Source organism: Anabas testudineus, chromosome 3 (assembly GCF_900324465.2).
Source record: "Anabas testudineus chromosome 3, fAnaTes1.2, whole genome shotgun sequence".
Lineage (NCBI taxonomy): Eukaryota > Metazoa > Chordata > Actinopteri > Anabantiformes > Anabantidae > Anabas > Anabas testudineus.
In genome coordinates this window covers 10,034,561-10,158,632 of record NC_046612.1, presented here as the reverse complement: position 1 = coordinate 10,158,632, position 124,072 = coordinate 10,034,561, and the positions used below count along the sequence as shown (strand labels likewise).

Below are 124,072 nucleotides of genomic sequence, written 5' to 3'. Positions count from 1 at the left end.
TTTTGTTTGAGTGCCCACTTAAAACTGCTTTTTTTTTTTTTTTTTACTCTGCTGCTTCCCCGGGTCTTGTCACGTGTAATTTCCTCCCCTTGCCAAACCAGTCCTGTTAATATTTGATCACATGTTGGTCGGACATTTCCTTCCAGATAACAGCACCTATAGCACAAACGCCGGTTCAATTCAGCGTACAGTCGCCTCTGAAAGGCTGCACTCATACGCCAAATTACTACTGGCACCGCTGGGGTTGATCTCTATTGTTCCTAATGTCATGCTTATGGCAAGTGTGACAGATAAGTGGCACATGTTGCTTTTTTTTTTTTTTTTTTTAAACCGTGGGCACCGCACTCCAAAAGGAACATACATACATGCATAAAAGATAAAGCCCTCACTGCCAACACATCCAGCCTTCATCACATCCACATCCACACGTTGCGCGCAGACACAATGTAATATTTCCTTACCTCTCTCACTGTACCGGCATATCCTGAGCCGAGAAATGCCACACAGTCTTTTTTTTTCACACAAGCTTTGTCAACATCAGCCTCATCAAACATGGGTCTCGATACTGAGTTTCTCAAGTAGCCACTGAGTCCTACCCTTCCAGCAATGCGTTGCCAGACTAAATAGCAAGCACGACTATTTACTGGTAATCATCCCTCATATGTTGTTTCCATTGAACTTACCATTTTCCCCTACGCTGTCCTGGAGATAGAAGTGTCTTAATATCCACTCACTCCAACAGATGCTGGTAGGTAATGTGTCTTGTTTGAAGTCATCATATGAGAACTTCTGCTGTGCTCAGTAGATCGCCCACCACTTCGCTGACTTATGAATCTAATAACCCTTTGCAATATCGGCGTGCTTAAACTCTCTTAGGCAACACCTTGGTGGCTCTACAGTAAAGACAAATATCAACAAGCCTGGCTTGTCAGTAAAGCCTGTACAGATATACGTAACACCCTCGCCCGGACAACGCCATTAGGGGTCTTACGTGATTGAAATAAGCGACGGCAATCCAAGTTTATGGGGGATACGAGTTGCTGACTGATCGCTCGTTCACTGCCTCAAATCTTTAAATCCGCATCGTGCAACAGTGACAGAGACATAAAACTTCTCAGACACATCCATATGTGTTTATAGACTGTTAACTCCCTCTTTGGCGAAGGGCCATAGGCCTGTTACGCACACGCACAACTGGTCATTAAGATTTTTCTATCGCGCACGATGCCACAGCCAAGTCGGCTTTACAAAACAAATAGCACATTAATAGCGCCCCTGTGTCTGCCTGTCAAGTTCTTGAGGAACTTGTTGCTGCTCAAAAAGAACCCCCCTCTGCTTTTTTTTTTTTTTTTTTTTGCTGGACCAAACACTCACACAGACTCTACTTACATTGTCCAATTCTGTTAAAGTGCTGCGTATTTTTGTCGGACGGATAGAATCAAAAAAAAAAAAAAAAAAGAAAAAAGTTAATCCAGGTCCTCCAGAGGTGTGATTTCACAGAGACAGGCGAGCAGAAGCGTTTAAAGCCAGGTATGGTACTTTTCGATCAGGAATACCTAGAAGTTCAAAGGCGAAATCTGTTTTCAGTAAAATTCCATCAGTTGCACTGCCAACACTCAGCCATCTGATTGTTATGCAGTGACGAAGCGCTGTGCTTGCAAGTGAAGCCCCAAATGTACTAAGTAACATGAGTAATAGGTGATATTTGCCTGACTCTTTGCCAGCATCCCAAACTTTATAGAGTGTTTGTACGAAAACGTGTCATTCTTGTGGTATAAATTACTTTTTTTGTCATAGTTTATGGCAATCACGCCGCATGGGTGGTGCGTTATTGGAACCTGTAGGCGTGCGTCTGAAAAGAGACAATAGCACCAAATCTAACAAATCCTTGGACTTCTCCCACAAAACAAAACAAAACAAAACAAAACATAAAAAAAGCTGCTCATCAAAGTCCATAGGTAAGTCGATGCCACTGACACACAGCTTCACAGATGTGAATCATGGTTTTGAAGGAGGGGGCAACATTACCTTCTGACCAGTACTGATGGATGCAGGGTTTTGGTGCTTTATGGTTATGGAGGGGAAAAGAGAGCCAGCTTTCTGTGTGGTCAGTGCCACTTGTCAATATTGTACCACCAAACTTCTAACACATTCAAAAGTCTTTTTTTTTTGTTTTGTTTTGTTTTTTGACACATACATCTATTTCTAATCTGGTCTGACTACACATGTACTCTGTCGTTAGCCAAAAGAACTTATTTTATTAGCAGTTCGTGTCAATACATTTCTATCTCGAAGACACAAGATGGCATAATCAGATAAAATTAGAAGAATTTTTGATTAGAACTGGTATTTGCCAAGAAGGATGTGTTTTTTTTTTCATGTACAGGCAACAAGTGCACGACTTGAGAGTTACCCGCAGCTGATGACCCTTGAACTCAATGCTTTCTAAATGTAGGCTTTTCACAAAGTGGCTACTCATTACTGGCTACTAATAAAAGGGAGTGACGCAAAGAGAGAGGTAACACGTATCAGCTCGGTGTGGACTGCATGCTGTGGATGAACAATTCCCTTCATTCATTTCACATGATTAAATGATTAGGATGTATGAGTCCCATCACCTCTCGGGCTCCTACCATCATCCTACTCTCAGTCCTTTTTGCTTCCTGACGTGGTAACTTGACTTGCTCCTACTTGTGATGTTGTTAACACTTCCTCTGCTCCCACAGCTTTTCGCAGACTCTGTTACTGACTCATGCTCGTCCCTTTTCCACTATCCATGCCCTCCCCCGCACTCTTCACCACAATATCTTATGGCTGAGTCCGAGGTCACAGATCAATCACTTCATCCCCTGGGCTGCATATGACTGTATGGCATTTTGCTCTATGGTCTGCCAAGATACTTCACCTCTTTTGAGCTTACTCTTGGAAGTTTTAAGTGTTTGAGTGGAATATGTTTTGGCAGAGGGAGTGTTATTAAAATGTGTAGCCAACGGGCTGCACTGTGGGATAAATATGGAGATGCAGACACCATTGCACATCTTTGTGATCTGTAAAGAAAGCCTGAGCTGGGTATAGGCGTTGATATTCATTAGGTAGAGTAAATACAACGCAGGAGATGTATGATGTAAGAATAATGGCAGGAATAGTCACAGCATTGCTCTTTAGTGACTGGCTCATTACCACTTGATGTTACTCTGGATTTTGTGAAACAGTACTCGCTTCCAAAGCCGCACTCAAGATGTGCCCTTGTGTGATTTAGTCCAACTTTTGCCGAGGAGCTGCCTCTGGAAGCCTAAAAATGAATCCCACCTCCTCAAACAATTAATCACACATTAGTTATTGTTAAAGTCATTCTAGCACTGCAGTCGTCACACTGCTTTCTGTTTACATCTGCTAATCACGTTTGGGTTGTGTCTGGTCTCTGGAATCATTACTAAAATGTTGAGTGCCAGCCTAAAATTTTGAGTCTATCAGCATTTTCCTCCCCTTCGCCGTAATGACAACTATTAAGCGAGGATGGATCCAGTCGGGGCTGTGTGTATCATTACTCTGTCTTAATCTCTGTTCCATAAATATTGATAACAAGAGCCCCACGTCATGTGCTACTAGTACCTGCTGTTAAAAATAGAAGGCCCGCTGATGGCAGGTTATCTCTTACTGTCAGATCCCTGTGTATTGCCCCCCTTCCCCTCCATCTCTTGTATCTACAGGAAGTTGAGCTCTGGGACAAACAAAGAGCAGACAGAAAACAACAAATACTCTGATTACACACCAGTAAATCAAACTTCCGTACTGCACGCCTTTTTTTATTTACCCTCAAACAAAGTGTCGTGTGTAAAACGTAAACTGACGCTTATGTAAAATCAAATAATTTACATAAAAATATAATATATATAAAAAAACGAAGGAGTCAAAATAGCTTCATCCAGTCACCCTGTTGACAATGTGCTTCATGCTGTACATCTGTCATTCTGTCGTGCAGCTTCATAATATTTCTGTAGAGTGTGGAATTAATTATCAGGCTCGGTCGGTGACTCAGAGCTCAGGTCTTCAGAAAGTAATGCAGCCCGTAAAAAATCGCCCTACTGCCACCATACTTCACACTGATGGCGAGCACAGCATTTGTGCTAATTTTGCCGTTCTATGTATAGTGTGATGGACAGTGTCAGGATGGATGATATTTGGGTTGCCCTGGTGGCTCCGCAGACTGAAATTGAACTGACTGTGCTGCTGTGATATTGAGGGTTTCTATCTGGCTTTGCTGCATACAATATCATCCGTCTCCTCCTGACCATCTTTTACCAGTTAAACACCAGGTGACTATGTAAACTCCATCTTTAGTGCCTGAGGGGAGAAATCTAGAGCTCTGGGTGTGACATATAAGTGCATTGATCTCCTGACTCTGACTAACCTCCGTCTGCTCGACAGCCTGGAGTGGAGGATGCTGCCTGTCTGCCATTAGCTTTATGACTGCCTGGGTGAGACAGGTAATCTGGGCCTGCCACTGGACTGAGAGGCTGCCAAGCTATAGTGAACAACAAGGAAGATACACACACATACACACACACACACCCACCCACATGCACAAAGAATTGAAATGCCCTAGAATATCTCGGATAAGTTTAATTTCGCACGAAAAAAGAAAGGTGAATACAGAAATAAAGATCCAAACTTGTCTCAGATCAAATGGCGCCCCAGGACAGTGGCTTACTCATGATTGAAATTATGGCACTTGTGTTTTAATTCTGCAGCGTGATACACTGAAACAAGATTGTACGTGTGTTCGCGTAAGCTTGGATGTGTATGGAGTGGTGCGCATTTGAATAGATGTATTTGCATGTTGTTGCTTAGCCAAAGGCATTGTTGGTTCCCAGTGGTAGTGACCTGAAATTTTGCATGCACGGCATCTCTGCAAATGGTAGCCCCTTTATGATCAGCCAAATATTGCACAGTTGAATTGTGAGGCACTGACCTTCAATGTAGCACACATATGTAACACATGTTGACAGAGATGTTCGCATTTCATGATTGTCTCTCCCTCCCAGTTTTTCTGCTGAGCTCTACAAGGAAAGGAAAAACAATAAAGTGTATTTAAGTCTATTTGCATTAGGAACGCAATGGTTCTGATTGATTTGGTGGCTTTGGTCATTAATGCTCAATCCTATTTGCATGCCAGCCCGGCTTCAAGTGAGTTTAATGCACTGCAAGGTGACAAAAAAATGATTGAAAAGACGACAACGACAGTAAAATACGGAACGTGTGGCTGTTTTTACAGCTTGCAGATGTGAAGCAATACTATATGCATCCTCCGGAGGTATGGCGGTAGATTGTGAGTTCAGATATTCACTATGGAGGTGGACTAAAGTAGCACACACTGTTGATCTTGTAATGGATTTATGAACTGGACATTGAGCCCACACATTCTTTTACTTTGCATAAGAAAACATAGGCATGTATGTTTCCTGTATAACCACCAACTATTGTAAATACCTTGCTGTGTAATCCTATATAAGCCAACTTAAAACATATCAAGGTCAACAACCCCGTAAAACTCATATCGGCATTACTCAGGCTTTAAAACAAAACTGTTTTTACATGTTTTTATGTAAAAGCCCCACATCTGACCCCCATACCAAAATACCAATGTGATGAAAATAATCTTTATCTGCTTAAGCACTTGTGGGCGCCCAGGAATGGAGGGGTCAAGAGTTTTAGCTCTTTTACTGATCGTCTGATATAAAAGACAGTAGCAGCAGCCTGCAGAGGAGGTGGAGGCTTGTGACTTGGAAGCTCGCAGTTCAAATCCCTGGACTGACAGACGAAAGCTGTGTAGCTGTGCTCTGCCTCAACAGCAACTGTCAAAGTGCTGTTGCACAGAGTCACTGGAGTCCCAGATGTTCAGTAACAACAGTGTCAGATTGTCGCAGTATACTGGGCAGTTCCCACGTGTGACTGTGTCAACTTCATCTCTGCTTTTTGTCAGTTCAAAAACCACCAGTTTCAATCTAATTGATGTCGTACAATCACACTCCAAGATGATAGTTTGCCAATTCTGAGCAAATGTGGTTGTTTAAGTGTAATATAAAAAGGTAATTCTGTCAGGTTATTGTGGCAGTAAAACCTTTTCAGAATAATTTGAGGTTCAAAGTTCCTATTTGAAGTTGCAAACAGCACTTGTGGATCCTCTTAGTGTCAGTTTAGTGGATGTTTAACCTGAAATATTATTCAGTTTTCTGATGTGCACTTTGATAAAAAGGAGGACTGAAAAAATCTTGAATTTCTGAAATAGCTTCTGATTACAACATTTTCTGAATTTGATAAATGTGTTTCTGAAGAAATACAAAAAATCAATAGAGATTATTGATCCAGCATCAGCTTGAAATAAAACTAGATGTGACCGCAGATACTATATATTGGTAAAGCAGCCAATATTTAACACGACATTGGAGTACAAAAGATATGTAGGAGGTAATTACAAACAGTGTCACCATTACATGGTCTGTCCACAGTTAAAGTTGTTTTTTTTTCTTTAAAAACAGGATTCCTTACAAAAAAAGTTTGATTCTGTCATTTGTCTAAGGAAACAATGTTAGCTGAGTTTAATCAGTGCCAGTCTGAAAAATCAACTTTGGAAGCAGCTTATAAATGATGGTTGGAGTTTTCTGCACATGCGTGCTGTTAGACAGTGAATGAGAATAAGGTAATATACTAAATGTTTTAAATGTCACCATATAATGTGCTAATTAGTGAACTAGAGGTGCCTGTAGGTGGATTTTGTTATCCTTCTCTCTTCTAGCTGGCTGCAGATTCATATTTACTGCACAGATATTTTCCCAAATGTCAAACTATTCGAAGACAAATCGAAATTCAAACTTCTACAATTTCATCACAACCGCACAAATTGATTTTGTGAAATGTTTAAAAACTCTATAAAAACTTCTAAATCGACCTGATGAGGAGAATGTTTGGTCAGTTATTATATTATTTCACTTTTACACATCTTACCTATTGAAATGTTATGAAGATCAGTTCCTCATAAGCAACTTCATACGGTCAGGTGATGTTTTTTTTTTTTCTATCTGAACTACATGCCCCCAACTCCCTGTCAACCCCCTCTGCACAATGAAACCAAACCAGATTCCCCATTACAGTTGACAGACAGACAGTAGGCCCAAAGTTTAAAATAAAGGTCTTAAAGGGAATAAAAGCTTTGCCGTGAATGGTGAGGGAATTGTTTAAGATAATACAAAGGAGTGGGATTTCTCGTGCATTTGTCTGCGAGGGTATCCTAGCCAAAGTTTTTCTATACATCAAAGGGTTTCCGCAAATAAAAGCACACTTGTCAGGGGCGAACAAACTGCCTCTTTTGTGCCTTCTACCAGCCAAATTCAGGCGCACAAAGCCTTTGGATGTGCAACACTGCAAAGAAGACATACTATTCAGATGACATGCTTTGCTCTCTGGTGGTTTGCTGTGTGCTTTTGTCTGCCCTGACCAGAACAGATACATAATATCACTGGATCAAAATCCTTTCCGTCCCTTTTACTCCCTGTTAAAGACTCCCGTTACACTCCCTCCCCCATACACTCCACTATTCTTTCTTTCCTTAAACAAAGTAAACTTGATGCAGCCAGATAACACTTGCAGCCCTCAGGCCTAATGCCCAAAAATGAGTCTCAGGTTCATTCAGGTTTTTTTTTTTTTTTTAAACCACCGTACAAGCTGTGGTCAGACAGACTGGACACGTTTCATCGTCCGCTTGGGTTTTCCATTTCTTGAAACATCTGTAAAATAGATCACTGCCACTAATTCACTGAAGTTTTTCCATGTGTCCATGCCAAGAAAGAAGAAGAGGAACTAATACACACACACACACACACACACACACACACACACACACACACACACACACACACACACACACACCTGAATATCATACAACTCCCATCAACCGTTTTTCGTGAAAACAAACTGAACAGACATCTACAGTACTTCTACTCTTAAGTACTTAATTCCTCTCTTAATTTAATATTACAAATATTGTAATAAGGTTTAAATCAGTTCATCTGCTGATATTTCTTCTGTCAAATACACTGTATGTGAAGCTGATTTCTCGTGCTGTCTAATCAACAGTACAAAACACAACAGAAATCATTTACTCTTAACAGAAAACAATGAAAAGCAGCAGAAGCAGTCGGAACTTTTTGTCAGTTAATGCTCTGCTGTTGACATAATCAATGAATCATTGCAGCTTTATTATTTTTAAGGTATGCACTATTGTAGTCACACAAATATCTAAATATTTATTTCAGTGCATTTTCCCCAAATGAAATATTTCCTAACAATTATTATTCAGGATAAAATACAACACAAAGCACAAAATAAACATATTTGTAAAGACGTTGCACGATGTGCAACAAGTAGCTTATTACTAAGTTGCATCATTTCAGTTTGAGATTTATAAATGTGACGTTTTATTTGGTTGTTGGGAACTCCTGGTTGAGCAGATGAAAAGATGCAGTGAAGGATTTTAATATTATTGTACATTGAGTGAAATAAACCACAGTTGCCATTATTATTATATATCATGAGAGTACATCAGTTACTAATAGCTACGTACTTACTAATAGTATAACAGCCAATTATTGATTGATAGGGAAGATTTTATGAAGCTCAGTGCGATCACAAGGGAAGAACCTTTTTAATTGTGAATTACGGGTGTGACTTGATAATCATAGACTCATTTCACTGCTTTCTGTGACGTCATGTGCTTTTATGACATTTGTTTTATTTTATTTTTTTTGCATTTGTGAAAAACATCACGGCACACCTGAGCTTGCCGAGAGGCACGGTGGCGAGAACCACTGCTTCACTCTTGAGGAGATTTCAGTGTGCTGAATAAAGCAAGTAAGTCTCTGAGTGAATGCAATGACTCATCACCAGGGTCATTTGCCTTTCACTGCAAATGAGTGTGGGTGTCTGACTAACTTGCAGTTATAAGCTGGATATTGTTTTTTAATCATTGGAGAGAGAGAGAGAGAAAGAAAAGATGAGAAAAAGAGACGTAGTGTTTGTGTTCGTGTGTACAGTACACATGAAAGAGTGTGAGATCATAAGTGTGTGTGTTGCTGTGTACAATGTGTGTGTGTGTCAGGGAGACAAAAACTGAGGGCCACATTTTGAGTCTTTGAGCTGCATTGTGTGCCCGGAGCCACGCGTGTTATTTATCAAGCAGGCGCTTCAGCCTGGAAGTTCGGTTTCCTGTCATCTGACAGAGAAGTCATGTGTGTGTCAGCACTGAAGTATGCCTCTCTCCCACATGGATTTGACGGAGAGGCGAGCAAAAAGAGGGAGGAGATACGATAAGTGTGCTTGGTTGCGCATTGTGCTTGACTTCTGAAGGTTTCGCATACTTCATGAAGACTGGTTTTAAATGGAAACATTTCATGTCTCCAAAGCAGGTGCACAATTTTGCAGGTTTATAAAATTAAAGGCTAAAGTAGGCAGGAGAAAATTTAATTAAGCTCTATCTGCAGAAATTCAGCCTGTGGGTACTATAATATCCATGGTAACACTTTATTTGAAAGGGTGCACATATAACTGGCTTCACACTGTCATGAAAACTGATGTTGTCATTAATTAAAACTTCATGATCGTTGTCATTAAGCATGACTTGATTGATAATCGCTTCTCCCAAAAGTGTCAAAGCCTAAGAAAAGCTTTTAGACTGTTTATTGCCAGGTTATTATGTGATTATCAAACTTTCAACTCTTAAAACTGTCCATTGTGAGTCCATCTATGTTATCTTAGTGTTATGCTAAGTTATGTTATGTTAAGAAGCAAGAACATACGAATCAAGGAAAAATGAGCTCTGACATTTTTTAAATGGTCATCTGCAGACACTGAGGCTGTAGGAGCTAACAGAAGAGACGAAGATGAGAAAAGACAGTTGTCAGTTATCAAGACCAAGGCTTAATTACTGTCAGTGTCTTTGTACCAGTGTCTCAAAAATAAAAGTCTCAATGATTGTATTGATTCTAAAATACTATAAACACAGCAGAGAAACACTCTTCTCCCAGGAAGGATAATAATTGATATTCTATTAATCCCATTGGGGAAGTTCTTGTGGACAGGCAGGCAAATTTACAGTGTCAGCATTCAGTGTCTTGTCCAGGGACACGTTGACATGTGGCCAGGGTTCAGAAGGAACCAGGAGCTGAACCACCAACCCCGGAAATTGATTAGACCTCAGCTCAGATTGAAGTTCACTGGAGTCCTTTAAGACTCAGACCACTTGACGCTGCATGGGGGATTGATGTAAAACTCTCCAAGTACAGTAATAGCACAAAAGATGAGCTACTGATTTTTAAAATATCAAAGTCTTGATAAAGTGCTGGTTGGACTGTATACACGAAAACACTGGATGTGGCATTACAAGTACGAAACATCCATTCACTGTCCTTCACATTCTTTGCTGGCACTGCTAACATCGAGCTGAAGATAGAGATTCTGCTACGTAGGAGCCTGATAAAATTTCAATTATTTACCTACTCCTATGTCTAAATGTATATTTAGAATGAATCTAGGTCCATTTCAGATTAGTTTTACAACTCCGATAAAATTCATTATGTTTGTATCTTATAATAGTTTTAATTTTGTCAAAGTTGTGATTCGTGCCTCCAACTTGTAAGTCGACTGGCTGAGGTGACCAAAGTGTCGGCACTAATAGGTTAGGTTAAATAAACCAAACAGCAGAGCTGTGCACATGTGAATCAAGCAGTCTGTGCACACCTACACAGCCCTGAGAGGAGGTCTAATCAGGTAAAACAAGTGAAAACACTTTTGTGGGCGTAATATGGATGTGTAGTGGCTCTAAATTCACAGGACAGACTGAGCTTGAATTAAAAGTTGTTCAGTTGTAGAATAAAAAAAGATGTCAGGATAGTTCACATCTACGGTGCTAAGTTGGGGTTACACATATATTAGGAGGTCTTTCTCCTCACATTTGCTTTTTATTGTACATTAAAGGTAAATTTGCAATCCACTGAACTTTAAATATATATACTGCAGCCCCAGACTCAAAACCAGTTTTAGTCCTCGGTATTTAGGATAGGAGAAATTGCAAAAGACAAATTTCGTCACAGGGATGATTGAAGTCTAATTTAAATGTGAGTAGCTGTCATAGAAGTGTCCTTAAAGCCAATATCCCCCAAAGTCACAAACTTTGCACCAGAAACAGCACAAACTAATACACCGGAAGAACGGGAAGCTTCAAACTGAACGAGGAACAAGGGAGGGTTTACAAGATGTTTGAAGGGAACGGGTGTGAACGGCTGCTGGGAAGCAAACATTATTTGAATGTTCACATATTCCCTAACCATCCTAAAGAGGTGGACTCATCCATCCACTCACCATGCAGTGTTTCCTAGAAGTTGCGGTAAAGGGTAATGAGCAAACACTCGTGTACTGCATAATACTAAGGTAGGTTTGGGACTTAACCCTGTCTCCATGGCAATTGCTGCAATGATGACAAATTTGCTTTTTCAATAAACAAAATGACTAAAAATTCTGGAGCTTAACCGAGGTTTCATTGTTGTGTGTTTTAGTGATCCAATCATTACATGTGTGACACACTAGGGACATAATAAACCAGGAGGATCATTTACACTGTGCTTTATAGACACAATAAAACCGAATTGGTTTGTCAGAGTTTGTATTCACTGTCTGTGGGTTCAGATTTAAGTCAGCAAAGTACTTCAATAGACTCTGCAAATTGTGAAATGTTTATTTGCAAGGCTACCTGCACCATACAGCTCATTCTCCTGAGGATGAGTCATCCGCAGGCTACATACAGTACATTTGAGGTGGGCTTTAGATAAGCTCCTGGAGGAGAATGTAGAGGGGCAAAGAACACTGCTGAGCCATCACAGCTGTACTGATTTTCTGTCACATTGTTTCACAACAGGAGACATTACCTGGTAAAGTAAACTGTAAATCTCACCCATCCCCCGATATAACCACTGCACAAGATCCTGTCAACAGTCAGCTGTGCATTGATAAAGGAAGCCAGGTATTTGTGGCCGCAGAGAGACTCCTCACAAAATGTTTGCTGCGTAATGCGTGGTGGGAGACACAAGCTATTATCAGGTAAAGTTATATATTAGCTGTCACGCAAAATAACCCATTGTCTGGTTTTATTTAGAGTAAAAACATAGCTTTTCTCGGTTTTCTATTTCTCTCTCTCTCTCCGACAGACAGTATATATAAAATGATCTTCAGAACTGATGTTACTGTTGTGACTTTTGGCTACAGGGCTGCATTTCCAAACAACTTCTTTGTTGCCTTTACCTTTTTTCCACCACAGACAGAAATAGGCAGTCCTGTTAAAAATGCCATGTTTTCTTGTAAACAAATCGCCTAAAGCTGCCAATGCTCATGCAAAATGTGCTCCTTCAGTTAAAGAATTGACAAAAGGTTACAGCTAAGAATTTATGTTATTGTTGTTATCTGTTTATTCAATGAGTCCATAAAATATTCCAAAAAGAAAAAGCACATCACAGTGAATTTGAACTGTCACAAGACAGTCTGAAGATGACCTCTTCAGATGTCAGGTTTTGTCCAAAAGCAGAAAAACGGAGTAAAGCACTGCGTGCTAATATCAGGCCAACACAAATCCAGCCATTTATACTATATACACACCTGAAACAAACAGATTATCTATTGGTGATTAGTTCCTAATGACTAATTGTTAAAGAACTAATTGAAATCTCAGTAAAGGTGTAAGCTATCGAGGCTTACCTTTATCCAGAATCACTACGTTCGAATGCCTCTTGAACTGAAGTATCTCCCCAGATGGGCTCCAATTTGGTGATTTTATTTTTATAATTTTATGTCTATTCCTTTGCCTCCTGCAGAGGGATTTACTGGACACAAGTGTACATGGTGTAAACAACATCTTCATGGCCCTGCTTTACATGCCAAATCCATGGTGCATCCCAGGAATTTCCATAACCCCCATTTAAATATTTGCATTAAGCATCACGGGACGGGGCAATGAGCAAAAGCAACACTTTGGAGCCGTGCTTATAATGCTATAGTTTTGAGGGAAAAAGCATGTGTGCCTATTTTCAGATGAATTCTACACATCATTTTTCGGTTAACAGGTGTAAGACAAAACCATTATTAGTGGTAAAAGGACAGAGAGTACCGGCTGGTTAGCGCTTCGTGAGTGATTCCACTGTGACATATTGCTTTAAGATATGAGGTCATCTAATTGGATAGGATGAAAAGTTCACAGCTGTGACGTGCTTCCTTGTGCGAGCCAGAAATTGTAGAAGGCATCACATGCTCATATTTGTATGTGGTGTTCTGTCTCTCTTCCTGGCCTTGCAAAAAAAAAAATAAAAGGCTCGTTTCAAACACTGGGAGCACCCAAACATGCTCTAATTTTCATGTTGGCCATCAGTGAAATGATAATTAACTGCACCGGTGATTTGTATTTGTGTGTTAGTGTGAAGGTTTGTAGGGGGTGGAAGGTTAAATATCAGAAATGCTTCAAAATTACCTGCAGCTTCATCTTCATGTGGAATCTTTGTTTTTAGCAGCGTTACCTGTTGTCTGTTTACATCCACTAATCTCCAACTGTGCAGGAGGTTCAGTAGAGTGCATTATCCCTGTAATCAGGAGCAAAAACTAAAACGATAAAATCTAAATTTCCTTGTTTGTGCACCTGCGACTTAGCAATGAAAATAAGACAGCAGATGTAGTAACATAATGACAATCAATTAAAAGTGCTCTGTCTGTCTTGAGGGTGAAATGCCATTAAAATCATTGTGATCTTTGTTTAACAATACAAAAATAGAGTTAACAACTTTGTGACGCATTTGCACAGAGGTGTTTTTTTACTAACAAATCACAACACATAGCATGTAATGTCTCTCAGGGAGGCAGATAAAACAATGGGTCCGACATGATCTGAGATTCTACCTGCAGTTGCTAAGCAACACCCACCTCCAACCTCTCAATCTGTCCCATTGGTCAGCAGGAAAAACGCACAAGGCACCCCATTGGCTAAGAGAAAGTTAATAAACTTTAGCCAAGACCTGCCTCCCCGTGTGCGCACACACACTTTCTCTCTCTCTCTCACACACAATGAAGAGATTCTTGTGAATGAGAGCATAAGAGGGTGTCAGTGCTTGCGCAGTACAGTGCTGATATATGCATTGAGCTCCTGAGCTAAAAATAAAGATCACACTGAATGCTGTGCCACTGAAAGTTGCAAGACTGAATTCAAAGTGACAAGTCTAGTTCTCTCCAGACAGAGCAATGAGGTCCCACCCTCATCATAAATCCAGGAGGTATTTTTTGACATTCGTTTTTAGTATTGAATTCTAATAAAAGCTCACACGGCAGTTCTTCACATTTGATCAGGCTAAAAATGCACCATAGGAAAGCCGAAAATATCTTTGAAATACAATTCAAAAGTGGTACTTAGCAGTGGTTTCCAGCCTTTTTTGTCTAACGTACCTGACAACCCTTTTAGGTGAGCTTAAGTAACCCTTCATTGTGAATAGAGTCTTGTTCTTGTGAATGAATGTTATTTAACTCAGCTTATGGTGTATAAGTGAAAACACTTTTTTTTCATGCAACTGAATTGTCATTATTTATTATTGGGGTTTGTCAAGTTTGCATTATTGTTACTATAACTTATAACAAAGGCTGGATGTTTGAATTATGTCTTTATAATTTTGTCGCTATTTCAACTGCTTGTGTATTTTCTTGCTTTATATTTAAACTATAGTACATTTCCTTTATCCACATTGCTCTAGCTGTTTGGCCAATATGAGTACTCAAAAAATCCCTGGTGTTTGCATACAGTCCTGACTCTGTAAATGCGAAACAAAGTGACTTGGACCAGGTAATTATAGCCAGTCTGCACAAGGACCACTCTTCCTCATGAACAACAGATGGTGGGTGGGATGAAAGGACCAGTGGATCTGGTATGGTAGAGCTCTGAAATGTACAACATTACTGCACAGGCAACAAAAATAAAAAAAACAAACAAAACAAACCAAAACAACAAACAAAAACAGACAGTAAAAACACACCTGTGTGGGAACATTGAGCTAAATAGCAACTATATGCTGCTGATGTGACATTAGTTATAGGAACTGGAGAATGTGAGTCTGTAGCAGAAGCAACTCTAGTTAGTCAACCCTTTGGGCTTTTGTTGTGTTTTAAAGAGACATTTTATGATAATCTACATCTGTTGGATTGGCTCTTGCACCAGTAGCTAGTTCTGTTACTGTGGTAATACATGTGCATGAAGTCTGGGGGGCCATATGCAACAGGGGCTGTTCTAGACCCTTTTTAGGGGGGCTTTAGCCCCGCTGTCTGTCATTTAAGCCACATTTTAAAATGATTAACTATAAAAGAATAATTTTTACTTTTTAAAATAAAAACAAAACTAAGAAATGCCGGACATCAACCATATCAAAATCAACACATTTAAATATCTACAACAATATGAAACGTTTCCTATCCTAGTCAAATGACACTGAAAGCATGACAATGATGTGCTAATACTCATGCGAAATGGAATTTCCCATTAACATGCAGACAAAGATCAACATCAGTAGTGATGTTATACAGTAGTGAGGGCTAAGCCTCCATAAGGATGAAATCCTAGAACTGCCCCTGATTTGGGCTGAAAGTTTGTCTGGAGTGCAAATAGGTATAATCTTTAACCAGCACTTTTAATTTCCCCTATTCTAAATGCAGAGGTAGCTAATGAGGTGCAAATCTAACAATGTTTTGAGAAAACATTGATGTGCATTTCTATCCACCACCACTAAGTGAATGATAGGAACTAGTTTTTTCAGAATAAATGGAAGAGTAAGCACAATGAGATGGTGTATCTGAAAAAGCACCGGTCAACATGCTGGAAATATGACTTCAATGTTTCTCTTCATGTAGTAAGAAAACTAAAGTGTGTTGTGAAATACAGAATCCCTACACAGCACTGATAGAGACATACGGTATCATATCAGTCACTGCACTTCAGGTTCACCATTTTTCCTGGAGATGTATCAAACAGTTGCTTATTTGATAGGAAGACAACGAGAAAACCATCTTTCAGAGTTCCTTCTAGATCAGTTCAATTTTTCTAGCTATTATACTTGTCTCTGAGCGTGCCCTCCATCACTCTATCAATGGAACATCTTGACACTAAAAGTTAACAGAAAACCACTTTTAGACACATGAACATGTTTGACAAGATCTCTGTTTAAATTAACCACAAAACAGACACATTGTATGTAAGAAGGAGTTTTATTATGAAGTATCTACAGTATAACACCATGTTGTTATCTGTACAAGAGAAAAAATAAAAATTAAAGATGTAAATAGTTCAGTATAGAGCGGTTTCTTTTTTGCAGCCACAGGTCACATTTAGCCTCCCAGTAATTTTAGCTGCCCTGATTGCCTGCTAGACCAACTACAGAATAGACGAATAACTACTGTATGAAATGTATATGTTGACATTGACACATTTTATTACTGGTCAGTGCGTATGAGTGTTTTAAAATTTAAAATCTAAAAGGTAGGCTTAGAAATAATAAACATCCTTAAACCACGAAAACAATAATCACAAAACAGATTGCTAAGTCTATACAATGTTTATATACAGTCAAGTAAAATCTCACTTCAGTGTAAAGTCAAATTAAAAACATTACTTTCCATCTGATTACCTGAAGATTTGTGTTGGCAAAACCCACATAACAAACACTTTTTTAGGGGTTTGGAAAAGATAAATACAAGCAGAAAAGAGCGGACAATGAAAGTGTCTATGAAGGCCAAAGGTTTGAACACAGTGCTGCGTTACATCCGCTTGGCCACTCGTTTTAACTGTTGGGACGTTTTATAGAATATAGACTTGGATTTCTGAGTTTCGAGGAGATTGAGATTTCCTTCAGAAATGCTCCTCACAACTCTCCGAGGCTTGTTTTCCTCTGAACCTGAGGAAAGACAGGTTTTTGTTGACTAAAGTTAGACTAAGTAATCACCCAAAGTAATTTTCAAGACATAAGCTGAATCTTTGTTATGACTGTATTAGTATTTTATCCTTGATGTGTATATGTATTCTCTGTCGACACTTACCAGCAAACCGATGCACTCTAAGTGGTCTCCTTGCCACTAAGGCGTCTCTCTTTATACGCTTCGGTGCAGACAGACCCTGCGTTAAGTCTTCTTTTATCCTAATATTGTGAATAATATGGACAGGGGAAAATAAAGTAACTAAACAAATAATCAAAAGCTTCACATCATCTGTACATTTTCTAGTGATAACATCCAGAAGTGGATATTAATTTTATTATTTCTTGACAGTCATACACTGCTTTTTTCGAGCTTTAGACAGTCGTAAATATTTGGAGTGTTAGTAAAAAATAAGATGATTTACATGGGTAGGAGAGAAAAAAGAAGTGACACATTACCGGTTCAATTTACGCTTTCCTTGTGCAGCAGACGTCATGTCCATATAGGTCGGGTTGGCTCGTCTCACCTCTTGTAATGATGGGACCTGTTGTCTGTAGAGCAAAGGTTCATGTTACTATGACATCTCTGCTTCCTGGAGACATAGGAATAAGGAACATTTCCCCTTGTATTTAAAATCAGACTAAAATAAAGTCGCTTATTAGTGCTCATACTATGTATTCAATTTAATTAGTTTCAGTGCACATGTATTCAGGAATTTTGTCCCTGCACTGTTTGTTGATGAGAGATGAGATCACATCATCCTAATTTCAACATCTTTACATGAATTATCCATAAGCACATAATTGACGATAAGTTGCTACCAGTAAGCTATACCTAAGAACACTACGTCACAAGGTCAGTGTCATTTGAGAATGACCACGTGACTGAGTGAGCTCAACAGGCTGCTGGTCACATTTAAAAACAAGAAGCGACAACGTGTGGAAATCAACATGGTGAAATCTGTATTACCATATATGTAGTTAGTTAACCTTCCCAATTAATCGCTAACGCGGGTCTTTCTAATTTGTTTTATTTATATTTCTTTAAATGTCTTCTAAACATTTGTTAATATTGTTTGTACTTGTTCAAAGTTGTTGAGTCTCTTCACTAAATGTACATCCCTAGAATCAACCGCCTACAATGTCTTTGTATTGTCAAATATGACCAAATTTGTCCAACAAATGAAATAACATGCAGTGGGTTAATGTGAAGGTCCTCGTGCTAGAAGCATCATTGACCACCACAAACCCTTTCTATTGCTGTTTCAAATGTTTCCTATTTTCCTATTTTATTCGTCACTTCCAGCTAAAGACACCGAGACGCTGCTCAGCTCAGCTGATTTAAGCTCTCGGCTCAATGTTCCAGTCTGGAAACATGCTGCTGGCAAGAATACTTATACTATTTGCATTCTAGCCTCTGTCTTGTTTTGAATAGGTTTTGAGGGATTTACCACTTTTGAATGGTTTAGTTACCATCCTCACAGAGTGTCTTTTACACGAAACACCTTAGTTGCTTTGAAACTTTTAAGTTGGCATCAGGCAGATTAAAAAAAAGGGTTTTAAACATTACATCACATCACATTAGTGACTCTGAACTACATTAAAAAAAATAAATTTTTTTTTGACCAAGTAAATTTTTTTCCCTTCTGTAATTCTTAAAGAAAATGGATGCATGCGTGTGGTACAAGGATATCCCTTGTTTAAAAGCCAATAATATTAATATTGGTTTTGTTGCAATATTTGAGGTGAAGTTGTGAAGAAGTAATGGCAAAATCTATAAACAGAAAATAAAGGTGTAATAACACTAATGCTAATAACAGCTTTTGCAAACATCTATGCTTTCTGTCCCATGCACCCTCTACCCACCCATGGTTGTTGGGCTCTTACTCTCTTGTCTAGAAGAGAATAAGAAAATCTCAGTGATAAAAATAAATACATGCTGTTGGAGTAGTGACTACTGACTGGCCATTTACTAGCTTGGAAAGACACTGATGATCTTGTATCAAATTAATCATTGATGTACGAGACATCTGGGTGTTGTAAGCTCCATTTAGAGAAAAGTACAATGAGCATATGAAAAACTGAGAAATACAGAAGCGCAGTGGCAAATGTCACCTGCTACATCAAATAGCATTCGTTAGGAAAACAGTCTAAGAATTAACAGCATATTTCGGATGAATATGCAACTTGTTTTTGTTACGAACTGCACTGTCATAGATATTAACTGTAATAATGCTAACATTGCTCACCGGTATAATTATGCTTAAAATGAAAGGGCCAGCTAGAAACACTTCCTAACGCTCCATTGCTGACACATTATGACAGCTGTGGAAGGATTTATAAAAATGTATGTCTACAGTAAGATTGTTATGTTATGCGAGTTGCGTCTGCCATCACTTCGGTGTTTCAGCTCCCATTAAGAGGACGGATTTCCTAAGTCTCTTACTACATTTCCTGTTTATGTGGAGAGAAGCGTACACAACGATGGCAGTAAATTTTAAAGTGACCACAGGAGTGCAGTAGGTAGTATGTAAGTGTACTGATGCTTTTGTTTATGACTGATTGAACTGGACTGCCAAGAGAATGTATAGTCAAGACAACTGTAATCATTATAAGCTAAAATGTGCATTTACTTGTATCTATAAAAATTATTCTATACCATAACTGTCTAATGAAATATAATATATTCTGAAAACACATTGTGTTCACTGTAAATTCACTGAAGTTATAGAAAAGGACTGGGTCTTTAACAAAACTTCTAAATCAAAGTATATATTGTTAAACATCTTAAAATCAAAATAAAAGTAAAGACGCATTTCTTTTACCGTTTAGTAGGAATCTGGCTCCCCTCATTTATTTTAGGAGGGTGGAGTTGTTGGTTGGGACCCAGGACATCTGTGGAGTTTGATGCTCGACAGGGACTACCACTGCTTATTATAATGGTTGCATTATTTGCAACTTTATCATCAATGTCCAGTACTTCAAAGGTCATGTTGGGATCCATGGTGCTGGAGGAGTTCAGCGGCAGGGCCTGCAGAGTTCTTTGAGGAGGCTCTGGTGTACACTGGAGTGGAAACATGCCATCCTCAAAGACTTGGGTCTTAGCAATGGTCTGTGGGCTTTGTGGTGGCAGTGACGCAGACAGATTTCTTCTGATGGGCATTCTGGGAGGTGGTTCCTGTTTCATATCCGTCTGGTTTCCTCTACCTAAAAAAATTTTTTTTTAAATAAAAATTAAATTAAATAAACCAACTGCATAAATCAAGTGAATGCACAACCTTTTAAACAACCCATGGAATATAAAAACAGAAACAAATAAAGCGATTCTGTCATTTTTCAGCCAAACTTAGGACAGTATTAGTTATTTTCATACTGTCTGTATTAGTGCTTTGTTTTCTGTGCTCTTCTCACTGGTGTGAGGTGTGACTTGGTCAGAAAAAACATGATGCCACAGATTTTAATGCATTAGTGTTCAGCAGTATTTGAATCAAGATCTGACTAAAGTAGTGGGATGTTGTTATGTTTGTCACGGTCAGCTTCGATCAAAATATACTAACAAAGTCCTGACTGAGTTTATCATGTTTAATGCTTTTATACTGATAAAAAAGGTTTTAAAAACACTTCAGATATTATTATTGAAATATGTGTAAAGAAAAAATTCAGATTTGAAATGGTTAACAAGTGAATTAAATTGTTAGTTCAAATATAAGGTTCCTGATCTAAAAACAAATATTTGAACTTTACAGATAAGACTTAGTTTGGAATTAGTGTGTGACTGAAAAGTCTATCCTTTCTTGTACTGCAGTATGTTCACTTTCTTCCTAACATATTTTTTAAAATGAATGTGTATCCAGTTTTTATAGGTCCAAATAGTTTATTGTGTTTTGTTTGTTTTATGCACTCCATGGTAAAAATGTCACCATGTTACTTTATGATGTTGGCAATACACGTTTATATAATTCATAATAAAGAGGTGCATGTAAAGTTATAAAATCAATATCATTATCAATATGAATATACACTTGGAAACTAAATATCTTTGACTGACTGAGGCTTTAATCAAGCTTTTGGCCTACCTCAACTTTGGTGCTTGAAAAACAAGAACAAGTTGTAATATATTATTTCAAACCTTCTTTTCAGATGTCAGCATCTATATCAAGTCATCTTTGAAATGCATTTATTAGTGCTTTGTTTACTATTAAGGGCACTGAAAGTGAAAGCAAATCAAACCACTTTAAAAAGTAAGCAGGGCCACAAACACGTTGCTCCCCAAATGATACTGTCCCCTGTACTCAATCAGTAATCGGTAATAGGCACTGAAGTGCCAGCCTTAAGCTAAACAGTGCAATTTAAAAAATGTCACAACAGAGAAATGAGATGTATCGTTCCCTTAAGTTATATCAAAGTGTGATAAGTAGTGTTGGAGATATTATGCATGGCACAAGGCAATTAAACATTACAGTGGCCTCTGTGCACATATGAACCCAAATTTAACAATGTCAGAATGGAGTTGTGACATGCATTATTTCATAAATAGACTAGAACTTGAGGAATTGACCTAAAAACAGCCATGAAAATTCTCACTTTACACAGATGAAATCAACATTGGCTCTTTGCTTTTAAAATGAGACATGTAGGTTTAGGTCACATATAAGGTAGACAGGGCAGTTTTTAGTTTGTTTCTCATATTACATTACAATGTGTAGTTCTGAGATGGTCAGGACAGTACTATCTTGTGTGTCCCCATGTGTGGAAATGATAATTTCATTTGGCTACACTTCCTATTGTTCAACATCAACACTTGTAATGCTTTCTAACAGCAGGAAGCCAATAATATGTACACATAGCTGGCAGAGAGTGTGTTTAAAAGTTTTCATAGCTCAGCTGTATTGAACTGTTGACATGTAACAGGGTTTGTGCATTTAATTGTTTTTTAGTGAAAAGGGCAGTAATTAGAAACATTTGTAAAAATTCTTTCAACTGATTTGCTGAGGTACTGTAAGAATTGGTTAGAATGACAATGATACTCCAGTGTACTATTCCAGGAACAACCCCCATAAATTCATAAAATTTCCCAGTAAGCTTTTAATTTTAAAAATTCATGAGATGTATGTTGCAAACTGGTGTTTGAACATTCAGCCAAAAATGTTTTGTTAGAAAGAGAAACAACACTAAACGATCTAGTTTAGCCGACTGAGGGAGTGATTTTCCAGCCATGCAGACGAGTTTTCAGACAGTAACTTATTCTAAAAAATGTTCAGAATGCACCCAAACAAGATAGGGATTAGTTGAACTTCCATTAATTAGCAGCAGTTGTGCTTTATTTTTAAGACAGTTTAAATAGTTAAATTCTTTACAAAGAAAGTTATTAGGGGCATACACACACAAAAATACCAGCACATGAAGAAAAGGAGATTACTAAATGCAAAAGTGAGTGACTGCCTTTACCCTGAATCTAAATCTGAAAAGAGCAATATTTAGCAAATATGAGTCAGATGGTGATAAATATCCCTTTTCTGTGGCAGAGGAGTTGTCCCTAGCAATAAATGGCAGCACAGTTCCTTCAATCACATATTTTTGGCTTGTAGGGGATTAATACATGCATGAGTTGCTATTTCTGGTAGAGGCTGCACTGAATTAGGGTCGCCTGGTTGCTGCTGCCTGTTTTTTATAGTGCGCCTTTTCTGGTTGGTGGAGCAGGGGAGTTTACGTCTATTGACGTTTTTTCCTGCCCTGCTGTGGATCTGCATTTTCATGAATGAAGCTCAAGAGGGATTGGGAAGGTTATATGCTAGACAGACAGAGGAAAAACATTTGAAGGTAGGAGGGAAGGAAAGGTAGAGTGGAGGGAAAAAACAGACTAACAGGCACTGAAGCAAAAGGGACAGCAAAACCTACGATGGAAAAAGAGGGTTGAAGACTGAACTGGAATAAAAAAAGAACAGTATAAATAACAGAACCGTATAAATAGGGCAGTGGGAGGTAGCTGAATAAAAAATCCTGAAGGTGTTAAATGGTGAATAAATGCATGTGTGGACATATTATAATCACCACTGAATTGTGGTATGCAGAAAGGTCCCTTCAAAGTGATTACTTGTGCGATTTGTTTTTATTAAGCCGCCCACAAACAGTTAAATCTCTTTCAAAACTGCCAACCCTCTCTAAAACATGTGAAATCTGATTGGCTTTTCAAAGTGCAGGGTGGAGCCATTTCTCATAATATGCTGCAGTGACTACCATTAAGAGCTGAGAAAGCAGTAAGGGACTGACAAACAGTGTCAGGATAAGATCAGAGCAGTTTGTCTGAATGTCAAATGAAAGCAGTACTCCAAATAAATGTTGAATTTGTCATTTTGTACAGATGAAATTCTATAAAATTCTTATACAATTGTACCTACTGTGTGTGTGGGCATACATAATATGTATTATATATGGGCAGGAAGGTTTGAAAAGATTCAATTGAGAATACCTGAATGCCTGATTGAGGAGGATGCACAGAGTTTTGAATGTATTAGAGAGATTCCAATGATTGTAATAATTGTAAAACCTTATCCACGGATTCATAGAAAGTTCTTTCAAGGCTGAAAAAAACATATTGATTATAACATTTGCTATTTCACTATTAATCCTCAAAAGACTTGCCTGTGCACTGTACTAAAATGTGATGCATATGTGAACAATAAATTCTTTCATAAGGTGCTGCTGCAGGATTAGGCAATGACTATAAAACACTCATTCCATGTTTCATGTTAGTGACATAAAATGCACAGACACATATTGATGAGTTGATGTTTACATAAATCCTCTAATAGCACATTTAGCTAAATTATTTTACAGTAAATAGATATCTTAGTTTAAACAAGGTTGCAGATGACTATACTATTTCATTGTCCTTGGTTAACTTTGTTGTCATTAACAGGATTTAATGTATTTATTGTTATTTAAAGTACTTTTTTTTCTATTAATGCAATAAATACTCATTAGCATAGTTTCCTAGTGTATTGTATCTCTGTGCGTGTCAAATGTAGTATTAAACTGAATAAAAGTTAAGTTTGGTCAGTCACGTTAAAAAAAACACAAAATATAAAATATTTTAATACAAAATATATAATATAATAAGTTAGAGCATTTGTAGGTGCTGACGCTTGTGGATAGCTAAGGTATTGGCAAAAAAAGCACAATTTTGATTCAATAACAATAAATCACCAAATGGAAAAAGCAGTAAAAACACTGATATAAAGAGGGCTGGGTACACAGACCGTAGAGAAAGTAGGGCTTTTTATATCAGAAAAAATAAATACTCTATCAGAGTTCACTTATTATAATGACTTGCTGGGAAATTTAATAGCGGTGGTGACAATCTCCCTGGTGATTTCATATTTCATTTCTACTCAAGGAACTCTGGTCATCTGGCAGAAGCATTTTCTTCAAAAGTTACATTTCCCACAATATGTTTCAATGAAATGTAGACCACCTGCAGTAAATTTCATTATCGCCAATTTGAACTGCAATATTTCACAAAGGTTTTTGTGTTACATTTCCCCAAAGGCTCCCCATGTACAGTTTTTCCTTTATAAAACGGGTTGTGAGTACTCACATCATTTCATTATTAGGTTTTGGCCGGGCCAAAATGTCTGCAGCACAACTATAAATCAAATTATATTACATGTCCGATCTTTATTGTGTATTTTACTACTCTGAACAAGTCATTTTTGGCTAAACTGCTAAAAATATGTTCATCAAATAAAACGCAACAGGTTAAGTGAAAACACAGTCTTATGCAGAACAATTTCGAAGTTATATGGCACATTAAAAACTATTTTATGATCGGTGTGGTCCGCTTCTCTTAAAGTGTGTATGTGTAAATGTGAGGGACTGAGTGAAAGGTGACAAGGTGAATAACTGAGTGGTAGAAGGGATTAATAAGTATAGTATTAAGATTTACCTTTTGGTGATGGAGATGCTTTACACAATGATGTTCTTTTTGATCGCCCCTCGGCACCTGAAAATTAAAAAAGAGATCATTAAGAGATTCAAGAAGGAGCCATGTTATCACAGTTAAAACAACACAGAACAGTTGAAAAGCTTCTGCAGCTCTCTTTCATTAAAGTGTTATATTACCATTTAAAGTCAGTTAACGCCTTTATGTAACACTTAAACAGTTAAAGTAAAGGTAGTTTTCACTGTTGAGACATTTAACCAACAAAACTAACTGTAATTTTACCATCTCTAATGGGATAGTCTGGCTACTGTAAAAAATTCAAAATTAAATCTCAACGTAAAGCCAAAGTGTGACACACAATGCAACAGAGATGTGAAGTTAGAAAAAAATAAATAATTGAAATTCAACAAAAACTGTTGCTAAGAAGCACAAAATGTAAAACTATTTGAAATAAGCCAGCAGCAAAATTAATGGACAGGTGCAGGGTTTACCATCTGACAAATGATAGACACCATGATAGCAATTGAGTATTGTTGGCCAGCTTTGGTTCATGCTCCACTGTCTGTCATGGCTTATATGTCATGAGGGACTGGTGCTGCTAGGTCATGCAGAGATGACAGTTAAAAATGAACTGAGTTGTCTCATGGGTCTCACAGTACACACTAAACCTGGACTAACGCCAAACACAGAGTCTTACTGAACTACCTTACAGGACGCCTGGTGAATATTTTCACATGGTTATAAAACTAATGTTACAGATTTCACATTTAATCTCACATTTCAGGTCTGGCACATTACAGAAACTTTGAAAAGAACATAGACAAAAATACTTTAAAGTTTGTACAAAACTGGTGATGAAGACACTATAAAAATAAATCATAATCATTACTTTCAACAAAAGCAGCATGTGCTTAATTTATTACTATTTATGTTTAAAACACACTACATAGTTAATATAACAAATGTTACCTCTTGGCACGGCCTGATATACTGAAAACTGTGTTGTCATATGTGTTAGCTGTAATTATGATGTGAACAATAACTGTGGTCATTTGTAAAAAGGAAAACTTATTAAAGTGACACACATACATGTTTTACAAAATATATTAAATGAAATAAAATAAAAAGAAACTAGAAAGAAAAATAAACTAGATGTAATGCTAAAAATTGAATCAAATGGATTAAAATGCACTTAAAATGAACTAGTTCAAAGCTTAACAGACTCATTCAAGCGAGAGTTAAGTAGCAGTTGTATAATGGACAGTATGCATCTAAAGTACAATGTTGGCTTGGAAACCCTACTACCATTTAATGTTTAGCTGGTGACCCAATAAAATCAAACCACTAAAATTCACATTAGCTGTTTTAGCTGCCAGATTATTGTTATTAGTTATCAGTGTAATCTTTGCCGAGTTGCACAATGTCTTATAGCTGAATTCAACTTCGTTTAAATATATCAGAATAATGGGAAAGTGGAATTTTCTTCCATACTGGGTCAACATTCCTTCACTGCTTCACTTTGTTTTTTGTCTGTCAGCCAATACTAGGAGAGGGAGGGACGATGTGTGTATGATTTAAGGAGTTTTTAAGTAGTCACCTATCACTAAATATGTGATGTTTTTACATGGCACAAAATTGAATGAATAGATAATAAAAGTATAATGACTTACTGCAGGGGCTACTGTGGTGGTAGAGCAAATGTGAGAAAGACAGGACAGGGGCCAATTCGCTGCGGAACCCAACTTTTGCTGCATGATTAATCTCCTGCGACTCCACTCCAATCCTTTCACCTTTCAGCTGCTGCTCCGCCCCTTCTTGGTCAGCCCAGACCACGCCTCTCTCCCTCAACACAAGGTGTTCGAGCTCATGGTTCTCCATCTCATCTGCTGATGTGATTAACCCAGCTCCACGCAATGCAGAGTACTGCCGACTGTAAGCTGGCAACAACATGTTCACCATTCTGGAATGCAACAGAAAAACAATACTTTGATATTTTTTATTGAAAACCCCAAGTTTGTGCTGTTTGTTCAGCTGCACTTCATTCAGTGGGCATAATTCTTTTGTCAACCTACTTCTGCATGCGCTTGTTCTCCTGGTCCTGGAGTGCAGTGAGCTCGACCATTTGGTTGATGTGTTGCTTCAGATCATTTACCTGCAGCTCCAGTCTGTGGCGATGTAGGTCCTTCTCTAACACCTAAAAAAGTGGGGAGAAGTTCAAGGTCAGAGGACAGAAATGATAAAATAGCAGCTTCTAACGTAACAGTTTATTGAATGACAACTTGAAATAGAAGAAACTAAATGGGGCTGGCATATTGGAGATAACATGCAAAGTTCTGTTTTCATCCATGTTTCATCAGAAAAGCTGTCCGCCCAGGGTAAGGGAAAGAAGGAAAAAAAGAACTCTGACGTAAAGATACTACGAAACAACAGCAGAGAGAACATTTGACCAGTGGGTGCGTCATAGTTCTGGGTCAGTTCCTGGAAGAAAGGATAAAGAAGAAAAAAAATAACATGGACATGGTTTTAGGTAACTGGCTGGTGTGTGAGGGATGAGTAAAGGGTATTGATTTATTCTCTTCAGTGATGCACAAGTGAGCTGGAGAAATAAAATGAGCACGGTTCTAATTACTGGGAGAACAGATGGGAAGAAAACAAAGACAGTCACGACACCAGTAGAGACACAGCCTACCTTCCAAAATAAACAAACAAAAAACACCAAGCAATGAGTTTTGAAGGATTTAACCCACATTGTAAAGTTTTTCTCTATAGCTACTCATGCTTATTTGTCTTCTTACATGAACTCAAACTACTCAACCTATTTCATCCTGTCTGCAAGTTATGTAATTATCTAGTTTTAGTCACTGTCTTCCTGCTGATCTTTTGTCCAAAGTACTGCAAAAATGTTTGTACTCAGTTACAAATGTCATTGTGCATTGTTCAATTAGGTAATATCATAAGTAATTCTTATACAATTTGATTAACAAGAACATGCTGTAGTTAAAATGGCCGGAAAAATTAAATGAAATAATAAAAAAAAAAAACTAATAAACAAACAGAGGATTACGTCAAACCAAATATTTACATATAGGTTCAGTAAATGTGAAAGTTCTACTTACTTCTGAGTTGTGATCATTTGACTTGAGCAACTTAATCTCATTTTCTACGCGATGAAGCCAGCCATCATTGTCCAGGAAACGAGTTTCTGCCTCCTTCAAACGCTTGCAAATGTGTTGCTGCTGGGTACGTAAGCTGGCAATCTTACGCTCATATTTACAAGTGGCCTATTGAAAGCAACAAGAACAAGATGTAATTTAAGTTAATTTTATGAATTACCCATTGTTGATGATGTTATTACTGTATAGTATTAAAGGTAGATACCATAACAAAGAGCTGCATAATACAATATGGCTATAAAATCTTATGTATTTGTTAAGAAATAATTTGGGCATCCAAGTGTCCCTGGACAAGTCACACTGAACCCCCAGAAGACTAAAACAAACCTCCAAGCCCTAAAGTTTACAAATTAGGAGGTGTAAGAACCCAAATTATTTTTGCAGCTTGGATGATCCGCTGTGGCGGTCATGAAAAATCAAAAAGAGGGCAAAATATTTTAAGAATTCACCAATTTATCTTAAAGCTGAGGAGATTTTTTTTTTTTTTTAAATAAAACATCGGGACTCAACTGGCAGAGAAAAGCCAGGAACTGGGGAGCAGTGACACTGTCCTGTAGTGGCGTAAATGAGAGGGTAAGACAACTATAGAGAACAGAGAAGTGAAATGATGACTCAGCAGCTGTTTTTCTGCAGGGATGATGGAATCTGTGGATAGCAGCGTAAGCATTAGCTACCTTCTCAGTCTTTTCCTTGGCACAGAAATATTGGACCTGCAGGTTGTCCTCTTCACTATAGCGCTGGCGCAGCTCATTCTCCTTCAGTTGTCTCTCCAGATCCAGCTGTTCTCTCCTGATTTGGGCCCGGCTTGAGAAGATTTGCTGCAGAGTTTCTGACATCCTAGAGAGACAAAGAAAGGGAAAAGAGTGATGTTCAAGAATTACAAACTTTACCTTAAAAAGACTGCATTATGTCAAATGTTTTGGGTAATACAAAGAAAAAAATATCACTTTACCCGTTTTATTACATTTAAGAGCTTTTTTTTGTCGTCCTAAGTTTTGTGGAATTAAATAAAACTGACATTAAAATGTAAACAAAATGTTTACATTTTAAGTAAGTAAACATATGCAGTTCTCATTGTTAAAAAAGAAGGGGCCCTTTAAAATAAAACACCTAACACCAATTTAGTTTAACATAATCAATAACAATAAGCTGTGTTACTCTGTTTTTAGTGTTATTGCGAAAGATGGATTAATTCATCTCTGGCTATTGTATTATGCCAAAACTTTTTTTTGTTTTTGGTTATGTTTTTTCTGGCTCACATACATGAAGCAGACAGAATATTGGAAACACCTTTTAGTATAATGCAATTCAATAAAACATCATCATCACCACAGGGATTCCAGCCAGATGTGATTAGATGCTGCTGTGCCACATGTAAGGACCAAATTTAATTTACTGCGGTGCCAAGAGCTCTTACAGCTCACTTGTTCAAGTATTTAACACATCCTGGAAAGGCCATGAGGCATTTAATAGTCTGATCAACACATTTAAACATATTTAAAGATATTTCTATACAGTGATATACCACTAACAATGACAATATACCATTCAAAAGTCATCATATGTTTACATGATTGAATATTGTCATAATTAACAATGCTCGAGTTAATTTAACATTTTAATACATTCTACAGCTTCCACAAGATACCAATTTAGTTTGGACTGTGCCAGAAAGATATTCTTAGCTATATGATGTACAGTATGATATATGTTTTCCTGGAACAGAACTGAGGTGGCTGTGCTGAGTTAAAGCAGGCGGAGAGACACAAGAGGCATGCAGGTAAATAAGACTGGAGAGCTGTCGCTGAAATGTGACTGCACTCCTCAATGTAACTCCAGTGACGTAGGAGACGTCATGGCCTTGCTAGACTGCTGAATTTTTAATAGTGTGAGAAGCGTGCAGCCTCTATTCAGAGCCTCTCACTGTGCGAGTTGTGAATTCTGATGCCAGTGAATGAAATGTGTGGGAGTGAGATTCATTCAGCTTTTCTGTGTACCCCGCCCTCAACCCAAATACCCCGGCAGATGCCACTGTATGACTTAAAGACAACTAGATAGTATGTGGTTAATCTGACTTGTGTAAAGAAATGTGTATATATTCTTTGAATGAAAATAAAGGCTAAAATTGCAGCAAGAGCAAACAATAGAAAATATGCTTGAATCCTAATCATTCATTAAAGAACAACCTTTTTAAAAATTATTATTTTTTTAAATACAAGAGGTAAACTAGTCCCTGATAAAATAAAACGATTAATAGGGCTAGATCCAAATATCCAGCCCTATTAATATATAATGTTTTTCTTTTAAACTAAAGATATTGGTAATTATGGTGTTAAAATGTGGAAATATATTGTCTGCTTTTGAGCTTGGAAGCCTGATAATCTTCTCACTTACTGCAGTTAAGGTGGGAACACTTCAAATCACGATAAGACAAAGACTGAGTGCCATATATGACGTCTGAGGCAGGCTGCCAAGGTGTTACAACTAGCATGAATGAAAATGTACCATTGTGAACACAAATTATTCTTATTATAGTATTGCAACTGGGGGAACGTTTTCTGAGCAATAGGAACCTTTTGAGGTGAACAGTATCTACTCTATCTCTAAAATGCAAATCATATATTGTTATATATACACTTATAGCATAACATAACATAAAGCTAATTTAATCCTAGATTATACTTCCTGGCAAATAGGAGTAACTGGAACTAGCCAATAAAGATGCATATGAAGCTTTTTTATGTGATGCATTTCTTATTGAAACCAACGCTAGACTGGACACAATCTCTTTTACTGTAAAGCAATGGGCTATCAGTTACAGAGAGAAAATGCTGAAAAACATCTGTGTTTTATATGAGTTTGTCACTTGGACTTTGTTATTCCCACTAGTACAGCATGACGCCACCACTGACGATGCACTGTTTTCCAGGAAGTAACACTTTTCTAGGAGGCTTCAGCACATTTCATGAGATTCATGGGAGTAACACAATCACAACAATAACACAAACAAGTTGTTAAAAATTACATACAGCTAAACTAAGAGCGCCTTGCGCTGGTCTACAGAAGATAAGGTAACTGATCAAAGCTTTACCAATTCAGCAGCACTGTCACTGGATCATCAATGATGATTCTGTGACTGATTTACTAAAGGTTTGAGCAAACCTGAGCTACAGGCTATGACATTATGGGGGGCCTTCACAAACCATACCCCTTAAATGAGTTACTGTGCATCCTTTGCCATTGGCTGAACATTGGGCGCTGAGCATTTAATAATAATTAAAAGTACAACACATTGTTATGCCTTTAACATTTGGTGCAATTTTCACGAGCACCATTTGGAATCTTAGTAAATCAGGCCCTTTGTGCTCAGTGTACTCTGAAAGGGTCACCTATCAAAAACTCTAGTATTACACTGTCTTGTCAGTGCAAGTCAGTAAACAATCAGTTGCTGGCATTTCCACCTAATGATATCCACTCTTGACACTGCAAGCTATCAATCAAAGCATGTAGAACTGCTTCAGGTGAAAAAGTTGCTTTGTTTCTACTCTGCTTCTATTTTGGCATCAGATTTTTGCACCACACATTGAAAGTGTTGCTTGTGATTGAAAACTACATTTAAACTTTGGGTGGGACGTTGAAGATGTAAAAAGAGAAGTATCCAGTCAGTATCCAGGCACTATTCAGGTAGAAAACCTCCACCCAACAGTTTTCAGTCCCTGGAATCATTAGGCATTAGGAGTTTTAGCCAATTAAGTAGTTTTTCTAGCTTTATCAAACTGACCTTTGCCAGTAAACAGCGGCCTAGCCTGAAGCCACTGTTTTCAATACAATGGCAAAGTGATTTTATTGAGTCAGTTAGTATTAAAAATATAATCTCCAGGTGTTGATTTCCAGTGGGGAAAAATTGTCTATTATTCTTGATCCTACAACCTAGACCAACAAAATAATTAGAACTTAAACAGCCAAATCAAATATTATATTATAAAATATTATGTGAAGCCACTGGAACCACATGGAAAACCACATGGAAAACCACAGGTCCCATGAAAGTATCACCAGTGGATAATAAATTGGCAAATGCAAACACACTTGTTACAGTGTCATTCCTCAAAATACAAACACAATATTTCCAAGTAAAACCAGTGTATGGCATAAATATATCCGAGCTTACACTACCAGATCACACTGATGTAGATGCTTACCTTTTGAACTCTGCTTGTTTTTGGGAAGTGATCGTGTTAAAACCAACCACAGGCACCGCATTCTTCTCCTCATATTGTTTTAGTTTCTGCTTTAGCTGTAGAATCTTTAGAAATGTCACAGAATATTAAAATTGCAGTCAAAAACAAATGTTACGACTGTTTTTAAGGAGATTTTCTGGCTTTTTTATTGAACATGACAATGTTGATTGTTTTGTGGTACCTCTTGCCGTTGCTTCTCACATATCACTGCATACTGGCCAATGTGACTGTCCAAGCTGACAACATTACTCTTCAGCTGGTAAGTGCAGAGAAATGAAAAAAATATGATTCATTTGAAACAATTAAAGGAATTCATGTAATGGTAGTCTAGAAATCACAGCAGTTATATTACAATTAACAATATACATAAAAATAAAAAATAAACTTTTAATACTAACCGAGGACTTGATCTCCTTGGCCCTGTTGGCATATTTAAGTGTGTTATGGGTGTCATCGTATGACTTAGATGAGGGGCTAACATTGGCAATCATAACAGTCCTGCAGTTGCCTCCCAGTGAGTCTTTCAGCAGCCGTGTCAGCTTGCTATCCCTGTACGGTATATGAGCTTTCTTACTCTGAAACAAAAAAGTAAAGTGAACATGAAGTAGATGTGATGAAAGATGAAATGAAGTAATAAGTCAAATGCTTGGGTTTTTGGATTCACTTAAATATAGACAAATTACTATTACATTAGATGCTGGACACAATCCAAGACTCAAAAGACGAAGAGGAGAGTTGCAAAGAAGGGTCAGAGGAAATTGGTAGTGTGGAGATCCTTTGGAGCAGAGTAGCATGCACTGTAAACTGTCATGAAAGTATGTTCCCACAAAACCATTGTTTAGAAAATTCACAATGCAAGACTTTACAGTCCCACACCCAAGCAAGTGCTTGTGGCCGCCCCTAAAATGGCTAGTGTGATACCTGCACAAAAATAAATAAATACATTTGTTTATATTGCTTAGCCCTATTTCCAAGCTGTCAAAATGTCTTGCATGTTTAAATTTATTTGTATCTGGGTCATCCCGGCCTACTGTAGCTGTTGCTGCAGTCTCCAAAAGTAAGATTTCATTTGTGTTGTCCTAGGTCCTGAAATCCTTCTTACAGAGAATGGGTCATTGCATAAAGTTACCCCTTGCACAGGATACACTGAATAAGACTTTAGAGTTAATATACAGAGGAGTGTAAAATGATCTCTTTTGGGTTTTACAGCTGTGCCTCCCCTTTCCCTGGAAAAACCCTAAGCCTACATCTGGATTCAAAAATATAGCTCATGTCAGGTTCAGGGAGTTTCAAAATAGTTTTGCCAATTTAGAAACTATTTGAAATAAAAGCTAATATTCAAGTATTCTTTCAGTGAAGTACGTAAAGAAAAAAAACTATGTGTTGTGTTGATTGCATTGATTTGCAACAATCTGTCAGAGATTCAGTATAATCTAGATTGTATATAAAATGAACACCTTCAACTTATAGTTGCAATTGCTGTTGACCAAAGTTAACAGCAGTTCAACTGCTCGAATAGATAAAGAATAGAAAAGATAATCTTTTGGAAAGCTACACAGTGAGAGGCCCAAAGCTTGAGTGTTGAAAACACCCAGTTTTCAGTCTGACCAATACACTTTGTTCTCAGGAGGTTTTTCCATATGCTGTGTGAAAATGTATAACTGGCCATTTTTTTCTTTGTACTCTTTACACCTCTGCCGACCCTCTAAAGTTAGCTGCAATGGTTTCACTCTTGGCTACCGCTACAGTGTTTCTTCAGTTTCTTCAAGAAAAATGTACTTTATTTACTTTACTATTTAGTTTTCCCCCCAGTAAAAAAATATCTGAAATCATTTTTTTTTTAAAAAATCACTGGAGCACCAGAATAATATATTAAGCATAATATGTTCACTTTAAATACAAACAGGGCACCAGACGGTTACATCTTCAGGGATGACAGGAATTTGCTAGAAGGAACGTGACTATTTCTAAAACCGTAATCAACCCATCAGCATTTCCCCCTCACTTTATGTCACTCAGGAAGACTGGGACTCACATAGTACATAACATCAAATATATTCACTCCTTATAACTTTTTCAAGTCTTAAATTCATGGATGAGAAACGCTGGCTTTGTGTGGATCGAAGGCTAACATGGAGAGAAAGGATGTCATAAAATGTATCTGCATTAGTTTGGACATTGCCTAAGGCAAACAACTTACAACAAAAACCTCTGTGCAGCATAGCATGAAGATGACATACTGAACAGCCCAAACAGAAGTAGCAGACATTCTTCACACTCAAAAAAAGGCATGTCAGCACAGACACAAGTGGGGACATTCTTTCCTGTAAACAATGGCCACAACATGAATTCCTTGTCTGCCAACAATAAACACTGGAGCACCATAACCATGGGGACAGGGTGGGGAAAGAGTGGGGATTAGTTGTGGGCGTTGAAGCCCAAACAGATCAAACTATTCTAAAGTCCACAACTGCAACACTCAAAAATGGTGGTCAGGGTATAATACTAAATGGGCAGCATCCATTTCAGAACAGTTTGAACCCAAGAATGAAGTAACATGTTGAAGACGGATCACATTTCAACATGGCTGTGTTACACTTGCACAGTACTTCCTAAATGCATGTGGCCTGCTTGAACCTCATCCCTTGAGACTGGTGTGTAAAATGAGAAGACTGCTTGACAGGTTAATGTATGCAACTGGAATGAAATAATACCCAAATACTCAGCTGACTCTCCACTTCCCAGGCTCTCTGTTTCATATGGAGGCTAATAGTTAACTTCATTTATCTATAACCATAATGATTTTAGGAACCTAGGAATCTAGTTAGGAACGCAATACGAACATTTGCATATAAACATGTAATCTGTTGACAAAAAACATGTATAAAAACAATGGTAAAAGCCAAATATTTCATTCACGAGCAGTTTGTAAAACTAAACAGTTGCTGTTTTTATGTTTGTAATTCACTTTAACTTTCTCTAAATATCTCTGGACACATCTGCATATAATACATCTTTACAGTTTAGTTGTAGACTAATAATAATAAGAGTTTATAAATGTTTATAAATGGCCGATGCTGATCTTCAGCAAACAAAGGTTTGTCCTTATCTAACAACTGTTTTGATTAACTTTTTATTGTCAAGTGTACAGTAACAAGTAAAGTGTGACGATGTAGCTGTAAACTCGTAAAATGTCACCTCACCTGGGCTCCTTCTGTGTGGTGGAGCCCACACTCATTGAACGAGAAGCATAAACATTGTAACTGGAAGTCTCTCTCACTGCCATCTTCACTGCCTTTGTGTGTGAAACTCACACACAAAGGCTACTGATGTTTCTGCGGACATTTTTAATTAAGTGGCCAGTATGAGCACAGACATTGGCTGATGTCAATTAATTAGAAATGTCAAAGACTGGCCAGGTTAATCTGCCACTCAGTCGACCACTTTTATGGTGGTTACATTATGCTTCATTTAGGAGTGTGTATTTTGTTCTGAGGGTTATGTTTAACATTACAACACCCGCCTTCATAAAAATATGCAGTATTTGTAACATCAGAACATGAAAAGTATAATATACCCCCTTTAAAGTGATTGAAATAATGTGAATGTACTACATAACAAAACACACTATAATAAACGTTTTTTAATAAAGTGTCTGTAAACATGATATCCTTTTGGTGCCATGTCCTAACTCCACTTTATTTAAATTTAATTTAAATGGCCCAGTCTTGCTTGCTTCTACCCTGTATATGAAGCACTGTGTAATATTATGCCAAATGTTTCTAACTACTTTTAGTAGGGCGTGAATCCAATTGCTTTTTTTTTCTTAGGGCTTATGACATAGGGGTCACCACAACGGCTCTTGGCAAATATATTTGGCACATTTCTTTTTTTATGGCGGATGACGTGCTTGGGACCTGGACCCAGATTATACTGGCTTGTACAGTCTCAGTGGCTTTTGGACAGCTTGGGGATTCAGTGTCTTATCCAGAGACACTTCAACATATGGCCACAAAGAGTCTGGCCTCGAACCGTCGACCCTTGAGTTAATGGGTGGCCGCTCTACCAACTGAGTCACTGCCACCCCCCTCTGTGAATCCAAATGTAGCATTTAATTTTCTTTTTTTACAAAGCTAACCAAACACTTTGTTCAGTTTCTACAGTCTGACATATGCTGCTGTGTGCAGCCGTCGTCACTAACCAGGAGATGTTGTCTGTGCATTAAAAATTCTGAGTGTTGCAACATCAAGCATACAACACTGTGTAAACAGATCACTAATTTAAACGTCCAGCTGTCTTTGCCACATGAGAGACACTGTTCCCAGCAAACACAAAATGTTAAATATTTAAAGTGAGGCCACATTTTTACCGATTTCCATGATTTTTTTACTACTAGAAAATGAGCCCTGTACAAGGGCTCCCTCCCACATTTTTAGACGAAAACTTTCAGAGTCCCACATTTTTTTTTTTATTTTCTAGGAACAAATGGGCAGCCTGGCATTGGGGAATGATGATTTTAGAAAATATCAACAGTATTTGCTACTGGTTGGTCTTAAAAAATGCTGACATATATCCTTAAACAATGCATAATAAAAGCATTCAATTTACCTAATACCAAAATGTAATCCATTCTGTGTGTTATCTATACTGTACTATATATACGGTGTATACCGTATATATAGTACTGTATTCTCACCTTTGGGTCAGCCAGAGCATTGATAACATTTCCCAAGGCAAGCAGTGAGCGATTAATATTAGCACCTTCCCGCAATCGTGCCCCTTTGGCGTTGGTTGCGCTGGCTCTCTCTGAGCCTGCCAAATCAATCAGGCTCATTTTGGCTACACAGACATTGGGGTTGAGGCTGGCGGTTTTGTCCTGTTGTCGCAAATATATCTGAGGGAAACAATAAAAACAAAAAGCAAATTGTGATGCTCTGTTAGAACGAGACAGTTCCAGTATATACTGTATATTTTGATATTAGAAGTTTTTATCCCCTTTTTAATTATGTTTTTATAATGTTTTTCATTCCAAATTATGAAATTATGCTACAGACTAATGTTTCAAGGTTTCAATATGACTGGGCTTAAATACCTGAAACACTGCATGAGACCGGGAAGAGGTAGCATTCATATCAGTGGGGTGCTGTGTCCTGTTTCGATTGCCAGAATCCAAAGCCTCAAGAATGTGCTCTGCTGATTTTGGCTGTATAGTAAAAACAAAAGACAACAACATAGATGTTGTGCGATCCAATAAAAGCCCGAGTTGGAACCATGACAGCAAATGTACACATGGCAGCAATAGAACAGTCAGGCAGCCCCCCATTATAGACTATTTCAACGAAGTCCAGTAATATTTAACAGTATTTAGACATTAAAAGTAAACATTGCTTTGTTTATTGGTAGATTAAATAATTTCTCCAGTTAGGTGAAAAATGCAGATTACATTCACAAAGTGTAAATTTCAGTTGAAAGTGCTTTCTTACATTCATTTATTATGAGAGAGGATGTCCCTACATAATTTGTCGTTGCAATTGTCGCTGACTGAATCACTTTTCACAAACTAAGTGATCTGTGTCCTTGGCACTATTGTTCGATTTTAAATAACAGTGCTTACAGGGGACGACATTTATGCTTGTACCTCTTGAGGCCCTACAATCTTGGAAATTGCGAATCTCTAATTGAAAACAACAAACAACAAAACATTAACTGCAAAACTGACTGAGGTAAATCTACATTATACCAACTGTATTAACTTAACTGTGAGACCAGTGTGTACCTTAAATATACTCTACAGTATAATGATGTGGAGGAGTGTGTATGGTAAATGTTGCTACTGACCTGATGCAGTGTGAGGCCCTGAACAACCACTCCTTTAGAACTGTCCTCTCTTACTGCAAGAGGGCCTGCATTAGCCAACAAGTCTCTGATCTGTTCATTGTAAACCTGTGAACAAACAACAACAAAGAAAAATCACTGTAGCACAAATGTATGTATGTATGTATGTATGTATGTATGTATGCTTGCTCTGTAAAGCTTAAGGGTTAAAAGTGAAGTGTTACTAGGACAATGACATGATATACTGTATATAAAACAGAATAACTTCTGCAGCAATACAGAAAGAAATTAACAAAAGGAAAACAAACTATAAAAGATTCAAATATTCACCTCAAGATATGAGAATGCAACAGCAAACTCCTTCTCATCCTTGGCATCATCCATGCGTTTGAACAGCTCTTTCATGGTGCGATACATGACCCCGGGTTCATTTTGTGAGCCTAACATGGTATGTGTTTTGCCTGCTCCAGTAGCACCATAGGCAAAGACTGCAATTGAAAGTCAACTTAATATAAAGTAAAATATGTTTGTTTATACTGGTCACTTTATTAGGTACATCTATACTACAGTACAATCTAGTACAGCAGATCTACAATGAATTGTACTTTTACAAGATTATAATTTCTAAGCTTTTGTTAAAATTATGAGTATGTAAATAGGGTAGCCAAAACTATACACATACATATAAACTGAAACTATAGTAGAATTGGCACCCTCTTGACACTTTCAACTAAAGCCAAGAAATTATAACCTTGTGAAAGTAGAAGAGCAGAACTGTATTGGATATAACTGATGTAAGGAATATCAATGAGGGTAAGTGAAATAGCTATGTAAGCTAAACTGCTACTAGACAGATAACTAGCTGAGCTAACCTTTGTGGAAGCAAAATGTCAATAGAACATATTATCACCTTTTAAGTTAATATTGTAAATTTATCAGCAAAGAACTCTTGCCAAACAGTCACAGTCTGGTGACACTAACATGTTTTGCAACCCAGAACAGTTTTAACACACAGCTTGTATTTATTTGTTACCTGTGCAGTTAAATCCATTCATCACGCCATCCAACACTACTTTCGTCGTATTCTCAAAGATGTCAACTTGAGTGGAGTTCTCACCAAAGACATGGTCAAAAACAAACTTAAGGTCTTTGTTAGCCCTCTTGTTGATGTTTCTATTCCGCACCCTTTGTGACCCAAAACATGATGTGTCTTCTTCTTTAGGGTCAAATATAAGCATGTGGTTATCAACAACCTGGACCACATTTCGACAATTTTCACGCTTCTCGCTGTCATTGGCTGGCCTCACCCGAACAACCACCTTGACATGGCTGCACACATCACTTGCCATTGCGGATCCTCTACAGTGACTGAAGTGTTCCTACGAAACAAAAACACAGCATTAACTACCTTTTATAGTAATTTTCTAATTAGACATAATTAAAGAAAGATATATGGAGAGGACAGCTTGTGCATGATCAAGTCAAGGATCTAAAGATAGTAGCATATACTGATTGTAAAACACACTGATTAGCCCTATTTTGGACAATATAAATACAACAGACTTGACTAATTTAAGTTGCCAGGAAATTATTACATCCTTTGTGAAATGTTTGCTCAGCACAAACTTGACAGCATTTCCAGTGACAATTGATATGATTGATAATGGGAGTGACGTCAAAGTCTCATAATAAATTACAAATGATTACATAACCTAGGAGACAACATTTGCTTTTGGTACAGATTATTTAGAGCATGGTTTCAACCTTGTTAGTTGTCATGTCAGTACAGGCCAAAAGTACACTGGTATAAACCATGGATGTGCTGTATGGTGGATGTGGGACACGGTTTTGCATCAAATCATATTCAGATGAAGGTTATAAAGTTTAGTTTGCTCAAAATCTTTTAGAATTGTCTTGACTCAAAATGATGGTCACACTGAAAGATGAAGGTTGTGGTGCAGTTAAAATAGGGTTGGCATACTATCAAAAAAATCCTGATGTCTAAAAGTTAATTAGTTTTACCCAGATGGCAAATACATGTGTATACATATGCAATACTGATCTTACATAAGACTGTGCATTGTTTAGGCCTCTATATCTATATACACAGTGTCATCCCGACCTATGAACACATCAATATGATTATGATTGATGTTACATTACATTGATGCATTAATGTTGTAGTAGCTGTGTTTCATTTTGCCTAATAACTTATATGTAAATATACCAGTACGTCACAACAACGAGGCTTAAGAACAGCATAATGCATGGACACCTTGTTAGTTAATGTCAAGTAGTTACTGTCAAATTAGAAAAAGTCGTGATATATTATTCTATACCATTACCTATTTACCATGTTGGTATGACATCAGAGTTACGGTGAATATTTTGATTCAAACACACTGTGGCGTTTCTAGAAGACAAAACCATTTAATAAGATCAACCCTGCCAAACCTTAAACCCCTTAAACCTTCATTACAAAATCATGTTGTGCAGATTGTACAATGCTCAAAGCTACACAACTACAATTTAAACTGGTCTCGAAAAAGAAAGGATTTCAAATATGACATATGCTAGGCTAGGCCACACGCTGTGGGGGCAATGCATAAAACTTAAAGGACGGTAAATATATGAATATATATAGTGTCTAGGGTTTGATGATGTGTAAACATCATGCGGCTATAAAAAAGACTTAAAACATCTCGATGCAGAATAAAAGGTTGCCAAATAGTGTATTATAATATATTTTTACCTCTTCAATGCTACATAAAGACAAATGTGACGGGGGTTCATTTGAGGATTAGTTAGGCTAACGCCTGCTAGCGCTAGCTAACGTTAAGGCCACCAACGGTTAGCATTGTTCTCTTCCTGTCGAGTGCACAGTGAGCGCATAGCAACGCCTTACCTTTTGTCAGTAACGACTATCCTTCATTTCATTATAGCGATAGCGTTTTCTGGTAAGAAACAAGAAGCTCGCTTTTTAAAAATAAAGTAGATAGTAAAGCTTATACGGCCTTTGCTACCACGGCAAGCGCCAATATTTTCAAAAACAAGCCCTCTTCCTCTGTCGCAGCTCATTGGACGTGAGTCGCTCGTCATTGGGCGGAGCAGGATGACGTAGCGAGCATGCTGCTGCTGAAGGTGGGGCTCCACCCTGGGCTAGTAAGGTAAGCTACAGTTAATTTAATGAGGTGTGGGCACGCTTCTACGGAACTGTTTATGTTGTTTGAGATTGTTTGACTAATGTAATGCAACAGAGCGTTTTGTTGCCTCCTCTATGTGTACATGCCGACACCCTGTGTAGCTAAGCTAGCTAATTACGCCGGGTTATTCAACATGGTGGCATAGCAACAATATCTGTTGCATTGCTGTATCATCAGGTGGAAGGTTAGCAAAAATGGTCAGTCACTACGGTTATAGCTAAGACATGTTCATTACAGTCTGTGTACTGTTTAGCACCTTATGTCCATAAGAGCTGATCGACATACATCTTCACTGCTTTGGTTAAGGTTAGTGTGTACATGTGTAACTTCACCGTGATCCACATCCACTCATACACGTTTGCCCCATGTTAGCTCCAGCTAGTGTTTTTAGCAAGTTAGCTAGCTAGCTGACTTGCTTCAACATTACATCAAAATAGGGCTTTATGTGTTAAAGTTATTAAAATAACTTAATACGTGATGTTTGGTGAAATGAAACTATATTGTTAACAACTGCCAGCATGACTTGACACGACTTTAAAGTTATGCTATTGTGACCTCCCACCCACTGCTAGATTTATGACTAAAAGCTAAACAGCTCTGGCATTAATAAGAGATGGGGGCACAGCCAGAATGACATTCCCTTGGAAAAATAACGTGCTTATTATTCTTTCCTTTGAATTATTCCAAAACTTCAAAAATAACTGGGAAGAACACAACAGACCTGACAAATTGTTACACAGACCTCTGTAACCCTAAGTCACTTTTAAGTTGAAGAGCTGATGGCAATGACATAACTAGATAAAAATAATCATAAAATTATTGATATGTTTGAATAAATGTACAGTATACTCAAAATGTTCCTTAATTAGCTCTTCATTTAAAGGACAGTTTACTTTACATGTTATATGTAAAATTTTGATTTACAATTACCAGTAGTTGAATACGATTGTAATAAAGTGTATATAAAAAGTTAAGACTCCTGTCACAACCTGACAGCAGTCATGCATTCTCACTTTATATTTTTATTGCCACCTCTTCCAATCTGTGTAATTCCCAGCTGTCATTGAACATTTGCTTTACGTTCACCAATGCCATAGGCAAACTTTTTGAATTCCTTCAGCTCCTGCACATATTTAAATTTTATTAGAATCATACATCACTAACTGAGCTCTAATTGTCAATACGTCTTGTTGCCAGGAAACACATGAATACCTTTTTAAAAATGTGTCTCACTTTGGTGCCTGATGCGGGCAGTATTGTTCAATGTAGAATGCCAAATGTTGAGTTGATTACCTAATCTAGTCATGGGTGTGGTGGTCATGCTGTATATGTAGCTCCTATGTGTTTTATTTGAAGGGTTCGACTTTAATCTAGCTTAAAATGTAAATGTGAGGTCTTTTTGTTTTGCTTGAAAAGCCCAGGTTGGAGACCAGCTGCCTAAGTCAGTTAAAAATTCCATCCTCTGTGGAAATATTAAAGCTAAGTTTCTGTCAATTTGGACCTATGATGTAGGTCTAACATTTTGGAACTAAATAGTATTGCCATTTGTAGCAACTTTGTATACATTCATATAAGCATCACCTTTTTTATTTAATTTTCAAAATATTTAATCATATTCAATAACTTAAAATGCCTTGCTTGTCTTATACAAGTTATGTTTCTGCTGATATTACCATGTACCTTTGCTCTTATTTGCTCTATAGATCATTATTAACATCATGATCTTCTACATGTCAGTGTGCTCCAATCTACTGTTGTGGAAAGCACCTCTGACTACGCGGAGGGCATGGAGGTCATGGAAGTTACTGCGCTCCTCTGTAGTTGGCACATCTTTTGGTCCTGGTTCTCTGGACAGATCTGAAGAGATGTCTACTGTTTCAGCTGAAAAACCTCTTCACACACCAGTCATGCTCAAAGAGGTGCTTCATTTCCTAGACATCCAGCCAGGTCAGGTATGTTAACACATCTTCTATTTGTACAAGCTTTTTGATGGTGTTAAAAAAAGTTAATGCTTGTTTTTATGCCTTGTAGAAGTTTCAAACAATATGCTATGTCATTGAAGTTCTTTATTTTCACTATTATTCAGAACAGAATGTATTTAACATCTGACATATTTCCACATTATAATGTTCCTTGAATGTGCTCAGATAGGCAAATCTGATGTAGGACTAGGACTGTCCACATTGACATTTGCAAGTGATTAGGATGTATTTGTATTTTCAGGCATTGTTATCCGGTCTGCCTTGGTTGCTGTGGTAATGGCATAGGCATGCAAACTCACACTGAGAGGCTTTTTTTTATATTATATCCCCTTTCTTATATGCCATTAATCTGTATAACATTTAAAATTATTATATAGTCTCAAGATAACAATTAGAAGTGACCCCTTTACTGAAAATGTTTGTTGCTAAGGTAAAAATTCTGTTCACACACTATATAGTGATGTGTTGTTATAAAGGCACACGAATTGGACAGGGTGCCAGTATCTTGGCTTTCACTTAATGTATGTACTACCAGGACAGATGGGCATGAGTCAAAAGCCTTCTGGTGTGGCAGGCAGCATAGGAGGGGAAGTGATGCCCCCCCCCGCCCCCTACATAATGCATGGTCAAGGCAGGTGGGGGCCATGGGTCAACAACTTAGTCAGGAATTGCGCCACTGTAGGGTTGTTGGCAGGACACAGGGTGCTGCGTCGCTCCTGCCTGAACTTTAGCACCTCTAAACTCCTCCGCTGCCCGCCCATTTGCCAACTGTCCCAAGACAGCTTGCCAATCAGATGCTATTAAAAACAGTTTGATAGATTTTGTTTTTTTGTACAGTACATGCTGTAGACCTCACTTAGTGTCACGTTCTGTGGAAATGTTGTATGGTTACACTCATAAGTCGTGTCTTAAATGTTACCTCATAGCAGGAATCTGTTAATTTATGTATTTATCTGATGGCACATATGTAATGTTGCAGTTTCACTCTTTTTTCTTTACCACAGCATCATTACAGCTTTATTAGGGTGCTGGCACATCTTCATATTACGCATTCATATAGCTAATAGTAACTCTGTAGAGACGTCCACGTGCTGTGTCAGTCTCACTCAGGCAATCAGAAATCAAACATTTTCTGATATGACTGACAAACAGAGCTGCCATTTAAGCAGTCAGATTTTAGTCAGTGTAGTAACTGACAGGTCAGTTGCTGTGAGGACGAAAACATAGCCTTAATATAAGACAATATACACTGAAATCTTTGAGTTCAGTAAGATTAATATTTTGAATAGCTATTGTAAAATAATCATCAATATGTAATTGCTCTTGTCAGCCAAAGCAGATATGTATGAATGGAGTACTTAAGCGATGATAGGTGTCAGAGTGAATACTGCAGTTAAACTAAAGTGTGTAAATGGAGCCTTTCAGTGCACTGCTGCCTCCCACACAGGACGTCTGGCTGTAAAAGTGTATGCAGGTAGCTAATTTGCACTGGTAGCCTACACTATATTTTCACAGTTTTGTAAATGGCAGGCATGCTTGATCTGGTTTGACAGTTTGTCATATTTCTTCACTGAAAACATACATTAACGTAAAGTAATACACAGCTCCCCACTAATTGTTTTAAAGGTCTCATACAGTATCTTTGGTTTTCTATGATGCAATATCTTGGAAGAAAAATTAAAATGGAAAGTGGTAATGACTTTTAGCCAGTGTAGCTGTAACATCCAGTGATAGTGATGTAAGCCAGTTGTCATTCACTTAGTCCGGACTAAAATATCTCAACAGCTTATAGATTCATTCATATTGCCCACAGCATTATGACTTTTTTGTTCCCATGACTTTCATCTGTCACCATCACTGAAATATATCTCAACAGTTACTAGATTGACAGAGCACAAAAATTTGTACAGCTGTTTCTGCTTCCCAGACAAAGCATCCTAATGGCTGATGATGATCCTCTATACTTTTTTTGTAGCATCTTCATGAGCGGCTTTTGAGTGAAATGCCCGTACATTTATTGGATGGATTGCCACTAAACTTAACCCATGTCCTACCCGAATAAATTGTAAGAACTTTGGCAACCCATTGAAAACACAGGATGTACAAATGAGTTTGTAGCATATTTCAGGTAAAAGAAAAGATCTGTTTTTGTATTGGGTGTATAACTGTAGACAACAAGTTATACAAGCTCAGATAGGAAGCGCACTAGTTTCCTTATGGCTTGTGCGCATGCATATAACTGCAACATCTGAGTTGAGTTTGGCTGGGGACCTTTGTTGCATGTTATGCCCTCTCTACCGCCTCTGGACAAAGTGTTACTCTTATAACATAAAGCAGAGGGTTTTTATGATTGAGATATCTATCACGAAATAAATTTTCCTCTATAACATGATGATGATAGAAGTTGTCCCATCCATGTTTTGATAATTTGATGAGAATAGCGTTGCATTCCACCAATCATGTTCCTGAAATAGAGTTACAGCCAGGTCATTAGGTTAGGTTGATGCACACAGCAAGAGGGCAGGAGGAGGAGCTGTATGTATACTGTATGTATCTTACTAATTAGTTTCTAAGTATTAGACATTATCACTGGGTGGTTTCTGGAACTGCTAACAGATAAACAGATCAACTTTGATTGCCTAACAGCAACAGATTTTTTCAGTTCCTGTTAGCCTTTAAAATATATTCCAATGATATGTGAACCCATTGAGATTTTGATAAATTGTTTCGATCTTTAGAATTAAGAAGGATAGTTTTCTTTGTGATTAAGAGAGTTGGTTGTTGGGTGGATCAGTATAAAGAAGGGGAGACTGAAATGCTGTGACCAAGAATACGCTAGCTTATGTGTGATATTTATCCAAAATCGTAAAAAAGATTTTTATTATTAAAATAGTTTCCACTCAGTAATATTTATGTTTAAATAAAAGAATTGTGCTGAAAAGGATGAAGCATGAGGAGTCCTCTACTGGTGCAGACTGCTTGCGTAGGGGGCCTCCTCTAGTACAGATTAATGAGCCGTCAGCTGAGAGTCCAGGGGAAAAACCCTGAGCTCTTGTAGAAGAAGAAACGAGCAGCCTACACTTACATTTCTGCCTCAACACACTCCCCCTTGTGGAATTAATGAGGCCATAAGTATTAAACATAACTTTATAGCTTAACTTAATATCAGCAACATTGGACTAATTTTGAGCAGGACTTAGCAGATAATAACTATTAGTTGCTATTAGTTACCTCACACTTTTCAAAAATTTTCATCAATACATAAAACATATATTTATATAACAATTTATATTATCTTATAAGTATGTATTAATGTTGAATTCATTATTTTGCTGTATGATTTATAACTGAAGTTAAACGTTTTTTTTTGCATGCATATAATTATGCTGCTGAAATGTGAGCATCACCCAAGGCACTATGCCAGTTGTCTGGAAATTTCCATTTACACATTTCTTCCTGTTCACATTCGCCTCTATGTCTGTTCACGCAATTGTTTTTGTGTTCAACTGTGTATGTAACATTCTTTTTAAATGCTAATGCACTTACCTCTTTACTAAGCAAAAGCATCAACAGTAAACTGAAGAATTTATAACTATATATATTATTATACATATACATATTATGTTACTATATTAACTATTCTTTGGACCACCAAAGCACTAGAACTTTTAGGAGTTTCACGATGAAAATATCAGAAGTATTATTGCCAGCTTATGTAGAAAGCAGGTGGTCACTGATGTAGAGCTTGCACACCATAAATAGCACAAACCAGGCTAGACTCATGATGACAATGGAGATCTAGCACAAAATATAGCAAAACAGACAAACCACAAATCACAGGTGTACCTTGTTAAGGCCCTGAACAACAGCAGACTTAGATGAGTGCTGCATTTTTCACTTCCCGTTATTTGGGTTATATGGCTGGCTGTATTTCGGACACATGAAGAGATACTCTCTCTGTTCTGTTCTGTGGATAGATGACCACACAATACTCTGCTACTTTTTAATGTTTTTCTTTTCTTTCTCCACTTTAGGTGCAAGTTATAACAAAATAGTCAGCATTACTTTGATGAGATCCACTAGTTAAATAATTACTATATGTTTTAATGATATTTTTACATGGTGGTTTTATGGACTTTGTAGCTGCTTTATCTATGCATGTCACTTAGTCAGAATGCTATTGTGAGTGTAAGTTTTTTTACCCCAGGTATTAGTACATAGTTTTAATAAGATATTGTCTTAGCAGATTATTTTACAGCCTTACCACCAGCTGAGGCAAGAAATAACACAAAAGTACAGTGTGTACCATGTATAGCAAGAAACGTAATATACAATTTATAAAACCTCTTTTAAAACTAACTAGTAGTAATTGAAGCAATTTAAAGAATGTGACGTATACTCTGTTATGATCGTGCATGAGCTGCAGCATTTAATAAGATAAAGACAAAAGTATTTTTTCGTATATTCCCAGAAGTGTTGTAAATACCCAGCACTTGCTATTTGGACCATACAGCTGAAGTTAAGATGTCTTCAGGAGTCAATATCTGATAACATCAAAAACATCTGATTATGAGTAAACAACAGGTACATCATGAAGTTAAATAATTGTTTATGGATCTATTGTAAAGTATCTTGATATTGATATATAGACAGACAAGGTTTAATCTAACATTTTTTTGCTGTTGTCTAAATTGTATTGTACTTTTAATTTCTGGATTTACAGTACAGCAAACTGTATATCTGTACAATATTATCTGGACGAAGCAACTTATATTTCTCTCTGTACTAAATTTGCCACCACAACTCTTTCTGGATCTTGCCAATGTTTTTTTTCTTTACATACCTTTTTTTGGAGCACTGAGTAGTGAAAGAGGAGGCTGGTAAATAATTGATCCTTGTAATTAAACACTCCAGCCAGGGATGCTGGGGCTGATTGACGGCCAGATATTAGGCCCTTGTCTCGTATGGTTGCAAGTTTAGTCTGAGGTTATCAGTGGCCAGAAGACTCTTTCTCCCTCCCTGCCTCATTACTTTCATGAGTAGACCATTTCATAGTGGAGAGGTGGGTGGGGGTGTGGTGTGAAGACAGTCTGGGACTTCATTAACCAAATGGGGTGCCTCAGTCTACTAAGCGCCAAGTTGTTCAGCTTTACTGAACAGACAGCCCGTTTGTGGGTGCTTCAATGCACTTTTCTGTAGAGTTGTTTTAGCTCTTTTGTCTTATTTGTTCTTCAGCTTCAGGTAAACATGATCAACAGATTAAACAATGAAACAAGCTTTCCTGTGCCTACCTGACCACATGGTGTCCATCATAGCTTAAGCTCAAAAAACCTTGCTAAGCTATATTTGTTCAATTTTCAGTTTTGCTACATTGCTTACAAAGTTGTATGTCACACCTTATAGTACAGTTTATTGTAAAATAAATTTAGAATACTTTTCTAAAGGCAAGTCATTTCCCAAATGTTGCCCTTCATTAATGTTTGATTGAGGTTGCCTGAACAGCATTGACTGTGTGTGTGAGAGAAAGAAATCTATTTTACAACCAAAGATTGCACATAACATCAAATAACAGTGCATGACACAATGGTAAACTTGAAAAGAGCGTGCTGCTGCAAGATCAATTACTGAGAGTTGTATTTGCATGTAGCTTTAATAACAATTATTGAAATAGTATAAATCTATACTCACATGCATCCAATATTGCTAACGTAGTAAACATGAAATGATACCCATTCTTGATGCTAAATTGATACTATTACAGCAGGTTTTATTGCAATATTTACATTTATTCCTGGTGTGTGAGTGTGGGTATGCTAATCAGATACATGCCCTGTGGACAGCTGGATTGAGATGACTCATTCCTGCAACTCATCTTCAAGTGGTGCTTGTGTGAGGTCCAACTGCATTATTTCAATGGTCTTTCTTTTAAACACCATGTTCTGCATAACAGTATAACAAACTTTTATGGTCTAGTCTACATGTGAGTTTATACACTGCCCGTCCAAAAAAAGGTCACCACCTGGATTTAACTAAGCAAATAGGTGATCCCACTGGATATATTGCTCCATAGATAATTTATTTTTACAGCAGGCAACAAGTTATCTAACCCTAACTGATGCAGTGAGTAACTGCATGTTTCTGCATCAAGCAAAGGAAACATCTAAGGAGATTGCTGAAACTACCAAAATTTGGTTAAGAACTGTCCAAGGAAGAAGGTCATATGGTCTGGAAGTGATGCACCCATCATGCATAGTGTCTACTGTACAAGCCTGTGGGGGCAGTGCTATGATCTGGGGTTGCTGCAGTTGGTCAGGTCTAGGTTCAGTAACATTATATGGCCAAAGAATGAGGTCAGCTGACTACATGAATATACTGAATGACCAGGTTATTCCATCAGTGGATTTTTTTCCCCCCTGATGGTAGGGGCATATTCCAAGATGAAAATGCCAGGATTCATCTGGCTCAAATTGTAAAAGAGTAGTTCATGGAACATGACACATTCTCACACATGGATTGGCCACCACAGTCCATACCTTCAAAAGCTAAAGGCGGTCCAACAAAATGTGTGTGACTTTTGGGCGGGCGGTGTATTAGGTATCATTTAGATTCATTGAGTGTAAATTGTTATTTTTATGTTTAATTCTGGCTTTTATTAAATGCAAATTATTTCTTTATTTCTAACCGACTCACATGGTGTTGTCTTTGTATTCTTTTTATGTAAAATGGCAAAAAAAAGATGTTATGTTGCCATGCTTACCAAGATGAATATATATATTATGTTTTGTTTTTAAGTGCATTTGCCACTCCATCATTTACACAGCATTCACAATACAGCTCAAAGATTTTTGTACATTGCTGAAGTAAATGGTTTGTCAGTTTAGATATGCTTCCTCTCTTGCATGAAATTGTATTTTAACTACAATCCCATTTTGCTGTTTCACAACTATCTACTGGAAAGTCTAGCCGCATTTACAAGTGTGAGTACTCGGCTACTAGACTAACTATAGTAAACACTGGAAACGTGTGATGATGGGCATGTAAATGGTGATACAGATGGAAGTGTCCTGAACTGCCAACATCAGCCAGCACACAATTGCTTTTTGGTAATATCATCAAAGGTGCAGCCCATTTACCAAAAGCGATTTGTGAGTGCTGCTTAGACACAGATCACACACGGTATAAGCGTCGTGTTTCAGAAATGAATGGTGCTCTCAAATTGCACCTCAGCTTGTCACCACAAAGGTGACCTTTTTTGATTTGAGTGAAATGTTTTGTCAGCTACAGGATGACATGAAGTTTACTACAGATGGTCTTCATAGATAAATTTAACTTATCTTCTCAGTTTTCCATGTGCCTCTTTACATAATGCAAAGTGGATTGGAAAACAAAATTTGGCATTCATGATTCCCAGTGGGTTAATTTAAATTACTTTATTCACTAAAAGTCCTCTGACTTTATCAACTAAATTAAATTTTGTTCAAAGCTTTAAAAATTATGACATTCCCATAATTATTTTTTATATTTTGTACTGATCAACAAAGCTATTAGAGTAAAAGTAGAGTAAAGTATATTTTGTACTAAATATTAATATTTAATAGTAATAATTATCAATAAACTTGATAATATACCATTATGCTGGACAAAATACTATCAGTTAAATGAAGATATCTCTTGAATGTATGCTAAACTGCAGGTCCTCTAACATCTTACATCTAAGCAACAATGTGATTAAATTGCTAATTAAGACAATCAATTAATTTAGACAAATTAATTTTCTTGAATTAAGTCAACCAGCCTGTATAGTCAGGGATATAATACTTATATACACAAAGGTTAGATTAATGCTGAAATACTATTATAAAACTAGGCTGTGGCCAATTTACATTGAAGGTAATTTAAAACAGGTGTGATGTATACGCTCTTAGTAATCTTCCTCAGCGTGTGTTCCGACATCTAAATGATCTTTATTAAACTGCTATTGCACCTTTTATGATAAAAGTCAGTTTCAGTGACCTTATCTGTGTAACCAACATTATCTATATTCGCAGCAGCATCCAGATGAAGTGCTGTTGCTCTCAGCTGGAGTGCTCCCACTCCTTGCCTACTCTGTTTCCTGACTAATTTGGCACAGAAGAGCATGTCTGCTCGACACTACATGACACTACTGACCTAAACCAGTAACAGACATTTCCTTACTTTTTTCTCATTGTTCTTACACCATGTCTACCTCCACTGTTTAACCACTGTCCATGTTGGGGCTGGTTGATTTTTTATTTTTTTATCAACTGTGTTACAAACCATTGTGTCAAAATGAATATCTGAAATATCTGCACATTTATTCTTAAGCACAACAATTTACACAATATTCTCCCATTTCAAACAATTAAGCAAAAGCCTTTGTGAAGACCACTGCAACAATTCTTACATTAATTTCCATGAGGCCTGTCTTATCTCTCGTCAGTGCACCACTCTTAAACTTTATATATCAGAGAGCAGATGTGCTTTGGCTCAAAACACCTTCAACTCCTGCTGATGAGTACCTGCATGAAATATATGCTCACTGGCAGCAATGCTAGATGCAGTAAATTTCAGCCTCACTGTGTCAGCAGCATTCTGCTGAGATATAGCCCTCACACACAAGTTTACATACCCTCCAGGCAGCCTAAGGCTCCTGAGACTGACCACTAACACTCCCCCTACTCTCACTCCTCTACCCCCGAAAGGCTAAAAAGATGTCAGATGTCAAAGATTGAAGGCCCGTAGTAGGCTGATGGTCATTTGTCCTGACCTTTGGTCGTGTCCATCTTTACCAACTACAGTATCAGTACTAGCCCCTTAAGGGTGGACATTGTGACCACTTAGACACTGGGAGAACAGAAATATGTCAACCATTAAATGTTAATGTGGTGATATGCTGATTTGTAGGAGAGTTGGTGGAATGGGGACATCATTTTCTACTTCTGGAGCCAGTCAAACAGACACATAAATTACGTGTAAAGATAACAAAAAGCTTTAATAACATTGAATTTACTACACTGGTTGTTTTAAGTTTTTAAAGGACATTTGTTCAATCCACAAACTGTTAACGGCTCCTAACTACCACAGCATGTCAACTGAAAGTGACATTAGTAGGAACCCATAACCTTTCCATAGAAATTACCATAAACTCAAATGTTTATAGTTTAATTGCTTCCAAAAACAAACAAACAAACAAACAAACATGACAACCTCATATGGTAGTTCCAAGTTGTCTCTTGATGTATCTTAGCCTATTCTAAAGTTCCATTCCAGAACCCTGATTTTGGAGTCCTTCAAAATGTTTTAAACCAACTTGGATATATGCATGGGATACCCAGCGGGACCTGAAGCTTGACTGGCAGCAGATTTCTTCAAGTTATCCTTTAAAATATCAACATGATCTTTCTTCGTGAACATGGTTCCCAGTGCCTGAAGCAGGATTTCTTGGATGATTACCTTAAAGCCCACCAAGAGGTCTCTCAACATTCTCCCTTGAAACATCAGGTCCAGAATGGACCAGTTTAGCGACACTCATCTTGGCAGAGATTTGGGAATTTTTGGTGACATCTCTATTTTCCTCTGCAAAGTTTTTGAAATTGTGCAAAACTAAATCTGTTTGTTTCTAATAGAATTAGTCTACTTGTGCTTTGAAATAATACAACATAGAGCTGCTCTATACAACCTTAAGAAGACCATCCAGCATTTTCTTTCTGAGTTTAAGACAAAATTATTTTCCTTTAGGCATGTAAATTTACTTTTTTGTAGTTTCTGTCAATCAAGGGGTTAAATGCCACTAGCCCTGCTCATTGAAGTCTTTTAAGTTAAAGTGAAGTTTGATTGATTGGTTAGGTGTGGTTTAAAAGTGGAAAAAAAAGAAAAAGAAATGACATAGTGAATTGGTGCTATGTTTTGTATAGCACCAAATCACAACAGAACCGATCTAAACTAGTGGCATTAACACTCCTGAATGTCTATTAAACTATGGTATTCTGCTCTCTTAAACTAAAACTTACATAAACATAATAATAAAGCGAACTCGTGTATAGTGAGAGAACAGAACATTGGTGGACTGGTGGTAATACCAGTCATGGAAAGGCCCAGGGCAACCTTAAGAAAAATCTAAATACAACACCATGTTACTAAGCTGCACCCCCAAGCGAACTCCTACCCTCACCCCATTTCCTAGCTCTTTTCATTTCACATTGTATTGTCAACCCAGGCTTCAAACTACTGAAAACATCTTCTTAAATGCCTCTAGATGTCTTGTCCTGATTAACATGCCTTCCACCATGAAGTCTTCATTTATCTTGACTTCTCTTTACACTCCCTAATGGACTTGGCCCTGTTCTTCTTTTGTCTTCCTTTAGTACCATGAAATTCACCTTCAGGAGAGAAAGCCCTCATTCTTGATGCTTCTTTACATTTTGTAAATATAGTTAGATGATTCCACCCCCTCCTTTCAGTTGCACTTGTGTTTTCTTATGGACTTGTGTTGTTTGCTTGGTGCACTGTATTGACAGTTGTGTCACACTCTTTCACAACAGACAAGAACATAATAATTTTGAATAGGTCGAATGCATCATATCTTAAATTTTATTTCAAAGAAATTTTTTCTTCATTTGTGAAATTTGCCATCATGCGTCTGGAAGTTGGTAGTCTATATTTTGTATAAACATCTTACAGACTTGCAAACATGTGAAAATAACACAAAATGAGGTCAGACAACCTAATTAAAAAACAAGAGGTTTACATTTTCTGCCCGTCACTGTACTGCAGCATTTTTATTGGGTTGAGGTCTGGGCTCTGACTGGGCCACTTTTGTCTTTCAGAAGCCATATACTGTAAGAAAAGGAAAAGTTGTTTAGGAGCATTGTCCTGCTTTATCACTCAGCTCACTGAACTTCTGCTTGCAGTCCGCCACCAGGACATTATCCTGTTAGATACCTTCATATTGATATTCATTTTTCTATCCACGATGGCAAACTCTCCAGGTCCAGAGGCAGCAAAGGAGCCCCAAATCATGTTGCTCCCTCCACCATACTAACCACTGGGATGATGTTTTCATTATCATGCTGGTTTATAGTTATCTTTTTTATACCAAATGTAGGATTGTGTGTTTTTTTCCCAAAAAACATTGGCGTGCACATGAAGTTTTCCAAAGACCACTTTGGTACCCCCGAATGCAACTGGCAAAAGACTTGCAACTGAAGGGTTAATTGTTTGCAACAGCAATCCATGTTCATTTGTGGTTCCCTTTTTATACCAAGTTTACTGGTGCAGACAATTCAGCATTCAGCAACAAGTCTTTTAGGTTAGGATAATGGATGGATGTACCAAGTTGTGGCAATTTAGAGTCAAGGCCAACAACAAGAGATCAAATATTTGTAATTTAACTAGACTAAGTAATAAGGAGGATTTCACACACCTCTAATTTCAATTTTAAACTAGCTTGATAGTCTGTGGAAAACATTCAATTCATTAGTATGAATGACTCCCACAGCTAGGGAGCACTGATGTGAGGCTTCAGTCTTTGTAAATGTAAGAATGTGTGTCTAAAAGTCAGTATGCTGAGTATACAAAAGTCTTGTTTTGTGTTTTCGTTTTGTGGATGTAGTGTATGTTTAATTATTTTTTAGATATTGAGTACTTCTAATGTAAGCCAGAGAGATGGGTTTAAAATGTGAAATTGTATCAAACTCAGCACCCTCCTGATGTATGACACCTGTTCCATGTTACCATTAACATATGTGCATATTTAGGATATCTTTTTACTAACTGTAAAGTTAGCTGTCACAGGACTGTTGTTGTTATTTCTCCTGCAAATTTATCTCATAATATCTATAATTTGCTTATTAAGGTTTGCATTCGATTCAATGCGAAAATTAATCTTTCCGGCACAGAAAATGTAGCTCAGTAAATCTCTAACCTGCAAGACAAAAACAGACAGTTTGGCTGGGGGGTGGGGGTGGGGAGTGATGACTCATACACACAGTAGAGGTCCCTCCCTTTCCATTTCTTTTAGTTACCAGTCAGTTCTTTTCCAGCTGTCACTCATTTCCTCCAAATCTGATATACACAATGCTTTACTATGCCTGGTAAATTACTTAATTTGCAAAGGTCAAGAACATGCAAAGTAAATAAAAATGACACATCATTTTGCCACACAGATTATTGGTTCATACTGTGATTACATTGAAGTACAGATGATTATCTCCTGTATTTATGATGTTTTGGTCAAGCAAATTCAACTGAATTCAACAAAATTCTCCAGAACAGAACATTGAGCTTTGTTTAAACCTTGGCAGTAAAAAAAGCTTGCTTCTTATACTTCTTAAAGAAGCTTAATTAAGTAATCATATTTTTAGTTTAAATTATTTTTAGATTAGATTTTCAAATACATCCATACAAAAAGTCCATAAAATAGTACAAAGAGAAATGGGTACCCTGCATTGCCCACCAACAGTAAATATTGAGTAATTTCATAGTTTCAGGGGAGATAAAAGTGCCTGGTATCTCCAGGGATCCCCTCAACTCTTACAGTGTTTTAAGAGCCAGTCTCAGGATTCCTTGAAGTGGGAGGCTTCTTGACATGGGCTTTATGAACTTTATGTAGAGGGGGACAGGGACTAGGGGTTTTCGTCTTTGCAGTCAGATTTTTATTGAAAAATATAACAAATGTAACCATAAAACAAAGTCAAAGCTGGTATGAATTATGTGAAAGTTGTGGTGAGTAAAAGACATAAAGGAGGGAAAGGAAGGAACAAAATGTGAGTGGGTTGATGATATGGTGTTTGGCTTGAGGTGAATAGATTGTTAGGATTACTTTAAAATATTATAATAAGCTTCATAATATATCATCAGCTGTGCATGAAGTTTTAAAACTACTACTTAAATGGCTAATTTATATATATAAGTGTCTCATGATAGGGACCATTTTGCTGAATTTATATTTTTTGTCACTTTTGATACAAAATCTCTCCAAACTTGAACAACACAACATGTGAAGAAAAATGCTAGGACGAGACAGTTTTTTTAATTGCACTAGTAACTTCTAGGAAAAACCCAAGGGTCTTGGATAACATGGCACTGTCTTCACGTCCTCTGACATAACCTATTAAAAGCAAGTAAGTAAAAGCAATAGCTTTAAATGTAGTCTTTCTAGTAAGATAAATAATCACCCAGCCATCTAATAACTTATGAGTCGTTAGAGTGGCTGGCTTGGCGTCCTGCTTCAACAACTGTGAACCCACATAGTGATAAAACGACACCATTTACAACGCTCAAGACTCTTGACTGATTGCGCTGCTTTACCACCAACATCCTAGTTGGTGACACTATCAGGCAGTTTGACTGTATAAATAATTTTTTTTCTTTACTAGACTGTTTGTGCACATTAGTCCACTAACTAGAGTTGCAGCTTTGCTCTCCTTATTGATGGTCAGTCAAGCTGTTGCTGAGTTAATTCTGAGTAACTTGACAACAGGCCAAAATTAAACTTGTCTGTTGTTGGGTTAAAACATTCCTTCTGCAAGGTAGTGCCTGTACTCCAATAGTCCAAAAAACATCTAAGAATTGAGATGCTCCATTCTGCAGATATGTCAATGTCAGATTGACATATCTGGCATATTGACATATATATTTCCCATTTAAACTTTAATTTAAATCATATCAATCATTATTCAGAATAAGTAGTCTGAAGTCTGTTCCATTATGTAGACCACGACTGTTATTTCAGTCAACATATGAGTAAATAAAAGTATCAGCACCGGCTTACGATTAATCAATAGGATGAATGGGGCATTTGTATTACATCTATCAGGTGTAATGAAATTCAATAATACTGTTCTCCACTGACGACAACCTTTATGAAAAATGTAATGTTACTGTTGTGACATTTTCCAGACACTACCATGACAGTGTCCATTCAGTTGTATGTTTTTTTTGTTATACTGTATATAGTAACTGTGTTGATCTGGACTGTATTGTATTCTGAGATACACTGGCTGTCCAAAAAAAAAACGGTAATTCGGTCGTTTGCCTTGGCATCGTTTCGATAAGCTTCTGCAATGTCACAACATTTATTCCTGTCCAGAGTTGCATTATTTTTCGTCAAGATCTTCTAGTGATTATGAGAGAGAGAGTCTTCTCCGGCACATCTCAAAGATTCTAAATGTACAGTATTAAATAGCATAATTGAATTGTGGTAGTACTAAGGTGCAGTATATTGTGTAGCTAATATATGGCCTCTGGTATTCATAGCAAAAAATATTAGTAATAGTATTCAAAGTTGTATTAGTAGTTGTAGTAAAGCAAAGTTGTAGTCATTTTAGAGGAATAGGTATTTCCTCTAGTGGTGTCTAGTCATAGTTTGATTTTCATATGTTAGGTTGTGTTGGTATGAGATTTCTGCTGCCACCCCAGTTCAATGAAGGTGAGTGGTATATCTGTTTGTGGTGTTTATTCTCACAGGACCTTGCCTGTTACTGCAATGCAAAATGATACATTCACACTTACAGGCAAAAATGTTTTGTCACCACTTTATAAGGGATGCTGAGTGTCCTCTGACAGCTCCCACATCACTGGCGGTCCCAGGATCAGCACCTTGGACAGCGATCATTGCACGCTTATGTACAAAATGTTGAAAATGATTCACTTGAGCTGAAAACAGGATAACATGTTGATAGTCTCTAACTTTTACCACAGCTATTCATATTACTATTTTCAGGTAGTTACATTGTAAGTTCACTGTAGTCTATATGTTATCTAGGCACCTAACAAACAAAAAAGTGACATTAACCAGAACCCCATGCTCATGCACTATTGGTAAAATAAATAATAATCATTTCAAATAGACTCATTCAAAATTTGTGTTTCACTATGTGAGAGCTGTAATTTGTTTTACTCTCAATAAAATACCTTGGCTATTCAAGGATTTGTTGCTGTTTGTTGTTGCCCTTGTTAAAGATGGAGGGGAAAAGCACTGCTGTTTCACTTGTTCTACCCAGATTCAGATCAGAAAGTTGTTGCCACTACTGTGTCTAAATAAAGACAGGATGTATATGTTTATTAAAGTCAAGCTGTGCAGTGGACCATGAATTCACACTGCACTGCTGTCCGTCACGTAGTGTTCTCACTTTTGTATTAGTTTTTTGTTGGATCTTTGATTTTTTTCTTGTTTCTGCAGGGCCTTGTTATCACATTGAATGCAGATTGTTTTTACCCCTACACACTCCACTATCAAATAATGACAAACTAAGGATTTGCTTTTATAGCTATAAGGTTGCCTTTACTTGTCTAAAGAACTGTGGCTTAAGCTGATTTCTAAATACTGAAATTAAAAGGTTTCTCTTTTATTGACTTTAAGGTTTCCTATATGATGGTGTGTAGTCTTCTTTATCAGGCCCTTAACGTCACCCCTCTCTGCCCATGCACAGCATTTATCAAGCATCTACTGTATAAGCACGCATAGGCAAGTTAATACTGTTAGTGGAGGAGATGTCTCCATTCTTTGTCCCAGCTGCCTTATTTTTAGTATATTAGGACAGTGTTGTGTATTATTATGTAGATGTTTTGCATTGTGTTTTGCAGTGTTTTTTTTTCTTACAACAAAGTAGAGATGGTAATAAAGCTCTTTTAACTGACAAACCTCATGCAAACTATCTAGATCTAAAACATATTTTACTCATGGAAAATACTATGTATTTCATCAACTGTGTAACTTGTTTTCCCTACAAATACATTTACTATGCTACTTTATGACCATGGCTTTATGAACCTTTCCTGAGCTTTAGGAATGTGTCACCAGAATGAACAGAGACATTTGCCTATGTGTTTCATAACAGCCTAGATTGTGCCTGAAATTTGCTATATATGGTGTGGGAAGACACTGTAACAAACAGACTAGTCAGCTTCCTGAAATTGTTTAGATAGTTTTCCAGTATGTCCTCTGCCTCGTGCTAAACTGAGGACACATCTGTAGACCAGCAACCTATGTCAGTCCAAGCAGCCAGTCCAAAAAGGGGACACCCAATAATGCTTTGTTAATATGTCAAAAATCTTCCCAACAAAGATAGCTTTTGCTTTAATTATTGTTAAAAAGAATAATTAGGATGCATATCATTAGGGTGCATATCAAGTACTTGTCCAAATGTTAAATTACCTTTGGATTTCTAATTTTAAAATAGTACTTAAAATAGACTTTAAAAAGTTTGTTGGTTGGAGTTTGGCAATTTTAGTCTGTTTAGACACAGGAGTAAAGTAACATAGTAATGCTTATCAAACAACTATTCTTGGAGCCTAATGCACCCCTGTACAATGTTGCCAATCTTTACTGTGAGTGTTCCTTGCTGACAGTAAAATCTGCACATGCCTGTGCAGTATGTGATCCACATTTGTTAATAGTCTCTATTAGTCTATGGCTTGTCAGCTGCTCTTTTTCTCAGTCACATTTTTTTCAGGGGATGATGCTTGACTTCCAATTGCAGCGTGCCATTGCTCCCTTTACAGAATAATGTCAGCAGTTTTTTGTGATGGTTAAAACAACTATTAATGCTAAATCAAAAATTAAATGGTGAAAGCTGTCATTAACCAATAATCGTGCAAGTAAGAAATGCGAATTAAAAAAAAATTAATAATCCATTCTGATCCCAATACACTAAAATTGCTAAAATGTGTGATAAAAGTGTCAACTTGTCAGAATTGTGTATGAACATACTGTATACTGTAGTTTTATATACTGTACATCACCTACAGTATTTCTTTCTCCAAATTTATCCTTTAGTAAGTATGAATATCAGCATCAAATGTATGCCATTAAACTTCAATGTCTTTATAACATTAAACTGTGGACAAGAACAATCGACCACAAGGATTAACTGATGAACCATTACTGAGCTGCCATGAATGGTTTGAATTAAACTGTCAAACAGTTTTAACACTTAAAATCTTAAAACCAGGTCCCAGCCAAAAACCCTTATTATGGGGTGACCTGCTATGAAAAGTAAAAAAAAAGTGCATACCACTGTAATACCATCAGGACTTGATGATACTTTTAATCATGTTTTCCTTCACAAACATCCCGAAAATACATATATCCAGACCTTAAAAAAGGCAGTCCTTCATCATCCATTCTCTATTATTTATTTGGAAAATACTTACATCTGACATACCTCCTATGGGTAGTTTCGGAGGCAAATAAGCAAATGCTATTACCCATGTAGACGTGTCTTGTCTCATCTAGCATAAATACGTCTTCAAGTGCCCTTTTTAAACTTGTGCCAAAATAGTGCAAACAGTACTGAATAGATGAGGAATGAATGTATTTGTTGTAACTCTGCAGCATTTATTTGACAAAAGATAGATTAGCTTTGGAAGGCATTTGGAATGAGCCTTCTGGAAAAAAGTCAAAATTTCTGTGCTCGTGTGTCACTCACTCACTCACTCACTCACTCACTCACTCACTCACTCAGACACACAGATGGTATGCTTAATGCATTTCAGAATTACGATGATGAGGCAAAGAGCTGCATCTATGTCAGATAATCATCATAAACATAAACTTTCATGCATTTTGAGTTTGTCTCAGTGCCCATCTAATTTGCTCACTCCCACATTTTTAAAAACAGACAATAAAGACATAGATGTAATATTATTGTGAGGTCATTTTGATGCAATTTTGGCATAGCAGCAGTTTATAGTATGAGATTTACAGTATATCCAGTACACAAAGGCAATTGTCAGGTATATAGCCACTTCACTACTCTCTGTAGTCGATAAAACCATCATCATTTCCATTATCACAACCTCCACCTTCATTCTTTATACTATGCCCTTCTGCCGCAAACCAACCCAATTCATGCTCACTTGTATCTCACCATGAACTTTGTGTGACAGAGAAAGAAATGCAAACCGGTTACCTCCACTCTTGCCATGGCAACGGACGCGACAAGAAAAGCGATCCTATACCTGTGTATCTGTCTCCCTAATGGTCTGTGTGTTAGTGTAACAAGATCTGTAAAAACTCCCCTCAATGACATTTTAGATCCCCCACTGTAACTGACCTGGGCTGGGGAGTCACAAGTAGGATTTAGGTGAGTACTCAGGCTTCTCTCGGGTTCCTGTTCCCCCTTTCCTAATGAATGCAACCATAAGATGGCTTCAGGTGAGGCCCCTTTTTCCATATGGCCAGGATATTATTTACTGTTGTAGTATACTTTAAAAAATAAGTGTTAAAAATCACACTTTGCTCACCTCTATCTATCTATCTATCTATCTATCTATCTATCTATCTATCTATCTATCTATCTATCTATCTATATATATGTGTGTGTATATATATATATATATATATATATATATATATATATATATATATATATATATATATATATATATATATATATATATATATATATATATATATGTATAAATAATAATTATATACAGCATATATATATATATATATATATAATCATTCTAAATAGATGTTTACCCATGTTTTAACATAATAAATGGAAGATTATCATGTGTTTACCTTTTTCCTTTTGACTAGAAAAACCCTCATTAAGAATGCTGTGGGGTAATTGCTGAAGTGCCCTGCGTTATAGTACCTTGCATCCTCACTGCTGGACTGCACCACATAGGCCACTCCTAACTCTCCTATTCCCTCTGCTGGGAAAGGCAGATATTACACACCCTAAACAGAGTAGAAAATGTAGACTTTTGCAATATTATTTTGAGTATCATCTCTGCATTGAGAGACTTGGATGACCCACGTTATGTTCTGGCTTAATTTCAGTCTGCTTTCTCTAGGAAGGCTTGGTCTAGGTGAGAGCTGACACCATTCTGTATGAAATATCAATGTGAATGACTCATTCTCAAGTTTGATGTCAATCATCATCGCAAATGCCAAACCCATTATCACCAACTCTTTTCAAGAAGTGGTTTTGTCCATCTGGTGGCAGAAGCAGCAGGCAAGTAGCAAATGAGGGAAAACAGCATTCAGGGCTTTTGAAGGAGCTTGTTTTCCCTTAGGGCAAAGAACTAGATTTTCAATTTACCTTTTTAAATAGCCTTGTAAGCATCAAATTCTCATTTTTGAGTTGCATACACTTAATTTCTAGCTTAGTTTATTTTGTGTGTGTATGAGTGAGTGATAAAAAACTTGTATTGAACCTCTTACAGTGTGACAGTGACTTGACTCAGTGAGGCCACGATACAAATGTGAATAAGCAAACAGTATTTACATTTTCAACCAACCACCTTTAAGAACATTGAGTATAGTCTGCGGACTGTTCTGTCATTTACACAAGTAAAATAAATAGGCTTTAGATTTGCTGTTCTGGCCACATCATCCCTAAGATGCGACAAAAGATTGTTGTGACAAGTGCTGCACACTCCAGGAGAGGACCAGTTTGTCTCCTGGTTGCTTGTGTCGACTGTTTCGATAAAAGCCAGCCTACTTTGCTGTTTGTGTTTCTGTTTTCCTTTTTTGTATTGAATAGCACAACAGGCAAGTTCATTATGCGTGTGAGTCATCCCACTAGCCCACACCCCCTCCCCATCTGTTGCTGTGCGCTGGAAAGGAGAGGGAACCGCCATTGATCACTTCTTCCCTCACACATGCACGCACACACCCCACCTTAAACGTCACTATCGATCGACATGTTTAATGTTTTTGTGGTGAATAGCTGGCATTTCCTTTTATGTCATTTTACATCTGTTCTCTACCATTTGCTGACATTATAATAAATCACAGAAAGAAATTTAAAAATAATAATAAAAAGTAAGGTATAATTCAGCCAATTATTCAGACAGCCTTAGACTGTTAAGTCAGTGCAGGGCTGCGATTCTTTTTGTTTTTTGTAGCAGTAGCAGTTGAGACATACAGTGGCAAGACAGTGGAATTTTACGGTTTTCGGCAAAACCATAAAATGTCAAAATATCATCTGATCTTGATGTAAGAGTATTAACAAATATAAAAATAATAAAACAAACAAATTTTGATCTTTAATGTCTTTATAGAGAACAACCATAAAAACCTCATAGTGCTAGTGGAAAAAGTATGTGAACCCTCTGCTTCATCAAATAGAAATGTCTAAAACAATAACACAAAAAATTCATGTTTCATGTTTTTATTGAGGACAACCATCTACAGTATTAGTTGATACTCTTGATGTAGATGGAGGTCAGATCACATTTAATGACGAATTAATGCAGAAATCAATGAGATTCCAATAGGTTCACATACTTTTCTTGCCACTGTGCATGTAAAGAAATATTCTACAACTAGTGATTTATTTTTTGCTTCACAAGTGTTTCTCCATAGATTTAGGTGAATTAACTGCTGCCGGACTAACAGTAAAGGTGCTGCAGGGTGGTTGGCAGGCACTTAAAATGTCCTTGATAAAACATTTTTCTATTCCCTCCCTGTGATGACTATGAAATTGTGTTTCATGGTTAAATACTTGTAAAACACTGAAACACTGGGATGCATATGTAAGAACATAGTTAAGTTGGTATTTATACATTTTAAATGTGTTTTATTTAAACATTAAACTTGAACCTTAATCTTTACATACTCGTAATTTTCATATCATTCATGGTTTTTGGGATAAATGAAAATTTACTTCAGCAGATATCTAATCTACACTGCCCGTCCAAAAAAAAAAAAAAAAGTCACGCACTCTAATATTTTGTTGGACTTTTTGGCTGTGGCATTGTTTCGATAAACTTTTGCAAAGTCAAAACAGTTATTTCTGTCCAGAGCTGCTGCGCAAAATCTTCTCCAGCACGTCCCTCAATGAGGTTAAGCTCTGGACTCTGTGGTGGCCAATCCATGTGTGAAAATGATGTGTCATGCTCCCTGAACCACTTTTTTACAATTTGAGCCAGATGAACCCTGGCCTTGTCATCTTGCAATATGCCCGTACCATCAGGGAAGGAAAACCCCATTGATGGAATAACCTGGTCATTCAGTATATTCAGGTAGTCAGCTGACCTCATTCTTTGGATACATAATGTTGCTAGACCTGACTAACTGCAGCAACCCCAGATCATAGCACTGCCCCCACAGGCTTGTGCGGTAGGAAATAGGCATGATGGGTGCATCACTTCACCCACTTTTCTTCTTACCCTGATGTTCCCATGAATCTGGAACAAGGTAAATCTGGACTCATCATATTACACTACCTTCTTCTATTGGACAGTTCTTTTAGTAGTTTCTACAATCTCCTTAGATGTTTTCTTTTTTTTGATGCATGCCAATAATTTGACACTTCTGAAACAGATTAACATCTTTTCTATTACCACTGGATCTGTCTTCTGACATGATTGTTGAAGAAATGAGAAGCTGCTCACTGCATCAGTTAGGTTCAAATATCTTGCCAGCTGTAAAAAGAAAATTATCCATGCAGTAATTGTCCAATAGGAGACTCTTACCTATTTGCTTAATTACATCCAGGTCATGGCTTTTTTTTTTCGATGGCCAGTGTAAATAGATATTTGCTATATATAAATCATTAAACGTTTGATTAACAATAAATAAAGAGAATGATTTCTTGAGGAATTGAAGAGTTATGATATTCCCAGTATCTCTCAGTAAGGAACTGTTCAAATTGTACTTTATATTATTATCCAGTTTAATTTAATTTTATTGTCCAAATGGTTATAACATCACTAGCATTTGTTAAAAGTCATGGTAGCCACATTTGCCACCAAAACCACAACAGTTGTCTTTAGTTCAGCTGTCTTCGAGATGCCATGTGCACCTTCAAAATCAAGCAATAGAATGAGATGAAGAATCAGTGCACTCTGTTCTAACTAACCCTCCCTCTTCCTGCTCTGCTATGGGCTGCCTTCAGGTGTTCATTGTTATAAAGCCTGTGACATAAACTGTGTTGGAGTTCTGGCAATACTTTTTTTGTCAAGCAATGGCATTTTAGGATAATTCTGGTATTTATTTTAATTTTAATTTTTTTAGATTTACTTGAAAATACTTGTACTATAATAACCAAAAATAGTTAGATATTGTACAGTGAGTTCAGAGGGTATCCTACTGAACTTTAAATAAAGAGCACTTTCACTAGCAGTGAGCAAGACACCAAGCAGGAGTTAGACGAAAGTTTAGTGAATACAACAGAAGATGAGAACCATCTGGATCTTCCTATTTCAGTTCAGTAGGTGATCAGTTGATTGACCAAATTTGCATGTTTGTTTTTCTGAAATTAGACTGCAGCAATGTTGTAACTATAATGTATATCAAGAAAATAGACTTTTTATAGGTAAGAAACATTGAGGCTAGTGCTGCATTCAGTCACAGTTTGCAGGGGATGTGAAAGGGGAAATTGAACACTGCACTGCAGTGTTTCAAATCAAAGAGTATCCCCATTAACTTGTGACTGTAGGCCAAATGATTCCATGGTTTATTATAGTGAATGGGTTTCCATCACTTTTGTTGCATTCTTGTCATTTCTAACCTTTATAAAGATGGTCGGTGTAGATGAATAAATTGTACAGATGTCATCAAGATAGTTGTATGACTACAGAGTTCATTGTGTGAGGATCAATATACTGTGCCTTAACATAAAGACACTATATTCATATTACAAAAATTGCTATTCAGTAGCAACTGAAAACGGTCAACTAAGAGTTGGTTTGAGGATACTTTCATATAAACTGCTCTGCTCGTGTGTGCACACACAGTAGTAAACACAACCAAAACAATCTTAATGATCCATTCACCCATCCTGTTTTAGTTTTGTAATGCCACTCTTGTAAGTCCCACATTCCACACTTGTAAGTCCCACATTCCCTCCATCTTGCACAAAACGTTAGTGTATAAAAGACTAGAAAAAAATAGCAACAGCAAGATGCAAACATTAATCAACGTTCCAGCAGATTAGCTCCATTCACTGGACATTTTAATCCAACATTGTATAGAGCGATGCTCTTGTACACTTTGGCCAGTGATGCCTGTCAGCTAACACCACACCTTCACAAAGTTTTTTGGGTTGTGCAACTGTCAGTAAAACACTTCAGCTTTGAAAAAGGGATTGATTACCTTGGAGACATACAACTCTAATGGTCTGAAAATTTGGAACCAGTTTTCAACTGGATCCAGTTCTCGATTCCCATCCCTAGTGTTACATAGGCTACATTGGTTGTTTCCTAAAAACACTCTTTCCCATTTGTAATTATGACTCAGAAGCAGGTGTGAATGCTATTTTTAAGTTGGGAATTTGTATTATGACAACACTGATTGGACATGAAAACAGCATCACACCCTGAGGTTCCTCAGCATTACCCAGCATTATACCACAAAAAAGTCACTTCCTGCAATAGGAAGTTACTTTGACGAGAGCAGTGGGAATGAATTAAAGTTCAGTAAAGTTGTAGGTCACAAAGCTATAGCAAAGAACTGAAGAAGCTAAAATGTCCCTTAGAGCTAAGTGGAACAGCAGAGTCAGATGATAACTCTCTGTGGGTTTGTGACTACATGTAGTCATTTGATTCGCTAATTAAACAAATATTGCCCCTGTCGTGTTTATCTTGTGTCAGACCTTTTTTCTAGATGAGCAGTTCCCACTGTAATTTTTTAAAAATCTGTCACAAGTGCAGAACAACTTGAATAGAATGCGTAATAAGGAGAATATTGTAATAATATATTATCATGATAATAATAATGTTAAAATAATAATTATAATAACATTTTCTTTGGAAACAATAGGCAATGCATTTAGGAAGTAGAACTGCAGAAATGCAAGATTAATTTACATCTAGCTTAAATACTTGAAATTAGCTTGAATATTCACATCAGATATCAACAATACATGAGAGATTAAAACATCTATTCAAAATGATACTGGTCAGTGACAGTTCCAACACTTAAATGAAGAACTAGCATGGTCATGATAAGATGACGACGATAATGATGAATCATGTATATGGAGTCCTGTGGTGAGAAGAATGTGTTGTTTTCTTGCTTTCTCATATGTAGGTGGTCCTGGACATGACATTTGGAGGTGGTGGTCATACCAAAGCAATACTGAACATGGTTCCTGAAGTCACAATTCTGGCCTTGGACCGAGATCCTACAGCAATTTCTCTGGCCCAGCAGTTGGCCAAGGAACACCCGTAAGTAATTTATAAAAAGCTATTAACTAGACAAAAACACAATTGAAGCTCAGACTATCTAGACAAATGTTTATAGTATATTGTAAATGTTCTTTTACCGTTCATTTTTATTGTTGTTATATATTATAACAATATTATATTGTTATTCAAATTTTTGTGACAATTTTGGGCAGTGGTCATTATGTTTTCTTCAAACATACAGTAGGTGTGATATAGTATTTTACTTTTCTCTGTATTCCTCACATCTTGCCTGAGCCCAAACAAATATTGCTCGCCAAGATACCGCCCCTGAGTTTCACGATCCAATCAAATGCTTTCCTCCTTCTTAACTTAAAGCTTTTCTCCCCCCACGCAAAGCTGGTGGGCTCGACATGTCATTTGTCAGAGTAAGGGCCCACGCCTGCAGTGTGAGGGAGATGCTGCCTCCCACGGAGGATCTATAAGATATGGGGGGGAAGGAAATAGAGAGAAACCCAGAGAAGTTAGAAAGTGAAAAGAGAGAGAGAGAGAAAAAGAAAATAAAAATGTGAGAGAACAGGGAGACACGAGGACACAATGCCAGGGTGAGAGGGAGTATGTGTGTGCATGAGCAAGGCGCGGGTGGATGAAAATGAGATGTTCCTAAGACCATGGTGTGGGAAGGAATCCTTTTACGTAGATTCTGGGGAAACCTCTCTCAAGGGAATCTGCCAGAGAAATGTGCCTGTGAGCAAGGAATGACAATTAAGAGAGAGAGAGAGAGAATAAGAACACTGTATTCTGTCAGCAGCAATTTACCCCTGCTGTAAACTCTTCCACGCCTACTCGTGATGCATGTTGAGAGAGGCTAGAGAAATCTAGCAATTAACCAATATTATTGGAAGCCTGAGTAAAAGACCCTGCCAGCCTACGCAGTGCATCCACACAACAGGGTTAGAGGATTTTCTCTGTCTGCTCTGCTCCCATGTCTTGAGGAAAGTATAACCTCAAAGTAAACTGTTGAGTGTGAACCTGAACCTGTTTCTTTACAGCTCAAAAAGAATAAATTCATCTACTAATGTTTTTTAAAAGAATTACCTCATAAAAGTAACTGTTCTCAGGGTTATTCACTCATGTTTTAAAGGTGTTTTTCTCTTGCTTGTTGAGCCTTACTATTCTTTGCTTTACACTGTTCTTGTTGTTGCTATGACTTCACTGCTACTGAAAGTCTGCAGTAGTTGTGCCCACAGTAAATGTTATAAATCTGAAAAGGCAGTAGGCATTATTGAAAAACAGGCAAACATTGGATTTACATGCATGCATTTTAACTGTTGGCATGTGTTATGCACTTTTTGTTTTGTTTTATCCCAACCTGTCAGTATTAAGTAGTGTCTTTACCATCTACATAATTTTAGTTGATATAGAAGCTGTGGTTACATAGGTAAGGAACAGTTATCGTGGTCTTTTCATTAGCATTGGACTATATGTCATTTTAAAACAATAACTTGTATAGCTTGTTGTATTTTTGCTGACATTTTCTATTATGGTTACTAGGGGCCTAATTTACAAATATCCCAAATAGCAAAATTGTGTTTGCAGTCTTGAAAATTTTGTATTTTGATTGTGGGTGTTTTGCGTGATTGGCATAAAAGTCACATTTACACCCTTAGTAAACCATCATCCCACATGATTTAGTACATGCAAACTTTTATTAAATCAAGTCCAAATCGTCTAGCTCTGTAAAAGGTAAGATCCTGAAATATGACCCAGTCCACTTGGACTAACATAAAAATGATAAACACCTTATCTGCACAGTGTTACAAATAATTTCAAACTCTAGAACTTTACCACAGTAGGCAACTAAGTCTAAATAGTAGGTAAACACAGTTTCCACACAGAAATACAGTTATAAATTATCCATAATGAATGTGCACTTCCATGTATTTGACTGACTAACAAAGTGCCCAACAAGATGATATCACATTACATCAAAAGTTCAGCTGTTTTCCCCTGTTTTGTGAAATAATTCTCTGTTCTTTCATGCCAGACACGTTTAGTCCCTCAACTGTATTGCCAGTGACTCTATTCAACTAAATAAGAGACTGAAATTATTCTTGATATTCACTGTTAGAGATCTGATTGGTCTCAACAAGGCCATGTGAAGTTACTGATGTAAATAAGTTTGAGTTGTCCAACAGAAGGAAATTAATGTGGTTGAGATTATTACGGCAAACAGTCTTTTTTCCCTGGATGTAAGTGCATTTATGGCATAGATAGGTTTTTAATTGCATACATTAAAAGCAACCATACTGTTACAACTTTAACTAGCTGATTCTAGCTTATTAATAACCTCAATCAGTCAGACAGTCAGGGTGCATAGACAGCATCCCAGTAAGTGTTGATTTCCATATTTTTTAATCAACCTTTTGAATCAGGAAATGAAGATGACAAAAGAAACAGTGAGGAAGCATTTAACAGTTACTGGAGACAATAGCAAGGCCACCAATGAGTTAAAAGCTATTAAGTTAAACATTCATAATTTTCCTGTAGCTTTTAAAGCAAATAAATAAGACACACTTATGGTTTTTTATAACCTTCTTAGTCAGCTGAGGCTGCACAAATAGAAATTATGAAGAGCACGAATTATAAAGACTGTTTGTACTGTGTTGGTAGCCTCTCTCTTTTTTTTTCATCACTTGACTGTAGATATTTTCATCGCTGCTCCCCTGCTGAAAGCAATCAATCAGCATCTTGTCTTAGGCTTCAGTGACGCAGGTAAAGGAACTGAGCAGGTCAACACAAGGGAATATTTCAGGCTTGATTTGTGAAGAGGCAGCATCATGTTGAATGAGCATGCGTTCAAAGGAAGGCTGCTGTGAAGGTTCCTCATGTCCTCACTGAGTGTTCTCTTATTCCAGATGGTCAAGAACAGGTGGATATAGGAAAAAAACTAATGAGATAATGGTTTTGGAGAAAATTCAAAAGACAAATTTATGTTTTATGCAGTGTGTAATTAATTTCTTTATTGCGCTTTGTGGTTCATTATTGACCTTGCAAAAAGCAGTTTGACAAAATAGGCTTACAAGAAAGTCACCTGCTCATTATTTTTCAGAGGCAGTGGCAGAGGCAGAAAATTTCTGGTAAGTTTTTAGAGGTTTTTTTCAAAATGTTGTAATGTATTATCTATGGTCATTCAGATTATATGGTAGTGCTTTGCCCCATATCACACCTTAATTATTTTGTGTGTTATGTGTTGTATAGATTGAATTACAACAAATTTAATCAAATTTCAGGTCAGCAATATTTATATATAGGTAATATTGTGATGACATACCTCACATTGTTAGTTTGGAAAAATGAGATACACTCGTCTCACTCCATTCAGGAAACTAACTGTAATGCATGACTATTTCTTCCTGGTTTATAAGACCAAGTCACTTTAAAGTTATTACATTTTCAGACAGGATATTTAACAGTTGGTTTCTGACCATATCTGTGAATTGCAGACAGTATCCCTTTTTATTACAGGTAAGAATACAGAACTATGGCCCATAAAAGCATTTATTAAAAATTAGTTAAAAAAAAGTCAAACTCACTCTCAAATTGATTAAATAGATTTACTACAACATGACAGATCTTTTTCTCATGGATCACTGAAATGTGCTCATTTGATGGACAAAATATGTATGAACATGATTTTATACATGACTTAGTGTGGTTATTGGTCAGACAGAATCCAAAGATAATTTAGATGCATTAGACACAAATTCGCAAGTGACAGTGTGACCTGACACAAAGACATCTCCACATGTGAAAAATGTCGACTTGAACCAAAAAAATAAATAAATCACACTTACTGAAGCTTTATGAATCTACTTCAGAGATGTACAGAGATGAGAGGAAGAAAGTGGGCAGCTGAAAGGAAAGACAGAAGTTGTCAGTGAGTTGTGCGATCGGTCTGAGGCTGAGCTGAACAAAAAATACATACAAATATCATTTTGTGTGTATATCTTTCTAGTTAGCTTATATTATATATTGACTGTTAGGGACAAATCAATCTTGCAGTGTTTACATTTCAGCAAATTCTGCCTGAATGCACCTTAAACGCATTGAATATTCTTCTGTTAAGCTGGCGTTGGCACTAAACGACAATTTAAAGAATTGCCTAAGTTATTATGGGTACGCAGAACCACAGATATCAGCCTGGTGGCGCTAGAGTCATCTAAAGTCAGGATTCATGTGTAATACTAGTGCAAAAATATCGTAGTCATAAAATAGTTGTTAAGTCAGGAATTGCTGCTAGCATGGGTAATTATATTTAATCTTTTGATCTTCCTTGGCAGGTGGTTACTTCACCTAAAGACATTATAACACAAGTGGCAATGCACCATTTCTTTTTTAATCATTGGGTTATGTTAGCAGGGACTTTTTGTGCACGTCTATTAGCATTGGTTCTTATTGTTTGTCACTGGGATTTTACATATCTCGTGATTTAGTCTGCAAAGCTCTGAACTGTTTCTCTGTGCTTTTAGGGAAAATCACACTCAGTGTCAGGGCGATCCAGGAGTTGAGATGCCAGAATGACAAAAATTACCATTATGTCAATGTAGTGGGGTGCTACCATTATAAATAACCCAGATCTCTTAAGTAACTATGAGCCCACACTTGGACCTGAACACATACACCACTGAAACGTGTCCTCTTTAATAATATAAGATCTTACATAAGGCATTTATATCTCCAACTCAGTGTCTAAGCCACATAAAGAAGTTAATAATTTAGAAATGTTATGTAACTGTTTTGCATATTTTTAAGTCCTTCAGTGGCTTACAAAAATATTTTGTAGAAGAAGTCACAGTGTGTAGTAGAAGGTATGTTAATCACCTACATGTGGGCGGCTACAGACTTCAGAATTTTGACTTCCAATAATTAAAAAGGAGAAGCTATTTGTTTACAATTTAAATGCCAAAAGCCTTTGATTAGCATGATAGAGCTGACAGTATTCTATAGTAGCTAGCTATTATATGACCTGATGCCAGCGTTTGAATTACGCTTTCGGGTGAGCCTTATTTTGCGGTGTACACAGTGATGTCCCAATTCACATGTGCATGCATACATGTGTGCACAATAACAGATTTACTGCAAAAAACAGTCTACTGTTACTACTTCAGCAAGTGGTAATAGTCCTCTATAATAATAAATAGACTATAGTAATAATATTGTACTCATCAGCAGAGTCTATGTCTTCATGCATAAGTACTGTACATAGCTTTAGATTTTTGGTGAAGAGTCATATATTTCTGTTTTTAGACTTACTCCATTGCTTCCTTGTCCAGTTGAAAGGCTGTGTTGCATCACCAGGCTCAGGCCAAGGTTTGCTGCTGCAGGTGGCAATGGCTGCAGACTGTGCAGAGTTGCTCATTGTCTTTGTTTGTTTAGTGAATCCAGATGGTCAGAGCAGGCAGGCTTCTTTCTCTATTTGTTGCGCCCTTGGAAATGGGGAGAAATAATCACAGAAGTGATGCGCGGTGTTTCCTCAACAAAATTATTACTGGAATGAATATTAAAACAATGACAACAGCTTACAAAATACAATCCATATAAAAAAAGATGTCGTAGGAGCTCACATTTTATCCAATCCACAACAATACACAAGAGTACAGCCAGCATCTCCTGCTCCACCCCTCCAGCAAAAGAAACTGCAGCTCCAGTTACACAAACTTCAGAAAGTCCACCAAAGTGCACTAATATACTTCATACATAATAATACAACACATACCAACAAGAATTAACAGTTAGTGCAATTACGTAATTACTTCAAACACTCTACTAACACAAAGTCATTAGAGTCACTTCAGTGCTAGCAAACAGTAGCAACATACCTGAAAATACAGAGAAAGATTTAAAGAAGGTATATTAGGGTTAGGGTTAGGACTGAAACAAGTAATCTCCGGATAGCAGGTTAAGACCAAACCGTAGATAACTGATAAACTTATTGCAACTTGGGTTACACAATAAAGAATAAAATTAACAGCGTATCGTTACAGCATTTATGCACTGAGTTTTTACTATTTTTATGAACACTAACTGCTCAAAATCTTTAGGAATCTTTCTTCTGAACTATATACTTTAAAGCTTATCATATATTTTATATATATATATATATATATATATATATATATATATATATATATATTATATATATATTATTAAATGATGAGCACTAATGACGAGGAGTTCAGGTCGCCACGTCTATTAGTGGACATGCAACGCCGGCACATATGAATGGCATCAGAAGGAATTGATGCCCAATTATGTTAAATATTGGGGACAGATGTTTGGAAAAAGCAATGTAATGAGTTCTCAGAGTTCTCTTCTACTGTTTGCTTTTCATAGACATTCATCTCGAAGGCTGGAAACTATGTAGAGGAGCAATATTTAACATAGTTCTCCTGTCATAGTTGCCTTCAAATAAAGCCACAAGGTCCTTCTCCTTCTGAAGCTAAACTCTTGGCTAAGTCACTGCTGTCAACCCACTTTTTCAACTTAGCATGCTGGCTGATGCTTACAACGCCACAAGAATGCATTTTTTCTGCAGAGAAGGTACGCTTAATAGACCAACTCACATTCTTCTTACTCCCCGAGTCTAATAAAATAAGGAATTCAGCAATTGTTTTATAAAGCCCTAACTTGTGTAACATTCACTGGCAAGCTCAGAGCCTCACTAGTTGGAACTGCCCACCAGGCAGTGTAGCTGTCCCCTCTCTCCTCCCTCTGTGTGGGCACAGGGAGTCACCACCAGATTGTCATTGCCTTACTAATATTGCTATGTATTGTAAAATGTAAAGTATAAGTGGCAGCATTGGCGACTCATTTAAAATAATGATCAAAGTCTCCATTTCCAAGCATTTTAATACATAGCACTGAAAATGACATGTAATATACTTGCTACTTGCAATATTTGTAATTACTTAAATGGAAGAAGATTATCAATTTATCGAATGGAGTAAGAATATCTGTGAAATCTTTGTGTCACAAATCAATTCAGAATAGATTCTCGACCCACAGCAGGTTAAAAATGTAGAAATAAAATATTTGCATGCTCTTCCTGCAATGCAGTATGACACATAACTGGCAGTTAAGCTAATTGGTATTGATGACAATGTGACCGTATAGGCAAATGCAAAGCATGCAGTTTTTTATATTAAAAAAAGATAACTACATTAATTCTGAAACATGCTAGTCTTCAATTTAAGAATAATGCTGTGAGAGTTGTTGATGCACATTATTACAGGTTTCTTCGGTCTCAATGTTTCTGTAAAAAGCAAACAAAATAATCATAAGCACAAAATGTTACCAGCTATTTGAATCAGCACACTACATATAGAATCCAGAATGATTGAAATTGTCTAGATCCACTGAAAAAGACTGCAATGTTGAATAATTAAGAAAATAAAAGACCACTATTGAGGAGGCAGCACAAGAAAGGAATTGTGCAGGTGATGGGAGAGAACAACAAAGACTTTTCTATAGATTTTTCAGCAAGTTAATCACTGTGCAGGATAGTGAATAACAACAGCAAAGGAAGGCCCTGGCAGCGTGGGTGAGATGCTCCCTTGCTATTTGGTCTTCAGTGGATTTTGAAATAGAGGACTTGCTAATTTGTGTTCTTTCCTTGAATGCCTCCTGTTAATGTTGCGAAAGGTGAAGTCATTGTTGTGTACATAAAAGGGGAAGTTAGAGTAAAGTATCTGAGGAGGGAAGGGTTTCCATACCTGTATTTTAACAATGCTTATTTTGATACTGATGCTGCTTATTGGTATAGATAGAATCCTCTTATTGACCCACCATCGTTGTCTTGTAGAAAAGTATATGTTCTAAATACAGTTGTTTAAATTATTCAAGCAATTAAATTAAACAGGATTTCTCGCTCTCTTGATTCTAATGTATGTCATCTAAACAAAATTTAAATAAAACTATGGATAACCAATAGCTAGTTGAAAGATAAGGCAGTTGAAAGATTTACAGAGCTATACTTTTCAGAAATTTTATTGGAGTTTAAAAATCGTTTTACATAAGCCTCTCAAAAAAAATGTATCTATGTGCACCAGTGCTCCTTAAAAATGCACCCTTTGTAATACAACACGAAGGAGAGGGAATTAATGGTAGTTTGTGTAAGCAGCAAGTATCACTGACCACCTGACACCATTGAGCTGTTGTGCTTTCATGGAAGGCATACACTAAAACCAACAAGCCTTCTCCTCCAGATGGAGTTTAATGTGTTAACAGCAGTGACTCAATCTATGTGCACAGGTTGCTAGTAGCTTCAAAGATCCGTGAGGCACGGGAAGATAATATTTGTGACAAATGCTTATTTTGCATTATTTAAAAACTACAAATGTAAAAATACATGTCATGAGTGACTGAATGAAACAGCTGAAACTGGATACCAATAGCAGCAGTAGTTTTGAGCCATTAAAGCTGAAGATCTTCTAAGACGTGGCTCCAGAAAATGTTCTAATTTCCCAGAGTCCTGTCAGCACTCTCTCACTGTATCCTTCACCAGAGCTAAAGATGACTAGAGCAAGAGTTCCCTTTTTGGTAGGTCCCATAGTGAGATCTTAAAACATATTACTTTAGCTTTTAAAAGTGATAAAAAATGCATGTTAACCTCATGTTGATTAAACATTGTACTAAGTGCTGGATAAGGAGTAGGTAGTCAACAACTTAAGTCCACAATATTTGTTATTTTTCACATTTAGAATTGACAAGTTATATTGCTGACTTTTGGTTGAGGAGTAATAACCGCACCAGAAAATAATTTTCACATCTGGGAACCAGTTTAGTAGAGAAAGACGTGGAAGACCTTTGGCTCCTAATGTATGGATGCTAACTCCTGTTGCTTTCCTCTGTCATCATCTTTGTTCACACAATGTTAAAAGGTCACATGAAAAATGTATGAATGTGGCTGGAGTATCCCATCACTCATGAGGAAGTGAGTACATAGGGTCTTGCTCTGGCTAGCTAAGAGAGTCTTCTAATTCCTGGGTTGTTTTTTAAAAGTTGACTGGAAAGCTACTCAAGAAGTTCTTGGTTTCTGCTAAATTGTTTTTCTCACATGGTCTTGCATGTTCATGCCTGTTCAAGTTCTGACAAATGGATATGAAATATAGTCAATACAATTTGTTAACAGTGAGTCAGTTTCTTAGCTTCCAGTTTAAAGTTTATTTTTTTGTGAAATCTTCTTCAGAATAATGTTGTATAACAACATTTATAAAATGTTTAAGTGTGTTGTCTTCAACTTCACAATTGCATTTGCTAATGACAGATCTTAATACATTAAACTGCATACTATACACAGTTATGAAATACATTTCTCTTTATTTATGGGAAATAACAAACCTTTTTAAGGCATAATTATTCTAAATGTTACTTAAAATTGTCTGCCAAATGACTAAATGTAAATGTAAACCATGTACCGTAGTGGAGCATTTATTTAATAAGTCGTAAATGGTAAAAAAATATTCCATCAAATCTATTTCCCCTCCATTTTTGATATGTGCATACCTAAGAGAAGCATCCTTGACCTATTGCTTTTCATTTTTTGCATGAATAACTTACTCTATGTGAAAAGTTTGCGCACAATTATTTCTGATGTAAGCACCAGTGTGAAGAAGTAATGTATTTTTCCCTTATTATAATTTTATTATCACTTTCATACCTATTGTTTTAATGCAACCATGTGAAAGAAGTGTTGTCAATGAACTAGATGTGAATGACAAAAACTGTACTAAATTGGGAAACATTACTTTTCCAATTCCATCAATGCGAGGCTGGTAATACTGGGGTGGCAGTAGCTGTTGTGGTAGAGCAGTTGTCTACAAACCCCAGGGGGAGTGGTTCGATTCCTGGTTCCTCCTGGCTACTTGCTGAGGTGTCTTGTCTTGGACAAGACACTGAAACCTCGTAGTAGCGCCGACATGCACTGTCTGGCAGATGTCCAACCACAATTTCCCCAAGGGGATCAATAAAGTATTTCATTATTATTATTATTAATTTTGCAGCACTTGTTCCATATGTCATGTACCGCCCACTGAAAAGCAAGCGGTAACTTTTTATCAGAATTCTCTGACTATGTTCCTGACATTGTTGTTAGGTATGATAAGGTAATTATTGCTGGAGCCTTTTCATATAGATAATGATACAAATACTAGCAAATGATTTTGTCAGTCTAACTGAACCTTTAAACTGGTTCAACACGTTAAAGGCCCCATTCATAACCAGGGCCACACCTCTGAATTTATTCTAAACTCCTCTTTAAGGTGCTAAAGTATTCTGTCTCAGATCATAAATGTTTTTTATTTGATACTTGTCTCTATGCAACCATTGTACCTCAAAAAAGCTCCCTTAAAAGTTGCCAATGTGTCCCGTAAAGCCGACAAAAAGCAGCCTTGAATAGATGTCAGTATTCATAGCTGTAAAGATGAGTATAGGAACGCAGAGTGGAGATGGAAGAAAAGTGGACTTCAAGTGCGTTATGAAGCTATTAAAGACTCACTTCTCCACTAATACAAAAGTAAAAAATGCCATAGCTAAATGCTTCTCAGACCTGACTACTACTCATCTCCACAATCCTAAGTTTTTATTTCAGACTGTTGATCATCTAGTAAACCCAACCCCTCCCAGCATCCCGGCTGTGAGAAGTTCTTGACATATTTTAATGATAAAATAGAGGCAATCAGAGCTTCTATTAACACCTCACCAATCAATGTTTCTCACCCTTCTACAGTACAGACCTATCTCCAAATTACTTTTTATATCTAAGATTTTAGAAAGTACCTGTGCAAACACTTATTCCTAGCTGCAGATAGCTATAACATTTTTGAAGAATTGCGATCTGGTTTTCGCAAACATCACAGCACAGGAACCGCCCTACTTAAAGTGACTAATGATTTTCTGTTGACTTTTGACTCTGGTATGTGCTCCATTCTTGTCCCCCTTGATCATAGTGCTGCTTTTGATACAGTAGATTACCACATTTTGTTGGAGCGGCTGTAGCACTGGGCTGAAATAACAGACAATGCAATAGACTGGTTCTCTTCATAGCTGTCCAATAGATCGTTTTGTATTTGCGTTAATAATCGCAAGTCATCCTTCTCTCCTGCAAAATACAAAGTCCCACAAGGTTCAGTGTTGGTGCCAGTCTTATTATCTCTGTACATCCTTCCTCTTTCACACATTATTCGTAAACATGGTGTTTCTTTCCATTGCTACGCTGATGACACTCAGTTGTACTGTCTCCTTAAGGTCTCAGACCATGGAAGGCTGAGTTCCTTACATGAGTGTATAAATGAGATAAAAAATTTGATAGCTCAAAATTTCTTGCAGCTTAATTCTAACAAAACAGAAAAAGTTGTTATCCGTCCACAAAATGTAGCCAAGCACATTTTGCCCTGTAGAAATCTAACTCTAAGCCCTCTGCAAAAATCTTGGAGGATTTTCTGGTAGAAATCTTCTGTATGTCCCTGATGTTAGAATAAAAACTAGAGGTGACAGAGCTTTTGCAGTTAGAGCCCCCAAAATCTGGAATAACTTCCCTGAGGAAATAAGATCAACTGACTCAGTAACATCTTTTAAAACTCTCCTTAAAACATACCTCTACCGGCGAACCTTTCCTGATCTTTAAATAGGGATGACTCGTTATTTAGGACGGCTTCCCATGAATTTTGATGATTGTTTCCTCCATCTATATTTTGTAACAGGTTTTCCAAAGGACTAATGTAATAGTTGTTGTCATTTTTTTTATTGTTTATTGTTTCCCACACCCAAACCAGTCGAAGCAGGTGGCCGGCTAACTTAAGCCTGGTTCTGCTGGAGGTTTCTTCCTCTAAAGGGAGTTTTTCCTCTCCACTGTTGCCTAGTGCTTGGTCAACTTGGATTTGTTGGGTTACCTGTGTTCTTTGTTTCTTATGTGAAGCACTTTGCACCACATTTAAAAAAAGTAAGTAAATGCATGTATTGTTAATGTTATTATTAGTGTTATTATTATATGCATCAATATACGAATGCCTTATTGTGCCTCTATCTTATCCTTTCTCCAGTGGTCGCGTGAAACCATTGCTTGGCCGATTCAGTGAGCTGGAGGTCCTGCTGTCTAATACGAACATTAAGCCAGGCAGCATTGATGCTGTCCTGTTGGACGCTGGCTGTTCCTCCATGCAGATGGATCAGGCGGAGAGAGGCTTCTCTCTCAGCAAGGATGGTCCTTTGGATATGAGAATGGATGGAGAGCGGTAAGAGATTTTTAACATAATGTGGGTGTCAAAGACTGATGGACCTGTGTTTGATTTCGTTAAAAGAACTGACTGGAAAGTCCTAATAATGATGACAAGTTGATTAAGGTGAAGTGCTTAATAATGATATTCACTAGTGCCTTAAAAACCTTCAATACACTGGTAATGTCCTGGTGCAGCTAATAAAAATGGGGAGTAGCCCATTAAAATTTTAAGTTTATACAGTATATATTAAATGTGTTACTGACGTGACCTTTTGCGGTCTTGTGGTCATTTCTAAGAAAAAAACAGAAAGCAGAAAATTGTTGTTGGGCAGTAACTTACGGAAACATCAGGAGCATGATTGGCTGTACAAAATGTCTGAGTTTGACCCTGAAAACCACAGGTGGTGTCCCAGCACTAATGGTAGCAACATACAGGTTTCTGATGATTGAATGTGATCTTTTCATGAATCTAACCATGACCCTAAACTTTGTAACCACCTTAACCACAAGGGTGACAGATAAAAAAATTATTTAAAAATCAATCACCCTAAAGTTTTTTTGTTAATGGTCCTAATGACTAGAAAGACCAGGAAGAACAGACCTGAGAATTTAGGACTGCAAAATTACACTTTTGGATCAAATAACCTCTAAAGCACAGTCACAAATCACAGCATATAAGCATTTTGCATATCAATTGATTTATATATTTGCTGATAATAGGAAGTAATAAAAAAAAAATCTTATAAATATTGAAGATATCATAATGCATACTGTGCTACCATTTCATAGTCTACTAGAAAGCACTGACAAAATATTTTTTTAACTGTAAAAAACCCCTATTCAGCACATTCCTTTTGAATCTTTAGTAACTAAATTCTCCCTTGTGATTTTCATTAAAACCTCACCTCAGACATGTTACGCAAGGTCATGTATGCCTTTCTGACTTGTGTAAAGCTAAATCTATATGTCTATGCACATATAGGATATAACATATATATTCACGTATGTAGTCTGTAATATATATAGTATAAATATGCAATTCAATACTTCTTGAATGCTTTCAGAAATATATTTTAATCACTTCACAATGTCAGCATAATGTGCAAAGACACTAAGGCAACCGGCTTTTGTACAATCTACATTTCTCTTTTCTTTCACTCACAATCATTCTATTCATAACTGTCAGCTAGAAAGGTTTTCAGCTGCATCTCACAGTTGTAAGGATTCACCAGTGTCAGCAAGGACGTGACGTCAAGCAGCTTAATTGGGCTTCTTTTTGTGCGTAGGTACCCCGACATGCCCTGCGCTGCTGACGTTGTGAATACCTTAGATCAACAGGCTCTTGCATCCATCCTTACTGCATATGGGGAAGAAAGACATGCCAGGAAAATAGCTTCAGCCATTGTGGAGGCACGCCGTGTCAACCCCATCACCCGGACACAGCAGCTGGCCAGCGTGGTAGCAGGTAGCTACATACTATCCTGATTAATTCCCTGCAGCATTCTGGAGGCTGTGAGGGAAAATAAAACACAAGTGGAGTTATTAAGGCTGTCTCCCATTGGAACGTATTTGTCTCTGAATATTACGTGGACTGTGTCTCTGTCGTCATCTCTCTCCTGCCTCGGTTTTGGGTGCCTTTCTTCCACATTTTCCTTTGAGAGATAAAGATGAGACAGACAGAGGTGGAGATGACTCGAACAGAATGTGGCTAATGCCTTTAAAACAAACAGTATGTCACACGTAGCAATCCATCTCTCTCTTTCCACAATGTTCTTTTTCTTTATTTACCCCTCTTTTTCCACATTTCTCTGCTCACAAATGTGCACACACACCTGACACCAATGCAAACACACACATATGCTCACACACATGACACTCATGCATAAAGCCGGGATTACATTGTTTGTCTTCACTGATTGTTTTTTTTTTTTTTTTTTTAGCTGTATGGCTTCAGATTTGAGCTGCTGAACAAGTGAGATGTCTTTTGAATAGTTATTGCACAGAGCAGTATGTGCGTCAGTGTCACCCTGGGAGAACAGGTGTGAGTAAGAGCAGCTGTTTGATCTTTTTTGAAGAGCAAAGCTAGTCACCAGTGATGTTTATTCGGAACAATCCAAGACGTCTTGATTTAAGAAAGTTCCAGGTGGGGCTCTGGGACCCATTGTGACAGTGATGCTGACAGGAAAAATTTCCAGTCACAGAAAGATGATGAACACTTGTGTGTCTGGGGATGGGTTGAGAGGAGCATGTGAGAGACTTGGGGGTATTGAGACATCATGTAAGAAAGGTCTTTTGGTCACACTTCTTCTCATTATATTTGTTTTTTTTATAGTTCACGTTATGATGTCACACATAGCATGGCAACATGGAAAACTTATTCAAAATGCATCATTTTATAGATGAAAATAACAAATAATGCAACAAATACACCTCCAAAAAAACAAGTTAAGTTCCATTGATATTGGACATTTCTGCATCTCATGCCATTGTTCATTGCCAACACATTGTTCATGATGTATTGTAGAGGATATGAAGGTTAGGGTAGTTCATTGGGCTATGTCATGTTCATAAACCTACTTCTAGTTTTTTTTATGTGTGTACTTCATCAGCCTATAAACCACTGATGACTTTTCAAGACCTTTAACAAAAATAAGTGAGCTATTTCTGCCAGATGGTTTATAAAAGGATGCAATGAACCCGTAATACCCAGCCTATTTTACGAATCACTCAGATTCTTAAAGAGGAACATGATATTATGAGCATATTGTCAATGTGTGGACACAGAGTTGAAGTGAAGTTTTATATTTTTTGGCTTCTGTGCATTTCCTTTTATGTGAAAAATGTGAAATCTACATGGTGTGACGTAAGTGAAGCCAAAGTGAAGTGATGCCAAAGGTTTAGCATAAAAAAACATTCAAATGGCACAGGCCGCCATGGAGACACAGCCATGTCATATAGCCACAAAAAATAAAATCCCACAGCCATGAAATTTTCTGTTTAAAGGACTTTAACAGCTTGAAATGAAAACACAGCAAAACTGCTTTGCCAATTTCAACTCAACATGCTACAGAATGGAGGGATTGTTTACTTTGCTGAATGCTGACAAAGCAGGAAGCAAATGAGGAAAAAGCATAAGCTCTAGCTACGTTACAGCTCCAAATACATTCAACAGAACTACCCAGTAAATGGCATAATTACCCTCTATTTAACTCTGTGTTAAATACGTGTGTGTGTTTGAGTAGCCAGAGGGAAGGACAAGATGGATTAATTTACAGACCCCAACAAGCTGTTAATATCCACCCAAAGCACCAACTGGAACGGTAAAATGTGAAGATCTACTGATTATTAATGTTAGTGTGTATGCTATCACTGCCAATTTCATATTTCTTCAAAAACTAGCAACAAAAGACACAAATATTTAAATATAACTTTTGACAGTTGGACTGTGGGGTATAGTAAGAAGCTCATTTCAGACAAGAGATTTGATATATGATTTATAGGTTTTAAGCATAAACATTGTTTTGCTTTTTTCATTTTTAAAGGTGCATAGATGTGTTGAGTGCAACATTTGTGTGACTTTCATATGCTTTGCCATGATCAGTGGATTTACTGCAGTTGTAAAGTAAATTCTTTGGTGAATTTAAAACAGGACTGCATTGCTGATCAATCATACTAACAGCGACAATGCTGATCTTCCGAGAGAACAAAAAGCAAGAATTCCAAGTATTGGCTTTTTGTTGCACCATCCCGTTTTAAATGAACCTGCTCTGCAAGAGTACAACTGACTGCACAGTGGTTTGCAGTCATAAGACTACAAACAATAGTAGATATACTTTTTTATACATTGTTAGTAAATATACAGTGCTAAGAAAAAGTATGTGAACCTTTTGGAATTTCATGGTTTTCTACATAATTTGTCATAAAATGTGATCTGATTTTCATCTCATCTTCTTGAGTCAAGAGTATTAACAAATATAATGTGCCTAATAATAACACACACAAAAAAAAATCTGATCTTTTATGTCTTTATTGAGAACAACCATGAAAACCTCATAGCGCAAAAAGTATGTGACCCCTTGGAATGATGTCCTCAAAAGAGCTAATTGAAGTCAGGTGTTAGCGAAAGTTAATTTTTTGGAGGTGTGGACTTGAGCTAAAGTTAGACAAACAATCTACAAATGGAGACACTTTTTGGACTGTGGCTACACGACCAAGACGAGGGCGGCCAGTCAAAATGACGCCAAGAGCACAACAAACACTCATTAATGAGGTAAATATTCCACCTTAGGTTACAGCCAAAGGTTTAAAGGTATCATTCGAACTGGCTAACATCTGTGTTCATGAGTCTACAGTACGTAAAGCATAAAATAGCAGGGTGTCTATGGCAGGACACTGCAAAGGAAGCCGCTGCTTACTAAAAAGAACATTGCTGCACGCCTGACATTTGCCAAAGAGCACATTGACACTCCACAGCAGTATTGGCTAAATGTTTTGTGGACTGATAAAATGTAATTGTTTTTTTTTGTTGTTGTTTTTTGTTTTTTTTCCTAACTGGCACTTAAAGCACTTTTACACTGCATCCTATTCACCCATTCACACATACAAGTGCACACACACACACACAGATAGCAGAGCTGTCATGCAGCTGACCTGATTCAACAGTTGCAGCTTGTGGGTTCAGTATCTTGCCTAAAGAAACTTTGACATGTGATAGTAGAAACCTGGAATCGAAACCACAGATTCTATGATTGGTAGATATATTGAATTATCAGATCACATTTTATGACAAATTAATGCAGACTTTCTGGTTCACCGTCTCATCTGCTGCTGCTCATATGCTTTTCCTTTTCCATTTATTTTGTCGCAAGCCAAACACCAAAGCATCAAACCTTTGTCCAAGTGGCTTATTGAGGAATACGGTCCTGTTCTTGCCTTTATTGATTCATGCTATAAACTTCAAATATAGCATCTGAAGGTGAGACATAACACAAAGACAGAATACAGCAAAAGCTTTGTGATGTATGTTGGTCTACGTAGTTCATCCACAAAGTCATGGTTCCTTCTTAACTACCCAATTTCCCCTTTATGTGCATGTCTTAATCTCTCCTCCTCTCCATGGATCTGTCTGTAGGATCTTTGAAAGATGAATTAGAGGGAGAGAGCACATGGCTTGGTAAGGCCAGACCAGGGCTGGGCCTTGCTGTGCAGGCATTGTATTGATTGCAGTGTGAGTCACATCTTGGGCTGTTTAGTGCAGGAGGAGAGAAATGCCACATCACTCACTTCTGTATTTATTGCAGTATCTTTGCAGGTCTTTATAGGCATCTAATTGTTCTGTTGTCCTCTGTGTAGCGGTCACAAGTTGTTCAACCTGGACTCTGAAAACTCTTCACATGTATTAAACAGATGGATCAGCCTGTAACTGCATTAGTAGTGACTAATGCTTTTCTGACCTGTACGTAAAGCATTACTTAGCTTACTGAAATAACTAGAGGAGATATGAAAAGTTTTGCATGGATAATTCTCCACCTCTAAAGACAGGTTCAAATTGTTCAGGAGTATTAAAGAGAAAGGTTGTGGGTGGAGAGAGAAACATAAATCACATTTTATTTTACAGAAAGTATGATGAAAGCCAGAGAGCAATAACTACAAGCCTCTGTATTTGGGTATTTCTTTTAAACAGTGATAAGATAATAGGGAGTAGTCATTTTGTGCTCAGTAGGATCAAACCTGAACTTGGCATTCAGTGAACTGAAATTATGAGCGGCATTTGGCTGCATTTACCTTAGAATTTTATTTACACATCAACCATATCAACACCATCTCCACCCTCCATCTGCTCCTCACAGAGCCTCTGATGAACCTCCCGCTCAGTCCTGCTGCAGCTCTCTCTCCACTGGTTACAGTGGCATGTATATATTTTTCAGTAAGCTAATTTTTGTGCTGCATCTTAATATTAATTCATCTGTTTTTCTGTTTTCTTTGATCTGAATTTAATGACTACTCTTGCATTCATGTATTACGCTGCCTAGTATGTCTCTGACTGTTCTCAGCCAGCCAGTCCTAGAAGTACTAAGTCAAAGGCAAAGTCGGTGTTTTCATTCAAGAGGCTTCTTTTATTCTCCTGATTAGTGAAGATCCCAGGCATTTGAACCTTTTGTGTTATCCACACATAGATAACACCTGTGGGTTGTCGAGCTTATACATAAGTCATCGGGTCACATGAGAGTCTTCAGTTTAACAGCAATCACACTATGAATTGATGTTGTAGCTGATAAGTGGTCTGGCAGCTCTGCACTTTGTTCATGGATGTTTAAGTTTGTCACAGATAGCCACCTTCCTTCCTTCTTCAGATTCTCTCCATCATCCGTACCAAATTTATTTGTGAGGGCAAAGTAGCGTCTCTTCTCCTTTAGATGGATGTACACAGTGTACTCTGAAGACTTAACCTTCTTGGCCCTTGAGCTTGTTCGGTGGTTGTAGTGTTTTAGTGCATTCACTTCTGCATTTAGTGTGTTCTGTACAGTACATTACATTGTCCTTCAAACTTTATAGAACAGTGACAGCTATCATGGTAAAGGTTACGAAAGGTTCAAACATATGGAGCACAGTTGGAAAAAGTACTGTATGTGGTCATGGTTCAAAATCTTGCTGGGTTAAAAAACATTGAGATACTCACATACCCCAAACCACCAATCAAAAGGGACTTTTTCATCCATGATTAATTTGCAGATTATTTTATCAATTTAATTTACTCTTTATGTGTGTGTGAGAAAATCAGACACAAACCACAACAATGCAATGAAGCAGAATGTAATACAGGGCTATAGAAAATTATTGGCCCCCAAATCCTGATTTCTCCTGATTTCACCTTTTAAGATGTTCAAATCAAATCTAATATGAAACAATGGCAACTTGAGAAAACACAAAATACAGGTTTTAAATTATAGCAAAAAGCATATTTCCAATGTATAAATCACCAACGTGAAAAAGTCATTATGCCCCTACCCGAATAGCTATTTCAGGTAGTTTCCCTGAGTTATGGCTAATTAACCCAGCCCTAAACCATCTCCACAGCATTACACTACCACCTCCATACTTGATCATAGTTAGGATGATCTTTTTGACTGACTTGTAGGAATTAGCTTTTGCCCTGCTATTGCACAAATTTTGGTAGGACCACTGGTAAGGTTCACTATTATTCCCTAGACCTACATAGTGTCTTTCACTGTGGATATGTGGAGCCAGAGCCTTGAAATAGCTTTGAAAACACCAATCAACTGGGTGGTAATATGCCACCTTTTTACATTTTCTCAAGATGTTTTTTTTTTTTCCACTGTATGAATTTGTTTTATTTTGTATGATTAACTGATGATTAATGATCATCAATCCTTTAAATGCATCCACAGAAAGGTTAACCTTTTGTCAACAGAATAGGGGCAAATGACTTAGCTATGCAGCCCAAAAAGTGACCTCACTGCATTTATATAGCTTTCAAAAACTTTTTCTTGATCTTTGTTGTGCCTATTTAATGTTTTTTATATAAAAATATAACAGTAGGCAAAATGTAAATGTACTAGCACATCCAATTTTTACAGTATTCCTTTTTTTTCTCTAGGATCCTTCCCTGCTGCTGTTGTCTATGCACGTAAAGACAGACTCCACCGACCTGCACACGTGGCCACTAAGACTTTCCAGTCTCTACGTATCTTTGTCAATGATGAGTTGAATGAACTACATGCAGGTCTGCTTGCTGCTAGGGAGGTACTGAGACCTGGAGGACGTCTCTGCGTAATCACCTTTCATTCACTAGAAGACAGACTGGTTAAACGTTTCCTCCGGGGAGATGACCTGTCTAATCTAGATCAGTCTCACTTCAGCTCAAGAAAGGAAGGCACTGGGAAGAAAAAAATAAATGTTGATAATATTTCTTGGCTGCCTCTGAAAAGAAAAGTGATTATTCCAGAAAAGGACGATGTGCAAGAGAATCCTCGAGGACGCTCGGCCAAACTTAGAGCAGTAGTGAAAAGTTGAACACTGCTGATCATGAGAGAATGTTTGAGCTTGTACAGCTAGATTTTTTCTTCTTCTTTGTCTTTTTTTTTTTTTGTTGCTATTTATATGTAACACAAGCAAAATATGCAGATGCAAGTTTTTCCTTTACTTGACCACATAAAGACATATTATTTTTACAATAAAATGCCACCACAGCTGAAATCCAGGTAGCACTATGTCTGATATATGGTTGCATGTGCTTGTGGGAAGCCAGTGAGGGCTGTTGTCCTCAATGCTGCATTTTTCACTGCGATTACATGCACTTAAGTAACCAGGTCATGTCATGTAAACAGGAAACCTGGTTACTGTAATCGGGTAGAGGAGTAGCAAAACCTGATTTTCCAAGGTAAGTTTCTCAGACTCTGATTACTTAAAGTTGCTGTAAAGTGTATGCGTACCTGAGTTTCTAATCAGCTTTTTACAAGAGTGCATGACAAAGGTTGCTGACAGGTCACCACTCTACTACTATCAACGAAGTGTGACTGGATGAAAGGAGAACTCATTACATGAACAACGCTGCCTTATTTTTAATTGTAAAAAAGAGTGATGTGACTATCTGTGTCTCTCACAATGCTGTCCTGACATATAAAAAACAAAAAACAAAAAAAAAAAACAGTCAGGAAGTAGTCTTTTCCACAGTTAAAATCTGTGACCCATGATTTCAAAATAACAATACTTGGGTTGCACATCTACAGAGAATTCCAATAATCTAGTTACTTATATGTTTGTCTCAACACTTGGATAAAAAAGGAAAAAAGTGTGACAAAATAAACCAAACTGAATGATCCACTCACTTGTTTTGAGATCTTATACTCTCACAGAATCTCACATGCTCAAGTTGATTCAAGCGTCATGCCGGACCTGTGTTCATCATTTAATATAGCATTTACATGAAGGTCACTTAATGATCTCAAATTCAGCTCCAGTCAAAAACAAAGACCTGTCCAAACCCAAGAGACAGCCACAACTTGAATTGCTTCTTTAGCTTTCACTCACAAACTGTATTTGGATAAAAGCTGGTTAAAATAAAGCAGTATGTATGTACTTTAAATTATGTTACTGTTTTTGTTGCCTATGTTGTTTACCCCTTTTTACTATAAAATGCTGTACAATGGAGCGTCAGTTGATACTATCATGAATTTTAATGAAGAAAAGGTCTTTAATAAACCCACAAGAATTTAATACACTAATGTCAGTGTACTATATTCTGATGTTTCACGGCATATTAGCTGTTTACTGCAGCAAAATAACATATAAACCAAACAGCAACAACAACAAAAAAAATTTCTTCCCATTGACGTCTGTATTCTCCCTGAACCTCGCTTCATGAGTAGCTCAAGTGAAACCTCTACTGTACCATATGAATCAGTAATGCCACTAAATACTGAATGACGAAAGTGTCAGAAGTGGTGCTGAATGAACTGACTCGTTGTTCTTGAGCATTCTCTCACCTTTGACTGTAAGCAGATGAGGTGTTTTGATCTTTACTATTTGACTTTGACTAATTGTAATTGCTCCATCAAAATTAACACTTTTTTTTCTTCTGTCTCAGTTTAGTGCTCTCTAAATATACCCTTCTTGTTACCTTGGAAACTAAATGGCGCAATAACATGTAACTGTGTCTAAAATTATATGTTGTTTTAATCTAATATGCCATATCGTGAGTTTTACCATCTCTCCCTTTTGGTATCACTGAATGTCAGTTAATGCAAATTACTGGTTCCTCTTTACAGAATATGTCATGACATTTGATCTTTTGGATACTTTGTTTGCTATTTTATTGCCATAAGATCTTGAACGAATCACAAAGTTTACAGTTTATGTATCAGAAGGTGAACATGGGTAAGAAAATGTTAACTTCATTTTACACTGACACAACATTATTCAGTATAACTATAGAAGAATAAGGACACGTGGGAGAGATGTCCACTTTGAAAATAACATATTCCTTCAAGAATGGTACTTTTCTGAAAGGTTTACCCTTGACATTTTGGGCTTTTGTGCAACAACTGTTTTACCTGGTATGCAGGTAAATGTCACTGTACATGTCACTGTATTGATGTGTTTGACACTTAAATACAATCTCCTAAACACAAATTCAGCACCTACACATTAGACTTGCTATACATACTCTACCTGCAGCAAAAGACCAATGTCTATATTGCATATTTCACATAAATAGTTTATAATTACTATGTTAAGTAATTGTTTAATTTCTGTTAAATGTTTTTATAATCTTCAATATTTTGTGTATGTTACAGAACTAAATTGTGTTTCCAGTACCTATTAAACTCTAAATTCTCAGCCACTGCTGAGGCAATTTATTTAATGGTTTATTTGTGACTGTGTCAGACAGAGTCGACCAAAACATCCAAATGCAGTAAAATACAGTCTTTCAAGTCATTTTCCTGATGCTTTTGTAAAAATCTTTTTTTTCTAAAAACATAGAAAACTACTATTGTTAGTTGTTCGATGCAGGAAAAGATGATAACACTGAAACATTAGTGATCATAAACTATTGTTATCTACTATTTCAAATTCTCTATCACCATGGAAACAGTAACCTCAGATAACAGTAAATATACTGTAAGGCTATGCTATTGTTGTAGACTTAGATCAAGCCATAGATTCACTACGAGGTACATAACTAATAGTTACTGTACTGCAAGCTGACACGCTGAGCGTCATCTAACCTACTGATAACAAATAGTAGATATTGGACGAGTGACTTCACTTACAGAAACAATCATACTGTATAAAAAACAATCTTCGTTTCACCGTTTCAATGTTTTATTTCAACAAAAGAATAGATGACAATGATGCCACATTGAATATACAGTGAATAATCCCTGTACTTTTGTGTCTGCTAAGATCACATGCCACACATTAGTCCACATGTTGAATTCTATTATTATTATTATTATTATTATTATTATTATTATTCACAGTCTTACTAATTGTTTTGAATCACACTAAACAGTTACTAATTACTATAACCATGCAAGGTTTGTTCATGTGTGCTTATGGCTCTTACTCCCAGGTACTTGCCTTATTTTTTAAATCATAAATGCTAATAATTACCTTAACCTCTGAGTGAGAGAGGAAAACCTAACCACACGTGTCCTGTGACCTAGCCAGGACTGCTGGTAGTTGGTAGTCACCAAAATACACACTGTCTACCAGCATGTTGGGTGGTTTTGCGCCAACATTATAAGAAACTATTATGTCTATTATTGCTTCAAAATTGACAAGGAAATGATCTGACCTATGAGGTTTGATGGGGGAGACATTGAGATCAGAAACTTCTACCCAACAGGACAGAATTAGATCTAGATAAGAACTAAGCTAACATGACAGCAACAGGCTCATCTTCAAACAAATGTTCAAAATAAAGTAGTAGAGTTGCTGATATGAACTTAGCACACAGTGTGTAGCAGAAAACACAGTAAGTAACACTAAAACTAGAGAATGGAGAGAACGAGCAGACAGCAGCTGTCCATCACACAGAAAATCAGTAAAAACAAATGAGGACAGAGACCTGCACCGGGCTGCGGCCTCCCCTCTAACAGACTGAATGTAGAACAGCGTTACTGAACAGACTGATACAACCACAGTAAACTCGTTCTATCCACATTTGTACTCCCTCCCTCCTACTCTCACTCCCTGTCCATCTCTGTCGTTTAGCCTGCTATAAAAAGATTTCTCACTGAAAAACATTCAGGTCAAAGCTATTTGAATAATGTTTGTGATTGACGCAGGGCCTCGTGAGAAGATCCAACTGTGAAAGAAGACAGCCATGTTGGATAATAGTGCAAGTGTGCAGCCACAGGCTACATCTGCGGATTGCTGACTTTGAGTTTGAAACTTGCTTCAAGAGATTAAAATATGACAATGAAAACATTATTTACAAGTGCTACCCTCTTTAGAGTTTACCAAAATTCATCCCGTTTTGAGCTGCCAAAAATAAATCGAAGGTGTTTAGTGTATCCTGGAGCTTTAGCTGATCACAGCCTCTTTGTTATGTCTCACCCATCATCGGAGTACCACTTGCTGTGTCAGGTAGTGTACAGGGTGACCTGATGTCAGCTCACTTACTCAAGAGTCTCCAGCTGAAGGAGACACAACTTTCTTAACAGCCAACTGCATTTTTGCACCTGCTTATTTTTCACTGGCTATAATAAGCCATGCCACAGTCATCCTCAATAGGAGGACAGGGAGTCCTATGTGTCTTATACAGCCAAATTATAAGCAGTTTTCTTGCTCTTAATCAGGCAGCTCAACCTTTTTGATAATAAATCTGTGGTTCTCAAGTCACAGTGAAACATCAGAGCATCATCATCAACAGCCTGTAACGTGACGTATTTCAGAGTCAAACGTATTATGTGGGCAGGATATAATTTCAAGACAGATTCAATTAAATCGTTCTCAGATTTGATTTGATCAAAAAAAAAGGAGGGGATGTTACTCAGTGAGGATGACACTCTAAAAGAAACCTTTCCAAAGTATGGGAAAGGTAGATGAGGGACAGTTTTTTATATGTTTGCATTGTGAACAAGCTCTTTTGAAAATGTAGGGTTAGGGTTAGGGTTAGGGTTAGGGTTACCAAACATTTTTACCAAATGACAACTGATGATGGCACTGCTAGCTTGTGTAGTTAGTCGATTGTGGTTATAAGTGATTTCAATTGGTAACCTACTAGCCCTGTGTTTAACTGGATGATTTCTAACCCCTTTACATCTGCTACTAGCATTCAATCAGTATCTTCACTAGAAAAACATTCTGAAGAAAGATTGCAAACAAGTTTTAAGGTTACCTGTCGCTCACTTTTACTTTTTCTGCTGTCTCAAGCTGCCCTGTCAGACCTGTCCAACTACAGATGACCCTTTCCCCAGTAATGGTCAGATAAGTACCACCAATACAGCAGCCTTGCCTCAGGAGGCTCTCAAGACCATCATCTTGCATGGCATAGCGTAAAAGACAGGAGTCATGGGACTCACAGGGGCGATCCAAGGTAGCACTAGTGCTAGTACCTTTTTATCTGTCTAAGGCAGCAGATGTTTCAGAGGACTTGAAAGTCAAATGGATCATTTATTTTATGTTTATTCTTAAGTTTTATTTTTATTTTTTATATACTGTAGCATGACCCAATGAGAAAGACTGTGGCATTTACAGTCAGGGGTTGTCTTTTCCTTTAAGAACCTTCAAAATACATAAACTTAACTAAGCAATTGTGTGTTTGTACATTAAAGCACAAAAAAAATTACAAAAGATATAAGTCATGATTTATTCACTAGGATTAGATTTCAGAAGGATAAGTAGTTCAGGATAGGTCCATAGAAATCTTTTTAGATAGAATCATTTTAAACATACAAGGAAATCTTTAGAAATTTATAGAAAACCTTCCACATGTTCAATAATGTCGGTTTTCCTTTTTAATCTTTTTATTTTCTGTTATAATAAAAAAGGCATCATTGGTATATAAAAATATGAGTAAATTTCACCAAACGCTAGAAACTCAGGCAATCACTTGAATTTGTAACATCCCTGTGATTTTCTTTATAAAACTGCTCCACAGGAAATAAAAGTGGATGATGTGTGGTTCACTTCTCTTAAATTTAGTTCAAGGTGTGTCACCAAATGTGTTTCATTTTATAGCACTTCAGAAAATGCTTTACCCGGAAAATAGTTGGTATTTTTACGGTTTAAAATAACAAAATAAAAAAGAAAATTACACTGAAAAAAAACAAAAACAAACAACTACCTTCAAATCAGGTTGTAGGAGGTGAGGTGGCAAAACATAGAAACCAGTGGCTGTAATCAACACCAATGAGGTGATATATTGGAGAGTGGTAGCAGAATAAAATCACCAGCCTCCAAGTAGGTATACAGTATATGACTAAGTCTTACCACCCCCACCCCCACTTACTGCCATTATCCCACCGTCGGGAAAATTGCCTGTCTGGGTACAAGCCTGCAATATTCCCAGCAGTCGTCCATTTGCCTCTTAGAGAAGCACCACTCTCCAGAATGACAGTGAAACTGAGGTCACGCACCAAACAGTCACCCTGGGGTTAAAATGATAGAGCTTGTGCAAGTGTAAATTACTCTATAACACAGGACACCTTCACTCCCGCCTTCAGTGGCTGGTTTTATGATTATCTCATCAGCATGAGGCATTTTGGTGTGTGGAAACTGTTTTGTCAATATAAAGACAGGACCTTGTTAACACACTGCACATTATGATCTGCTGTGACGTTCTGGTAATCTTCTGGACTACCAACTAAAACGTGTAAATATTCTCAATTCCATAGTTCAGACCATTTAAGCATGAGCAGATTCGCAAATGTTAAAAATTACAAGTCGTTCGCCAACTTGATGCTCATGCTCATTTTCAATTACTACTTTAAAAATGCAACTCAGTGTCGTCTTAATAGATTACTTATTTAGTTATTAACCTAATTTGAGTTTTTAAACACATATCCTCATTAAAACGTGTGGAAAGACCTAGAGTTTTTTTTAATAGGGTGTTTTATTTTTCTGTGTAGTTTTTGAATATTTCATCAGTGCCAATATTTTCTTCTCCACAATTATTTTGTCTTTTAGTTTTCCTTTTTTAGTGCAGCTTTTGTTTTCAATTCCAGTTTTTATTTTTATTGCCAAAACTGTCCTGGCTGATACAAATCAACATTTAAGCTTCTCCCAACCCTCCCAATGTTTTCTTGACCCATGCACCCTCACCTCCTTTTACCAACTTAATAACAACATAGTATTTCTTCCTTCTTTGTCTCTGTGACTATTAGAGCCACTTTGTCACTTGAACCTGAACTTGAAAATGTTGTTTTGGGACAGCAGGCTGAAATTACTGATACAGCAATAATATTACATATTATGGTAAAACGTAAAATTTTGTGCATTCATGACTGAAAATCAATACACAGTCCCAATATACAGCCTGCTTCAAGATAATGATTTCTGCTGGGTATTTTGTCTATGAACCACAAGATCAGTGGTTTGACTCCTGGTTCCTTCTGGCCACATGTTTTGGTGCCCCTGTATGAGACACTGAATCCCAAAACCTTGGCACCTTAAATGTATCTGCCCATACAATAAATTCCAAGTATCAATAATTATTAAAATGATTGAAAATCAAACTTTCTGCAGGTTTCATATCACTGATTTAACTTTAAAATAAGTGTTGAATGTATATTTCATTAAATATGAATTGAAAGGTCCAGGACCTGAGCACAACCTGGATTTGGAGAAGGAGCATTAAACAGTGTTTGCGGGTGTGCTGCAAAGTCAAAAGCCTAAGTCAAGTCAAGCGCTCCTAATCATTCATCAACATCAACGTGGCCGAGAGAATTTTGTATGTTCCTCCTGCCTGTGTTACTACCTTCAAGGATTTTGTTTTGTGCACCATTAAAACATTAACAAACATGGTTGCCAAGCAACTGTTGGAAATAGCTTGAAGGGGAACATATTGTTTGACAAAATTCAGTTACACAAATCCTACTCCTCGACTGACGTTTATAGTCTTAAGTCTGTCCAAGGGTTTAATTTGATTTTAATTATGTTTGTATATGTTTCCACGTGGTCATAGAATATTTAAAAAAAATGTCTTCTCCTGTTATACTGACGACACCCATCTGTATATTTTGTTTTAAAACTTGATGCAATGACAAAACTGAAGTCTGTGTATTATGTTTTAACATACATTTTAATACGTATACATTTGTTTATTGATTTAGACCACCCTTTTTTTTCACAAATGATATTGCAACCAAAAACGCAACAGGCTTAAGAAATCATTAAAATCTTTTTGATCAAACTTTATGTCTACATCTATTAGAATAAAACACAACGGGACAACAATGTTTTTGTTTTCAAAATGTAAAATCATGGCCTGTGTGTAGGCAGTAGCAGTTAAGCTAATAGTAATGCTACAGGCGCAACCACTCCATGTTAGGCCGGGTACTTGGTGTTTGCCGATGCATATGCGTAGCTACTGACAGCGTCATCTGCATTGTTAACATACTTCCTTGCATACTTTGTATATGTCTGGAAGATTTAAAAGATTAGCCACGAGCATTTAACATTCATGGCAGACAAGAGCCTAATCATCACGGACCAATGGAATTTCTTCCTCTGTAACTTCCACCTTTGCACAACATAAACAGAAGCCATGGTGAGAGAGATTAATGTTGAGGTAACAAATGAGAAAACAGCAGCGACGACAAATGGCAGGCACATCATGCACGGGATTGCTTCCTGCGTCTGCGTAGCGTTAATTTCTGGCGATGTGCACAAACAATGCACTAATGCAGGCTACACAAAGATTCCCTATTTCACATTCAACTGCATAGTTGACAGAAGGTATACCCTACCAACCATGATAAAAACATTATTCTGAAGAAATCAACTGTAACTCAGGTATTTTATAAGCCATCCTTAAACACATGAAATGAAAACTAATTTTAGTAAATGCTTTTAAAAGAAAAAGCTGCAACTTAGAGCAGAGAGAACTAAACCTGAATAAAACCATTATGGATTGCTCTCTGATGCAGTGATAGCTAATAGAGTTTCCCCTGCTTATAGATAGAAACCAGATGTGTCACACTTGAACTATGAACTATATCTACACTATATACTGTATAAAACATTATATTGATTACATTTCACTGAGAGATGATGCGTTCAATTGCAAAGTTTGGTCACTATAGCACCAGCTTGTTATTTTTTATTATACTGTAGGCCTATATGAAATTTCATCCTGTGATCATCTTGTGATTATAATGCTGACCACCCACTTCTGCTCGCATTAGAGTAAATACATCCTGTTCCAACATTTGTGTTGGATGCCCTGGGACCTGTGGGATCCTAATCCTGCTGCAGCTCTTCACTAGTCTGTTAGACTTGCTCTGTTCGTTATAAAGCCCACAGCGTCAGCATATAGAAGCCGAGCCAATGGGTTAGAGTGACTTTGAGTTTGTTTGTGACCAGGTTCCTCAGAAAAGTGTGACTGTGAGAGGGTTAGGACCCGCATCTGTGTGGTCTATAGTGTAAAACATAGCATGTGATAGTTTGGGTGTGGTGGCTAATTCTTGATGGTCGACATACTTTTGGACTTATTTTGGTGGAACAGACTTCTGGGTGTGTGTCCTCCGGTGCTTTACTCCGAGAGTTGTGCTAACTAGCTCTCTACACTACCCTCATCCCTGCCTTTACTTTCTGCTCAGAAGCAAGCCTAGATGGGAAGTGATGCATCCCTCTGTTGGTCAGTGTTGCTCATATATTCCAGACACACATCACTGAGATCTTGGCTTGATCCATTCAATTATCAAAATCTGTCAGAAATACATGTTATCCATGTCATCCATGCATTCATGGATCCACGACAAGCCACAGGATCAGATGTCTCTATTGAATGATATGAATGCTGGATGTGGATGTCACAGGTGAACAACGCACGGCTGCTCCATGCAAAGACAATTTTTCCCCTGGTGCATTGCAAAGCAAAACAAAACATCAGATGTGACGATGAAAATATCTGGCCAGACTGGCAGGATGTTCACAAAAATGAGAACTGACAGTGTTACAGAATGTAGCCTATTGTAAAAAAAGGTTTTAGTTTTTGTTTAATTTCTTTTGTTTTAATAAATTGACACAGATCTTTTCATTGTTGTAATTTTTTTTTTTTACTTTTTTTTACTAAAAAAGCATCTGATCAGCTCTTAAGGTGCAGCTGAATGTTTATATGCAGATGACCGCACCTTTTATATCATTAACTAGTCAAGTCAAGTCAAGTGTGACTCAAATGTGGTGCTCATTAAACCATGTCAGTATGCAGATGCTTCATTCATGAAGTTATTGGATATGTGCATAACTAACATCATGATACACTGAAACAGAACGGTTAGCCTCTTTTTTACCTGTAGATCAGACTCCTTGCAAATATGTACTCTTTTAATCTTGGAAATTATTAATATTAAACAAAGAAACACAAAATAAACAATAAAACAACACATAATACAAAAAGACTAGTGCTCTGAATCATCTTTATGCTAAAAAACTTTGCACCTCTTGTCTGTACAAACAGGCTTTCTCCTCAGCTGCAGGATTTCTGCCTCTCTGTGGCCAGGAGACATAAAGTATCAACTACTTTAATAACTTGCTTGAGCAATGCTACCTTCCTCTGCACCTCAGTGATTTACCTGCCAACAGGACTTCATGTACATCCAAAAGGTGAGAGCAGAACAGAGCAAGGTGTGCAACTTGCTGCAGCCATGTAGAAAGTCTTGTGGTGTTTAACTTGCCAATTTACATGGAATAAAACTATGAAGATGGCAGTCATGTGTATGCTCTGTGTGCCTTTAGCCTACTTACTTTTGTGTATGTGCATAATAAAGCGTAGGGCTCTATGACAGAGCAACAGCTGATCTATTTTTCACATTATGGATAAGCTATGCACTAGCTTTATTGGCACTATTAAAATGCAGTTTGCATGTTTATGCTGTGTTTTTCCATTGCAGCATGTTAAATGAATATCAGATGAAGTAGTTTAATATAGTATTATCTGTATTATTATCTATGGACACAGCTTTTTTGAGAGGAAAACATGAATGAATTTAAATTACAGTCATTGTTCTGAGGCTTGGCATTAGGTGTTAGGCAAAAGAAAAGTGTTAGATACGTTAACACTGTGACACTCATCGTTCGGTATTGATAATGTACAGATTGTCCATTCTTGGTTTGAGGGAAATGAGTCACACCTTTTTCTCTCTGGTAGTGAAGACAAAGAACTGCACAAGAGACAAAGCTCCAGTAATGTGTTCAGAGAGAGACACTGATAAATTAAGATAGATAGATAGATAGATAGATAGATAGATAGATAGATAGATAGATAGATAGATAGATAGATAGATAGATAGACAGACTGTACACACAGACAAATGCACATTTTCATAGTCTCTCAGATGTGAGAAAGGCTCAAGTGTGGCTGCTGCTCACAAAGAAGTTGAAGCAAAGAAATGCCACAGCGCACGCTGAGTGACGTCAACCAGGAGGCCCCGTGGGGATGAGGTGAGTCAGAGCCAGGGCCGCGGCCTCGCCAGCTCTCCGCAGCCATGAGCGCGTCATCACCAGTCTCACTGACACCCTCTCACATTTCTCTGCATCTGCTTCAATGTGCCTCTGCCTCCCTCCATCCCTCCGCCTCCTCAAGAGGATCTCTTCACATCCATGGCATACGCCAGTCCTAGCTATGCCTGTCTGTTTTTGTCTCTCTCCACACTTTGGGGTGGAGACTAATCAAGCATGAAATGGTTTATATCTAATCTTGGAGAAAGCGTTCTTTCTTTTTACATATAGTCAGAAAAGGATATTGAACAAAAACATACAAGATTTGTGATTAAGTGTAAAAGACTTAGTGAAAATTATAGTTTTGTATTAATAATGTACAAACAACAGCAGTTTGGTGGTGCTAGTGCAGTGAGTCACGTCTTTGATCGGCACTGTTAGTTAGACAAAGAACAGCACAACAGACCAGCATCGTCTAATATCTCCCAGACCTAACCACGTACAGGTTAAGAGAGCAAATGCTTCTGTATCTCAGCAGTGTAGGTTTATGCTGATAAGGAGCTCATTAATGCAGGATATACTGTTAGTGATGGATCAGGGCAGACAGATCTGAGCTGCGATGATTCACCCATCACCAGCAGAACAACACTTTAAATATTTTTGAGGTACTGCTCAGACACAAACGTACCCTGTAAACCTTCATCACTTAACCCACCCCAGGGCTTCTTCTAACAGTCATCATCTATCCAGCACTGATTGGCAGTTAATTTTGAAATAAGGACAAATCGTCCGTAAAAAAAGAATTAGGCTACTTTTATTTATTGTTGCAATGATCATTTGATTAACTTACCAACACCAGTTATTTCAGCTTTTAGCACTCGCAGTCCTTTATCTCATGTTTGTTATGTCTTTTTGTGTAACAAACCCTAATTATCTTTTTTAAATGTTACTGTTTACAATAAACAGACAGATTATTCCTAATGACATGTCATCTTTATTGGCTTCACAAGTCTCTATTTGTTGTAGAGTTGAAACAATGAGTTGATTAATCGTTTAGTTGAACAACAGACTAATTCTCACCAATCTCATTGGTTTGATCTTTTTTAAATATGTGGATTCTGTACTTGTCTTATAATATAATATTGAACAAAAATATTTGAAGACGCACGCGATATTTGATGTTGAAAGTTTTATTGACTGTTAACCATAGTTCTATTAATCAGTAATAATTCATTATCAGCAGACAAGCTGATAATGAAAGTAGATGTTGAGCTGCAGTATGTGATTTACTGCAATTTCTTGATCAAAAAACTCATTTTTATTCACTTTAATCATTATTATTGATCTTAATACTATTAACTGTCTCAGACAGGAGACGATTTCACTGAAATTCAACTAATGAAACTCTGTTGGGTGACAAGTCGTCTTTTTGAAGTTGTCATTCTGTCGTCTTTCCCTTTACCTATTTCTCTACATCTGGTTGTATAGAACAGAAATGAAAATAATATCATCACTACAAATGTTTTTTATAAAAACAAATGTATTTTTGTTTTGCTAGAGGAGGACACACTCCTACAACTAACGTTAAACAGTAACTTTAACAACATGTTTTGAGAACTCTTTTCAGTTCTCTGGAGATACCAGTTGCTCTACATCATAGCAGTGCTCCGATGGCATGGCACAGACGAGCCCCTAGTGGGGAGGATTGCAGTAGATGCAGGGGTGGGGTGACAGATGCAGAGAAACAGACTTAATTTTTGTTATAACCTTCTTCCAATTGGTTGACGCCTGTCTGCAAGCTGCCTGCAACGTGTTCAAGTTTCATTCATGCCAGGTAGAGGCGTTATCTAGGGGGCGCATGAGGGTGTCTGCTGGGGGAGGGGTGGTGACAGCGGTTGTGGGGGTGCTATTGGGTTGAGAGTAGGGTGGGGGAAGTAGCTTGCCCGGAGAAAGAGGTCTGCACCACATACAACATTCAAGCGGACATCTGACGTCAGTACATCAATAATTAAAGCATTTTATTCATAGCCTGAGAGAAAAGGAATCAATTGACAAATCACATATTCACTTTGAGTTACTTGAAATGACAAAACAATTAAGATGCACAACATGTCTGTGTTGTGTGTTTGTGTGTGATGCCATTCATACATTTTTCTATTTATAGCTTATATGTTATTTAGGGTGGATTCTGCAATATATGGCAAAGGCAGACACAGGAATCGTGACTTGCTTTTTTTTTCTGTTCATCTGCTCCTGTTTTATGACTGGCTATAAGGTGCATCCAGCCATTGTATTTATTCCATCTATCATGCTTTAGCATGGCAACTTCCTCGGTCGGATTTAACTTATTTTTGTTCCTTCTTTCTAAGAATTTTAACATTTTAGCTACATTAAAGTTTAGTTTTTAGGGTATGTGGTTCAAAAAGTCCAGTCAAGAAATGTTTGTTTTAAATGAAATGAGAGTCCTGTGGCCTGACAGTGTGTCAGATACGAGCACTATGTTTTAATCACAGCCTATCATAAGAGGAATCAAGCCTGCACACTCGTGACTAGTGCGTGATGGAAACATGAACACACCCCAATCAATAACTTATGCTTGCGCATAACTGTGTGGGCGTGAACTGTTTGTTTATGTGTGTGTATAAATATCTGTGTGCTTCGCTGCCACTTCGAAGTTCACTGTAATCCTGGGTGATTGCTGTGTGATCAGTGCAATAAAGAAGGCAACAATTGGCTCTGATCTTTATTTAATATTTCCACGACAGAAACTTGGCTGGGATGACAATCCCCAGACCGCTGAACAAGGAATAACATTCCTTTCAAGAGAATTAGATGTCTCTGAGAAACCTCCAACTCTGAGAACTTCCCTTTTTCAGCAAACGTGGGTAAGCCATCCAATTTTGATTATGGGAATACAGTGTATTAGAGTCACTTTGCTTGCTGCTGTGGTTAGAGTCCCTTAAATGAGACTCTGAGTCTTCAGAAAACGACAGAGTTAGACTCCGTACTAGGTTACAGTCCCAGTTACGTTGAGGCTCCCAAAATAAATTAGAATAACTATGAATGGTTCTGTAAAACAACCCGATAGTGACAAATGGAGAACTGCTGCAGTACTAGTACAACTCTCTGACATGAAACGGTCTGCTAAAGAGTCAATCGGTCTGATGAGAGTTTCCACTGTGAGAGTCCCCAAGGTAATTATGTGGAAAACACAAACAAAAAAACAAAACATAGAAAGCGAGCATCCAACCATTAGCTATACTGCTCATATTGTACAAGGTCACATAGGGCCTGGAGCCATTAGCAGATGACATTGGGTGCGAGGCTGGGTACACCCCAGATAGGTAGCCAGTCTAGCATGCCTGACACAAGGAGACAGACAACCATTCACACTCATATTCACACCTACGGGCCATTTAGAGTCACCAATTAACCTCACCTGCATGTCTTTGGACTGTGGGAGGACGCTGGAGCACCTAGAGGAAACCCACACAGGCACGTGGAGAACAGATAACGATGATGAAGGGGAAAAGGGAAAGAGCCTGTCACATTAGAGCACTATGCCCTGTCTTGCAAGTGTTATTAATATCTGAGCCACATTTGGTAAAAAGTAAAAAAGTACATATTGATGAAACAAAGCAGGATACATTTATAGTTATTAATTTATCCTAAATCATTTTTTAAAACCTTCCCAGCTGTGGCAGGTTGTTGTTTTAAGCACTCACCTGGATAGAACCATGGATAATCACTACTTTTCTTGTACCAAACTATAGACAGAAGAGGAGAAAAAATGAGTCAATGCTGCTCTTCCATGCACGTTAGCTTTGATAGAGCCAGGCTAGCTGTTTCCCTACATCCAGTCTAATTTGTGATAAGCGAACAGCTGCCAGCAGTAGCTTCATACTTAGGGTATAGACAGTGGTTTCAGCCTTTTCAACCAACCCTTTGCATGAAAGCACACTTTCCCTCAATGTCTACTTATTCCTTTAATACAGCTTTAATAAACTGGACATGGCTAAAATAATATAAAGCATTCTGAGTCTCCAATCATGTTATACTCTGGCCTGAGGAGGATGGAAAAACCAAAACAGGTTACATGTGCATCAACATACAACTTAGACAAAACAAAGATTTCAGTTGTTGCAGTCAGTGTTGGTAATACACAGACGCTAGTTGAAGAACATGCTTTACAATATGGTTAATCCATTATAGTCATCATTTATTATTTGATTATTATTGTATATAATTTATTTACTTCAGAATTGCAGTGGAATTACTACAGTAAAGTTCAAGTACCTCAAACTTCTTAGTTAGAGTTAACTACTTACCACTTCTGTTGTTATTAGATTTTCCTGAAAATTGATTTAAACCATCATCAACAGTATGTTGACTTCATTAACTTGCCAAGCATGTCTTTGCCCCGCACGCTGACCTGCCTCCGACCTAACCTGACCTCAGCTCTGTCTTTGCCAGTTGCTGCATCCCGACCTTTGTTCGTTAAATCTCCCCTGACGCTTCTGGATGCTCTTTCTGGGGGCTATGAGCATGTTGTTTATTAGGCTCAGAATCTGATAGTAAGCTCTATTTAAAAAAGATAATATCACTGTCACCTCCGAGCAGAATCAAGACGAGACAAATATGAGTTAAGACGCAATATTGCAAAGTACAAAAAACATGCCAGTGAAGTATTTCTTTGACAAAATCTACAAAGCTTGTTTGAGCTACAAGGAGCTGTGTGAAAGGTACCAGCTGAACTCGACGGCCATGTTGACTCTAGTGGTGAATATTATGCTGGTACAACACGTTCACGTCATGCTGTTGTGAAATAAATATGAATATGAATATGAATATGAATGAAAAATATCCTCATATTCAGACTGACTATCGTTTAACATTTGACTACTTGCCAACACATTTAGGTTGTATCCAACTCAATGTCACTCTTTCAACCCAAAACCTATTTGAAACCAGCATTTCATACATATCGTCACGGTACACTAAACGTGTTGTCAGCAGCCTAAATGCTACACGTTTATGTTAATTTGCTGTATGAAAAATGAGCAGTATCATTAAAAATGGATGGGTTCAAACAAAAGGTGCCGTCTTCTAAGTTGTGTATCGGATCCAGACGTAAAAATCTGGAAATGTTGACCTTTTGATGTCGAATCCAAATGTTTTCAGTTCACAGCAAAAGTAAAGAACTGGCTTTAGTGTTCCAATACTTTTGTAGGGGAGTGTGTATTCATCACCATTTTACGTTGCATATTATTCACTATCTCTCCCTGACAGCGTTGCGGTGGTAGGGGGTGTGATTTGACATTGGGTGAGAAAGTGAGATACACCCTGAACAGGTCTGTCACGTAGCTGACACATCGTCATGGTCATGTTCATATCTTCGGGCAATTTCAAGTCACCAATTAACTGGACCTGCATGTCTTTGGGCTGTGGCACTGTTTGGCGTGAGGAGTTGGTGCTAACCCCTGTGCGCCCGTACTCTCAAAAACATGTATTAAAAATGTTTTTGCCATTTCAAACTAGTAGTATTGTAAATGTTGTAATTACCAGGAGACACAGGTTAGGTTTTGTCATTACAGCTCGTATTCCTTTCGGTTTCGACTGATATTTAGTGTGTGTGCCGTGATTGATACTGATACTGCACTGTGACTTTCAGCTCAGCCTTGCCTTTGATTAAAACTTCTGTACCTCTCAGTTTAGCTGACAAATCCACTGTGAACACACTCTGTTAGGATATTAAATAACATATTACCATACTCTTATAACTCTCCAAATTTGTGACAAAGGCAACGTGACATTAGGACTCACACAGAGATAGGTGACTGATAATGCGTGAGCTCTGTGACCAGGTTGCTGGCTTGATTTTCAGGACTGATTGGAAGAACCACAGCAAACATCACTCTTCAAATCTTTCAATTTTGTACCCTTGACCACTTCCCCAAGGCCCTGAATGTAGACTGTTTCAGCTTCCACATTGTGTTTATTTGTGAATAATAAATCTGTTTTCGACGAATGGTGGGTTCTGAAAGTTTGTCTCATCTACGACTTATCTACGACTCAAGAAAAACATATATTTACAAAATCTGGGCAGTGAAATGAAGCTCGGGCTGTATCTTTGACTCTGTGTGAGGCTGGCCATGCCACTCATGTCAATGTGCCACTCTCTGACTCATGGTGTTGCCTACTGTGGGGGAGGGAAACTCAGGAGGCAGAGAAAGAGTGAGAGAGAGCACCAAGAGCACAGATACCGAGAGTGGGATGAAGTGTTTTCTCCCCCTACTGACTGAAAAGCTCTCTGTTATTTTCAGAGGACATTTCACGCAGCTGTATGCGCACTCGTGGACCCTCATTCATTCACTAATTCATTCATACTTGTTTCTCTTTTTAATTTTGAAAACTTTAGTTTGAGATTTCTTTAACTATCAGAGGTCAGTGGAATACTGTTGTGTACAAGTTTCTTGTATTAATCACATAATACATGCGGTATCAGCTGATCACCCTGTTCTCTGAATAGATACAGTATTATTATTTCACTCATTCCAGTTCCAGATTCATGGCTAGTATATTTCAGCCCGTTGTTTAGCACTCCAGCCCTGAAAGTTACTGTTTTGGTTACAGTCACAACAGGCAGATGTGAGTGAAAAAAGTTTTTAAATCAAATAACTGGCCACAACCAAAGCACGCCATAAAGTCGGCAACAAGTTGGTGAACTAGTGGAGTATTCCAGATCTGAAGAGCCGAATATTTCCCTCATGAGTTGGTTGGGACCAAAACCAGAGCTGAAGAGATTGAATACTGGAATTACTTTTTCCAGGTGTCCACAAACATGAGTCCAAATGAATAAGAGTGTTGCTCCACAAGCAACTATTCTATAAAGTTTAAGATGGACACAAACACAAACTTGGTGACCGTTTGACCAGTGAAGACACTCACAACGATAGTGTGACATTAGATGCTAAGAGGTGACTTTCACAGGACCTTTCATCAGTCAGGACACAAATTGAAAATTAAAATTACCTTCATGTAGTAAAGTACATAGAAGTAAATATGGGATTTCTGTTTTCTTTTTGTTACTGTCACAGTATGAAGTTGTTTTAATTACATTAAAAGAAGGGGGGACATTTCAGACCACAATTTGTAATTTTACAACAGGAAATCTTTTGATTTGTAGTCTGTTGTGATTTATGTTTACCTTTGTTGCAATATAATTCCCTATGGAAACCAAGTAGAACAGAAATGTGTTTAATACAAGATGTAAGACAACACAAATAATTTAACAAAATAATTTGAACAAACAATAATTGTTTTGCTTAAAACACTGTAATCTAATACTTTCAATAAACATCATAAGAAGAGACAAGGAAAATAAAAATAGAGGAGAAAAAGTTTTTATGTCTCTAAGCTGCTAAAAATGTAACATCCAGCTGTGCTGGATTTAAAAACAGTTGAAAACTCTAATTGGGTTGAAACTAATTAAATCCAGTTAGCAACTTAAAGAAAGAAGTGCATTTATAAAATAGATTAAATGCAGATTTACTGAATATAACTATTATAAAGTCTTCACACAGTAAATAAAGTGTCAGTGCATTATAAACTCCATTAGTAATAGAGTTTAATATATTCAAATTTAATTTCAGTTAACATAGCAAACAACACAAGTTAATAGATACAAAAAGTATTTCCCTGAGCGTTTAAGGGTTTTAATTTTATATTCAAATATATACACTGATGCACTATGTTACAGCTCTGCCACGGACTGTGGATGAAAATTAGCTTTCAGTTCATTTATTTTATATACGTCCCCTTGGTATGAATGTAACATCCACCCATTTCTGTTCAAGATAGGGAAGTTCTCCAACAGCTAATGAAAGTTTACACTTAAGTAATAATATTAACAATTTACCACTTTAATGTTTCCAAATTCCATGCTGCCATTAGTCATTGTAAAGTTATGCTTTCATTTCACCCGCTGTCTGTGGGGCTTCGTTTTGTTTGGAAAATGTTCAGTGCTTGCTCCATATGTGATACCTGAGGTGCGATACTGATACTTAAGAATAGGGTTAGACTTCTAAGACTTATATAAAGTAGTTGAATATTTGACTGCATATAGGCTGCACCTTTCTCCCCTTCACCTTTTCACTATTTAATTTTTAGTGCTCTTGCTGTACACATATTCAGTGTTAGATTGCACATGTTCATGTGTGCTCAGAGCTCTGGCTCCTTCTCTGTGACAAACCGGGAGTCAACAGGATAATCCTAGGTAATCTTATACTTTCACCCACTGTGAAGACATTACAGGTGAGAGACAAAAACATACTGAAGTCTCTATCGTCAGCGTCTGATGCAATTCAAAATGTGTCCAGCTTTAAAATCTTCATGTGCTTATGTTGAGCTCACCCACATAAGCATAACAAGCCTTTTGACTCACTGCAAACCTGTACATGTGCAAACAAATATAGCTCATCTGCAGGTGTGAATATTCATTTTTCTGGTATTAAGAGAAAAACACACACACACACACACACACACACACACACACACACACACACACACACACGTGATTGTCTTCCCGTGTGCACATGGGTGCATCAGTGTGTATATGTAACGTGTTTGTATTTTGATTCTAACATGAAAAGGCACTTTCACACTCATATATTACCTTCTAAAAATAAAGCCATGACGTCAAACAACAGTTATTTCAGTTGGTCAGCTAACGTTCCCCCTCCCTTCTCAAAACACACTCGATAACTGAGCAACTTTCAGGCTTATAAATAAAAGTATAAAAATGTCTCTTAGCAAACTAATAGCACACAAATACAAATCTGACATTGTATCTTATGTTGATGATCATAAAATGCAACCTGTCATGTGAAACTTTAAGACTATTCTCTTTGTAAACCGATAAAAGTAGGAGCTGAACAGACATATAGAAAGCAAAATATTTCTTCTTTTAAATGATTTCACAAACAGCATATCTACATATTTTCTCTGCTGTAATGGTGTACATACTAAAAAACCATACATGCTGTTCTTCTGCCCCGCAGATTCACTCACGAAAGACGAATGTGTCACGAGTCTGTGTAGAAAGTGTAGAAACAACTTTAGGACTGTTGCCTTGATAAGTATTCACATCACATATAACTCTCTGCAGTGAGGCTTAGATATGAGTCATAGTCTAGAATAGTAGGAGGGCACATTAACAGACTGACTTTTTATTACCACTCATCCGAAAACAAATATCGTCAACAACTAGATGAATGACTGTGGACCGATAATTAGGCACTGACTAATTAAAGAAAATATTAGGGCATTAGGGCATTAAACTGTAAGTGCTGGCAGAGTGACCAGAAAAAAACTGGCTCATTTGTACTATGTCACATGAATTCTGATTTATGTAACTTATGAATGAACAGAGATCCACATTTGAAAACTAAACGTATGGCCATTTATTTACGGAATAAATCACATGTATGTTTAGATTATGGAGGCTGAAATGTGCCAAAGCTGAATTTATTATTATAATTATTTTGCAGCTGTAACTGCATATTCAATTTAAATAATGACATTTAAAAAATAGTCACTGAAGGTGCAGATTCAAAATGTGTTTGTTATGTTTTAAATAAGAGACACATTTTTAAATAATTATTAAATCTATAAATGTATTATTCTGTAAGATTTCACATTCACACTTTTTTTCCTACTGTTTTGACGTCCACATTTTGTACTTCATTCACACTTTAAAGACACATTGGTTTAATGGAAAAATTAATACATAACGATGCAAAATAAAACTTTAACAGAAAAATAAGAGAAATATTAGGGGCTCAGTTGTCATTTTTGGTAAATTAAAATGGATTGGACATAATTTTTTGGATGTTTCAATTAAAATAAAGAAGTATTTAAATTACAATGTGCAATTAAAGAAAAATCCATGGGAAGTAAGTAGAATATAAATGTACAGTACGTATGCAAGAATAAAATATGAAAACAAGGAAAAGGAGCCTAGTCAAACATTTCTATTACATAAATTGTCAAATAGTGAGTCTGTTATTTACCTCAATGGCAGAGAGAGTCAGGCCTTTATTTCTAAATCATCTGTCCCCCAGTCAAACTCAGCACTTCCTCCAAGTGTATACGTTGTCTTGATAAATTTAATTTAATGTCCATTTCAACAGCACAAATCCCATCAGTACACGTCAGGTGTTTTCCCCCGGGACAACATTAGGTTACCCAGAATGAAAAAGAACGTTCAGCTTTAAAGTTTTGCAGTCTTCCCTTTGTAAGTAGACTTTTAATGTGACATATCTGGAAGTGTTTTGTTTTGTTGATGCAGCAACAAAGAAACAAATAGAATTAATCAGAGTATGAAAACATGATTGCTGCAACACACGCTGATGGAACTGATGCTGTGCAAATGTGCATTATAATGAATTTGTCTTGGAAGCTGTTGTAGTAGGATGTAGATAATTTACATCATAGAATAATTACATAGAATCAATACATAGAAGCCAAATAGAAAGTCAAATACAAAGTCAAATACAAGATAGAGCAACATGGTAGACTGACAGTATTGTAAATAACAAAATGTATGAAAAGTAAGTGACGTCAAGACACTAAACTCAAAGTACACAGAGGAGAAGAAGAGGCTCCTGGAGGATGAGGATCCAGATCCAAACATCTGGAATGAGGCACCAGGAGAGAGAGCGAGACGTCCCACGACATCTGATAGCCTGAGTGAAAAGAAAGGACAGGCAGGAGAGATAAAGGAAATTTAGTTAACATTTCTAAATCCAACAACACTCATTCACCGCCTCGAACTTCATGTGTGCACCGCGTCTCATCTCGACACCTTATCTCATCTCTGCTGTCCAGTTCCTCTGAGGAAACTTGCTACGAGACGTCTGTAAAGATCACCTCATTCCTCCCTTAAGTGTGAGGGTGTGATGCTCAGCCTTTGGACCTGATTCCAGCGGTCTGCTGCCTGCTTTTTTGTTGCCGCTTCAATCTTGGAAGAAACATCCAGTGTGATCATCCGGACTTTAAAGTAGAAGGGCTGCTGCCGCTGACCCACAGAGTGTAAAACCCAGTATATAACGTAGGACATTCACAGCTGGGCAAAATGGAGAACAAGTTCAATAAAACAAGAAAGTACAAAACAGAAAAGACCAATCTATGTCAGGAAAACTGGTGCACAAAACAAACTAGATCCTTGCTCCATGAAGTACATTTGCACACAATTGATTTGTTACAATAAATCTATTTTACCTCATTCATCAAGGTTCATTTTTCAACGTTTGATTTGTTGTTATGGTTTAACTAAGGTGAGTTTTCTTCTCCACCTTTCTGCTTTTGGATTATGGAACAAATCAAGACGTTTAAAGACTTGTCCTCGGGCTTCGGGAAATTAAAATGGCTGATTTTCTCTTTTCTCTTTATATTTTATAGACTAAACAATTTGTCAGTTAATTGAGAAAATACTCTTGCAGTACGTTGCTGCCCTACAGTAATAATAAAACACAAAACACGATAACTAGAAATAGCGATGACAGAGCAGGTATTCCAAAACTGTAAAACGACACTTAACACTTAGCATTTTGACAGTTACAAGATCAAGCCTGTAAATGCTTCAGATGCCTCGGAGGGAGTCCAAGTGACAGCACTTCAGATATTTTGAAGATGAGCAACTGTTTCCTTTTCAAGAACAAAGTGAGCTCGGCTCCATATTTATTCTTCTTGTGTTAAGTCTGCTGCATTTTGATGCCATGGAAAAATGTAAATATTGAAACTTGCCACATATCGCAGCAGGAACGGGAATCGGGGCCAGGCAGCACACGGCAGTTTACATACTTTAGTTGTGAGAAACATATTTCTGAATGAGTCTTATGTAAATATCTCACATCAGCTGGGTCAAAAAACACAGCACAGTTGAGCATCTGCAGTGGAGCATTTAACTGACCTTACTAACGTCGCACTGTTTCAGGAAGGCTCTTTAACTTTTTCCAATAACTTGTTTCACAGTATACAATATATAGATTTTACCTTTCATTACATTTACCTGACAGTGTGGTGAAGATGTAAACTGTTTGTCCTTGGTTGGAAAATAAAGTTCACTACAGTGATGCACAAACAAGCATTCAAAGGTGTATTTTACACGTGTGATGCTAACCTGCATTTGCTCGAGCTAATCTCGAGAAATAAGGGAATATATTTCACTCCCATCTCAAAATTACTCACAGCATGACTGAACTGACTGCCAGTCAGCTGCTGTCACTCACATGATCGGCAGCACAGTAGGTCGACCTTTGCAGTCCACTATAAACCTAAGACATAAACACCTGAGTGTAGCTACTTATAATACCATTTAAAAGGTTGCATGTGTGCACATACTGTACATGCATGTCTTTGTGTATGCAATTAGAGCTGTTGTGCTGAGGCTGTGAATGAAACAAGGTACTTGTAGCTACAGCAGGAGAGGAAGTAATAACTCTTAATGTTGGACACTTGGGAGATGCACGAGGCCTCATTATCTCCCTAAACGCCTCAGGCTTTGTGATGTTCTCACCTTACACCCACTGCTGACCTATGACTCACCAGCCCTTCTATCCTCATAGTAAACCTTTATTGCATTACCTTAATCGTGAAGCATCATGTTGGAAGGTTGGAGGGCAAACCTCCGGCTCCTCATCATTTATCATCTCACCCACTTCTTAGAAATGATGTATACATGATTCCCTCCACATACAGCGGCCAAAATACATGTACATAATGTACATTCTTATAGCATGATGTACGAAAAGAACCAGCTCGCTTTTATTTAGATTTACTAGAGTGGCTGTGGTGCTGCCTGACATGTCTGCCTGACAGAACACAGGGCTGTTAAGAGACTGACGTCACTCCATTGAGATAATGGAGTGAGTTTTGTCAGAGAACTGGTATGTTACCGCACAATAATATTTTATCAACTGTTTGAGTTGGTGTAGACGTGAATTGTCTGTTATAAATGTACTCTCTGACCCAAGCAAGTTCCCAGACCCACAAACCAACTAAGACAAACTTTTATGTTTCCCATCCATCTGTGGTGAGACACCACAGATGGATGGGATTTTAATTTATTCACATACAGGTTTAGTGACATGGATGCTCAGGCATAGGATATGTATGAGAGAGAATTTGTCAAAACACACTTTTTAGTTTGATTAAAATGCTCCGTTCATTTGTGCACATAATTGTAAAAGCAGCCTCTCTAGACACACATTTTCTAACATCCACTCTGTGATAATCACTACAGAAAGCCCTAATTGCTTTTAAATATTTTAACATTTGCAACAAGGACATATGACAAGAAGAATGATAACGGCCTAAATATATGTACCAATTTCCAGAGGAGATGGTATTTTATCAAGTATGATGGCTAAAGGTAGTTTATCTGGCTGCCAGGTCTGATGAAATAAGACTAACATTAATGAAAATGTTCATACTGCTACTATTGCAGAAGTGCATCACATTAAAAGTATTTATCTGTAAACTTTAATGTTTTAACTCTTTAATCTTTTAACTCTCTTAGCAATAAGTACACTACACCAACATGAGCACTGCAATAGTCTCTATGGTTGCACTATTGGAATAATATTGAACACTTATGAGACTTGTTACAGAAGCCATTAAAGACAACACATAAACAATCCTGCAATTTATAATCTGAATAAAACACAATTTAGTACAATAAATGTCTTATTTATCAATAATTGTGAGGGGGAATATATGAAAACCTGAAGTTCACTTAGCATTTTATAATTGCACAAAGGGGTTTTAAAAAAATATTAGAGTTATTATACTTGATATCAATTAACTGGCTAATGCACAAAAATGGCGATTTTATCAGTTTGAAATACAATAACTGAAGGGGTCTGAATACTCTCTGCAGCAACTGTACCAACATTAATAAACATAATAATCAGTAACACATTTTTCTACCACAATGTATTCCTTGCAGAGCAGAAAATCTTAGAAATCAGATTTTAGATCAGCATGCAGAGAAACTCGGGAACATATTGTGAAATGCTGAACTGAATATTTTACACAATCTTTTACTGTAGGTCTGAAGGTTTAAATTATCTGGGGATGAAGGGGGCTGTGTAGACTTTTGTAAAATACAATTTTATTTTACATACATTATATTCCTGGTTGCAGTCATACATTTGCAACTATACTGTATGTCTAGACATACTGCAACCCAATCGAAAATCTGCTGGAAATAATGTTGTTAGTCATATTTCTGCCCAATAATCATGCAGAAAATACTGGCAATGCAGATAAACACTGGAAAATGTGATTATAGTGAATTTAGGGTGATGAGTGTGTGATGAGTGTTAATTTAGCAAAATTTAAAAGAACGTTGGCACCTTGATTTATTACTGAAGTGAATCACTCTGCTGGAGTCATGAGGAATTATAACAATATTGATTTATGATGAATAAGTAGAGACTCACTGATACAACAAGGGACGCAGAGATCTTGTGTAGGTCACCTTAGTTGTGCAGGAGCATGTTTTGTTCTCAGAAGCAGAGGTTTTCATCTCAGCCAGAGGCCACAGTCTCCACATTCCTTATTTCCAAGCCTCACTTACGCTGATGACTCATCTCCCCTGCATTACTACAGGTAGCAGCACTCACTCTGCATCACCGGACTACAAGATAACTTTACTGCGCACACCTTAGAATTAAATGGTAAATTACAGGAAAGCCAAACATTTCTTGCAGCAAAGAAAAATATGATCTAGATCGAGATCACCCAGATGATATGAAAATTAAACCAGGTGGTCAAATCAGTTTTCCAAAATGTACCACCATGTATGAGAGTTGCTGTTTTGGGACTTGTTTACTCAGATCACAACTGAGATACAAAGATGTGAAAAGCCTGAGGTGTTTCCAGAATCAATGCACTGCTGTTCTCTGTGCTCCCACTTCAGACACACCCTGTATTTGCGTCACAGTGTTGTCAGTATCCTTATATCAGGTAGAATGACTTGTGCATGCTTATAAAATGTTTCTATGTCATTTTCAAATGTCCAGAATGAATTAAAGTACCCCGTGAAATGTCTGACCACTTCAGACCTGGATGGAGACTTGCATTTTGTGACTTGTGAAGAACATGATCTTGAAAGCTCCTACTGTATGTGTATGATTTGGTGACTCCTAGTGGTAGTTTAAAAAAGACACTGTGCCACACGGTGAAGCAAGACAGTATATTTCAATCAATCAATATTAATTGTCCCCAGGAAGGGGGTTTCCAGCTAAGTAAACGAAAACATGAATGTAATACACAGAAACACACAGACAAATATAAGGCATAGAAAATATACTACATCAACTCATGAATTATATTTTTAAAACCACGTAGTCTCCATTACTACACTCACCATTGTGGAATAATATGATGGAACTTTTCAGCTTGTGGCTCCTGCTGCAAGCTGCAAACAACAGACACACAAAACTGGAAACTATTAGATGAAAACATTTGACCATCTACCAAAGCTAAGATCAAGATTTTTTTGGTGGTGACCAAACCAGAGTTACAAAGAGAGTGACTCGACCAGGTTCTCTGAGGATTACATGGTCCAACAAGCACAAAAAACAGCATATTTGTTGGATTCAATTAAATTTTATAAATTTTTATTTGTATAGTGCCAAAAACGCTGGGCAGGTTGGTAGGGCCAGTAACTGCACTCTGGAGATATACAGCTCCAAGGCCGAGGATACCTGCTGAGGAGAACGGAGAGGAGGAAGCACAACTACGGGGGAGAGAAAAGTGTTTTGACGACCTCCTAACTATACTATGTCTTCTCTTTCGGCTTTTCCCATCAGGGGTCGCCACAGCGAATCATCCTTCTCCACCTAACTCTATCATGGGCATCTTCTACCCTAACATTGGCCAACCTCATGTCCTCTGTTAAGACATCCATATATCTCCTCCTTGGTCGTCCTCTTGCCCTCCTGCCTGGCAGCTCCATCTCCAACATCCTTCTACCAATATACTCACTATCCCTCCTCTGAACATGTCCAAACCATCTCAGTCTGGCCTCTCTGACTTTGTCGCTAACACAGGCAACGTGAGCCGTCCCTCTGATGTACTCGTTCCTTATTCTGTCTTATTCCTAACTATACTATGTGCTTATTATAAAAATAAAACCCTTACTTAAAAAAGGGTTCCAATCTTCCATTAAACATAAACAAGCTAAATCATGTTTCTTTGCACCTAATGAATCAAAGTGTCTCTTTTAGCCCTGTTTTTGGTCTCCACCAACTCTTGAGGGAAATATCTGGTTGTTAAGGACTGAATTCTCCTCTATGTTCACCAGCTAGTTGCCAAAATCGGTATAATGTTTGGTGCTTTTAATGTTCTGTGGCCGAAAATGACGCAGTTAAAGCTGCGACAGTGAAACACAACAGTGAAGTTGCAGATAACAGTGAGCTAAAAGTCCACATAAGGTTCCATAAACGTGAGGAGAAGTGCACATTGAGGTGATAATTATATTAGACTACAATTATTACACTTTGTTCTTTGATACATTGTTACTTAGAAAATTGGATGTTGTCTCATTAGGCAACATTTTCGCCAACTTTATGAGGTGATTTTTATGAGCTTATTCTGCAGTTCTTTCTCCACCAAAAATTGATTATTAAAGTGTCATCTCCATGGTCACTGTTAAAATAACACTGCTGAAACATATATCTTGATTCTCAGAATTTGTAGGCTGCTGTCCACTCTGCATACATGTTCTATTTGTTTTTTATTTCAGCCAGACATGAGAGAATATAACTTTTCAATTGTACTTTAAATACAGTATACGGTTGCCTGTATGTGCTTTATTACCCTGTTTACTGTATTCTCGTTATTAATCACTGGAACATACATGGAGCCCAGTATGTTCAATAACCCTCATTTTTCTCTTCCTTTATGATTTAATCAGTGAATGTTGGCAGGAGCCTAATGGCAAGGCCAGTGATGAGTCAGCCAGGCTGCAGTTTTGGGAGCTGGAGGTGAGAATAATACTGAAGGGAGGAGGAAGGCAGGGACACAGAGAAAATACAAACAGAAAGGAAGATAGAAAATGAGGGAAACCATTGTGAATAACACTGAATTTAGAAACAGGATTTTATTTTTTCTTGTAGTGATGCAAGTAAAGGATAGTTGGATGGCAAAGTAGCTGTTACCCCCCGGAGCACCTCATTAATTGTCCTATCTGAAGTGTTTTACATAAGAGTGACTCTTAATCTTGCAGTGAGCAGATTTTTTCCCTACATTTGTTCCTGTATACATTCCAGCCCAAGGACGGCCTTCCCTGAATGCTTCAAAGCCGCTCTTCTTGATTAGTATAGCATGGATGTAAATGATGACATTTTTTTCCTCCAGAATGCAGCAGCCAAGTTAGACACATTTATATACCTCCTATCAATCTGATGAGGCAGACCTGTAGGTCAGGCGCTAGCATTCTTTCCATAGCCCACCAAATACCATTGTGACAGGAGAGCTTTCCATGCCCGTGTTTAGTCCGTGACCTGAGGTCTTCCTTTTCAAACATCGCAGTAAATGTAACTGTTAATTATTCACCCATTTAACAGTTGACTGTATTTTCACTGGCAGAGGCCTCTAGTGACATTGTTTGGGTATGACACAACACTGTTTAAACTGTTTGGTATTCTCATTCATAACACTCAAGCTATTCCTGTTCCTGTCATTGAATGAAAAACACCAAATCTATTAGAAGGTTATGGTTTTCACTGGGAACAAATTGATACCTAAAATAACTAGAGAGATTTGTGAGAACTTTGGGCTGGTGTTATTGAAACATTTGAATGGATTAGAGCTCAGTAAAATATGGACACGTGAATGATAAAAATAAATGAATGCCAATTCTGTTTAGCTGGCTTCATGTCAGGTAATTGGTTTTATTCATGCTGCTCTCCAACAGTTGCTCTTTTGCTACTTTGACAAGTAAAAATTAAACATTGAATTGTGTTAAATACATCGAGGTGATATGACACGTGGGTGTGAAGAAGGTCGTGGTGTTGTGGTGCACTGAGCGTGTTCGAGAAGGTGTGACCATATTTTGACACAGGTCTAATAGTTTTAGCAGATGCTGCTCTTATAGGACAAACTCTGAACCTTGCTCAGATGCTGTGGTTCCAAATCACACATGATTGTCTGATGACCTGATTATTCATTTCAATAGAGCCTTTTCACAGGGGATCTTTATGGCAGGAAAAAGCATATAATGACACATCACTGCATTCCATTTAGGTGAGCTAGTTTCAAGGCCCTGCTGTTGTGCATGCTGCCTCACTGCTGTTTACTGGGACACTTTAATCATCATCATCACAACTCAATTAATGTCACCTGTGCTTTTCTTACAAATTGTCAATTGTGAAAATGATCCATTAAGTATCATAATATTTGCTGAAGACTATTTGTCCACAACAATAAACACTGTCTGTAGACTACAAGTAATTTTGAGGCCTAATTTACTGTATAACTTACAGCTTGTTTTCTGTCTTGATCATTTAGAGAGTGGAGGGAGTCCCAGGGCTTTGTGTTTAAATGAAAAATGTGCCATTTTGGGACATTTATTTCAGTCATTTATTTGCTTTGTTGCCAAGTGTTCTATGAGAAAATGATACTAATCTCATGTTGAACTGTTTATAAAATCTACCCATCAGCACCTCTAAACCTCAAGCTGTGTCTCAGCTATGTAATTTATACAAAAAATGAAATGTAAAAATAAAAAGTTGTTATTTTACTGCGAGCCGAACTGGACTTTTTCTCAGTTTTCGTGTCTTTATGCTAAGGTAATCAGTGGCATAATTCGCGTCTTGTTTAATGTGCAGACATGGTATTGATCCACACATCTAATTCTGTATAGGAAAGTCAGGGTCAAAGTTAGAGCATATATGTTACACTGGGACATACTTTTTTCAATCAAGTTTTTGACCTAATACTTCTTTGATACCATTTTCAGTAATATTACAATAAAAAACAATATCGTAGTCATCATTTGATTTCAGGTTCAATTACAACACTGCTTCGACCTGCTTTTTTATGTTGATCAAGTCTTGCTGACTAAAAAAAACGAAGAGTTGAAATAGGTCAAAACAAGTTTATAATGATTATGTGGGCAAAAGCTCTCTTGTTCTGTTGTTCGCTGAGGAGGTGAAAGCCTGTTTCTGAGTCAGCCTTCACATCACAGCGCAAAAACTCATACAATGTTCTAGGATGTTTTTTTCCTTTTACTTCTCAGTGGCCACCTTACCACCACCCCCATGATGCTAAGGTGGGCTGATTTCTTACACTTATTATGAGCAGGAACTCAAAGGTGGCTCTCACTCATTTTAAAGTTGCCAGAACGGTATATTCAGAAGTAGGCACCATGTCCAAAGGCACCTGCATATCTAGCAGATGTTTGTAAATTGATATGAATCACATGAAACCTGCTTGGTATCTGTAATAAAACTTAAAGCTTAAGGGCATATGGAAGATTCTTGATTGATAAAATGTCACTGACACATAAAGTTGTGAAAATAGTGTGAAAATATGTGAATTTCAATTAATTATGTATTCGAGATCTGGGCATGAAATGTCATCGTGACATGGACTGTCTGTGAGCTGACTTTCAAAGAAAAAGAAGATGACGCATGAGCTTAGGTGTTAAATGATGGACAGAAGTACCAAGAAATGAGGCTGAAAGAAACGTTTCAGTGTGTGGCAGAAAGAGCCTGAAAATATCTGACCATTAGGAGACGGAGTGATAACAGAGTTAATTATTCTGTAACTTGTTTTTTATATGTTCTTTGATGACTTTCATAACAACAATGAAATATTCAGGTTAACACGTGGCCAACACTCGTTTCCCAGTACAGGTTTCATTGTTCTAGGAATGTAACAGAACACACAGAAAGTGTCAATACCTTGAAACAAGAGCGAGTGGGCAGAGAAGACCTTGATTCTACAAAACAATCTCACCTCTCTCACCAGATTTTTTCTGCTAATGTTAAAAAATAACCTTTAGAAAGTCCTTTAAATTGACTTTTAAAAAATGATTTTTTTCTGCGGTGTACTAACACACTTTTCAGAAGTTTGACATTTTGCAGGAAGCAACTCAAACAGACGCGTCCTTCAGATGATACAAAGGTGAGGGTCAACAGGTGTTCGGGTAGCTTTTCCTTCATTATGAATTCAAAGATATAAAGATAGCTACTGTAATTAACTTATATATGCTATGTCAAAACTAACAATATGTAGTGGTAAATTCTTCTATACACTTGTGCAATTGAATGCTAACAGTTACCTTTTTTGCATTTACTAATTTAATTTGTTTAAACAACAGTCTCACATTGTCAGTATTAAATCAGTAGTCAGTAGTAGTAGGAAGTGTGTATATGTTGCTATATTCTGTAAGGTCTCGAGTGCCTTGAGATGACTTGTTTTGATTGTGCTATATAAATAAACTGAAAGCAATATTTCAAAATTTGTGTTATTACTAAAAGATTGATGATGTTTTCTTGTTGAACTGCTGTGGAGAGACAGTGAGACAATGAAGGACGTTCTCACTGGTGACCCTTTATCCATTCATTTTCTGCAGATTAAACAAGGTAGGTAGACCAGACACCTTCTCCACAGTAATGCTTTCCAGGTTTTGGTGGTGAATCATGAGGCATTCCCAGGCCAGATGGACATGTAATCCCTATAGGACGTACTCCAAACTGGAGGCAGGGAGGTGTCCAGGAGGTTTCCTGATCAGATGCCAGAACAAGCTCAAGTGGCTCCAATAGAACGACTTCAGTTTTTGAAGAGACCAGTTTATATTTCTAACATTTGTCAAAGTTGGAGTTTCTTCACAACTGGTCCTGTATTCCTGTCTGTTTGGACTTTTGTAATGCACTTTATCTAGGGCTCAACCAAAATCTCTTGGCTCCAGTTAATCCATAACACTGTCACTGGACTTTTTCCAACACCAATAGCCAAGAGCAATTTATATCTAATCTTGCCTTTCTGCATATTTTTCCTTTTACACAATATATGTGATGTTTTTTGTTAATGCTTAAGAATATGGATGATAAATAAATGGAGTGAAATTAAGAGATTTAGATATTTGTGGGTTACATTACTTAAGGTATTTGCAATATATATTTTCGGTTTCCTTCCAGGTTCTTTGGCTTTTATAATTTTATGAGCACAAATATTTTAGTGGAGCTTCTGTTTTCAGCGACTTTTCCCTTTACCAGGACCTAAACAAACCCTGTCAGCTTGGGAAAGGGAAAAAAATATTTGCAGGCCAGATCTAGCTCACCAGCTGCCTATTGATGCCTGTTCTAGGGACACAGGAACTTGTTACATCTGTTGTCTGGGTGCTGAGATTTGTAGCTTTGCGTTCATCACTTTTTGTTTCTTGCAGTATCAGTCATGTGGAAGTTTAAGTTTTTAATTCTATACAGTAATTTGGATAATGTGTTAAAAATTAGCTGTGAAAACCCAAATTGTTGGACTTGATAAAAAATTGTAACAAAAAGCAATCCATACATCTTGTCTTTAGATTGGTTTTGCCACACATGCACTTATTATCACTATTATTTCTTCACCAACGGCTCAAGTGAGGGTCATTCTTTTGTATTTTCATCTGTTGTAAGCTTCACTGTTTCTATTTCACAGCAACAATTTGTTCTTTCCATCAATATAAGGACCTCATGCACTATAACTTAGAAGCTCTTCTGAAGTCTGATTAATTACCATTGCACAGAGCAACATGCCGTCAAATTATTTAAAGAGAAGATAATTCTATGTTAACATCGAATCACATGATTACTTAGTGACAAACCCATAGAAAATAATTTACTTCTATTTACTTGTTGTTAGAAGCTGTAAAGTTTAGTAAAACCACTTGAAAAACAGATTAGGTGGTGAAGCATTTAGCAGCTAAAGAGGAAGCTGTTTCCTTCAGGATCTAGTGGAGACCTAACTAGCCCGTGTGAACATTAAACTTTCATTCACTGATTGACCAGAAACAGGATTAAGTGAATGATAATAGTGCTAATGTTTGCTAATGAGTTTGCCAGCTCACCTTAACAAGGAATTATTAATGATGTGCTTGGCTTGTTTCTAGTGTAGGGCTGTGTTATTGCAGTTTCAAGAGTTACAATTTACAGCAGGTCACATTAACTCAGTTTAAGACAAAACTAAAAACAAAACTCATTTAAACTAAATGGCCTTTTTTTTTTTTCATTGTACAGTGTGTTTCTTCATGTGTGTATTTATTATTGCCTTTGTCAGATTTTGTCAATATGCGATTATATGACCCAAAACCGATGCAGAAAACTAACAAAGGTGAAAACAAGTTTCATAAAGCCTTGTGCAGGAAGGCACTGTGCACAGTATGTGTGTTGTGGGTGTATGTGTTGCATGACGCAAAACATCAATTGTGAAAGAAAACTTCCAGCAATCCTGCGGAGAAAGAAAAAAAACGTGGAGCAGTCCTTCTTGTGGTTAACAACTGCATTTATGAAATAAGAGTGGTTGGAGCATGTAAAGCTGTTTCTAATTGTAAATGTGCAGTTGATTAAGCTACTATGTCGAACGTATGCCAAAGTGTTGCAAAAACAACAAACTGTTTGCCTCGTCACTCCTCAATTTACAAGGCTCCTGCACAATTATTCCCTTTCGGGTTCCTCTGTGTTTCTGTGCAGCATGACTCCTTTATTAACAGCATCTCATGAAACACACAAACGCCTAGAGGTCTCTGGGAAAGCCTTCTTTAACTGTACTGGCAGAAATACAGTATCTGCGCAAGAGAGATCCAGTGACGTGATTCAACGCTCTGATGTCTCTCATGGAGGACATCGGCTGAGAAATTATTAATTAGTTTTGCACAAGAGTGGTAGGCTGGAAATACTATCAGCTATACTTAGGGCTATAAAGTTCGGCTCCTATATGGTTTCACTTAGTGGACAGGAGGCTTGTTAACAGCTTTTATATTTAAACTGTGTGTAGTATTCCTATCCCCTGTATTACTGTAATGGCTTACAGTAATGCTATTTATTTGTATACCACTGGAAGACTATGTGGTGAAATAGGTATAATAATAATACCTAACTGAGAGAAATAAACAGATCTCAGTTTCTATGTTGTAAAATAACATGACAAAGAAATTCAACTTTGATTTAAGCAAATTACAATGCACATGCAAAAGTGAATTATCAATAAAGATCATTGATAGCCACGGGTAACAGCAACACCTTGCACTTCCCTTTATACATTTTAAATATGAACTTGTGAACTGATGAATTAACTGCAAAGGTTCAGTAAATAATACTTTAGTTTAACCACAATCAAATAAATCAGAGCAGTATCTGATTCTCACATGGCTCATGTTGAGTTCATGATGGAAAGCATCTTTAACCCTTTAAATTAATATTAGCACGAAACTTTCTAAACTCTCAGAACTTAGCTAAGTTTCATCTCGATAATGTGACGGAGTGGAAGATTCAACCTGTTTCATTTCTTTTGCTTGGTTACCCACATTTGGGGTTTGTGATTCATGGGAATGGGAGCTTAATTCTTATTTTTCTGCTACTCTGGTGTTGATGTCTTCAGAGCTCAGAAGTGCACATCCGCTTGTAACAGTCCTCCAGTGTCCAGAACTCTTTTGGCTCTTTCGGGCAGATTTGGTGAGTAGGTGTCAGACAGACATCTTTCTCTGACTTTCTTGATCTTGTGATATAAAGAGAAACTTACACTCCCACTCTCTTTTTGGTGACATTGTCAAACTTGTCTCTGGTTTCTTCTCTGCTCTCTTTTTTCACCCTGGTATCTGCAGATTCATCTTGAAATTCAGCAAATAGGCCCGAAACATCTACCAAAATGCAATACGACGAGCTGTAGGATGTATGATTGAGACTTGGATCAGATGTTATCAGTCCAATATTAGTCTGACCAGAGAGATGTGGGTACACAGTGAACATCTTGAAAGAAAAGTATGCTTCACACTTCCCAGTAGAAGTTTTATTGTATTCTTTATACTAAAGCACCTATGATCTATATGTTTTATACAAGCTATGTAGTGTGTGATAATGTGAAATTTGTGTAAAAAGATTTTCTTGCCTTGATGAATCTATAGAGAATTACCACCCGACACTTCAACTCCTCATGGTCAGGGGGGATTTCAGTTCATTGCCTAGCTGTCCGACACCCAACATCTACTCTAAAGGCGTCATTTTTTGGTGGTCTTACATCTACTGCACATTCCTGCCCAGCACAAAACTACAGACAACAACAGAGTTACTGACAAGCTGTCAATCAGAGTCAGGCATTTAGATGCTGAAGTGCCAGAAAATTCCCAGAGGGGATGGTAGAGACTAAAAACAGAGCTGAAAGATGGTAAACATAACTCCAGATGAATGGTAAAGTCTGTAACTGCGGGATGTGTAAATAAGCAACAGTTTCTCAATACCAAATTCACCTTGTCAGCTTAAAAGGTGACGGTAAGTCAGTGTTGTGTTCACAACTCGGTTTCAGAGCAAAAGTATAAAATCAGTACACAGAGGTCTCAATAACCACCAGGACTCTTAGTGCTCCGGCTGAACTGAGTAAGAGGATAAATAAGGCCCGTTGGTGACGTTCACAGAGCTTCGAAAGAAAGCAGAGGTGAGAGAATATACTGAATCCTCGTATAGATAGATATAAAGATAGATACATGTTTCCAGACACACACACACACACACACACACACACACACACACACACACACACACACACACACACACAGAGCCTGTGATCCTGTATTTTGTTTGCTGAAAGTGCTTTAACAGCAGCATTTAAAAATAGGCTCAGAGGAGTCAGAATCTTTAAACAGGCTCCTTTACAAGAAAATGCCTACAGTGCAATGCTTTGTTCAAATGTTCATGTACTTTTATTAATCTTCACATCACTAGGCCAGCTGTTCAAATTGAGCAGGACTGACGCACAGTAATGTGTGAGCAGCAAATGAATTGGTTGATTGCTATATTAATAGTAACATGTTTTAGTGATCACGTCCACGGTTTTGGAGGGTGTGGTGACTCATATCTTGTTGACATGGAGACCAAAA

General features: G+C 37.4%; 2 protein-coding genes across 6 annotated transcripts; one reads left to right on the top strand and one right to left on the bottom strand.

The window, feature by feature from the left end:
- Positions 1 to 16,310: 16,310 nt before the first annotated feature.
- kif18a (kinesin family member 18A) lies at positions 16,311 to 41,296 on the bottom strand. Of its 2 annotated transcripts, XM_026378468.1 has the most exons (18): positions 41,130 to 41,296; positions 39,258 to 39,603; positions 38,555 to 38,712; positions 38,228 to 38,332; positions 37,482 to 37,592; positions 37,086 to 37,283; positions 32,788 to 32,964; positions 32,571 to 32,645; positions 32,351 to 32,454; positions 28,823 to 28,985; positions 28,092 to 28,256; positions 27,048 to 27,169; positions 26,646 to 26,935; positions 24,979 to 25,035; positions 19,859 to 20,240; positions 17,493 to 17,585; positions 17,158 to 17,255; positions 16,879 to 17,015 (listed from the first exon to the last, which is right to left on the bottom strand). In XM_026378468.1, the coding sequence occupies exons 2-18, from the start codon at positions 39,571 to 39,573 to the stop codon at positions 16,879 to 16,881; spliced, it is 2,751 nt and encodes a 916-aa protein (XP_026234253.1). In that variant the 5' UTR covers positions 39,574 to 39,603; positions 41,130 to 41,296. The 2 variants fall into 2 exon arrangements, with proteins under 2 accessions (XP_026234255.1, XP_026234253.1); XM_026378470.2 differs by lacking the exon at positions 41,130 to 41,296 and having other exon boundaries at positions 16,311 to 17,015; positions 39,258 to 39,573.
- Positions 41,297 to 41,307: 11 nt separating this feature from the next.
- On the top strand, positions 41,308 to 90,153 carry mettl15 (methyltransferase like 15). 4 transcript variants are annotated; one of them, XM_026378466.1, is made up of 6 exons: positions 41,308 to 41,391; positions 43,165 to 43,379; positions 67,423 to 67,559; positions 79,619 to 79,810; positions 81,081 to 81,259; positions 87,413 to 90,153. In XM_026378466.1, exons 2-6 carry the CDS (start codon positions 43,293 to 43,295, stop codon positions 87,826 to 87,828), a joined length of 1,011 nt encoding a protein of 336 aa, XP_026234251.1. In that variant the 5' UTR covers positions 41,308 to 41,391; positions 43,165 to 43,292; the 3' UTR covers positions 87,829 to 90,153. The 4 variants fall into 4 exon arrangements, with proteins under 4 accessions (XP_026234251.1, XP_026234250.1, XP_026234252.1 ...); XM_026378465.1 differs by having other exon boundaries at positions 41,338 to 41,391; positions 43,131 to 43,379; XM_026378467.1 differs by lacking the exon at positions 41,308 to 41,391 and adding an exon at positions 41,408 to 41,733.
- Positions 90,154 to 124,072: the final 33,919 nt, after the last annotated feature.

What these genes read in the sequence shown, in the direction of transcription:
- kif18a (XM_026378468.1), bottom strand. Translation starts at nt 39,573, where the DNA reads ATGGCAAGTGATGTGTGCAGCCATGTCAAGGTGGTTGTTCGGGTGAGG. An exon ending in GAGAACAAGCGCATGCAGAA is followed by an intron (nt 26,936 to 27,047) that starts GTAGGTTGACAA and finishes GTTGCATTCCAG; the next exon opens with AATGGTGAACATGTTGTTGC. An exon ending in CCACCACAGTAGCCCCTGCA is followed by an intron (nt 25,036 to 26,645) that starts GTAAGTCATTAT and finishes TTTAATTTTCAG; the next exon opens with GTGCCGAGGGGCGATCAAAA.
- mettl15 (XM_026378465.1), top strand. Translation starts at nt 43,146, where the DNA reads ATGATCTTCTACATGTCAGTGTGCTCCAATCTACTGTTGTGGAAAGCA. An exon ending in TAGACATCCAGCCAGGTCAG is followed by an intron (nt 43,380 to 67,422) that starts GTATGTTAACAC and finishes TCTCATATGTAG; the next exon opens with GTGGTCCTGGACATGACATT. An exon ending in CAGTTGGCCAAGGAACACCC is followed by an intron (nt 67,560 to 79,618) that starts GTAAGTAATTTA and finishes TCCTTTCTCCAG; the next exon opens with TGGTCGCGTGAAACCATTGC.